The sequence below is a fragment of the Pogona vitticeps genome, chromosome 6 (genome assembly GCF_051106095.1).
Source record: "Pogona vitticeps strain Pit_001003342236 chromosome 6, PviZW2.1, whole genome shotgun sequence".
NCBI lineage: Eukaryota > Metazoa > Chordata > Lepidosauria > Squamata > Agamidae > Pogona > Pogona vitticeps.
In genome coordinates, this window is record NC_135788.1 from 92,239,234 (window position 1) to 92,383,412 (window position 144,179).

At 42.7% G+C, this 144,179-nt stretch overlaps 3 protein-coding genes, 1 long non-coding RNA gene and 1 pseudogene across 7 annotated transcripts in view; 2 read left to right on the forward strand and 3 right to left on the reverse strand.

Annotated features, from left to right (window-relative positions):
- Nucleotides 1-325: 325 nt before the first annotated feature.
- On the reverse strand, nt 326-30,011 carry TOP2A (DNA topoisomerase II alpha). The gene is made up of 35 exons (XM_020805860.3): nt 29,763-30,011; nt 28,144-28,296; nt 27,432-27,522; nt 27,223-27,286; nt 25,996-26,141; nt 23,202-23,299; nt 22,737-22,949; nt 21,505-21,678; nt 18,991-19,092; nt 18,337-18,474; nt 18,027-18,165; nt 17,603-17,760; nt 17,062-17,187; nt 16,472-16,582; nt 16,261-16,366; nt 14,593-14,702; nt 13,302-13,394; nt 12,564-12,678; nt 12,041-12,162; nt 11,336-11,484; nt 10,924-11,155; nt 10,341-10,475; nt 10,044-10,244; nt 8,122-8,317; nt 7,818-7,909; nt 7,137-7,292; nt 6,957-7,040; nt 6,343-6,534; nt 6,067-6,175; nt 5,677-5,823; nt 5,347-5,488; nt 4,589-4,653; nt 3,386-3,496; nt 1,212-1,441; nt 326-687 (listed from the first exon to the last, which is right to left on the reverse strand). The coding sequence occupies exons 1-35, from the start codon at nt 29,793-29,795 to the stop codon at nt 544-546; spliced, it is 4,677 nt and encodes a 1,558-aa protein (XP_020661519.3). The 5' UTR covers nt 29,796-30,011; the 3' UTR covers nt 326-543.
- A 9,287-nt stretch (nt 30,012-39,298) lies between these two features.
- LOC110085567 (uncharacterized) lies at nt 39,299-80,366 on the reverse strand. 4 transcript variants are annotated; one of them, XM_020805861.3, is made up of 25 exons: nt 80,134-80,366; nt 79,144-79,262; nt 72,787-72,894; nt 71,320-71,388; nt 69,981-70,043; nt 69,211-69,276; nt 68,180-68,248; nt 67,879-67,935; nt 66,670-66,834; nt 65,761-66,120; nt 64,662-64,781; nt 62,796-62,837; nt 58,501-58,527; nt 58,313-58,408; nt 57,488-57,532; nt 56,454-56,525; nt 54,347-54,388; nt 53,402-53,429; nt 51,344-51,396; nt 49,565-49,699; nt 48,708-48,770; nt 46,797-46,865; nt 45,745-45,939; nt 42,959-43,080; nt 39,299-40,340 (listed from the first exon to the last, which is right to left on the reverse strand). In XM_020805861.3, exons 1-25 carry the CDS (start codon nt 80,333-80,335, stop codon nt 40,130-40,132), a joined length of 2,598 nt encoding a protein of 865 aa, XP_020661520.3. In that variant the 5' UTR covers nt 80,336-80,366; the 3' UTR covers nt 39,299-40,129. The 4 variants fall into 4 exon arrangements, with proteins under 4 accessions (XP_020661520.3, XP_072860351.2, XP_020661523.3 ...); XM_073004250.2 differs by lacking the exon at nt 72,787-72,894; XM_020805864.3 differs by lacking the exon at nt 71,320-71,388.
- Nucleotides 68,215-72,767, forward strand: LOC144583645 (uncharacterized). Its single transcript, XR_013537554.1, has 2 exons — nt 68,215-68,298; nt 71,901-72,767. It is a non-coding gene; the product is annotated as an uncharacterized LOC144583645 (long non-coding RNA).
- A 15,711-nt stretch (nt 80,367-96,077) lies between the features above and the next one.
- IGFBP4 (insulin like growth factor binding protein 4) overlaps nt 96,078-144,179 on the forward strand; it is a 61,214-nt gene continuing 13,112 nt past the window's right edge. Inside the window, exon 1 of the mRNA XM_020805878.3 lies at nt 96,078-96,594. Within this exon, the coding sequence (XP_020661537.1) occupies nt 96,246-96,594 (349 nt within the window). The 5' untranslated portion in view covers nt 96,078-96,245. The remainder of the gene's footprint in view (nt 96,595-144,179) is intronic.
- LOC144583905 (U1 spliceosomal RNA) lies at nt 141,286-141,440 on the reverse strand (annotated as a pseudogene).

A 144,179-nucleotide genomic window follows, 5' to 3' on the forward strand; every position in this document is an offset into this window, starting at 1 on the left:
AGAAGTGATGGAGTCATTTCTGGCTGGGACACAAAAATCAGGGGGAAAGTTCTGAGAAAACTCACACCCTTATCCCCCATCTCTTTTCTGAAGGGCTCCACTGCCTGGACTGGGCACCTTGATAGGCCAGATTAGGCTTGCAGGGCGGGAATTTCCCATCGCTAGTGATTTTTTAAAAAAAGATGGTGCAGCAAGACTTGAGCACCCTTGTTTCCCTTAACATTCTTGTGAAAATCAACCATGGTGTGGCATGACGTCTGAATACTATTTTTGAATGTAAACAATTGAATGCACGGATTTAAAGGTCAAAGGAATTTAAGGAGTCTTCAAAGTAGAAAAACATTTATTAACCACATGTAAAAGGATTATATAGAACAGAAACATATGAAAATATTTACAGGGACAGACAGAACATTGATAAAACATGGTCCTATCAGGAATGCCATTGTAAGCGCTTGGAATCCAGTTCTTGGTTATTTAGTGCAGACACACTGAATTTTTAAAATAAGGTGGGACAAAACGTAAGTGAACTTTGCTTTCAACTCAGAATATTTCATCATCAGACTCTTCTAGATACTTGATAGGTTTTCTTGCCCGACCAACCCTTTCATGGATGATAGCTGGAGCACACAGTTCCTCATCTGGGCCAATTTCCATGGAAAATGACTCATCAATCTTCTTGGATTTCTGTGAATCAAAAAGGGCAGCTAGTTAACTATCAGAATTTAAAACTCCATATATATATATGCATGTGTGTTGGTGGGCAAAGTATTCATAATACAAATGTACTTATAGATATAATCCTGTTGTGAAACATGGAAGTCCTTTGCTCTGTCCCATCCACTGCCACTTTATATAACCTCTCTCCCCCTCTTCCTCTAACATACACAAATCAGTTTGTCCCTAACAAACACACACATGCCCTCATCCATTCTGTGACTCCACACCATATGTGAAAACAGACATCACACATTTTATTTCCTTGCAGAGGATTGTAAATTATCCCTGTTAGGTTGATTAGCTGGATGCACTTAAGCCATTCACATATGCTGGTGCTCAAATTTAGACTGGGCTTTCTGAAAGAAGCAAATCTGTGCCTCCAAAATATGCATGATAAGAAAAAGCAGAGCAGTGCAAGAGTCCTTTAATATTACTCCCTATGTTGTAACATCAAAGACAGGTAGCAAGAATAGGAATAGCAACAAGCAAACCTTAACTGCCGTGGATTTTTTAAAAGACTGCCCAAAGTCAGAATCAGAGTCCTGAGAGTCAGAAGTGGAGGAAGGCTTCCTTTTGGCCGGTTTCTTTGTCTTGGCAGGCACAGGCTTTTTGGAAGCTGTTCCATCTGTACTGGAGTCTGAACTCTTAGCTGCTGTTGCTTTGCTGGGTTTTGTAGTCACCTTCTTCTTTGAGAAAGCATCCATGATAGAAAGCTGGTTGTCTAAACAGTAGAAAAATCAGTTATCTTTGTGGCTGTCATTCCCTTATATCTCCTCAGAGAGGTCTGCCCCAACAGAATTTCCAAGTAACTGCATCAGAAACTCATTCTGTTGATGATCAAGACAAGTCTTAAGGCCTTGTAAGGCTCAAGACTACAGTTGATCTGAAGTATAATCATCAAGATAGGGCACAGTATTTTTGACAAAAGCAGCAGGAGAATTGGGAGAAAGGCATTATCACTGTCAAGAAAGGAAGCCATTCATGATTAGCAAAGCTGGAAAATACCATGGGATATGGCTGGCTTCTTCAGCAATAGACTTAAAACAATGGCAGCCCTTTCCAAGAAATAATTGGCCAGAATATTCTCCTAAAAGGTTCCAGGCCTTTAACTCTTGAATAAGCATCTACCATTAAAAGGTAAGTGCAATGTAAGGCGTCTACAGCCTAATGAGTCTTCTGCAAATGTACTTGTTAGAGTAAGCATGGCGTTGCTCCTGGAAAAAAAGGAGCAACGAACTGTCTTCTGCTTGTCCTTTTTTGAGGAGGCAGCTGAGCTGGAACATGTGCTGTTGGGTGTTGCTGTCTCAGGTACTTCGCAAACCTTTGGACCTTTAGCAGTGCATGCAGGCGACCAGGCTTTCTCACAGGAACAGCCAGTTGTCAGTGTGTATGGACCAGCAATTGTTTCGTCCAAAATGCTGGATGTGCCTTTGGACAGTGCTGCCAACAGCACATGTTCCCTCTCCTGTACAGTGGTGCCCTGCTTGACAACGACAATCCGTTCCAGGAAAATAAGTCTTAAGCAAAATCGTCATCAAGCGGAAAAAAACAACCATTGGAATGCATTGAAAACCGGTCAATGCGTTCCAATGGGGGAAATACCTCATCGTCCAGCGAAGATCCTCCATAGGGCAGCCATTTTCTGATCCCTGTCTTGGGAACAATCGGTCCAGAAAACAGCAGGGAGCCATTTTGTGAACCGCTGATCAGCTGTTTTAAATCATCGTCAAGCGGGGGGGGGGGGGAACACCCGCTCCTGATGCAGGGACTGAATCAACGTTAAGCGAAAAAACCCTATAGAAACATCATTTTGCGATCGCTATAGCGATCGCAAAAAAAGTCATCGTAAAGTGATTTTGTCATCAAGTGGGGTCATCATCAAGCGGGTCACCACTGTATCTTCCACTTGGGAAAAACTTTTAGATGATGATTAGCACTGTAGCTCTTCTGCTGAGCATTGGCTAGAGCCCACACTGTTCAATCCATTCCTCCACTTTCAGGTCCTGAGGTGCGTATGTTGAAACTGAAGGCAAGGAGAACACACTTCTGGGAAGTACCTAGAAGCACCCTTAGTCTTCCTTGCACCAGAGGGAGTATGTGTACCTTTGAGCATGGTCACATATACTGCCTTTACATATTTTGTATGTATGTTGCCTTGGGAAACCTGAGAGGGGCTCTGCAGCAAGTGGCTTGGCTGCCATGGTGGACCACTAAACGTAGACCAGCCAGCTGTCAAATAAGCAAGCCAAGTGCCTGCAGGAATCAGGTCTTGTGCCTGTGGAGTTCAGGGGAGCTTTTATACTCTTCTCTTCTACCCAAGACCCTCCCTTCTCTCCAAGAAGTTCTGTTAAACCATAACAAATCAGAAAACCCTTGTCAGGGACAGATGTGCTGCCAAACACTGCAGATAGAAGACAGCATAGAGGAAATGATCCACAGAGCTGAAGCTCTGGAAGAACCTTCAGGCAGCCTGGATGGGAGAAGCGGGATAGGATGGTTGCCACTGAAGCAGGAGAGGAGACAAAGGAGCACCAAGCATGAAGCAATTCATTGCCTTTGCTAAACCATAAGCCATCCCTGCAGAATACACGAACTCCAAACACAGCTACACTTCTTTAATAGAAACAGCACTGAATACTTTTACAGACATTTTGAAAAATCTTACCCTCACTTATGCCTGTTGTTTTCTTGGCTGGTGCTCTCTTTTTGGGGGCGGGTTTAGGAGGCCCATCAAGAGATGTAGCTGGTTTAGCTTCATCATAGTCCTCAATGTGAACTGGAAGGAAGAAAAAGCCCCAGGAAACAGACAGCTCCAAAACGTATTTAATTGACTTTTAACTGTTCATTTAGAACAGTCCAAGCACTTAAGACACAGCAGCATACAGTGTTCCCAGCCCACTCCAGCCATCAAATGCCAGCACTTTCCCACTCCTGTGGCTCTTTTAAGTTGCTCCCTGTTGCCACAAACTCAAGTGAAGAAGGGCAGAAGGTCAGTAGAGGGATGGGGAGGAGGACATGCATGCAAACAGTAGAATAGGAGAAATAAAAAGAGTGAATAGTGGCATATAGGAAGAATAGGTCACATGGTATGGAAAAATGATGTGGAACAGGCAGCTGGAGAGAGGGCTAACAATGAGAAGGAGAAGCGAGTAAATGCACAAGCTGGCAGGGTAGCTCAGAGAGCTAGGTATTTGGTTGTGGAGTCAGAGGTTGGGAGTCAAATTCTCCACTGGGCAGCCCAAAAGAACCAGCCTGTGTAGCCTTGGGCAAGCTGTACAGTCCCAGAGCATCCCCAGGAAAAGGGAATGGTAAACCACTTCTATCTGTCTAGAAAAATCTAGATTTCAAAAATGTACGTGTTAAAAAATTAGATACAGTAAAAAATGTCTGCTGAAATGGTAATAGATTTTTCCTGGTGTTATTATATAGTGCTGTGGTTCCTTTTATGATTATGAGGCCAGAGTGGCCCTTAGAGTAATTGGAATTCTGCTTGCTTGTCTGTCCTAGTCTGCTTCATTGCAAAGCAGCAAATGCACGAACCAATTTTTTAAGCAGTGTAACAAAGTATACCTCAAGGCATTAGGGATTCCTACCTTTATGAACTTGTAAAGCAAAGAGACAAGGGGTAGCACAAGAGACATAAATAAAGAAGCATGACAGCCGCAGCTCTTTTGTCTGCTTGGCTATTTTGGGAGGTAACACTGGTCTAACAATATACAAATGTATCATGTTCTTGTTACTCCAATGGACATCAGCTCTTATTCGATGAATTGGAATACAAAGCTGCATTCACCAGTCACAGAAAAGGTGAGAGTAAATTCTGATTGGAGAATAAGCAAAGACACCATGAGTTGGATGAAACTCTTACTTGTGACAGCACTCTGTACCTCTGGCGGTTTGGATTCTTTTTGGCCTTTCTGTTCTTTCGCTTTCCTACAAGAGGGAACAAATAATGGGAAATACATCTATATATTGTCATGAGCTTGCTCTTTATTCCAGGAAAGCCTTTGTACTACTACAGATGAAATTTAGGGAGACCCATAATACTGAATTGCTTGTACTGTAGTAGGAAGACTGGGATAACTAAACACACGGTTAAGGACATTTAAATATGAGCAGGACTCCTTCGAGGAAGCATGGGAATGAATAGAAAGATGTGAACTTTCAAACCATATAGAAGTCTTTGTCAGCTGGAATGAAGAACTGAGGACAAATTAAAAAGGATAATTCAGTAGTGTTTCTGGAGATATTTATGATAATATACTGCCCTTCCCTGTCAGAGTACACAAATACGGAGCTAGGCAGAAAAATAATCAGACCTGATATAAGGTAGCTGCCTTTCTTTAAAAAAAAGAAAGGAAAACAAAACAAATAAAAAAAAAATGAAAACGAGAAAGATGTTTCTATTGTTGTGTTTTACATTAAAAACCCTAAACAACTGGTTCTCCCTTCTCTTCCCCCAAATCTAGTTTGACATGCCACATAAAGAATTATTTTCCAGCTTGAAACGTTTATGCTGTTTTGTCAATTCTGTTTAGCCCTCAAGTGGAAGGTTGTTATCTCTGTTTGAAAGTCATTCTAAAAACTCAGTACAGTCACATATTTTGGCCTACTTCGGACACTCACTTAGAAACAGCCTTCAGCTTTGCTGGGGCAACTGCTGCATTTTCCTCAGGATCCTCATCTGTTTCCACCCGAGCTGGGGATGTTTCACCCATGTCACTGAGGTCTGAATCTGAATCCGAATCCAGCACGTATTTTGCTTTGGCTGAGAAAAAGGAGGAAAAAAACACTTTACTCCAGTAACTAAGAAGTCAGGAATAAGCCACCTCAAGAAGTTCTTCCCAGGTAATTAGGTGCACGAGCACAGCTTTTAGAAGAGGATATAAGCAGTCAAGAAATTAACTCAGTATCTTCCTTGCACACGCTCCAACTTCTAACTTCTCCTAAGCCTACCTGCTGCTTGGCGGCGTGGTGCATCCTTACGAGGAGCAACCTCTATATCTCCCTCATCATCACTTTCTGATTCTGAGCCAGACCAAGGATTTCTTTTCATGGCTTTTTTGACAGGCTTGAATGGCAATACAGATTGTTTCTTGGTGTCTGAAATTAAACCAAATAGACTGTTCAATTGTAAGACCACATGGGATGTGCCCACGAAAATGTTAAGAAGGCATAAGAGAGCTCAGAGTCAAGTTAGGCCTCACTCTTTTTTCTTCTTGATTTTGCTTAATAGGAAGATGCAGAACAAGCTTCGACCCCCCCCCCGCCACCCAGCCTGAAGTAAAATTAGACTTTGACAGGCAAAAGAACCAAAGAAAATGGACTTTCATGAATAGATTTTACCTGGCTCACTTTTCATTTTTTTTGCCAATCTTTGTTTAAGACCTTTGGGTTCCTTGTCACACCCTGGTGACTCTCCTTCTTGACTCCCATCCAGATCAGTTTTCTCAGTCTATAGAAAAGTATAGAGAAAAATTAATTACAGCTGGATGACTGGGTAAGGAAAGGTGGCAAAAAACTGTACGTGCAGCATTTGATGATCACATATGTTGTGCTACAATAAACACGGGCACATTCAAGCACAGAGTGCCCAACAGATGCCAACATTTCCTACTTTACCTTGATTTTTCTTTTTAATTTCTTCTCTGCCCCTGCCTTCATCTCTTCTGTCACTCGAGGAATGACTCTTCTGCCATGTGGGGAGGGCATGACTTCCTGCAGCTTCTTTACTTTGAGCTTCCCTCCTTTCCCTTTGGTGGGCTTGCCTGTGCCCCCCATCATCTCATCCTGTTTCTCCTTTTCTTCTAGGCCCTGTGGCAGAGGACAAATGAGTGAAGCACTAACAGCAGGCAGCATTTGACTGAAGCAGGAAAGGTAGCTTCATGGGGGGGGAAAGGGAACATTTTCAAAGGCCTGGAGGGTAACACAGAGCCAGCAAAGCTGAATCAGGGAACAATTACACCACCAGCTGGCAGGTGCCAGAAGACAAGAGCACCTGGGATCTCTCGGCTTCTCACTTACATCCCTCCAAGTCACCTGCCTTCGAATTAGTCAGTCAGTCTCTAGAACAGGCTTGAGAGAGTGTCTCCACAATCCTTTTTTAGAGGAGGAGAGAACTCTTGTTTTAAATGTTCCACCCGAATGGAAGCATTCTAGATATAAGCAATTAATGCATATCAGTTGAAGTCAATTAGGAGGAAGAAACACAGCGTTCTTCTCCAAGAGTGGCTTACTTCAAGAGCTTCGATGAAGACAGCAAGGTCTTCTCTCCACAAGTTATCAGGGCTCTTCCGCTTCAGGGTTTCCAGTTCTTTTTCCTAAGGAGGACCAGGGACAAACAGTGAGCCACAGGCTGGAGTCTTCAGACATGGCTGCCTGTTAAAAGCCTTTTCCAGAAGAGATCACCTACTTACTTTGTCATCCCGCTGCTTGCACAACTCATCCTTTTTTTCCTTAGTGAGGTACCAGAGAGGCATGTTCAGAAGGTAGTTGAAATCTGGCCCAGTGGCTGCAGCCGATTTCTCCTCCTTATCACTGTCACCCTCTTCACTGATATCATCATCATTGCCCTGCAGGAGGAGTGGAGAAAGTGGGACATTGGTCAATAGCTGATGAGATTGCTCAGTAACAAGAACACAGTGGCAAAGCAATAGAACATGCACATTCCCTTCTCCCAAAGCTTTCACTCTGGACAAAGGGAAGTGGCATGCACAGTACATGCAGAAGGACATTGTTTGTTTCCCCCTCGCCCCCAGTCAAATGTAGAGCTCCTGGTCACTGTCTAGGAGATGAGACAGTTACAAAAGTATAGATGCTCCTGTCCTGTGAAAGGTACGCACAGCAACGGAGGTATCCTTCCACTCTGAAAAGGCCAAGGATCATTAAGACAGCCAGGATGAAGATACCTCCCCCCCCCAATGGCCAGGCTAGTTGAGGAGTTCTGAGAAGTAGGATCTGAAAGATAAACGTTCCCCAGCTCCCATCCTCTGGCTGCAGCATCAGATAGCCAAAGGTGTTTATGGAACTCCTTAAAGACGCTAAGGAAACTAGATATGGCAATTAAATTAATTGAAAGGGAGTGAGGATTGTAGTACCTTCTGTTGAGATTCCTTCCATTTCTTTACTGGATCAGAATCATAACCTCTCTCAATCAGAACTTTGATCAATTCTTTCTTGGGCTTGTTCTCTGGAAATACAAACATTTTCAGATCACAAGGACAGGAATGAACCCCAACGAAAAACCTCAAATAAAGGTCCTCCCATTTAACTCTTTGAATCATTTGGAATGAGGATACCCATTAGCTAATACTTTAACCAGAACAGCCAGTTGGAACAAGCATACTTTTAGTGCTCGAAGATGTCCCAGAACCGTTCGCAGTAAACTCTGACAATACGCACCAATCACGATTTTGCCCTCTATTTTTTCTAGGATGAAGCGAGCCTGGTTGTTTAGTTTGGCCGATTCAGCCCCCAACATCCCAGCCAGCCAGTCTTTTCTTAAGGAGTAATAGCGCAGCCTGAGACCATAGAACTCCCGTAGAATGTCTTCTGCAGTCTCATATTTCTTCAGGCAGCCAACATGGTCGAAAAGGACCTGATGAAAGAGCAACACTCCAAGCATCAGGCCTCTGCAATTTCTTGTGTCTTGGAAAATCACATTTGTGCTCTTAAGCCCTAACAATTTCTAAAGATCTGGAATTTGCCAATGGGACTCTGTTCTGGGGCCACTGATAACTGCAAATTAAGAAGTGTAAATATTTTTCCTAAACCAAGTCTGCAAAACAGCTCCATTCAAGTAGACCTAAAAGGCTCTTCCCAATTGTCAGGAAAAGAAATCTTAGTGAATTAGAAGAGAGTTGGGTGACTTTTCCCACACATGGCTGAAAATGAGTCGATAGCAGCAGGCTAGCAATCTGTGGACACTGTAAAGTTATTAAATTCACTGCAACTCAATGGAATACAATTTTTACGGAAAAGATCACGGACCGCATGGGGAAATTTCTCAAAAAACACAACCTACAAGCAGTATTCAAGCCTACCACAAAAATACAACAAAGGGACCCCCTCACCACTGCAGGAGTATACCGGATAACTTGCAGTTGTGGCCAGGTATACATTGGAACCACAAAATGAAGCATCCACACCAGAATCAAAGAACATGAGAGACACTGCAGACTAAATCAACCAGAAAAATCTGCAGTAGCTGAACATGCCCTAAATCAAACTGGACATGAAATTCTATTTCAAAATACTGAAATACTGGACAACACCAGCAATCATTATGTCAGACTGCACAGGGAAGCCATTGAAATCCACAAGCACCAGCAGAACTTCAACAAAAAAGAGGGAAGTGTGAAGCTCAACAAAACTTGGCTCCCAGCTCTCAAAAATACAGCGTACAAAAGGTCAATGAACTCTACCCAGCCACAAGGACAGGAGATCACTACACACAAAAGACCAGCTAACGACACCCATCAACCACAGTGACAGATAATCTCTTCTCCTTAGCACAACAAGACACACTAATCACCCATCTACAGAAAAAGACAAAAGCCTATCTCACAGCCATAAATACTGCACTCCCAAGCCAACTACGTACACCAGAGCACTGTCCTCTGAAGATGCAGGCCACAGAGACTGGTGAAACGTTAGGAGGAACAACCTTCAGAACAAGGCCAAAGAGCCCGAAAAACCCACAACAACCATCCCCTTTGCTTCTTGGTTTTTCAAAGATCTGCAAAGCTAAAAGTGGAAACAACAAAGACTATCAGCCAATCTTCCCCAACATGGTGCTCCTAGATGGAGGTGGATAATTCCTAGAACCTGATGGAATTTTTTTCCCTTGCAGGCCACAGAAGCCAAAACATTACCTTTCTCTGCTAGGATTTGATTGGAGGGGTGTGGGCAGAAAATCAGTTTTTCTTTTAATGGCAAAGCAGTATCTCACAGAGTGGTTCATTCACCCCCACTCTTTTTTTCACTTCAGTGTCGACATTTAATTCAGTCCAAACACAGCTTCAACATTAAGCAGGGTACTACCAAAGTTTTAATAACTGCCTCATTATTAGGAATCTAGAAGACTTTTTATTATGAAAAAGAAATCACCTTTCTTTTAATGTTTCACATCCTTGCATTTTAATGTTTCACATCCTTGCATGTTTCACAACCTCTTTCATTCTGTTGCCTAAGTAATTCACATCTGCCTCATTCCTAGCTAAGAAAATGGAGCTGGCCCTTTTTCATCCATACGCTTGGAAGCCAAGGTGACTCTGATCCTCTCTCCTCCTGAACGTGGAGTATCCGTCCGGGCTCTTGCTTACCATGTTGTTACAGGACAGAGATGTTTGGAGTTTGAAGACCTTGTGTAGCCCAGCAGCCTCTGCTTCCACCAGCTTCTGCTCGCTCATTTTCACTATGAACTTGACTGTGGTGTCTGTGTGGTATTCCTTATAATCGGTTATGAGTGGAGGTGTCTTTTCTGTACCATTGAGCATGGGCTCTAGAACTTGTTCCTTGTATACCTAAGGGAGAGAAGACCAGCATCATTGTTTGTCTTTTTCTTTGGGTTCAAGAACGTCCGGATGTTAAATAATTTGAGAAGCACAGTAAAGAATTACCTGCGTCCAAGTGCGAACAGGGAGCTCCGAAATTTCGATGGTGGTCGAGTCAAGAATAGAGAGTTCTCCATTGACAAGATACTGGTTCTGCCCCAGTGAATCTATTGTCCCCTTGAAATTCTTGTAACTAGGAATCTAAAATTACAGAAATTGTAAGTCAATCTTGGAATCACATTGTAGATTTATTAAGACACCTTGAAACCCCTAAGGCTGTTGCAATTCTTCATAAGAGCAGAGAGCTCTCTCCTGTTGAAAGAGGGCTTGCGGATATATATGGAGAAATAACTATGAGGGAGAGGAAGAGGAAGATTTCAAAACGCAGAGACAACAACCATCACTTTTCCAAATCTTTCCAGCTGAAACTACGAGCCATTTAAAGCTTTCTTCATCAGGAGGACTGGCCATCCAATGACGGTTTCCAAACCAAAGATATCTTATGGTTCTGATATTAAGGTTTCAAATATTATGATGCAAAACCCTGCCTTTGGCTATCACTGCTACTCCCAGAACAGTTATTATTACACTTTTAAAAAAAAGCTGTTAATGTAGTTTCAAATTTAGAGTGAGCTGCATTTTCATTTACCATTGGTAGAGGCTCTTCTCCATCCAGCATGCGACAAATGTTATTCACCACTTCTCGGATATCGTAGTTGGGAATCTTGCATGACCAGCCGGTGCCAATGCCCTCTGCCCCATTGATTAGGACCATGGGAATGATTGGGATATACCATTCCGGTTCTACCCGCTGGTTGTCATCATACAGAAATTTCAGCACACTGTCATCCACTGCAGGAAAAGCCAATCGTGCCAAAGGACTAGAAAAGAAAGTGACTTGTGGAGAAACTGTTCTGCATGAATATTTTAGAAGCAGGATAATAGGTTTGCAGGGGGGAAATAGGGAGACCATCATACTAAATTTCCCGCAGTAGGACTTGTTACCTCCAAGTGATGTAAAAGAAGTGCCCTCACCCCAGTCCTTGCTGGTAGTTACTAACCTGAGCATTGTAAAGATGTAACGGGGACTGGCAGAGTCTTTCCCCCCATGCAGTCTGGTGCCAAACTGGCCAATGGGCTGAAGGAGGTTAAGGTTGTTGCTGCCCACAAAATTTTGAGCCAGATTGATAATGGTCATCATCAGTGAGGCCTAAAACAAAAGGTATAGTGGCAGATGGTTACACATTCCCCTTATAACTACAACAACAACAATAGCCTATCAAGTGAATTCTGATTTATGGAGATCCTTTTCTGTATCTCCCAGGTAAAGAATACTCAGAAGTCGTTTACCTTTCTCTTCTTCAGGAGGAGCCCAGGAACTGCGCAGCTTGCCCAAGGCCACAAGGAGGCACATTGAACCCCCGACCTCTGGCTTTGCAGCCACATATCTAAACCACTGAGCTACCCAAGAAGGGGTGCAGAAATGAGGTTTCTATGGTTTCAGAAATGAGGACTCTTGACCACTAAACCCAGCTGCTGACCAGATCTTTATGCCTGCCCCCAAACTCTCTGAGCTGAAGCAGGACATAGAGCTGATAAAACAATGCTATTAGAACATTACAACCCTAGAAACGGCAGGTTTTGTCTGTGACCATGTGAACACAGTTTAAGTAGGAAAACAGCACTGGCTGTTTCATTTCACCTTTTGCCAGTTCTTGAAGCTGCATTACACTTCCTTGGCACCTTTCTGGCTCTCATTCTCTTACCTCTCCATGGTGGTAAGAAGACATCTCAGCCACTGATCCCGCCAGCTGGGCAACTTTTACCTCTCGCTTGTCGTTTCTTTTGAAGCAAGTGAACAAAACCTTCCTCTGACCTGGTTTCAGGCCTGAAAGAATGAAAGACAGATCCCTTGACAACATGCCATCCTTTTGAACTGAAGGCAATCCAAACTAGAGTTTGTCTAAACACTGAAGAGCTGGTGGGCGGACAAAGGCTGTAGGTGGAAGGATGGCTGCCTAAAGATTGCTATGACGCTTTCAATCGGGGGCCACAAGGGGCAGAGCAGCTGACTTAGCAGTCCATTCACAACAAAAAAACATACAGGTTAAAGAAGTGTTGCTTATCATACCTATGATAATGGGTCACAAAGATAACACAGAGAGGTAGAGCTGCAGGACATACCCTGTAGTTTTTGTCCTTTGTTTATTAAAACTGCTAATATGGACAATCTTGTACATTGAAAATACAAGGAAACTTGATCTCAACTTTATGGAACAGGCAACTTACCATCGACCAGTGACGGAATGGATCGCTCATTATCAGAGTTTGAGAAGAGAACCAGTTCTTTGTTGATGAAGTCATTGTAAGTTAGGTAAGTGGTAGTTTTCCCATATAAATAATCCTAGATAAAGTAATTTAAGTTACTATGCCTTCAAAGCAACTAATTAATGCTTTCTAATCATGTGGTTTCTAAGAGTTTGCTTCTCTTGATAAGACAAAGGACAATACTTGACTGCACAGATTGCCTTATCATCTCACTGGGACAGCATATAGCTGGGTGTGTGTATTCTGCCTTGCCTAAGATTTCCTCAATGCCCAGCTTCTGATGATGTGGGCAAGTGGGGAGAAGTTGGAGAGAAGCAGGGACAGAAATGAAGCACGAAAGGGAGAAGATGCAGTTACTGAATTCCAAGGAAGAGAGCACTTGAGAAGAAGGAAAAGAATGTTAAGCATTTCAAGGGGACTGGGCTAGTGGACAGAGATGCAGCTTCCCAAACTTGACAGCCTTTTATAAGCTGGGATGCGTACATGATCCCCTGAAACCCCCTTGTATGAAAGGTTCACTAGCAGAGTCTTTAACAAAGGGATAAATGTCCATCCTCAAGGCTGGGAAAACTATCAAGTCTGACCCTTGCTTAGTGCAGGAATCCAAATCAAAGTACATCTAACATATGGTTATCTAATTTTCTCTTGAATGCCTCCAGCGTTGGAACATTCACCACTGTTGATCTTAAAGCCACTTACATCTGGTAGCCCTAGTAGTTTCCTCTGCCTTCGATCTTCCATAAAGTTTGTCAACCATTCCTTTCGGTCATCAACTTTCTTTTTGCTAAAGGCCTGGAAAGTTACAAAATGAGCAGCTAATTTACTCAAACCAGTATTCACTACTATACAGTGGTGCCCCGCATGACGATAATCCGTCCCAATGAAATCGCTGTTTAGCGAAATCATTATCATGTGAAATCCATTTCCCCACTGGAATGCACTGAAACCCGTTTAATGCGTTCCAATGAGGAAAATACCTTGTCATCCAGCGAAGATCGCCCATAGGGAAACCATTTTGCGAGCACTGATCAGCTGTAAAAATGGCCGTCCTGCGAAGCATGGGTCCGGAAAACACAGGGCAGCCATTTTGCGAAGCCATGATCAGCTGTAAAAATCATCATCTTGCAAACAAACGGTTTGCGAAGCACGGACCAAATCGTCGTCAAGCGAAAATCCCCCATTTGAATGACTGTTTTGTGAATCGCTATAGCGATTGCAAAAAGTCATCGTTATGCAGATTCATCGTTTAGCAAGGTCATCGTCTTGCAAGGCACCACTGTAGTTATGCAGTCATATATACAGTCAGGCTAAGAATTATTACAGTAGAACCCCCTTATCCATGGTTTGCAATAGCGCTATATACAACATACAAGGGCACCCACTTGTGGTCTTTGTCCCACTCACTGTATGCTGTATATAGGGTTTGCTTGTATCCGTGGTACAATAGGCACCCATGGTAGATCACGGAAATGATCCTTGTAAATTGGGGGATCTCACTGTATTTATTTGATTGATTTATACCCTGCCCATCTGGTCTATATGACCACTCTAGGCAGCTATCCTCAATTTGTCGTTTACACTCATGCAGATGTCAGTTCAAATTTATAACAAGGGACAGTAGAAACTAGGCACCTTAACAAATCTATTGCAAGACCTTACAAGATCCTAAGAAATACAAGGTTTGTCTACATTGCAGCCAGTTACAGTAGTATGCATAGCTGTGGCAATTCATGGGATAAATACCACCCTTTAATTTTATGCAGTGTATACTTTACACTTTTACACTAGTGCTGGATTCTGACACCCAAGGCTGATCCCATTCGAGGAAAACATTCAAGTCTTGCCAGGTTATTCTTGCCATCGTTACAATAAAGAGCTGCCTTTTAATCTCAACCTTTTAAAAAATTCTGATGGGATTCTATTCATTTCAAAAATACATAATGTGTCATGAACAACCGTTTGCTGGTCTATCCTCTAGTAATTGTAGTACCAAAGTGATCGCAGCATCATCTTCAGGGCCAGAGTACTTGAAGGGTATTCGATGTCTTGCCATCTCTGCAAAGTACTCTTTTGCCTCCTTGGATGTGCTGGTACCCAGACCTACAGAAAGAAGGACAGACAGCCCTAATAAGATACCTAAAATTATGAAATCAAATTATCCACTCAGTTGTATCCGACCCTTGGCAATTCCATGAGCCTGCTCCCTTCATAATTTCCAACACTTCAGTTGCTTTATACTTTGGTCAGTTGGTTTTTATTTATTGATTGATTGAATAGATTTTTATACCGCCCTATTAGTGCAAGGCACTAACAATAAATAAATGTAATAGCAACAACAACAAACCAACAATCATTAGAGTAAAATAAAAATTATAATAAAAAGAGCAGAATCCTATCTTTCCTCCTCACTGTTGATTCTGGATGATCTATCATATTTGAGTTGAGTGAGAAATTAGAGAACCAAGAAAAAGTAGCATTAACCTACATATGACAACTGATCATCCACTGCAAGTAAAGAATCAAACCACACTGCAGCAAAGTAATTTTCCTAACTTCAACATCACCAAGGGTCCCTTTTTCTTAAAATGAACAGCAGTGCAGAAACCCATAGCTATCAAATGACAACCTATGCATCATCCTTTGTACTGTATAGTTACAATTTAGACAAGTCTGATGCTGGCACAGAGCTGCAACTTAATGTGCTACTGAACAAAGAGGAAGCTATTTTGAACTATTTGTGGCCATGAGAGTGACAACAGATTAAGTTACATTCAGTTTCTATCACTGGTGAGCAAACCTTTTTTGTGTGTGGCACAGGGATGTACTGGTGACAGTGGAGCCCTTCATGTGGGTAGGCCCATTCATACTGGAATCATGGAAGTGTCTGCAGCAAGATTAAAGCTTTCTCTCCATTGCACAGCAATGCTAATCACGATCTGTTTCTTCACTGCATTTAGTGTGATAATTTACTTCCAAAGGAAGTAAGCATTCTACAGTAAATGCAATAAGTTTGAAATTCTGTAAGATTGTGATCTGTATTTTTCTTTTAGAGACAAAGAATTATTTCTTGGCCTCTTGGTCATAAAGCAGCAAAATAGCCCAGAAAGGGAGATAAAACACAAAAATAGCAGTCAAGAAGATTGCTGTATGTGTCCAAAAGGAGATATTCTGAGTGAACGAAGCACTGTGTAAGCAAAAACTAAAGTTCAAAGAGAAAACTCTGTCCTGAGTCAATGCAGAAGCAAACTACCATGGGTCACTAGGATTAGACCAAAAATTACAGTCATGTGATCCTTGCCTTACTGGGTAGCAAGAATCCCTTAGATACTCCCCTTCCACAGAACTAAGAAAAGTTATTGATAGTGCCCATCTATGCACAAGTTGGCATAGTAAATACATTGTCAAGCAGACCTAGGCTCTTCACTCACTTTATCTTCCAGAGTTTATATGGAACTGTACTTTTGTTTTGTCAACAAAGGTTGCTTAGTAGTAATTGATTGGATAGGCGGGATAGAAATCAAATAAATAAATAAATAAATATTTCATAATGGGCAAACACAAGTCTAAATAAGCTGTTACACATAGTTCTGTTTCATAGACTATATCACTACAAAAACAAATCCACATCTGGTGTTATGACACAGGGTTCAGGACAAACCTTTATAGTACTTGATTTTCCAGTTTTTGTAGCTAGGATTGCTAGATTTCCATTCTTCAAATTCTGGAATGCTGTAGAAAGGAATCTCTTCTTTGTTCTTGGAAACCTAGTATGAAGTGATAAGTTACAGTCTGAAAACATATTGGACAGCTAATATTTTAATGGATGGACCTGAGGAAGGATAGTCTCAACTGCTCAAGGGGTCACTCACCTTTATGATGGGAGTTATGAACTCTTCCAGGAAACGGTGCCTCAGAAGAGACGGCCAGTTATGGTGTATGAAGTTAATCAGCAAGCCTTTGATGTGGGAGCCATCTTGATCCTAAAAGAGCATGCACAAGATAGGTTACAACTGTGGGTGCTGCAAAGGGGGGAACTGTGTCTGGCAGATGGAAGTCGAGAACTCTCCATATCTGCGCACCAGGAAAAGCCACACTAGCTTAACTTTAATGACACTGGCTCACAGACCCACAGTAGTTAGGAAACCAGAAGGGAAGCTAATTATAATGGCCAGTGTGCTGTCACAGTGGCCTTAAAACGGAAAGAGGCAGTTGGGGCGGACTCTGTGCCTTTAACTAAAAGGTGCTGATGAGCTGCAAAACCAATATGGAACCCATTCAATTATTGCTTGGGAACTCCTCAGCCCCCAGGAGCTCCAGAAGGACTCAGTTACTAACAAACAAAAGATACAGAGTCTGGTATTGGAAAGGCCTAATCATGAAGGAGCTTGAGCAAACAAATGCACACACAGATGAGGAGTTGCCATAGGATGTTGTCCCTAGTACATACAAAAAGACTGACCTGATCTGTCATGATCATTATCTTTCCATAACGCAGGCTCCTAAGTGATTCTTCATCATCATAGCTCTTCTTGTATTGCAGGCCCACAATCTTAATAATGTTATTAATTTCTGAATTCTCCATGATCTAAAAATGATCAGAATTTGTGTTTCAAGTGAACGGCATAAAACTCTTGCCTTATAGATTCCCCCACCCCGCCACATATTGTCAGATTTCCTGAAACCCGTCTCAAATGCTTTTTGTCTATTGTGAAACAGATTTACTGCTCAGGGTACTTAACTCATTTGAAAGCACTTTGAAGCAAACAGATTTTGTACTTCCCAGCTCAGTGAAAGTGCCTGGGGGAAAGCACCACAGTTGTCACTGCTGATCCACGAAAGGCAGTCTGAGATTTTTATTTCACCTGTCATTGCCACTTGGTTTAAAAGCACTTTCCTGATGGAACTTCTAAGAGGACTGACAGGTTTTATTCATAGGCTTTCAAAGCAAGCCCTGATCAAGTAAAAAGCAAGGAGGAGTTTGTACAATGTTGCTAACTGACCTGTTTGTGGGAAGCTTCACGAACATTGAGCATCTTTCCACGCAGGGGGAACACTCCAAATTTGTCTCTTCCCACAACTCCAAGGCCAGAAACAGCCAATGTTTTAGCTGAATCACCTTCTGTCAAAATCAGGGTACAACTGATAGAATTCTTGCTCCCTGAAAAGACAATGGAACACCATCATTAAGAACTGTTCTGATGAGCATTATACATACCCCTTTTAATTAAGATTGGCTGCCAAAGTTCATGTCAGAAGCAAATCCTTCCTTCCTACTGTGGTATTACAAGAGGTGAGTATCAACATATTGGGGGTAAGAGAACAGATGGCAGTTTTGTATATAATGCAAGACAACCCCTCATGCTCAGAAGCAAAGATTCAAATAGTAGCAAGGCTTCTGTCTTGAAGCTCTCTTGAAACACATACCAGCATCATTGGCATCATCCAGCTTAGGTATTCCTTTAATTCTGTTGTGTTTTACAGCAGAACACTTCTTGTTCAGTTGAGTTTGGGCTTTAAACTTGACCCAGTTCAAAATGCTTTCTACTATGCCACAACTGACTACCTGGAAAAGAAAACAAAAACAAAACTGCTTGTAGGAGAACCTGTTGCATGCCAGCCAATTCCTTTCTTGCTGTTGTTCCTTTAGTCAGAATTAACTTTGCACCCAAGTCTGCCTTCAGACCCCTCCAAAACACTGAGCAGCAGCCAACCCAATGCACCTCACAGCACTTACCCCCTTGATAAACTTCTCACTCAACTTGCATGTTGACCCAAAGCTCTTTGCTTGAAGAGTCATGTTTTCCTTTGTCTGGGAGTCAAATGTTGGGTTTTCCACCAAACAGTTTACGAAGACCCACATGTGATTCTTCACCTACACCATCAATTAGGGACCACAAATGTTTAGTTTATTAAACAGCCTAATCTCACAATCCTCTAGTTGCAAAGATTATATAGAACCTCTATATCTACTGGATCAATACCCGCTGATGCACTCTACCACTGTCAGCTACAGTCAATGCCTTTGGAACTGTGGGATTCTACAGATAGCTAGGAGGTGCAAGTGAAGATTCTGTCTGCACTTGTTTGAGACAGTAAGCTATTGCACAGCTCTGCCTGCACAATGGTAATGACATCAGTAGCAAATTACTTGAAATAGCTCCTTTTCTGATTTCAGGGTGTGCATGATTTGTGCATAATGAGAAAAGTTCCACACACCCTGAAGGCAAAGAAGGAAGTTTCTAATTTGGGGCAACCCGCTTCAACTGATGACATCATACCTGTTGTGCAACAGTATACTTGCTGGAGTTTAAGATATTGATACACATTCATAGTGTGGCATGATAAGCCAGAGAGAAGAGGTAGAACACGAAAATTTTAAGATTTACACCTGGAAAGGCTTCACTCCAACGCCACCTTTGTTCTTTTTCTTTACCACCTCGATGAGCTTGTTGACGATCTGATCAGCAACATAGTCTACATGCCTGCCACCCTAAAGCAAAAAATAAAGTCAAAGAAAAGTCTTTTGGAAGGCCTATTACAGTACGATATGCTAATACAATGGTCTTTGATTTGTGGCAAAATCCACAATAAGTCATGTGCGGCCTAGAATATATGTTTTACAATGCACTTGTATTGAGTTGTCTTATTTTTTGTTTATTTAATTTATTTACTTAACTTATATGCTGCCCACACTACCTAAAGGTCTCTTTGGGTAAGATTTAGTAAGATTTTTATTGGTCAACCATTCACAATGTATTAAAAACTAATTCACCATGTGAAACTAATTCACAGTCTTATGGTAATCCTAAAACTTCTAAACGTTCTTATCATTGTGGTTGTTCAGGTCTTGTAAACAAAAAGCTGTAGCTTTCTGTAATGAATCACTGGTTCTCTTAATGAATGTGTATAGGTGGTGCCAAAGAATGAAAATAACTGGATATTTTTTAAAATGCTAGTTTAGTTTCATTATCATTCCATGGATTCAGCAACATGAATATGTATATACAGTGGTGCCCCGTATAGCGAGGTTAATCCGTTCCGGATTAACCTTCGCTATACGAAATCTTCGCTAAGCAGGAAGTAAAAAGCCATTGGAACGCATTAAACTTCATTTAATGCGTTCCAAATCGGCCCTAAACTTCCCACTTAGAGAAGTTTCCTGGCCCCGGGCAGCCATTTTCGCGCCCTCCACTCGCTTGCCGAGGGCGCGAAAACGCCGCGGGGGGCCATTTCGGGTCGTTTTGAAGCCGCAAAACAGCTGTTTTGCGGCTTCAAAACGGACCGAAATGGCCCCGCGCCGCGTTTTCGCGCCCTCCCCTCGCTTGCCGAGGGCGCGAAAACACAGTGCGGGGCCATTTCGGGTCCTCCCGCGCCCATTTTGGAGCCGCCGATCAGCGGCTCCAAAATGGCCGCGGGACGCCCAATCGTCGCAAAGCGAGGTGCGGCGATTGGGCGCTCCGTATAGCGATCCCGAAAAAGGGGATCGCTATACGGATTCGTCGTTGTACGGTGCACTCGCTAAGCGAGGCACCACTGTAGATGAAAATACTTTTTGCTGGAAATAAATGTTCAAGAAGAAAGCACTTCTAAAGGATCTGTACATTGAACCTATCAGGACTCAAACTCTTCCTCTGATTTCATGTTTTATATCAAATCAGTGAAATCCAGTGCATGTGATTATTGTAAAAGTGAAGGATTTTTGCATTATGTTCAGTCTTATTTGGGACCATTAGCAAGCATAAAAATGTCTGGGTATGTACTACCGACCACCCCCAAAATCCAAGACTAGTCCAAGAATTTCAATGAGAGCTCCATGTGTAAGTCACACCTGCAGACTGGGAGGGGGGGAATGTCCAACATATTGGTGGATTGCTACTACCTAGGCTGTATGTCCTGGGAGATGAGCCAGCCTGTGCAGCCTTGGGGAAGCTACAGAGTCCCAGTGTGCTCTGAGACGATGATAAACCACTTCTGTGTATAGCTAGAAAATCCTGGAAAAGGTGGCCATAAATCAGAATCAACTTGATGGTACACAGTTATATTTTTTAAACATAGCCAATGATAAAGTACAATGGGTACTGCGGTCCAACCATCTGGAGGACCACACATTTTCATTGCTTGTTAAAGGTGCCTATTACTTAAGTCCAGAGATGCTGTGGCTCAACGAGCAAAGCTGCAATTGAGCTCCCAAAAGGTATATGTGGGCCAAATTCCTCTGTAAGCAGCGGTGATGAGAGCACATTCTATTCAGTCACATTAAGGGCTATACAATACTCCTGAAATATTTGTTGTCTTGGAAACGGGGATGACCACTGCGCCCTAGAGTCTGATATGACTGGACTAAATGTCAAGGGGAACCTTTACCTTCTTTCTATCATAGAAAGAGGCATGATTAAGTTTAGAAAACGTAAGTGCAGCTTATGGTCTTCTACCATGTTTCCCTGAAAATAAGACAGGGGCTTATGTTAATTGTTGCTCCAAAAATGCATTAGGGCTTATTTTCAGGGGATTTTTATATTTTTCATGTACAACAATCTATATTTATTCAACTAGTCATGTCATCTTCTTCCAGTTGCTGCACAATGGTGGAGGGCGGGGTTTCACTTAACTGGGGCTTATTGTTGGGGTAGGGCTTATATCATGAGCATCCTGAAAAATCATACTAGGGCATATTTTCAGGTTAGATCTTATTTTAGGGGAAACAGGGTAATAAAAAAAACTTACTTGAAATTTCAAGAGCTTTCATAACTTTTGCAAAAACTGCACAATTGGTCTTACTTCAAAACTACATGGTTCTTAAATAAGATGGCTTTCTTCTTGAATAATTTACCAAGTTACATTTTATTGCTAAAACAGTCAACAAGACAGGTTTGGAACAAACTACAGCTGCCAAACTAGTTACCTTTGTTGTAGCAATGCTGTTGACGAAGCTAACTTGCTGGAATCCCTTTTCACTCATTACTAGGCAAACCTCCCATCGGTTATTGACTTCTTCATGGACAACTTTCAGTGGATTGCCAGTTTCATCCATCTTGTCCTTCACATACAGGTCTACATAGCTGCGGAATCCTTTGACCTGTACAAGAAAGATATTTTGGGGAATGTATTGTTTCTGGTCTCAATGTGACAATCAAAGAACCCTGCTGTCAGCCACTGGACTCTTCCTCTATTAAGATGATATTGGTTCTCCTGCCTCTCAGCCAACACTCATGGACCTCATTAGATTGTGGGTTACTGCAAGGCACTTTTTTTTGTCTCCAAAGCTATTTTCAGGAAGCCACTGAAAGCAATCATTAGGGCATCTAATATTTCTCTCATGTCTGACATCCTGAATTGGATACAGCTGTGGCATGGAGGCTCTGTGGGTGAATGGTTCCTGGATTTAAGAACAGGAGAAGTGTGTGTCTTTGAATGGGTGTTCAGGTAGGCACCTTCAATCCAGAGCTGCCACTACAGCCACGGCTGTTTTCAGCGGCTAATAATGCTTTTTCAAATTTTGGCTGGTATGCAAGCAACAAACACTGCCATACAGAAAAAGCTTGACTACTATAGTCCATTCATTAGTAACTTCAGGATGAGACAAAGGCAACATGCTTATGTGGGGCTGCTCTTAAGGCTGCAGCTGGCACAAAATGCCACTGTTAGGTTAGCAGTAGAAGTATCTTTTACCAGCATATTAACTCCAGGTCTGAGGAGAGTACTCTACCTGACCATGTGCTATTGGCCCAGATTTAAGGTATTGGTATCTACTCAATATCAGGATACTTATTATTTTATTTATATACCACACATCTAGCCAAGGGCCACTCTGGGCATTTTCCAAACATGAAACAAAAGTATTTAAATTGTTTGACACCCCGCCTGACTGTCTGGACACTATACCCATCAGAAGATACTCTTCTGGTAGTGCCTAAGACGCTGGAAATCTGGCCCATGGCAGCTTGGAAAAGAACCTTTAGTGTCACAGTACCCCGCGTCTGGAATTCCTTATTAGTACAAATTAAGCAGGCAGCCTCCGGTTTTGGTGTAGTTCCTGGAAATGTACTTGTTCCGTTTGTACACAACTTAGAATTTCTTTTTAAAAATTTAACTGGTTCATAAAACTAAGTCGGTCAATCAAAGCTATTTACTTACAGGAAGCCTCTTTCCGTTCAAGAAGACCTTGACATCCTTAGCTGATCCAGCAATATCGTAGGCTCTGCGAGACATTAGAGCCACAATATCTTTGTCCAATGTGGTCATTTTAAATTTTGACAGATCAGGTTGGAAAGTTATACATGTAAAATCTTCACCATCAAAGTACTTCAGTTTCATCTCTCCAGCTTTATTCATATTATCCATCCAGGTCTGGGGGGAAAATTGAGAGCAGTTAAGAAATATTAGTTCCCAAAATGGGCAACCAAATTTTTCTTACCTACTGGAGACAGTTTCTAATTAGAGAAGAAAATGCCTTCTTGGTCTGGCTCTCAGCCACGCTGGCATAAAAACAAGTTTCTAGTCCCACCTAAAAGAGAACCACTGCAGCAACAGTGGGCCAATACCTGCCTTGGACAGGAAACAAGAGAATCAATATGACGCTTCCAAGACTATTCCCCATACCTGCTTAAAGAGTTTCTTGTATTCTCTGCATGCTGTTTCCACTGTAAACTTGGTACTGAATATGTTACACAGCTTTGCTCCATAACCATTTCGGCCACCTAGAAAAATGGTTCATAAATCAAGCTAATGAAATACAATAAAGTTCTGTAAGGGTTAGGAGAAACACAATTCAATTTTAGATAGTTTATGTAGAAATAAGCCCTACTGAGTTTTTTGGGGTGTATGTGTGGGAAGCAACTTTCATGCAAGTGTGCAATGAACTGTAGATTTAAAAAGTAATGTTATTTTACTCCACGTGGAATTGAAACTTAACATTCAAATGATAAGTAAACTTCCCGCCTACTCCAAAACAAGTACAGTGGTGCCCCGCATAACGAGCGATTCGTTTAACGACGAATCCACATAGCAATGAGGTTTTTGCGATCGCAAAAGCAATCGCATACCGATGTTTTCAATGGGTAAAAATCACTTTGCGATGATTGGTAAGCGTTTCGCTTACCGATTATCGCATACCGATGTTTTAAAAACAGCTGATCGGCGGTTCAAAAATGGCCACCCACAGTGTTTTCGTGCCCTTTCCTCGCTTACTGGGCAGCGAAAATGGCGGCCGCATGGAGGATTTTTGCTTTAAGGTGAGTTTTTTGCCCATAGGAAGGGGTTTCAATGCGTTCCTATAGGCTTTTTTGCCCCGCATATCGACGAATCCATATAGCAATGATTTTTTTGGAACGGATTATCGTTCTATAACACTTTCTATAACACTTTCCTGGAACACCATCTTATCATATACAGTGGTGCCCCACATAGCGAGCGCCCCGTTTAATGACAAATCCGCATAGCGATGCAGATTTTGCGATCGCATTGCGATGTTCTAAATGGGCGAAAATCGCATTGCGATGATCGGTAAGCACTTCGCTTACCGGTCTTCGCATTGTAATGTTTTAAAAACAGCTGATCGTGGTCCCAAAATGGCCGCTGGGTAAACAAAATGGCCGCCCGCAGCATTTTCGCACGGTTTCGCTTACCGGGTGGCGAAAATGGCGGCCGGATGGAGGATTTCTGCACAGTGGTGAGTTCTCCCCCCATAGGAATGCATTAAACATGTTTTAATGCATTCATATGGGTTTTTTTGCCCCGCATAGTGAGGAATCCGGATAGCCTTTTTTTAATGGATTAACGTCGCTATGCGGGGCACCACTGTACTGTCAGCAATTGTCAGTATGGGATAATTACGAATTTCCATGTTTGATTACACTGCTGAACAGAACAGAACCCACAATACCTTCTTCTTGCCTGAAGATCTGTATCTCCAAACCTTGGTTCCTACTCCTCACCCCTGACTTTAACCTAAGAGTGGGCAACCTGTGGCTGTCCAAGTGCTGCTGAACTGCAACATCCATTTGCCTTAGTTATCATGCTGAACGGTCAGGAATTATGGGAACTACAGTCCAACAACATCAGACGGGTAACATGTTCCTCACCTCCATGTCAGCTCAAAAGGAGGAATAAAGTGTCATTTGGCCACTGAACTGCTTTCAGGCAAAAACAAAACAAAACCCACTACTCTTAAAAAGTTCACAGACTTCTAACCACAGGTATGGTTACATTAGCAACAGAGTGTGATCTAGTCTGAATTGCTTTGGAATGGTGAGGCATGATTAGATCACTCTTTTTCACAAGGAAATTGTTCCTGCAGCCATGCAGTTTTGATCTAGTCAACCACATGCTGGTGTTTTAGATTGCTCTGGTCTGGTCTGTTTTGTCACAACATGACCCTCCCCTCCTCATGCTCTGCCTCCTCTTTTACAATAGCTGTCAGCCAGTTGCAAAACAGCCTGCTTCCATTTGCTTGCAGGTGGGCATCAATGCTGTTTTTATGTACATAAAGAGTGGGAGTACGGAGTGCCATGTTTCAGCCCCACCTTTATTTCTGAAAACACCTTACTGTCTATGGTATTATCATGCTATGTAGTCTTCATTGACAGATGTTCAGAAACATCAGCTTTGCAAAATTAGCAAGTAATAAATGCATGTAAAAGTATACATGGCCAGGATATCATCTTCAGCCCTACATTTTACAGAACATGATGCAGTGCAATAGTGGAAAAGTATATTTTTAATTAAAACAAAAATGTGCTCATGCTATCTGCAGTCATGACCAGACCACACCCATTTCTACATCTCACCACTGGTGTGTAGGAAGAACTCCTCCCCCATCTCACACTGGAGCAGTCTAGGTGATCACACAGTAAGACAACACTGCTTATTTGGACTTCTTCCAAATAAACAGTATGTTCCAACACTAGAGCAACCTGGGATGGATAGGTCTCCATTAGGTATGGGATGGAACACTCTAACAAGTACATTGTGTAGTTCAGTGGTTCTTAACCTTTGTTGCTCAGGTGTTTTTGAACTGCAACTCCCAGAAACCTCAGCCAGCAGAGCTGATGGTGAAGGCTTCTGGGAGTTGCAGTCCAAAAACATCTGAGTAACAAAGGTTAAGAACCAGTTGATATTTTAAAAGTGATCCAAACCATTCCAGCAGGGGGCTACTTTCGTGTAGCCAGCCTTCAAAGTTACAGTCTCTCTCTCTCAATTGTTCATTGCCTGCTATGGAATCTGCACATTGACATCTCGATATTCTGCAACATGAATGCAAGCTATGAAGATTCAGCTGTAACTGATGAAGACAGCCCAGAAAAGAGTTTTGATTTTTCAAAGAGAGTGACACACTTAGAATGCACTCTCAGGCCTCTGGGCTGGTCAATAATTCCTACTGAAATGTTCCTCTAACCTGTGACTTTCTTCTCATCATCATCATAGTTGCTGGATGTTAAAAGCTGCCCAAAAATAAGAGCTGGCACATAGACTTTCTCTACTTTGTGTTCTACGACAGGAATTCCTTTTCCATTGTTCCACACAGAGACAGTGTTATTCTCTCTAGAAAAAGAAAACAAATTCTCAATGAATCAGAAAGAAGCAAAGCCATACTCTTCATGGAATTAATTCTATTCAGTTCTGGTCCGCAAAGTTTAAGAAATATCACAACTCTTCAAACCCAAAATAACCCTTCATTCTCAGCTACAGATGCACTACTAAGCTTCTTTTTGAAAAACAGACCTGTATCTACCGTATATTGAATGACGGGTTTTCTGATAGTTCAAGTTTTTGATAGTTTATTGTGCTCCTTTAACAACCGTTTTCCACATTTTGAGAATTGTGCCTTTTAGAGTTCAAACTTTGTGGGATTCCCTTTGAAGTGTTTAGAAATGTGTCTATATTAAATATTTCAGGGAAGGTAGACTGGGGTTGGTTGCAGGCACTCTGCTGGCTGCTAGTTTATTTCAAGGCCCAATTCAAAGTGCTGATTTATAAAGCCCTATACTGTAAAGTTTAGTTCTAGGTTGCTTGAAGACTCCATCATGTCATCAGGAGTTGCATGGCAGCTATGGGCTCTTGTGGCTGTACTAAGAATGGAACAAGCATAATGTAGCCAACTCTGTTAGTTACATAGCTGTTGTCAAATTAAGAGGTATTCCATCACTGGTAATGTCTAGAGCACTCATGAGGTAACTGATACAAAATCTATCTTTATTTGTACATTTATGCCTACAGAATGCTCAACAGACTGCAATGGGAGCCCAGACAATCTGTCTGAAATTCTTACACACTTCTCTAGCTGACAAGCAGCCAATTCTCCTTTAAAACATATGTAGTGCCTAACAGACGTGCAGCCATGGTCAATCTTGCCAGCTTTCCTAAAGTTGTTATGAAAAGAGCTGTCACACAAAAATCAAATTTGTGGTTAATGCTAACAGCCTCTTGGCACAGAGTTCTGCCCACACAGAAATAGTCTTAAGAGGCTATCATGCCAGAAAGCAAAACTCCAGTTATGTTCCTGGTCATAAGCAGCATTGTGAAGCACAAATTCAGGTGCTTGAATGACATATACTACCCTCCCCTACACATCAATGCTTGAGGAAGCTAAGAAATGCTAAATTAAAATCCAAACAAAACTTACGGGTCAATTGTAACTTTGATACAAGACATGTTCTTATCTCTCTGCTTGTTATCAGCTGCATTGACTAAAGGGAAGAAAATACAACTAATTAGAGGATGTCAATACCTCAATTCATTCTCTGGCCTGGCAATGGAAACTACCCCAGTTATCCCAAGCCACTTATTCTTGCTCTTCCACACATTTAGTTTATCAATAGCATCTCAACATACCTAGTATTTCATCAAAGATTTTATAAAGGCCAGGTACATATGTGACGTCCCTGCAATTCAGTCCTACATCTTCATCGTAAACCCACATTTGCTGAAAAGACAACATATAGAAGTAGTAACTTTCATAATGTAAAATATAATAATTACAGAACACTGTTTTCTAATAAAGCAAATTCATGCTTAACAAGTGGCTTGCCAAACTGGAAATGAATTCAGAATGAGGGTTAACCACTCTTTAAAAAGTTCACCACATTATTTGTTTACCAAGATGCTGGCATCTCTTTTGGGCACAGTAATGTAAAATTGGCAGCACAACAAACTTATCAGAGGATGATTTCCTGCCCCCTCTGTGCAAGCCATTCAAGTGAACATACGAAGACAGCATCATAGCCTTGGGATTTCATAGCAACCTACAATGTCCTATTTGTGAAATATAGAGTACTCACTCAACTCCCAAATGAGGCATTATACTTACTAATATACTATACTATAAATTAATTATTGCCTTCATAATTATACTGTAGTATATATAAGATATATTATGCATTACTGTAAAATGAGAGTAAATATAAGAAAGCACAAGTTAAACAACATAGTCAAGGTTTATGATTCTAGACCTCTGCAATTTTCAGAACTACCCAGAAAGACCTCGTCTAACTTAGAGTAACACATTTAATATCTATCTCAACTGTCCTGACATATATTATGATACCTGAGTCACTTGTTCCACAGAGCCAATGTAGGTATCAGGCCGGAGCAATATATGCTCCAGCTGAGTTTTCTTCTGATAGATTCTTTCAACAGACAATCTTTTTTTGGCATCCTCATTCTTGACTTTACCCACTTTGGGGTTCACATCCACTGCCTGAACAGGAACAACAACAACAAAAGCATCATGTTAAATCATTCTTCAAGGAAGTGCTAGTTGAGCAGGTGGCTGCAATCAACTACTACCACAGAAATGAAAATACAGTATATAGGTAACAAAAATATCAGAGCCAGAACTAAAGATTTGAATGACAGAATGGAAACTGAGGAAAGGCACATGATTGAACGTATCCACTGATTACAGTTAGAAATAGGAAGAAAGGCTGAGGAGCAGGGGTCCCCAAGCTCAGCAACAAAGGAATGTATACATGCAATATGGGGGATATCCTTTAATCATAAAAATATCTACTTTCAAAAGGCAAAAGGGGATTAGGGGGATAGTTTTCCTTTCTCCCCCATTCAGTTTTGAAATAGATGTAAGAAAGTTGTACATATCACAAAGGGACTTAGGTAATAAATAAAGATATTTAAATAACACAGTAAAAGATAACGCAAGACAGTAATAAAGGTTATGTCCTTGGGTTTAAAATCTATAGGGAAGAGGGCTAAAATACTAATATACTTTGCTATAAATTACATTGCCATAATTATACTGTATTATAAGTATACTAGACATTACTGTAAAATTAGAGTAAATATAAGAAAGTACAAACGAAACTGGGTACAGGTTCCTAGCCTCAGGGATGAAAACTGTAGACATCAGATCGGATCAGTCCAGTGTCTGCACATGGGACCACACGGTTATTTTAAAGCAGAAATTAATAGAAAATTTGGTAGTTAGATTAATGATTTGGAGTACTAGAACGCATCACTAGTGTGAAAAGACCTGAGGGAGCACTTAAAAATACGGGAAGTTGGCTGATCAAAGTATCTTTCTGAACTTTGTCCCGATCTAGGGAATAGGAAACCTTTCACCCTTCAGTTATGGAAAAGCAATTTATCATCACGCCTCTCCTACTGACCACACTGAGTTAGACTCCAACAGCATCTGGAGATCTGCTCTGATGTTCCTCTCTCGCCAGCTAAAGGTGGGTTTTCCTGCTGAGAGAGCCCTTTCCCGTTATCTCCTGATAACCTGGTTTTATGGTGAAGACGCCAGGAGTTGAATTTCGGGTTTCTTGCACAGAAACCTTGAGTTCATAATATTGCTGAAGTACGATTCCCCCTCCCCACTTAAAATAAGTACAGCATACCCACCGAAATCAAAGAATCTTAAAGTAGTCCCACTGATTTTAACGGGCACACTTAAGGTATGGCTAAGGAGAGGTTTAACCCAGTATATTTAACAATTCATGAGAGAAGAAGGGCTTGAAACCGCCACAACCATGAAGGGAAAAAGAAAACCGATGGGGTGAGTGGGGGAGGCACGATCGCCTCAGAGTGGACGAAGCCGTGCCAACAATACACGGATCGTTTTCAGCCGGAGCCCAGAGGGCAAGGCAAAGAGCATAAAACCATGTTGTGTGTATGCAAATCATAGCTCGGGAGGTTTGGAAAACTCACCTTGAGCGGCGAAAGCGAGTCGTCGAGTTCCATGGCTGACGGAGAAGAGAAGCGGTGGCGGGAAGGAGACGAAAAAGAGGGGAAGACTTGGGGGGGGAGGTGTCTCCTGAGAATATGAGGTAAATGGCCGTGGAAACTGCTCAGGGATGGGGGTGGGGCGGGCCAAAAAAAAGGAAAACGGAGGATGCGATAACCAATTTCTGTCACGCGGCCCCCCGCCACCCACGACTGCTTCCCTCAGTTCGACTTTCCCAAACGGCTCAGCGGAGGCAGAAAAAGGGCCCGAACAAAAGAGCGCCGGAAGTTCCTTGAAAAATCGGTTCGAAAGGATCGCCTCAGCCCGCGCAAACGCCGCTCGACCAATCGCCTCTCGCCTCTCTGGGACCTACGCCCGCCCCCCCCTGGCCGTTTGGTACAACAAAGCCGATAGGGATGACGAGAAGGGGAGGAGAGTTTATCCAACCAATCGGAGAAAAGCGGCAGCGTTCAAAAAGAAGAAGAAGAAGAAGCAGCCGGAGCAACGCGCTCTCCCGTGTCTTCGTCGAAGTGACCTTGCCCTGGCGAATGGCCAACCGACGGGAAAAAAAACCGTTGACGGGCTTTAGGTGGAGCCCATGAGCTCCGTACGCGTACAGGACAAACGCTGCACTTAATTTTGATATCGTATCTGCTGTCTTCTGTATGTAGCCACTGTCGTTGCTTGTCTTAGTTACAGTTTCAAAAGAGATAACTGATGTCTTAGTTACTCAGTCAATTAGTGTGTGTCCTTTTGCGAAGTATTTTTTTTTGCGCCGGTCTAAAATGGCGGATATTGTGCTCAAATAGGACGGAGAAGTTGTTATTTGCCGTCAAGTCGCCTCCGACTAACGGCGACCCTAGGAATGAAAGATCTCTCCAAAACAGCCTGCTTTTGAGGAGTCAAACCATCGAAAGACTCGGATTCAAATCCTCTCCCCTCCAGGCCGTTAGGTCTCGTGGGTAGATGACGTCGGGGAAGTCACTTTTGTTCACCTTAACCCTGATTTGCGAGGTTGTAGTGAGTACAAAATTATACACTGCCTTGAGATCCTTAGAGAAAATATAAGGTGCTGGTGCAATAAATAGTAAGTAAATAAAGTAAGAAATGTCTTTCTGGATCAAGTCAATTTTCTGAGGTGGAAAACTGATCCCTTGTTTTTGGTCTGGACCTACAGGGATGCAGAAGACACTGAGAAGCCAGCAAGATTGCCACATGCGGGTTCACCCTTCCTCCCACTTCCACTCTTTCACAATGCAACAGAGATTTCAGTAGACTGAGTCGTGTGCTTTTTTGAATACTGTTAAAATGTACCCCTGAATTATGAAAAAGAAAGCCCACTCTGAGGAAGGAAGCCTTGGAGAAAGGATGCTTTAAAATTAGATTGCTGAGGCTGGACATCTGAGGATGTTGACGCTGAGAGAGGCTGGAGGAAGAAAACTAGGAACCAAACAAAGTCCTTGACTTTGGAACCAACTTTCCGAGGCTATCCTGGCCCCTTCATTGGTGATTTTCAAGAAGCTTTTATAAACCTAGCTGTTCTGACAGGTGTTTTACTTTAATCCATCAGTGGACTTTAGTGAAATTATTAGCTATTAAGATCACAATATCAACAACAACAACAACAACAATCTTTATTTGCAGTCTCTGACCCATTAAAATACATACATGTAATATTTAAAATGAGTGGAGACAGTTAAAACATTTCAAGACGATTAAAACAGTATAAAGTGATAAAATAGATTACCTATATGATGTTTTCTTATATTAATGTTATATACCATCATTCAATCTTTATTTTACAGTCTTGGACCCCTTAAAATACATACAAGTCAAATTTAAAATGGATGGAAACTATTAAAACATTTCAGAACAGCTAAAACAGTACAAATTAACAAAATACCCATACAATGTTTTTTTTTTTTAAAGAAAATGACAGGGTTATGTAGAGGTCAAGATTGTTTTACGTATTCTTTGGGCAGAGAAGAGGAATTTGGCCACTGATACGGTGGTTTTCTGGTTTGTATCACTTAATAAGTATTTTGTATGCCAAATCAGAGTCCAACCTGGGAAGACATTCATTATGGGGTTAAGGAATTTGATACGCTCGTTTATGTAAAAATTGCACTCAAAAAGGACATGCTTCATAGTTTCAATTTCTCTATGCTTACAAGGACACAATCTTTTTTTGTAAGGGGTGCCGGAATATCGTCCATCTAAGATTGCAGATTGGAGACAGTTAAAACGGGCTCTTGAAAATACATGCCTGTATTTAGGGATAATCATGTTCTCTAAATACCTAGCACTTTGGGAGAAATTATAGTTTAGGCCAAGGTGCAAAATGGAGCATGTTTTGCGAGCCATTGAAGTAGAATACTGGAAGTCAATGTCCCTGATCCGCTTTTCTAAGATAGAGTTGGCTGCCTTGGGTTCCTGGGCATAAAGGAAGTCCAAAGAGAGCCCTAATAGATGCAGTTTTGCTGGAAAAGTTTTAAGCCATGAGCTGTTTTGGATATCTTTCTGTAGAAGGTTTAAATATCCCATGGAGGGATCAGCATGTATAACGTTCCAATATCTAAAACCAAAAAGCCAGGCACTGCATTCTAGTGATGTTAGACCAGTCTCTAATCGTAAGGCAGCTGCAGGGACGCATCTTGGCATTCCCAGAATGGATCTTAGAAAAACTGAGAGAACACTCTCTATACTTGTGTGAAATCCTAGGATCCATGTTGGTACACCATATAACAGTTGGGGCAGAATCTTGAGCTTAAAAATTCGGATAACAGCTGGTATAAATTGTCCCCCCTTAGTAAAGAAAAAACGCAAGATAGCTTTCTGCGTGTTCTTGGCTGCTTGGATTATGGACCGTCTATGGGCAGCCCAAGAAAGTTTGTGGTGGAATGTGATACCTAGATACTTTAGCTGTTTTACTTGCTCAATGCAAGAACCATTAATTATCCAATTTCTAGGTGTTACATATTGAGCGAAAACCATAATTTTGGTTTTAACAAAATTTATAACCAGTTGGTTGTTCTTACAATAGTCTATGAATATACGGATCAGCCGTTTAAGTCCTATTTTCGATAGGGACAGAAGAACCGCATCGTCTGCATAAAGCAGTAGGGGGCATTTGGTCTCTGCCAATTTAGGAGGATGGAAGTCTCTTCCAAGGCACCACCCAAGCAGATCATTTGAATACAGGTTAAATAACATGGGGGCTAATATACAGCCCTGTCGAACCCCTTTATTAGCCGGAATAGGTTTTGTCAGGTTTCCTTCTATACCACATCTAACACGGAGTATGGTGCCTTGATAGAGACATTTAATAAGATGTAGGAGTCTATGGAGGTTTTGTATAATTTTGTCCATAGAATATCTCTTGGTACAGAGTCAAAGGCTGATTTTAAGTCTATGAATGCAGTATAGAGCCCGTTACCATGAGAGGACATATATTTTTCTGCAAGATGGCTCAAAATCATACAGTGATCAATAGCTGATCTGCCCTTTCTAAATCCTGCCTGTTCCTTCCCCAGGATGTTTTCCTCTTCTATCCAAGTAAGTCGTTTTTGATTTAAGTGGTTAGAGTACAATTTACCCAGCACGGAGAGTAGACTGATTGGTCTGTAGTTTGATGGGTCTCCTCCTTTTTTAAAGATAGGAATTATAATGGCTTCAGACCAAGCGATGGGAAATTTACCAGAGTTATTGATATGGGTAAACAAGTTTGCCAACAGAGGTGCCCACCAATCCGTATTAGCCTTTAGCATTTCAGGGAGAATGGCATCTGTTCCCGGGGCCTTGCCTGATTTCATACTTCTAATCAGGATTTTTATTTCAGTCACTCTGACCGGCCTCCATAGAGGAGTGTTATTTAAATTTATAGTTGGGGAGAAGTTTGTTGAGTTCTCGTTAATGTCCCCAAATAGAGAAGAGAAGTGCTGTTCCCAGATGTCTGCTGAAATATTACAGCTGAGCTGGTTTGAGGACGAGCTCAGGGCATCAGTGACAAGAGCCCAGAAGAGTTTAGATTTTTTATTTAAAGTACATTCTATTAATGCATTCCATCCCTTTTGAATTTCTTGTCTCTTTTTATATGCTATTAATTGTTTATATTTCTTTTTTATATTATAATATTCTGCAGGTAATACGTTTAGGTTTTCCTTTCTGTAGTTGTTAGATACCTCCCTCAGTTGTTTTTTAACTGCATAACATTCCCTGTCAACCCACTTAGGGCCGCTTATCTTTGATGAAGTTTGTGGGGGCAGTTGTTTGGAGGTTAGGGCCGTATTCATCGCTTTGATTAGGACTGAGTAGTTGTTTATGGCAGTGGTGGCATTTGTGGCTCCTATGATTGAATTTTTTAAAGACTCTCCCTCGGCGGAGCCAAGGAAGCCTTCTAGCTTGTCCTCAGGTCGTCTCCGACTCTTTGTGGCACACTAGCAATTAGAAGATCACAATATCACCATTTTAAATGTTAAATGCTTTACGTATTCTATTATGTTTTGTTATTTTAGTATCAATATTTTATATTTAATATACCCTTTATTATGTAAGGTTTAATGATGTTTGCGTATTGTTGTGAACCACCCAGAATGACCTTTAAAAAAAAAAAAAAAAAAGGTGCTGCAGCAAGATTTCAGCACCCTTGTTTCCCTTCCCTCCCCCCACATTCTTCTGCAAATCAGCCATGGTTGGGTGTGACATCTGAATACTGTTCTTGAATGTAAAGAATTGAATACACAGATTTAAAGGTCAAAGGAATTTAAGCATATCTTCAAAGTAGAAAAACATTATTAACCAAATGTAAAAGGAGTACAGTAGATAGAACAAAAACATACAGAAAATATTTACAGGGACAGACAGAACACTGATAAAACTTGGTGCCATCAGGAATGCCATTGTAAGTACTTGGAATCTAATTCTTGGCTATTTAACGCAGAGACACCAAACGTCTCACTGAATTTTTTAAATAAGGTGGTGGAATGCTTCCTTTTGGCTGGTTTCCCTGTGTTGACTGGTGAAGGCTTTTTTGAAGCAGCTCCATCTGGGTGGGCACCATATTTTCTACAGGGAAGCAGTAGAAGCATTTGGAGAAAGGCATCATTGTCAAGCAAGGAAGCTATTCATGACAAGCAATTGTGGAAAGTGAGCAGTCTGTAGCCTAATGAGTTGTCTTCAAATACTGTATACCGTTTCCCCGAAAATAAGATCTAACCTGAAAATCAGCCCTAGTATGATTTTTCAGGATGCTCATAATATAAGCCCTACCCCCAAAATAAGCCCTAGTTACTGTATACTGTTTCCCCGAAAATAAGATCTAACCTGAAAATAAGCCCTAGTATGATTTTTCAGGATGCTCATAATATAAGCCCTACCCCCAAAATAAGCCCTCGTTACTGTAAGTGAAACCCCACCCTCCACCATTGTGCAGCAACCAGAAGATGATGTGACTGTACTTGAATAAATGTGGATTGTTGTACATGAAAAAAATAAAACATCCCCTGAAAATAAGCCCTAATGCGTTTTTTTGGAGCAAATATTAATATAAGACCCTATCTTATTTTCAGAGAAACACAGTACAGTCATGCCCCACTTTATGATTGCCCTACACTACGACGAAATTGCATTACGATGATGCTTTTGTGATTGCAAAACGATGGTCTGAGTAGGCTTTTTTTTTGCTTTGTGAGGATCGGTTCCCTGCTTCAGGAACCAATTCTTCACAAAACAACTATTTTCCTAGAGCTGATCGGCGGTTTCAAAATGGCCACCGGGTAAATAAAATGGCTCCCCGCTGTTTTCTGGGACGGATTCCTCGCAAGACAGCCACCGAAAATGGCCGCTGTATGAAGGATCTTCGCTGGACGGTGAGTTTTTAGCCCACTGGAACGCATTAAACGGGTTTTAATGTGTTTCAATGGGTTTTTTATTTTCGCATTACGACGTTTTCATTCTACAGCAATTTCGCTGGAACAAATTAACATCATAATGCGAGGCACCACTTGCTAGAGCAGGCATAGTGTTGCTCCTGGGAAAAAAGAAGCAATGAACTCTCTCCTGCCTGTTTTTTCTTGAGGAGGCGGATGAGCTGGAAGATGTGCTGTTGGGTGTTGCTGTCTCAGGCACTCCACAAACCTTTGGATATTTAACTGCACACAAGCAACCAGCATTCCTAACTGGAAGAACTGTGTGTGTGTATTTATGTCTGTGTACCAGTAGATGTCGCTTTCCCAAAATGCTGGGTGTGCCTTTAGACAGTGCTGCCCAACCACATATTTCCTCTCCTCTCTCTTCCCCTTGAGGAAAGCTTTCAGATGATGCTCAGTACTGAAGTCATTTTGCTGAGTGTTGGTTAAAGCCTACACTGTTCAATCCATTCCTCCAATGTCAGGTCCTGGGTGTGTGTATGTTGAAACTGAAGGCACGGGGAGCACACTTCTGAGAGGCACCCAGGAGGACTCTTGGTCTGCAAATGACTATGCAAATCAGATCTCGTGCCTGTGGGGTTCAGGGGAGCTTTTGTACTCATCTCTCCCACCCATGGCCTTCCCTTCTCTCGAAGATGTTTAGATAAACCACAACAAATCAGAAAACACATTCTGATTCTTGTTCTGTGCTCCATGCAGCCAAACCCTTCCTTGTCCGAGACAGGTGTGCTGCCAAACAAACAATGCAAACAGAATTTAGCATAGAGGAAATCCACAAAGCTGAAGCTCTGGAAATCCCTTCAGGCAGCCTGGACTGCAAATGGAGGGGAGGGCAGTTGGCACTGAAGCAGGAGGAGAGACCAAGGAGCAGGAAGCATGAAATTGTAACAAAGTACACCTCAAGACATTAGGGTTGAGCAGCCAATATTCTTACACTGTTTAGGCCCAATAACTAATGGAAAAAGCAAAGCCCTGGTTTGCTTAACTATTTGTTTGTTTGTTTACCCAAAAGTCTCTGGGTGGCTTACAACAATTAAAATACAGTAAAAAAGATAAAACAATTTAAATATAGACTCTAAAAATTGCCATCAGGACCCTCAGTTGATATCATTTCAATTAAAAGCCTTCTGGAAGAGGAAGGTTTTGACCTGGTGCCGAAATGTCATCAGCGTTGGCGCCAGACGAATCTCAGTCGGGAGGGCATTCCGTAGTCTGGGGGCAGCTGCCGAGAAGGCCCTTTGTCTACAAGCCATCCCACTTACATCTTTGAGGGCTGGCTCTTTCAAAAGTGCCCCCTGGCTAGATCTTAACTGCCGGATAGGTTCATATGGAAGGAGGCAATCCTTCAGGTATCCAGGGCCCAAGCCGTTTAGAATTTTATGTGTCAAAACAAGCACTTCAAATTTTGCCCAGGCAGCAAGTGGTAGCCAATGTAATTTAAACAGAATTGGCTTGATGTGTCCCCTAGCAGCCCCACCCTCACCAGCCGCACAGCTTGATTCTGGACCAGTTGCAGTCGCCGGACCGTGTTCAAAGGCAGCCCCACGTAGAGCGCATTGAAGTAATCTATACAAGATGTTACCAGTGTGTGTGTAACTGTCATGAGACTCAGCTCGTTCAAGTAGGGCCGTAGCTGGTATAATATCTGCAGCTGAAGGAAGGCGTCCCTGGGTCACCGAATCCAGAGTTAGACTGGGGTCTAGGAGCATCCCTGGGCTGTGAACCCTGTCCCTTGGGGGAGTGTAACCCCATTTAGGGCACGGAAATGGCCTTCCAGCCTGTCCGACGAAGCAGCCACTAACAGGACTTCCATCTTGTCTGGAATGAGTTTCAATTTATTAACCCTTATCCAGTCCATTATCAGGTCCAGACATGAGTTCAGCACAGAAACCGCCTCACCTGGATTGGTGGAAAACGAGAGGTAGAGCTGAATGTTATCAGCATATTGCTGACTCCTCAGCCCAAACCTAATGAACTCTCCCAGCGGTTCCATGTAGATGTTAAACAGCATGGGGGACAGTATCAAGCCCTGAGGAACTCCATGACATAAACACTATGGGACAGAGCAACTGTCCCCCAGCACCACCCTCTGGACACAGTCAGCCAGGAAGGAGCGGAACCACCATAAAGCAGTGCCCCCAACTCCCAACTCAGCCAGCCTATCCAGAAGGACACCATGGTTGATGGTGTGATGGTGTCGAAAGCTGCTGAGAGGTCCAGGAGTATCAATAGGGTCATACTCCCCCTGTCTCTCTCCCGGCAAAGGTCTTCGTACAGGCCGACCAAGACAGTCTTCATACCAAAACCCAGCCTGAAACCAGATTGAAATGGATCCAGAAAATCTGTTTCATCCAGCAGCACCTGGAGTTGCTCGGCCACAATCCACTCCAACACCTTGCCCAAATAAGGGAGGTTCGCCACTGGTTGGTAGTTAACCACCAACCTTGGGTCCAGTTTAGGCTTTTTAAGGAGTGGTCGAATTACCGCCTCTTTCAAGGTGGTAGGGACCACTTCCTCTCTCAAAGAGGCGTTCACGGCCTCCTGGACCCAGGTGCGACCCCCCCCGGCAGATCTTCCAATTAGCCAAGATGGGCAAGGGTCGAGCGGAGTGGTGGTAGAATGGACAGATCCAGGCACCCTGTCCACATCCTCAGGTTTCAACAACTGAAACTCATCCATTAATACTTGACCTAAGCACGGCAAACTGGACACATCCTCTGATTCTGCAGTAACGGTGGAGTCCAACCCACTGTGAATCTGAGTGATTTCCCCCTCAATATGAATGGCAAACTCATCACAGCGAGCTGATGAGCAGTCCGGGACCTCCACCGGATTTCCCGGTTGAAGAAGATCCCGGACCACCTGAAACAGCTCTGCTGGACGACATTCTGAGGAAGCAATACAACTGGAGAAATATTGCTGTTTCGCCAGCCGTATTGCCACAAAATAGACCCAATAATGGGCTCTGTCCAATTGGACTCCCAGCGGGATTTCCTCCACCTGCGCTCCAGCCATCTCCCCTTTTGCTATATTGTCCGCAGTTCAGAAGTATACCAAGGAGCTGTCTTGGCTCTGCATGCAGGGAGAGGGCACGTAGGTGCAATCATGTCAACTGCCTGGGTCATCTCCCTATTCCATAGGGTGACCTGAGCTTCGACATGAGCACTGACCATATCAGACGGATAATCCCGCAGAGCATTCAGGAAACCATCTGGATCCATTAATCTCCAAGGGCGGACCATCTTAATAGATCCCCCCACCCTTGCAGAGGGGACAAGAAGCTAATAGACTAAACTTGACCAGGAACTTTTCGGACCATGACAATAGGGTCACAACCAGCTCTTCCACATCCAAACCACCATCTTTCAGTCCTGTTGAGAAAACCAGGTCCAAGGTATGGCCCTTCTCATGTGTCGGGCCATTAACTAGGTGGATATGCTGTTGGGAGGGAAGGTTGAATTACAGGTGATAACCAGTGGCTGGGAGGAGGGTGTTCCTGATCATCCCCACAATTTCAACTCCCTCCCCACCCTTGACTCTTTTCTCATGTAGTTCTGTGCCTGCATGATAATATACAGGTGGAATAGTTAACATTTAGTTAACATTTAGTTCTGACAGTAATTTGTTTATTCATTCAGGAAAATTCCAAACAATGGAGGAGATAACCTGTGTGATAAGCAATTCAGGGAGGATGTTTTGAACAAATAACTGCCAAGGTCCTCTGTGGGCTAATATCTGCAACTACCATGGGCCATACAAGAATGCCTTTGGGATAAACAGTTCATGAACAATGTATAACAGTGTAGTTCATGCAAGTACAGTGTAGAAATGGAACAACCTGCCTAGGGAGGCAGTTGTAGGCCTGCCATTCTTGGCCCTTCCCATGAGAATAATGCATCTGCCAGGGATCCTTTAAATGTAGGTCATACCAGTAGCACAACAGTTTGGTGCTTTTTGTCCCAGATATATTTCCTTCCTGATAACAGCTCTATAATTTATTTAAGTCTAACTCTGCCAGCAACCTAGACTCTGCCTTTTCTTTGCTAAATTTAGGTTCTCCCTGCAGAAATTCAACAGAAGAAAAAGTCCACTTAATACTGTATAAATACACTCTTGTGCTACATTTTTGCTATGCCAAGAACAGGATATATGTGAGTGTTCACATGCAAATACATGTATGTTTTTACAGAAGGAGATCTGAAAGCACAAAAATAAGCCACACCATTTTGCACTTGGCTGGCATGAGGTACTATTTCTACACAGAGAGTGCATGTCTCCAGAAACGTCTTTTCCCAAGATCGAATGGAGTGATAAGTACACTGGGCTTAGCACTTCAGTGTCTTACTGCACAAGCCTCTTTTGCTCTTCTCGGCGGCAGCAAGATCTTTCTGGGGTTACTTGTCATCCTGGTGCCATGCTTCTCATCAGATGGGTAAATGTTGGACAGTGTTTTCCACACAGAGAACAATTAGGGAATCTGCACAGCTATGCACGTCCTCAGCGAGGAACTTGCCAGAAGCTGGAGGTGAGGCAAGGCCTTCTGACTGGCTGGATGCCGTTCGCCAGTCTTGACAATCTTGATTTCTGGATGGGCCTCCCCGTTGTTTGGCGCCATGCCAGATGGCCTTGGAAGTCCTGAACATAGAAGTGGTAATAAAAGACAAAGGTAACCATGCAAGTCTGAGAATGAAAACAAATCCCGTTGCTAGATGATCCTTCTGTTAGGACCCACTGAAATGCCACAGAAATGTGCAGAGTTTCCAGCTGCTCAGAAATCTTCATCAGGCTAGATGGGACAGGAAGCCAAGGTCGGTAGCACTGCACAGGAAGGTATTCAGGTGATCGGAACACCTGCCTTCTCTTTGATCTGCATCCGTGTCTTCAAGAATGAAGTTAGACAAGATGGTTGCAGTGCTATATATTTAAATATGGAAACGCCCTAGTGGCACAGGAAAAATAGAGGGCCCACAAAGTGTACACAAGGGATTGTACAGGGTGAGATTTCCTGAATCGGCACATACACCCTGCCCTGATAGCACATTTACCTAGCTGCTTTTCACAGTAGAGAAATTAGTACTGGAACTGTGAGGATGAGGGTACCCTAAAGGGCACTCCTCAGAGTGGACCATCTGCTTCCTCGGCTGAAGATATAGAAGGACAGATGCCCACCCTGGAGGAGAACCTAAAGGGATTGTGTTTGGAAGAGCAGAGACAGACAGGACAAGAAAAGAAGGAACCACCAGAGGGCATCATTTCAGCGGGAAAGGGAGAGAGGAGAAAAGGAAAGGAGAAAGGGGACAGTTAGAAACTGAGGAGGAAGAAGCTGTGTTCGGTGGAGGAGGAGGAGGAGAGAAACAAAAATTGGGTGGAAATAGTGGAGGAAGGCCCCTGGACAGGGGAGTGGACGGAGTTTAAAATCCCAAGGGAGTATGCTGAGAAGGAGTGGAAGACAAAGATCTATAGAAAGCCACTTTCCTGGGGCCAGAAAGAGAACAAAGGAGAAAGCGAAGAGAGTGGCAGAAATGTGAGGCACAAAGAAGGGAGAACAAACCATGGCCAGACCGTCCTGGAAAACTCCATGGGACGAGCCCATTCAGACCGAGGATGAGGCAAAACCCGGGCAAGAAAGTATGGTAGCCATCGTTGGGCTGGGTTTTCCACCCTCCCCAAGAAGGCCAGCTACAAGTATGCCTGAGGGATCGGGTGTTTGTTCCACTAAAGTGGGGTTACAGAGACTTGAGTTCTACCCTTATGCAGATAGAAGGGGATTTATTAGGGTTCAATGAGAATGAAAGAGGCCCCTGAAGCAAGAGGACGGAGTCTGTTGTTACTGTTGAAGTGAACAAGTTGTCAGAGAATAAAGGCTTTGTGTTAAAAAATTTAGATGTCCCCGAGTCATCTCCTTGTCCAGATCCAAATAAAAGAGAAGTGGAAACTACACAAGATCACAGGAACCCAGTTGAGAGAGAAAGCACCTAGAAAGGCCAGCTGTAGGGGCAATAAAGCTCATCAACAGGATCCACGCTCCTCACCTCTGTGTTTACAAATCCTTCCTCCAAATCACAACCCATTCTCTCATCTTCTCTTTTACTGTGATTGATGCATGTCTGCTGTCACACAGTAGTTTGGTTCCAGAATTTAATATATATCTACATAGTTCCAGCTTGTGTACATATGCTCAATAATCCGTCTAGCAAATCAGTACAAGAGGCCTATACAGATAGAGGATTGAGTTGGCAGATAGCTGCCTAACAGGGCAAATAAACAGATGAGTTGTGCATGGGAGCATTAGAAGGGCAGCAAACATCTCATGGTATTACCTCCTCTATATTTTCTTTCTTTTTGAAATCGAACTTAAAAGTCTGGCATTGTCATTAAAGTTTGGATTACACCATAATTCCAGTCTCCTGGACTTGGGAGGGAGTGGTTCACATCCTCCATAAGCCATGAAACTTATTGGGGACTTTGAGTCACTGTTGCTCAGCTTGACCTACCACACATGATAGTGAGGATATAGGTTGGGGGAGCCCATATACTGTACATCATCTTGAACTCACTGCAGGAAAGATGGAATAGGAATGTAATATAAAAATAACAAAGCTCCAGTTCCCCCAAAATGTATTTTGTGCCTTCTGCATATCCAACTCCAGGGTCATTTTTGCAGTCACCCAGGACCTTTGGAGTGCGTTACCTCCCCCACAAATGGTTTAAATGGTTTTTGGGAAAAATATATATTTTTGAGAAGTCTCTTTGTGCTCACTGAGGAAGTGGGGTGTAATTTTGTTCTGAACCTGATTTCTTTTTTTTAAAATGTATTTTATTTTATTTGGCTATTAGGTGGCACAAGGAGTTAAAAAAATTGTCAACAGAGGCCTCATGGTTTTGCAGCACACAGAATACAGTATCTATTGTTAAAGCACAATTTCTACCAATAAAATTCCCTCATAGCAACATTTACAGTACATAACTATTTATATTGAGAACTATATATGCAAATAAGCCTCTTTGGCCACACCCCATTAGCCCCACCCTCCTGGGAGTTCATTCTTTGCGCTACCATCAAATCTGAAAAGTGACAAGATGACTCACCCTAAAGTGCATTCTCCTACAAGTTATTTAAACTAGGGACTTACACAACTCGTCAAGTATTAAAATATTTCTAATAAATAATGCATAGCTTTTTTCCTTCCTTCCTTACAGGGAGCTGGAGAATAGATGTTGGGGTGCCTAGCTGCACCCCACCCCATACTCACCATGTAGGATCCATCATGACATTACGTCCACTGAAGGTGTAGATGGGGATACCAATGGAGTTGAAATGAGAAGCGTCGTCTTTACTGAAAAGGGAATTCCAGCTCTTTGCTAATAATTGGCCCTGCAACAGAAATGATACTTATCAAGCCAATAAATTGTCAACAGAGGATGCAAGTCTCACTGCATGGTTTTACAGCGCTCAAACTCTAGAAATGTACTGCTTAAGCCTGAGGAACAGCATCCAGTCATCTAGACCAGTGATTCTTAACCTTGGGTTACTCAGGTGTTTTTGAACTGCAGCTCCCAGAAACCCCAGCCAGCACAGCTGGTGGTGAAGGCTTCTGGGAGTTGCAGTCCAAAAACACCTGAGTTAACCCAAGGTTAAGAACCACTGATCTAGACCAGCAGTTTTCAACCTTGGGTCCGTAGGTGTTCTTTGACTATAACTCCCAGAAATCTTGGTCAACACAGCTAATGATGAGGGCTTCTGGGAGTTGTAGTCCAAGAACACCAGGGGACCCAGGGCTGGGAACCACTGATCTAGACAATGTATTGTCCACCACCCTACCACACCAAAACATGGAATGTGAACTAATGCTTAAGTGCTTCATACTTCATGTAGGATGAGAAGTAATATAGAGAAATTAAATACTGGGTTTTGTTGTTTAGGACTGGTCAGCTGACTACTTCAGGCTGAAGACAAAGACATATGATATGTTTATCAGAGCACTAGTTGCCTAGCTCTGCCCCTGCCTAATAAGAGATCCCTGAAGACCTCGGTGCATGCACTAGTGATCTCCAGGATCAACTGCTATGACACTCTCTACGTGGGTCTTCCCTTGAGGTTGACCCAGAGACTGCATCAGGTTTCAAACGCAGCTGCCAGAGTGGTGGTTGGCGTGGACAAATTTGACCAAATCACCTGATTCCTGGCTCATCTGGACTGGCCACCTGTTGTGTCCCAGGTCAAATTCAAGGTGTTGGTGCTTATCTACAAAGCCGTTCAGAGTTTGGGACCCTGTTACTTGGCAGAGTGCCTTTCCCCAAGATCATCTGCCTGCAACCCCAGATCCACCCAGGCAATACTCCTCTGGGTGGCTGCACCGAAGGAGGCCAGGAAAATGTCAACTAGAAACTGGGCTTTCTTGTCTGTGGTACCTATTCTTTGGAACTGACTCCTGGCCGAGCTATATCTGGCCCCGTCCTTGCCTACCTTTAAGAGGTTGCTGAAGATGATACTCTTTAGAGAATCATTTGACAGCAACATCATATGGTTTCTATTTACCGTTGCCCTGCCATTTTATTATGTAGTACAGTTCTACTTTGGTTCCTTTTGCTTTTGGTTCCTTTTGCTTTTGGTTCCTTTTGCTTTTCTTACTTTGTGGTTATTTTATTATTTTGATTTACTGACCGTTTGCTATTGCTATCATTTGGCTTTTACTCTGTACACCACCAAGAATAGCACATCACACCAATGGAGTAGTGCCATGTTTCCCCAAAAATAAGACGGGGTCTTATATTAATTTTTGCTCCAATAAACACATTAGGGCTTATTTTCAGGATTTTTTTCATGTACAACAATCTACGTTTATTCAAATACAGCAATGCCATCTTCTTCTGCTTGCTGCACAATGGTGGAGGGCAGGCTTTCACTTAACTGGGGCTTATTTTTGGGGTAGGGCTTATATTACAAGCATCCTGAAAGGGAGGGGCTGGTTGTGACCCCATTGTCATGGTCAGACCACATCCTGTCATACATGTTACATGTGATTCTCCTAATGTGTTTTGCATTTAGTGTGCTTTGTGACTATTCATTGAAAAACAATAAGCCACGGGCTTAAATTTGCATGTCTGATTGCTGAGGCAGGGGTATCTGAGAAAATCCCACTGTGAGAGGGAAAACATGGTTAACTGTGGGAAATATTGACAACATTGGGATCTTTAGTAACTCTTGGTCTGAACATCTTCAGCACATGCAGACAGTATTTACAAAATTGCAGAAGGCCAGTCTCATAGTTAACTGTGCAAAATATAAAATGGCCCAATCCCAAACTGAATATCTAGGGTTTAAATTGGAGCAAGGAATAATAGAACCACAGGAGGAAAAGGTCACCAAGGTGTCTCAGTGGCCTCCTCCTTGGAATAAGAAGGAAGTTCAGCAGTTCTTGGACCTTGCAAGTTACAATAGTAAATTCGTACCTGACTATGTGGAAATAGTCCCTGAACAAACTACACTTTCATACAATAGTGTCCCATAATGTAACATCGTACTGGCATGCTCCATGTTTTTATATTTTTCTATGCTTTTAATTTTATTTATTGTATTGTAATTTTATCCTCACTGCTCTTTATGACTTTTGATTTTCCACCATATGTATTGATGTTGTTATTTGCTATTTTGTTTCTTTGTTTTTATTTTACTTGTTGTAAACCGCCCAGAGTGGCCTTGGCTGCCAGATGGGCAGTATATAAATCAAATCAAATCATATCAAATCATATCAAATCAAATCAAATAATAAATAAATAAATAAATAAATAAATAAATAAATAAATAAATACATACATACATACATACATACATACATACATACATACATACATACATACATACATACATACATACATACATACATACATACATACATACATACATACATATTCCCTGCAACATCTTGTTTGATCTGCATAGCTGCACAGTTGCCAAACTGTTATATACTTCTGTACTTTATGCTGGATGTATGTCTATTTTTAATCATGAAGAAGCCAACAGGGTTGTGTCACTGGCCTTAAGGTTGACAACAGGCAGATTCCTGTCAGTTCTCTTCACAATTGAGACTAGGCTTTGAGTGGATGAGGATAAGAAGGCCCGGAATGTTCCACGCAGCTTTGCCTCTTGGGACTGCCGATAGCACTGAAAGTCGGCTCCACCAATCCCATTCATATCACCAGTCAGAGGGATATTGAGTGCTATTAGACGGAGCTAAAACACAAATAATAGAAGAATTCTATTACATTGCACCAAATGAAAGCTGTTTAACAGATGGAGTAGATCAATCAGAGGAAAAGCTGCTGTCCAAACCATCAGATTCTCACTGTAGCTTTATCAAATAAAACCAGTCTTAGATTTCTTGGCTGCAAATCATAGAACTATAGAATTATAGTTATGCCAAATTCTCTGCACATTCAGAAAAATGACACTTCTCAAGATTTACAGAAAATCCTGTGGCTATCCAGTCAACCCCAGATTGGTTTAAATTGGCAATACCTGCAGTCTTGTTCTTAAGAATCTGCACTGTCTTTCCTCTAAAGCTGAGAAAATTTTGTTCCACCAATAGAATAGAACAGGTTACGTTGAGAGCCTCTGGTAGTGAAAACCATCAGAAGAAGCTCCCTTGACTTCATTGGCCCCAGCGCACCTTGAGCAGGGAAGTGGTTGGTCAATAGTAATGGCTGCTGGTGACTCCAGTTTTGGAACTGTTGTGAATTCGTTCCTGCTATCCAATATATTGAAGCTACTCTGGGAGTAGAGCTCAGAACCACGGATAGCTCCTGTAAAGTGCTACCTAAAACCTAAAATGGATCCATACTACTTCCAAAATGGATTCACCAGCCACTACTGAACTGATTCACAGTAAGCTGTACCTCTCTGAAGTGTCTTCCTTTCCTTCTGTGCTATTTGAATGTTGTGGTTTTTCTGGATAAAGCTCAGCAAACTGGGATACAAATTTTGTCATTTACCAAATTCTTTGCTGAAAACAATACGTTGGATACTTTAAAAAGTCAAACTGATTTGCTCTCCGTTTGACTGGCTTACAGTGCCTCTCTAATTGAACTCACCGAAGGAATCCTCTTGGAGATCCTGGCTGGCGCATTCTGAATTGCTGCTTGGCTTTCTTTCTTTTGGACCTAAGGGTTAAGTATGATACATTTAGCAGTTTTAGATCCCACATTTTGATCAAATGACCCCCAAGGCAACTTGCAATAGACAGGAGTGGTTCATCCCGAACTTGGAGAGGGCACATGTTTGACCCAGGCAAGGGTAGCCATTGAAGAAGAAGCAGAGGCAAAAAAATCCCCAGAGTCTGCACCTGCCCATCCATAGAGTTTGGAGGACTGTAACTGCTCCTGCAAACACCTTCCCTGCTTCAAGATATTTTATTTTTGGTTACAAAACATGTTTTTTATAAACTGAACTCTCCTCTTTTGGTCTCTAGTGTCCCAAAACTGTTTTTATTTTTTGGGGGAAAAATGAGATGGGTTCCCCAAGGATTTAGGATATTAAAACATGGTACAATTGTCCCCCACCAACCTCTACATCAATGGTTCCCAGCCTTGGTTCCCCAGGTGTTCTTCAACTAAAACTCCCATAAGCATTCGCCACTAGCTGTGCTGGCCAGTGTTTCTGGGAGCTGTAGTCCAAGAACACTTGGGGACCCGAAGTTGGGAACCACTGCTAGAGGGCAGGAGGTGATTTTGATTCTCCCGCCCCCCAATCCTAATATTCAATTGACTGTGACAATGCATACACTGTCTCAGTGCAATAGTTCTAAGTCCTTGGCCAACGGATGAAACCAGAGAGTACTTTCCTTCAGCTCTATATCCAGAGCAAATGTAACCCCTCATGATTTCTAGTGACATGTTCTCTGCAATTGCTTCTTCTTTGGTAAACAGATGAGGCCAAATTGGTCTTCCCCATGCCATGAAGTTCTTCCTGAAAAGGGCCAGGTACATCAAATGATAGGCCTGTATATATTTATGATAGAAGCCTTTAAGCCTCAAATGTTTCTGATTATATTCAACAGCAGGAAATCAGATTCTCTCTGTCCCCTCTGACCTCCTCTCTTGTCTTCAAAGCCTATGTTTCTGCCCAACCCTGCCAATAACACACTACAAATCTCTTTAATTTATTAAGTTTTCTGTATCCATGAGACTTACATATTTTTATCCTAACATTGCCTCATCTACCAGTTACCTTTGTTGTTCAATTGTGTCTCCTAAATGGGTTAATGTAGGGAAATTGTATGCTTTTACAATGTATATAGCAGACATTGTTTTGGGCACAGGTCAGTTTCCAGTAAGGATGATCATTAACCTGCTTTGGTATCTAAGATAATTTCCTGTCTCTCGGTAAATTGTATTAACTTCATGTGTATTTAAAGGTGTTATCCGTCTATGTTTACCCTGCTCTGTATTCAGGAATGTTTACCCTGATTGTGTATTTAGGATTTATCTGTCTCTGTTTACCTCTGTTTACCATGCCTGTGTATTCAGGATATTAACCGCCTCTGTTTAGAATAGTTTTTGATTAACTTGTTCAAAGGAAGATCCCGAGGCGACGGTCTGAGAGAGCTCTCACTGAACAGCATGCTAGAGAGCACGCTGTTTAGTTCATCCGGATCCCGCCCTGAAACATACACCTGAGCGCTCGTCTCCTTTCTCCTTGCTGGTCAAGAGGGGAGGGAGGCTTCATCTGCAGATCCCTACAATAAGTTTCATCTGCAGATCCCAACTACTTAAGAAGTGGGAAAAGCTCCTTTTCTTGGACTTCAACACCCAGAATCCCATATCCAGCACTGTGAGCAGGCAAGGGCCGTTGGGGGGATTCCTCTCTCTCATTCTCCCTTGTTCAAAATATTTAAGCCCTGCCTTCTGATTGTTGTGTCAGAGCAAAATCCAGATAAAGTAACACCCAAGGAAACAGACTTGGTAAGCAGGCACCGGATAGCAGCAGAAGCTGGGAAAATTCACCTGATTTATTTCTGTAGACACCAGAGGGTCATCACCAGCCAGTAAAGTCTCTGAATCCTCCAACTAGACCAAGAAATAAAGAATAAATATTTATTAATGCTGAACTAAAATGAAAAATGTGCAAAAAGTAACATTTGATCTCAAACGACAGAAAGGTAAATCAATTTGCTATAAGGGACCCCATAGCCAGGTAACTAAAGGAAGTCAGCCAAGTTATATTGTGAAAACCCATCACTTTTGCAGGTCACTAGGTAAAGGTAAAGGTTCCCCTTGACAATTTTTGTCCAGTCATGTTTGACTCTAAGGGGTGGTGCTCATCTCTGTTTGTCCGAAGCATTTGTCCGAAGGCAATCTTCCATGGTCACATGGCCAGTGCGACTTAGACACAGAACGCCGTTACTTTCCCACCGAGGTGGTCCCTATTTATCTACTTGCATTTGCATGCTTTTGAATCGCTAGGTTGGCGGGAGCTGGGAAAAGCGACGGGCGCTCACTCCGTCACGTGGATTCGATCTTACAGCTGAAGATCTACAGATCTTACAGCACAGAGGCTTCTGCGGTTTAACCTGCAGCAGCACCACGTCCCTGTGTGCCACCATGTCCCCGGAACGTGGTGCTAACAGGTCACTAACATATTTAAAATATAGAGCCCAGGAAAAGATAGTTGGATCTGACCAAAAGCTCATCTAGAGCAACATCCTGTGAATTTCACGTATTAGGCAAACAGATACTTTTTAGTCAGACAGATATCACGTCTTAGGAAGAGTTATATACAAAGTCTTTCATGGAGATTTGCTGTTGCTAAACATCTAAGAATCCCCCATGCTTAGGTGGATTAGCATCCTGCAAGATCCTACCATAAGCTTAGTCCATCCCTTAAGGGTCCGGAAGAAAGATTCACTCCCTTCGCTGACATAGGCCAAGCTGCCTTCAGGAATGGAAGAGGCAGACTTGTACATCAGCTCTTTGGATTTGAAGAACCAGGTGGAGCGCTGTGAAGTGAAGGAAGAACAGGCGTGTTTAGTAGGAGCACCACCGAAGCAATCTAGTCATGCAATTCACTTTGGGCCTCGTGTTTTGTAATGGTTTGAGTTTTAAGGACTAACCTGATCTGTAAGTGTAACCTATCTAGCCTGAATTGGGGGGAAAGGATTTTCCATAATCCTTGAGATAGTAGCTACCAGATATTACACTAGTTACCTTAATGCTCAGTAGTTGATTGTTGTGTTAACAGAATATACAGTATCCATGTTTCATCCCACTTGGAAACACTGGCTTCCAAATTTAAACAGATTCCATCTGGAAAACAGTCCTTTTCTCACCCATCCCCAGGAAGCTGAAGAGCAAGACACTCCCTTCACCTATACTTCCAATAAACAAGTTCCAGAAACCTTGTCTAGAACGGGCAGTGGAACACGAGCAGTGCATGGGCAGTCCATGGAAACCAATGCAATCAATTGATGAAAAACAGCAAAAGGGTGTTCGATTAAACTGTATTGACTTGCCTCCACCTTCACACTGCATCTGACTATCATTAAAGACCATGCAGAAGAAGACAGACCAAGATTTACCCAGGATGTGCCTTTACTAAGTAAAGGTAAGGTAAAATAGAAATGATTCTAGGGGAGAATGCATCATAAGCTACTACTGTTAGCTCCCTGCATCTATCCCATAAAGTGTGAAGGTACTTATGCTAAGCAGGTGGAACTATGATATATGATCATGCTGGCATGGTTTCTGTGATAGCGTTGGCACTCAGCCAGGGTATTGGTTGATGTGCTGGACTGGAACTTCAGGGATCATGGGTGATGCCTTAACTGAGCAAGGGTATGCCTGTCATCTTGATTTGCCTCACATGGCTGTTGTGAGGGTAAAGTGAGGAAAAGAAGTACTCTGTATACTGCCTTGAAAATGTGGGAAATGCATAATAAAAAACCCGTTCTTCCCGCATACTGGCAGCTTCATTTAAAGATCACTGAGACTGTTCAGAACACTTGGAAATGCAGTTTTAAGCATTTCATAAAAACAGGCTGTTCTCCATTAGGAATTTCATTTGCGTCTGTTTAGAACATGGCATTTTTCCTTGAGGAGCATACTGCACATATGACTTCCTTTGATTAAAAGAGCCTACTGTTTAATCACAGGGAGTAAGAATAAAGTGATTCCAGTGTAATGGATAGAGCACTGGAACCTGAGCTTAGATTAGGCATCTGTCATATTTAATTATTAGTTTAAAACCAGGGCTTAATATAAACAAAAATGCCAAGCTTATCTGGGAGCTTATCTCCCTTATCATCATCTGATTAGGAAGCCTCGTTCTTTAACCCAGTGTGTATGGAAAATGGTTGAGAGAATCTGCACTCATTCAGCTCTTTTAAAATAATCATGAGACACCAAGTGGATCTGACTTATGGCAACCTGTTCCATGGTTTCCTAGGTAGAAAGTACTCAAAACAGCTTATCAATCCTTCCTTCTGGTGGCGCTCCAGGATCACACGCCTTGCCCAGGCTGACTCTTGGTCTTGGGCAACACAGCGGGGAACTAAACTTCCAACCTTGGTGCACCAACCCACTGAATGATTTGCTTGAGAACAGTTCATAAGGGAGAGATCAAAAAGAAGAACAGGAGAACGCACCTTAAAGCCATACTGGTTTCCACTGGAAGATTCCTTTGGAGGCAGCTCAGCATCTACATGACAAAGGAGAAAGAGAATGAACATGCCTTCCTGTCACAGATGGCTGGCTTCTCAACCCTGCAGAACGTTAAAAAAAAGGTCCTATAGCTGTACAAGAACAAGAAGCCCGCCTTACTTTTTTACACAGTTGCCACTGTTCTGTCTTCAGAGAGCATCCTGATAAAATATGAATCAAACATTTGGAAATTTGAATTGTTGGCTTTATTAGAATGGCTCCTTGTATCAGGTCTGGCCTCTTCCAGTTTCATCTACGGTCTTCTATTTTCCTTGGCTGCGTAAAGGCTGTTTCAGTACTCTTTGGATATGAAGCAGGATCAAAGGGCAGACAAGGTGCCCTGGTTGGCAAGAAAAGGAGCCTGAGACAGCAAATGAGGTTTACTGAACACTAACAACAAACTTGTTTTTCATGTATACCTTAATTTATCATGGTGGTGTAGTAGTATTTCACATGTCTGTAGTGGTAGTTAAGAACAAACTGTAGCAATTATATATTGCCCAACTGCAGTCTTCAGATATAAACGGGGGGGGGGGAGTACAAAGGCTACTTTATGTGCCCACTAGTTGTTCAGACTTCTTATGTTGACTTGTCAGCCATGCCGTCATCTGTTCCAGTTATTGGGTGTCTTGTGTTACTCAATAAATTTCTTCTTGCAAGCAAACTTGGAGCTGACTTCTTGTTTCCTTGGAATTCCCACAAATTCTTGCTTTCTCCGTGGCTGGGGGGGATACACCCCTCCTTATTTACTGATTCAATGTCAGCACATTCATGGTTCAAATCTTCTAACAGGCATGATGCCGCTCTTGGCAAGAAGGCTGTGAGACATGCAGAAGTGTGCACACTGCACACATTACAGTTGTGTTTTTTTCACTTTAAAAAGCAAAGCAGGTTCTCACCAGGGTTAAAAGTCTACTTGAAAAGTACATTTCTGGGGTTAACAGTATTATACCAAGGCAAGTGATTTATTTGTTTATTTAAAGTATACCTTGCTGTTCAGCTGAATTTGGAGATGTCTTACTCAGATAGATAGATAGATAGATAGATAGATAGATAGATAGATAGATAGATAGATAGATAGATAGATAGATAGATAGATAGATAGATAGATAGATAGATAGATAGATAGATAGGATACACACACACACACACACACACACACACACACACACACACACACACATACATACATACATACATACATACATACATACATACATACATACATACATACATACATACATACATACATAGAGAGATGCATATGTATGTACATACCCAATATAGGCTCTCAGCTTTCCAAGTTAGGGGCTGGCCACAGGGAGCTGCTTATGGGCCAAACCTTCCCTAGGCTTAATGTAATTGCCAGCTAGTACAGAGGAATTTTGAGGCAGAAACGCCTTGGCTTTTTCTTTCTTTTCAGATATCCTAAAGAAGTGCATAACTACTCTCTCCTCATCCTGATCTTCCTGCTTTTCCAATCCGGACTGCTCTTATGCCCATTCCGTGATGAGAACAAGGTTAGAAGAACAACCTGGGCATTTCTTTCCTCAGACTAAAAGCTGATGGAGTAACAGGTTGTATATCAAAGAAAACCATTTGATAGGTCAGACCTTCGTTCGTTTGTTTAGTCGTGTCCGACTCTTCGTGACCCCATGGACCAGAGCACGCCAGGCCCTCCTGTCTTCCACTGCCTCCTGGAGTTGGGTCAGATTCATGTTGGTTGCTTCGGTGACACTGTCCAACCATCTCCTCCTCTGTCGTCCCCTTCTCCTCTTGCCTTCACACTTTCCCAACATTAAGGTCTTTTCCAGGGAGTCCTCTCTTCTCACGAGATGGCCAAAGTATTGGAGCCTCAGCTTCAGGATCTGTCCTTCCTCTAAGGTCAGACCTTAGAGATCACTAACTTCAGAATAGTCAAGCAAGACTAGGAGAGATGTGCAAGGCAATCACACATTGAGAATATATGTTTACATATCTCTTTCAGATATAGAGAAAAATACCTAAATCCTCAGCTCGATCCTGGGATAGCTGGAAGAAGCAAATGCAGAGAGATGAACATATTAGCTAAGCTGTATATATCAATGGTGCATGCAGGACGGGACCTCCTGCAGATTAGCAAGACGGCCAAGAAAAATGGTTGGGGCATCATCGACTTCGGAAGACACACAAGGAACAGCTAAAGACTACTTGTAAGTAGTCTTTCAAAATGTCATAAGAAAGCAATGCATGCCAACCAGATTCCCAGGTGAAAAGTATCCCCACAATTCAATTAGATGGAATGAGGGCAATCTGAAACTAAAACTCCAAAATCTTTCTCTTAACAAAAATGGTGCAGTTGGGTGGGTGGGGAAGAATCGTGACCTGAATTATAGGCCAGAAGGGGGGCAACTCTTCTAACCATATCTTTTCACACCCTGAACCTTTTCTCCCCATAAGCTGCTATTTGCATCAATGGTTAAAACATACTGACAGATTCAGCAGCACCAACACTCCCAAGCTTAGTAGCCAGAGACCCATGGGATACAGGGTGGGAAACCCATTTAGAGATGCACCAGAGAGGCTAGGTTGGGGAGCAGGGGTGGCATCAAAGGTATGGTGGGGGTTTGGTGTTCACTCTACAGTAATTGTTCCCAGCCTTGGGTCTCCGGATGCTCTTGGACTAAAACTTAATCAACATAGTGAATGGTGACAAGGCAATAAGGCAAAAACACTGGGCAAGCCAGATAGTCTCTTTAGTTTACAGTGATCCTGTGTCTCTCAAAAGGAAGTGCACAGCCAAAATCAATGCCTCTTGACCAGCTGTTTTCAATTGTTCTGTTCCGCCTAGAGCCTTATAAAGCAGCAGAGCCCTTGCCTTCCTAAACAATATTTTCTGCCCCCCCCAGCATATATCTGGGTTTCTCTTAGGGCAAGGAAGAAGTATTGACTTTGGCCTGTCAACTTACCGGCTGCTTGCAGTGCGGCCTGGGTGGGACAGGATACACTCTCTGAAAGGAGACAGATCAAGTTGGCACCAAGCATCAGAGGCACAATCAGTCCCCAAAAGTTTTGGGGCTTAGGTTGAAATGAAAGGTACAGGCTAAACAGGAAGGTGATGAGTTCCCCCTTGCCCTTCTCAGAAACTTTCAGTGTTAGATATACAACCCTACTAAACAAGAGATTCGCCACCACAGTGCTATCTTTCACCCCAACTTGTTATGAAATTAGAATTTCTGTGTTCTGACTTCAGCTCTGACTTTTTTAATAGGATGAGTTAGCTGAATGATTTGCAGGTGTTTTTTTTTAACCTATGGGGAATGGAAATCTTAAAAACCAAATATTACTTTTCTAAAGATTTTATACATTGTAGGCAGATCATTTTGGATCATGTCCTAGACTGAAGGAGGGAAAGCTCTGGTTCCTGATAAGATGAGGAGAGACCCAATCTGCCTGGAGAAGTTCCCCATCCTGCTTGTGACTGATAAGGCCCAATGTCTCTTCAAATTTACACATACTAGTGTGAGGAGGATCTGCTTATGCTGTTAACTCTCCTGCAGCCAGCACTGGGGTGATGACATTACACCACTTGATCTCATCACAAATGAAGAGGACTTAATGGAGGTGGAGTCACCCAATCATTCCACCAAATGTTCCTCTCCTCTAGTATAAAGCATATATTCACTATATTCTTTATATTCACACCTGCTAGATATTGATTTTGCCTTGGCTGAACTCAAAATGTGATCTTCAAGCACATCCAGGTGGGGCAAAAGCGCAGCAGCAAATGAGCACAGACAAGCAGGGTATGCCCTAAAGAGAACTGGAGATTATGGATATGGGTATCCACACTATAGTGAAAAACCCATGTCCTTGAAAATAGCTTCTCAGGTATCTTTATAAATATAAATATAAAGATCTTTATAAATATCTCCCTCACTGCAGCCTTGTCTTTGGATTTTTTCATCCCAGTTTTAAAGCTAATAAAGAAATAATTAATGGCTTTTAAGTTGGGAGCCTCTGTTGCAGAATGGAATTCTGCACAGAAAGTGATGTATTGCTAACCTTCTTCCCCCTAAAATAAAGCCTTATTCACAATAACACAGCTCTCCTAGGGAAATCAAAAAACAGAAGACAGATGAAACAGCAGATAGCTGGTTGAATTCAGCCTTGCACCATCTGGTTAACAGGAAAAATAATGAAAAGGACCATGCTAAACAACGTACTTTTCGCTCTGTGTATGCAAGCCATTAAACACACCCGGCATTTCCCTGCAATAGCACATTCCAGTTCAGCAATGGCTCATAAAACTGCCTTCCACTTCCAGGGAAGTGTCATTACTGATCTTTATATGAAAGGCTTCCAAGGAATTCCAAAGCCCAACCAACCACAGAGGAAGCCCTGCTGTACTTTGAAATAGTGTGCATTGGGAACCATTTTAGGCCCCAGACAGCCTACTGTCCTACTCAGCTGGGCAGTGGGGGGAGGAGGAGGGAGAGGAGGTGTCAGCCCAGAGTGAGTAAGGGAGGTGCTGGTTCCCATGAAGGGGGGCTTTCTGGAGGTAGGTGGGGAGGGATGAAGCAAAATAAAATGCCAACGATGAAAAAGTGCACTGTTTAATTTTGTTTCATGAAAGAAAGTTTTCCCAAACCACCCACGAAATATAGTAAACCACAAACTGGCCTGGTTTGTGGGGGGTATTTTTGGTTCATGGTTCATTTCATGCCCATCTCTATTACAAAAATTCAGCCTCCTTAGAAAGGAGCAATTCCAGATGAGTCTTTTATCCCACCATTTCTGTATCTTGTTCACTGAACGGTATGGTTGTCACAGGGCAGCATCCTCCACCATGACCCTTCCTTGTCTTTGTACTCTCAATGTGCCATAATAAGAAAAAAGACAGAAAAGCTACACAGTGCCATCTAATGGCTAAAAATGGCGGAAGAGCTGGATGCTGGGTTTCCTTGTCTTCCAAAAAGGATCTTGGCACTCCTGCTCTCATTACTGTATACAGTATTGCATTCATGAAAATTAGCCAGGTGGTGTCAGGACTGAATGCAGAGGAGCATTACTCACATTGAGATAAAGAACACCTGGTGGTCCAGGAGGACCTGGAGGACCAGGAAGGCCAGGATTGCCTGGAGGGCCCTGGAAGAGAAAATAAAGATTGTGATTTCCAGAAAGCAAATCCAAAATATCAGCAAAAATGACATTTTTCTATAATTCACTCCTTTATTTGGATAAGAGTTTATAGAATTCCTTTTTTTAAAAGCAAGTTGTTCTTGCTGCCTGTTGTTGAAGTAACGGGCCAGTCTCCCATGCTGTTGCTTTGCTTCTACAATGGACTCTTGTGAAAACAATTTGACATTTGCAGAGTTTGTGTAAGGAAGTATCCAATGCCTCTTTGTGCAAGCAGAACCCTTACACAAGCATCCTCCATGATGTTGGCTTGTGCAACAGTGATCAAATGGAATGAGGGTTAACTTTTAATTACTCTTTTTTCAAGTCCACTTGAAAATACAATAGGAAAATACAATAGGACTTCTGTATCCACAGTTCCATCGCCACGGTTTCACTTATCCAAGGTCTAAAAATATTAAAAATATTAAATATAAAAAACCAGAAATACAGTATGTATTTTCATGATGTAATTACCAGAATTGGCCACTAGAGGCCATACTATGTACTGTATAGAGTTCACTATTTTCCACAGTTTTTTTGGCATCCATGGGGCGGCTAGGAACCAATCTCCTGTGGATACAGCGATCCTACTATAGTAAAACACCCTCAGATACTCCAGAATGATCCCTCCAAAGTAAAATTTTGGAAGTACTGTAATAGTTTTACTTAACATTTGTAAAAAGTAGTGAGATTATCAGTTGCTACTTTATTAATTAGTAAGTAACTATGTTGGTAAACATAATCACCCCCACAATTATGTGTTATCCAGTAATGTCAATATTGGTGACATGCTCCATCCAACAAGCTCTGGCCTGGATGTGCTGGCATCCTGAATATGTCCAAAGGTGGGGCATGATTTTTAAAGTGACAAAAACAAAGAAATAAAATCACAAAGAGTAGAAAACCATGACAAGCAGGAAAAAACTTACATGACCAACAATTGCACCATATATCTCTGTGATTCCTTTGCCATTCTGGAGGAGGAGAAAGGATATAAATATGCCAATTCAAGATCCAGGTGTTGTGACTGTCACATCTTGCCTTTTTTTTTTAAATTACACTGTAACTGCAAAGTGGTTGGTCTTGCAGAGAAGATACAAACCACTTTGAAGCACCATCACCACAGCAGCAGGCCAGGATACCTGTGGATGCTTTTGACCAAATGGCAAACGTTTTTAAAAATAGACATTTACTGGAAGATCCATTTCGATGTCACTTTGAAACACCTACCTATCAATGGGAGTTTCTAATTGTAGATTGAGGAAAAAACACTATCTAAATTTCTGTCTTGGAATATGGGGCAGGTTTAGCCCATGTGTTGCCTGGCTACTTTATTTCATTCTGCTCTGCTTTGCTTGTATAAGTAGAGTCAGTTTTTCATCACACAAAGTCTCTCATTCCCTGGAAACCGAAATCTGTAGTGCTGCCTCTGGCCTTTGTAAGGAGGGGAGTTTACTGCAGTATAAGAACCAAAAGGCTTTGCACAGAACTTTCCCCAGTCTCTCAGGACTGCTGACACACTAAAGGTGGAAGGAGAAGGAGCACATTGATGACAGCAGGAGCCAGAAACTATAGTCCAGCCAGTGCCAGATCAGCTAACCCAAATGCTAAGCTTGGAAAGTAACTGCTCGGACTGCAGGGCCTCCTCAGCAATGGCCATCCTGGCCAGGAGATTATGGGAGCTATAATCTAAAACAAGTACAGTAACTTGTCCAAACTCTGCCCACAAGGAACCTGAATGTCTATGGCTATACCTCTTGATAAGTAAAAGGTCCCGAGGAGTCAGATAGGCTGGGGAAATCAGGGAGATGTTTGTCATTTCTTCCTTCCCCACAGCAGCTGCGACAATCCTGCAGGGAAATAGAAGGCATTTTAAAAGTGAAAAAGTCATCACATTTCCATCACTGTACCTTTATAGATAGGGTACTGTGTCTATACTCACCAGTTCTCCTGGGTCCCCCTTTTCACCCTGCAGTGTGAAAAGGGGAAAAGATGAGATAAGAAGTCAAACTGTGAATTCTTGGTTTTGACTCTAATCAAGCTTGTGATACAGGCCTGAAGCACTATATTTGGGAACAGGGAGCTGTAGCCCTTACATTAGGAAATGGAATTATTGAGGACGATTCCCCTCTTTAGGAAAAAAGCCATGATGAATCCTATATTCCTAGGACCATATATGAAACTTTTTACAATGGGACCAGTACTGCTTGAAGTGGATGACTCACAGTTACTCCCCTGTTAACTGTGTACCCTTTATGGTCTACTTAGGGTTTGTATCTTTGAAGACAGCGTTTCCTAACCTGGGAGTCGTGATCCCCAAGGGGGTTCCAAAGTGTTTTCTGAGGGGCTGCAGGTCATCTTGTTAAATAATTTCTTCCTTGACCTGTCGGAGTGCGGTATTAAAGTTAGCATACATGTGTATGTATGAAAAACAGGCCCTTTGGGGGAGAAAGAAGCCTCTACTTTCTGAGAAGGGGTGACTTGATATATTTTAATGTAATTGGGGAGGTTTAGTTTACTTGGCTATTATTAAAGGGAGTTGTGATTTGAAAAAGGTTATGAACCACTGCTTTGAGGTCTATAGCTGCTTTCTCCTCCCAGAATATATGAACCAGCAGCATTGATCCTCCTCAGGATATGATGCAGAATGGTTGCACCATGTAACATGGTGCTAGCAAATAATTCTTAGCAGCCTACAGTAGATCCTTGTACTTACAACCTAATTTGTTCCCTGATGATATTTTCAAACAAGCCATTGTAATTATATTTTCTCATTAGGCTCAGTATTAAAACAGAGGTTTGATTGCTGGAGAACACTCCTGCCCAATACATGAAACTTCTGCTATCTTCTCGTTTCTCCCTTACACCTCTCCTTGCTTGCTTGCTTGCTTGTTGATTGCTCACTTCTAGCCTCCTCTGGCTTCTCATCTCTCCCTCACACTTCCTGTTGTAGTAATAGAGAAAACAATGTAGAATATGGCTTGGAAACCTCTAGCCTTCTGATATGGCTGGACTCCAGATCCTGTCAGAACTAGCCACAATGGCTGACAGGCAGCCATGAGAGAAACTAGAACCCAACAACATCTAGAGCAGCCATTCTCAACAGGGGCCATATGGCCCCCTGGGGGCCCCTGTCACATTTGAAAGGGGGCACAGATGAGAAACAGTTCTTTACACACCACCTTATAAGGTTTGTCATGCAACTTATGTAATTGTGATTTGGCTTATAGTGGTGCCTCGCTAGACGATGATAATCCATTCCACTGAAATTGCTGTTTAGCGAAATCATTGTCTAGCAAAAAGCATTTCCCCATTGGAATGCATTGAAACCTGTTTAATGCGTTCCAATGGGGAAGAATCATCGTTGTCTAGCGAAGATCGGCCATAGGAAAGCTGCTTTGCGAACTGCCAATCAGCTGTTTAAATTGTTGTCTCGTGAAGCTTAGATCCCGAAAACACCTGTTTTGCGAGCGCGGAGGAAGCTGTCAAAATCGTCGTCTAGCGAAAATCGGTTTGCGAAGCAAGGACCAAACATTGTCCAGCGGAATTCCCCCATAGGAATCACTGTTTTGCGAATTGCTATAGCAATCGCAAAAAGTCAATGTCTAGCAAAAAAACTGTCATGCGGGATAACTGTCTAGCGAGGCACCACTATATTTCTTTCATATTGTGTTTATGGCTGTGGCAAAAAAAAGAAAAGAAAAAAGAAAAAAGAAAGGAAGAAAGAAAAGAAAAGAAAAGAAAAGAAAAGGGTGAGAATGGTTGATCTAGAGTAGTGGTTCTCAAACTGGGGTCCCCAAATGTTCCTGAATTGCAATTCCCAGAAGCCTTCCACACTTGCTGTTCCGGCCAGGATTTCTGGGAGTTGCAGTCCAAGAACATCTCGTGACGCAAGTCTGAGAAGCACTTGGGTCTCCAGATGCTCTTGGAATACAACTCCCAGAAGCTGTCACCATCACCTCTGCCGGCCAGGATTTCTGGGAGTTGAAGTTCAAGAACATCTGGAGGCTCAAGGTTGGAGACTACTGGTCTAGAGCAGTGGTTCTTAACCTTTTTGAAAGAAACACCCCCTTGAGCCATTGAGGAAGTTATCATCACCCCCCTCCCCGTGCTGATATCTTATTTATTTATTTATTTATTTATTTATTTATCTATCTATCTATCTATCTATCTATCTATCTATCTATCTATCTATCTATCTATCTATCTATCTATCTATCTATCTATCTATCTATCTATCTATCTATCTATTTATTTATGACACTTAAATCCAATGACCCCTGAAAACCAAATTCAATTCCAAGAAAATGAAATGCCCCCCAAAAAGTAACATTTAATGATTTAGTTGCAAGTGAATTTTAAGACGCAAAAAGAAATATAAAAAGAGCATAAAAACAAACTGCAATGCAGGAACTAAAAATTTCAAGACGAAAACTCTGAAACTAAATTAACTCTGAAACTAAATTAAGATTGGAGGAAAATAGCCGCCTAGAGTGGTCCTAACAAGACTAGATAGGTGGGATATAGTCGCAGTGATGCCCTTAGGTAACATCAAAGAACCCGCACTGGAGAGAAACCACATAAATGCATGAAATGTGGAGAGAGCTTTGTCATGGTTACCATTTGGGTTAAAGAACAGTGGTTCTTTATTTCAGAGGAAGATAGTCAAACTTTTGCATGGTCTTACACACATTTGCTAGTGTGTATCTTGATGATGTTGCAATTTTCAGTTCTGATTTTGAATTTCACATGTCACATTGAAACTGTCTTGTCTAGAATCCAGCAAGCGGGATTGACAGTCAAAGTGACTAAGTGTCAGTGGATGCAGGGAAAAGTCATGTACTTGGGTCATTTGATTGGACACGGAGAAATTCAGCCTTTGCAAGCCATAAATGATTGGCCTATTCCTACAACTAAAAAGCAAGTTCAATCCTTTTTGGGCCTAGTTGGGTATTAAAGAAGGTTCATTCCTGATTTCAGTCATTTTGCAATGCCTTTGATGGAGCTAGCGAAGAGAAGGCAGCCTGTCATGGTAGAGTGGACACCTGAGTGTCAAGGTGCTTCTGAAGCCTTAAACGCAGAGATTAGTGCTGCACCTATACTAAAATCACCTGACTTTGACAAACCATTCATTCTACAAACAGATGCTTCACATTTGGGTCTTGGAGCTGTACTGTTGCAGAAAGGGGAAGATGGGATTCCTGATCCAATCTCATATTTCTCCAGAAAACTCTTAGAAAGAGAAATTGCTGAGTTCTAGAAAAAGAGGCCTTATCTATTATCTGGTCTCTTAATCTTCTTGGGCCTTATCTGTGGGTATGTAGATTCACTCTGCAGACAAATCATAGAGCTTTGGTTTGGTTGCAGAAGATGAAATCTCACAATCAGAATTGCTGAGATGACATTTGGCATTGCAAGATTTTGATTTTGAAGTTCAGCACATTGCTGGAAGGTTTAATGTTCTGGCAGATGGTCTTTCCAGAATGTATTGTGAAGAGCCTCGTGGCGCAGTGGTTAAAACGCTGTACTGCAGCTAAAACTGTGCTCACGACCTGGGGTTCAAATCCCAGGTAGCCAGCTCAAGGTTGACTCAGCCTTCCATCCTTCCGAGGTCGGTAAAATGAGTACCCAGCTTGCTGGGGGGGCAATGTGTAGCCTTTATAATTAAAATTGTAAACCGCCCAGAGAGTGCTTGTAGCGCTATGGGGCGGTATATAAGTCCAATAAATAAATAAACAAATAAATAAACAAACAAACAAACAAATAAATAAATAAATAAATAAATAAATAAATAAATAAATATATTCATGCACACTGTAAAAAGGCTGCAGCCATCTTCACAGGTTTGGCTTGCTCCAGCGCCCCCCTACCGCCCCCCTTTTGCTCCAGCGCATCCACGCTGCCCCTTTTCGTTTTACCGTCCCCCTGAAAAATGAAATCGCCCCCTGGGGGGCATTATCACCCACGTTAAGAACCACTGGTCTAGAGGACTACATATTCACTAACCATGATGAAGGAGAAAGATAACCTGGAGCCATTCTGCCATGTTTTTCTGAAGGGTGGAGGGGAAGCTGAGCAGCAGAACAATAGTAGGGATTTCCAAAGACCGTACTGTGCACATGCATTTTTGTACAAACATCTTTGAGGTGGTTGGCATCCAGTACACCAACGAAGGCTGTTCCTCTCTTAATTGGAAACTCAGGCACTAGGGTCTCATATCCAGGTTTTGACACTTACCTTTGGACCTGGAGGCCCAGGAAGACTTGTGTCAGTGCTACACTATAAGGAGAAACATTGAGGAATCAGTGAAACCCCAAAGAAAATAGAAACAACACTCATTTATATTATCAATGTACAAACTGACCATGTAGCCCTGCAGATGTTGAAACATTGTTGAAGATGCTGACATACGTTTTTTACATAAATAATACATATTAAAGATACAACTCCAAGCAGCACTAGCCAGCACAGCCAGTTGTGAGGAATGATGGGATCTGAAGTCCAATAACATATGGCGTTCTATATGTTTTCCGTCCCTGCCCTTAAGCCTGTACTCTATCAGCTTCGAGAGGACAATGTGATGTACAGATTTCTAGAGAAGAAGCCATGTTGATCTGTCTCAGCTTGTTGACAAAAGGGGGAAAACCATGCAAGATATTGTAGTACTCGAAAGACCCAAAATTTCAAGGACATTCACACTGAAATGCAATTATTATTCATTCAAGAGCTACAACATTTCCCCCCTCCCTTTGTCAAAATGTGCTTTAGTGAGTAGAGTGTTGGACCAGGACTCAGGAGATCTGGGTTCAAATTCCTGCTCAGCCATCAAAACTCATTGGGAGGCCGTGGCATAGTGTGGCTTGCCATCACCTAGGGCAAGTATTGTGCCCTCTAACCCGTGGACTTGTGCCCCCCTCCTCCTCTGATAGGAGTCTCCCTGAGACACTCTCTTCCCCCTCCATTATCATCCCTCCTTCCCCATCTTCTCCTGGCTCCTCCTAGCCTACTTTGCACTGGGCTCAGCTAGGGCGCAGAGAGGGCCATGCTACATCGCCAGCTCCCACTGCTACACTGCCGCTGCTGCCCCCTGCAGCGCCTGCATGGCCGCGCTTCGCTCCCGCCACCGGCCCATTAGGAAGATGCTGCCATCCAAGCTCAGTGCCACTAGCAGCCTGATGGCGGCCAGGGAAAAGCACTGCGGTATCAGGCCCCCAGCCCAGCCCATATGGCTCAGGCTGCCCAGCAGCAGCAGGAGTGGCACCCCCTTCATCAGCCTTGGTTGGATGGAGGCTGCTGGCACACTCTCCTCGATGGGGTGGTCTAAGCCCATTTCTCACCTGGTGCCAGACAGGGAGGCAGGGGAGCAAAGGTGAGAGGGAGGGAGGGAGGGAGAGGATGGACCAACTGGCGGAGCAGCCAGGCCAGCAGCAAGATGGAGCATGGGAGGTGCAAAAGTGCAGTGGTTGCACCCCTAATAAGATTGCACCCTGGGGCGACTGCCCCTCTCGCCCCCTCCACACTATGCCACTGCTGGGAGATGGCACTGGTAAATCCATTCCTCAACTAGCTCACACGCCTTGAACATTTGATTCGGTTGCTTTCAATTAGGATGTGACCTGTTGGCACATAACAACATATAAGCTTTGCCAAGCTTAGGGAAGGACACAGAATGGGAAAACACTGTTGCTTAGGAACAATTTTGCACACGTGTTTATATTCTTTTAATATGCCTTATTGAAGGCCCATGCCCATAGAATAAGAGATTTTTTTTTCCTGCAGGAAGGGGAAGAGTGGTGAAGTAAAATAAGGAAGTTGAATAATGGGCAAGTTGCAGTAAGAAACTAGGGAAGCGGAGGGAAAACAGCTGTGGGGCATAGCAAGGTTAATGGAAGGTAGTTGAAACTCTTTCAGTACAGTACTAGAATTACTCCCATTTAAACAGTGACAATAACCATTGTCTGTCTGTCTGCCTGCCTGCCTGTCTGCCTGCCTGCCTGCCTGCCTGCCTGCCTGTCTGTCTGTCTGTCTGTCTGTCTGTCTGGTATCTAGATACTGATCCTGGGAATTACATGCATTCTAAGGACTGGATCGGTCCCTACTCACCTGATTCTTGCCAGGTAGGCCAGGGGGACCCATGGGACCGGGTAGACCTCGAGGCCCCATTTCTCCAATCAGTCCTGGATTTCCTGGGGATCCCAATGGGCCCATCTCACCTTTCTCACCCTGAAACAATAGAACATTCAGAAATAGTCACAGGAAGTCCAAATCAGAAGCCTAGCACCATAAGTGCCAACACTTGAGATTTAGGGTTAGAATTGCATTTCCTCTGGAAATCTCTATCTTCTGCCCTCCCTAATTTGGATTCAGGGTGCCTCTAAATGTACCACCCAGGTTGGCCTCCCCAACTTTGCGCTGTCCAGATGTGCTGGATTCAGAGCTTGGAATATTATATTTAAAAACAATTTGCTACGTAAAGTGTTACACATCTCCTCCAACGTATTAATTCAGCAACTTGTGTTACTGAATTTATTTATTTAATAAAACAAACAAACAAACAAACAAACAAATAACTACTCATTATTTTTCAGCAGCCTCATTCTCATCGTTCTTACTGTTGCTCTGCTCATGCAAGTGGTTTGTTGCATGGCCTTTTGGTAAGACATTGTATGGACCTTAACAGCATGCCAGAAAAATTCAGGGTAATACACTCTGCCCCTCTCTAGTGGCCAACTTGAAAATATTCATAGAAATACAAAAGGAAAAACCAAAGAATGTTTCTTATCCTGGGTTAAAGATTCTTAACACAGACTTGGGATTGATAAGAAAATGATACAAAACTAGAAAAATTCTACCCACTATGAATCTAAAATACCTAAGAATGTCCCTAAAAAGTAACTTAAGAATATGATTAACCCCACCTACCTAACATTCCAGTTCATTGTGTTGCTTTAGAAACATTATTATTTAGGTTACACCTTTGTTATTGTTACCTCCAAAGTGGTAATAAGTTACAGCTAGCTAGGTTACTTGAAACCCATTAGTTCCAAGTGCTGGTTATATTATAGCTCCCATAATATCACACCAGGCTTGGCCCATTTATTGCTGACCCTGGTCTTGTCCATCTTATTTTGCTCCATTCTCTCCAGGCATCCTATTATCCCACCCGAATTTGTTTAATGCTCACAGTTATTACATGGGTTACCTTTGACCCATCCTTGCCTGGTGGTCCTTCTTGTCCTGGAGGACCTTCCTGTCCAGGAAAGCCTTGTGGTCCTGGTGGCCCCACATGGCCTGGAAGACCTGGATGTCCTTCGGGGCCCATGGGTCCTGGAGGCCCCTCTGCACCAGCTGGCCCTGGAATACCTGGGGCTCCTATAGATCCTGGTGGGCCAGGCTGGCCTGGTGGACCAGCGAGACCTGGAGCACCTTGCTGGCCTTCATGCCCTGGAAGACCAGGAGGTCCTTGAGGGCCTTCAGGACCTGGGTATCCGTGATGTCCGGGGGGACCTGGGTGGCCAGGCAAACCCGGTGGGCCAGGAGGTCCTTCAAGAATGGTAACATCCTAAAAGGTTGCATTAAAAAAAAACAGATATGCAGGTATATTCATGATTTCTTAAGGGTTAGATAAAACTTTTGTTCAGCATCTCTGAGTAGTCTGGCAACTTATTTGTTGATATTTCCAGCCCCACGGAAAAGTTAAAGACTTAAGCATTATTGAGATGATAAACCTTTGTCTGAGTCGTATCATTTCAGAATGCAGGTAGAAGCTTCCATGCTTCTTGCTTTTCTACACAAAATTAAAAGAATCCCCCAAATGTAGAAAACTAGCATCTCAATCTTGCTAGTCTGCCATGGATGAGACACAAGGCAATTTACAACTATATGGGATCTATACAAGTAAAACAGAACATTCATAAATGTGTTTTTAACTGCTGTTAGCCACCCACAGTACTGCTTCATAGGCACTAGAGGGGCAGGGTATGAATGTAATGTAACTACATTTGAAAACACACCAATAAAAGAAAATGCAAAGTGTAGGAAAACTGTTAAAAGGGGACTAAACAGGCACATCAACACATTTTCTGCATTTTTCCTAACAACTGAATCTCACCTTTTCAGGCCTGTCATTTCCATTGTTGGTACCAGCACATCCTGGTGTTCCTGGAAGGGGTGATCCTGGTGGTCCTGGTGGTCCAGGGTGGCCAGGATTACCCATCTGCCCCCTTTCCCCAGGTAATCCTCTCTGGCCTGGAGGGCCGGGGTCTCCCTTTTCCCCCTGTTACAGAAACGAACATTGGATCAGAAGCATTGTATGGATTCAAGCTATGGTATATCAACCCTTAGGGGTGGGGCCAAAGTGCTGCCTTCCAGAGGTTTTTGGACTGTAGTTCTCCTCCCTCCTCCCAATGGACTGTACTGATGGGAGCTGCTGTCCACCAATATCTGGCAAACCACACTTTGCTCCAATTGACAGTAAGGGTTATGATGATCAGCACCTCTGCTGGGCAAGAGGGTTTCTTTCTCCTTTAAGAATCCTATGAGCACAGCCAGGGCCAGACTTTTTTGGACCCTAGGCAAGACTAACTACTTGCGCCCCTCTCAGGTCTGCGCTCTAGGCAGTCGCCTAATTCACCTAGTGGTAGCTCTGGCCCTGCCTGTGAGGAAAAGCCAGATGCATCAGGACAGAACTAGGGAAAAATGTATTTCTTTGGACTACACCTTCCAGAATCCCCCAAGCTGTATGCACAATTGAGGTTCCTCGGAGCTATAGTCTACTTAAAGTACCATATTTTTCCATGTATAAGACTATACTTTTGTCTAAAATCTTTAGATTAAAAATTGAGGGTCATCTTATACACGGAAGTAAGCCGAGGAGAGAACAAAAACAAGTGGAGGGGAAAGCAGGGATCAAAGCAATCCTGCAGCGCTTTGATCCCTTTCTCCCTACACTTGCTACGCCCTACTTAAATTTCTTAATTTTGGATTAGAAAAGTGGGGGGCGTCTTATAAACGGGGGCATCTTATACACGGAAAAATATGGTAATATTTCCACTGGGACTTGCTCAAATGCCTAAATAGGTTAAAACATTTTTCCTTTGAAACATACAATATTCCTAACTTCTTTCCTTTTTCAAATGCGAAGAAATCGTTGAATTTTGACGAGTTTGTATAAAAACTGAACTGAAAAAAGAGTCTCTCCCATCACGTTTTTGCAAACATTTATAGAAGCTCTCTCTTGTCTACTAGATAACTGGCTGAACTTGCAGAGTGGTTTGTTACCATAGCAATCTAACTAGGCCTGAAAAGACTGAATGCAGACCTTTGGACCAGGAGGGCCAGACACTGCCGGACAGACACACTGTGAAAGATTATTCATCTGAAGAAGACAGAAAAAAGGAGTTAGTGAGGGGCCATTTCCCAAATGTGGTTTGGTTTGGAGTGAGGGAGGGCACGAACCTCCCCATCACTGGATTACAGGTAGTTTTCCTTCTAAATGTACATCTGACTTTTTCAAGTCAAACAGAAATTATCAATAAAACCTTTAGTCCCATGTAAGAAATACAACCTTAGAGCAGCAGCAATAAGATGCAACTGCACCTGATAACCAGATCTTAAAGTACCTGTTTTGCCACAGACTCCTCACTGACTGTTGATTGGTAAACTGAAGGTGTCAAGCGTTCTGACTCCTCCTGGCAGACAAGATGATAATGGCAGTAAGGAAAGAATAGAGCTTGAAAAGGTGAGCATTCATGTTAAATGGTCATGGGAGGTCTCATGCATTGATCTTAAATAATAAAGAAACTGAATTGGTTACTCGATATGTAAAATCGGTAAACCTACAATTACAATGTGGCAGATGAGAAGAATTATAATAGTATTGTTTGCCATTTTAAGAATTAACTTAATGGTCAGAATCTCATCGGTGATTTGTGCTTATGTAAGGGAAGTTACATAAGTCACGGCAGCAAATTGCTACTTATAAATTAGGTGCTGGTTGCATTCCCTGATGCATGCCCAGGAATGCCACCAGCATTATGTTAATGAATGGTAATTCATTGCTGCAACATATGTGACTTCCCTTACACAGTTTTAAATTGCCAATAGAACTTTGACTGTAGAATTTTGAATTTGTTACTAAAAATTTAAAAGATCAGGATAACAATTTTTTCATACATTATTTGCAAGCTCTGGAAAATAATTTTTGTAGTAAACCATACAAATTATGCCAGATTTAAGCCCCCCCCCCGAGTCACAAGCTCAATTCCAAGTCTCTTACACACTACAGAACAGCCACCATTCAACTTCCAATGCAGGCATGAAATCTTAGAGATGAAGGTCTCTCAGCTGTGCAACAGTTAAATCTGTCTGCCTTCAAAATGGCAGCTCCATAAAGAGGAAAATTGGTGGGGGGAAATGGATTAGTGGTGAGGTTTTAGTTTCACAAAGAGGGGAGGTCAAGATTGTTGAAGAATAGGAACCAAGGAAAGGTCTAGGAAAGAAGGCAAATGTGGCATCTTAGCAGCTTACAGGAGAATGACAAGAGCAACATTTATGCTTAATTTTTTTTAATGAGGTGGCTTAGTGGGATGAGGTGTCGTACAGTTCCTTAGGTATTTGGATGTAATTTGCCCTGTCATATTTTCCTCTTTACCCAGAGAATGGAGGCAGCAGTTCTCTTAGGGGAAAGGGTGGAAGAGGTTTGCTCCTTGGTTATCACCTGCCAAAAAACAAGGAAATTAGAAAACAACATTATTCACAAGGGTTGAGACACAGTATACATTTCAGGGCTGTCCAAACCTTCAAAATCTTTCTCAATTCTTAAAACACATGATGCAATCTGTCTACAGAACAGTACGAAGCTGAGGCTGTCAATTGCTCAGAAAGCCATTAGGTAGATAGATCTATCAAGGCAAATAACCCAGGGTATTTCTTTCTGTATTCATTCACAACTAAAGAACCTGTATGGTGTAGAGGTAAGAATACTGGACTGGGATTTGGGAGATAAGAGTTCAAATCTCCATTCAGCCATGGAATAAACTATAGGCCATTGTCCTGCATTCTAATCTACCTCAAAGAGTTGTTGTGAAAATGCAGGTGGAGAGGAGACTTGTATACACTACCTTGAATTCACTGGAGGAAAGCCACAACATGCATGCAACTAGTCAGTAAACAAACAGTTAACTTTCTATGGATACCCTGAAATACCTTCAGAGAAGACCACCAACATATAGCTATGGAAGGGCCAATCTGAGTTGGAACTCTCCTTGGCCAAATTAATGTTGGATGATTCAAAACTGCTAAGCCAAAACAGATCTCATTGATGCTGTCTCCTTCTTATAACTGTGCCACATGACTTAACAAATCAAGAAAAGACAGGACCCTTTGTGGACTAGCCAGAAGTCAGACCCTCGGCTGACTAACCGTCTGATGGTGTCCAGCTGTGGTCACTGGAAGCCAGCTTGATCTTTCAGCCTCCTCTTTCGTCTGAAGGTGGAAGAAAGGAGGTTAAGTTAGAGAATTTCTCAGGGAAGGTTGAAGAAATATATGTATTCTGAAAGGCTTTCATGGCCGGGATCCGATGGTTGTTGTAGATTTCTTGGGCTGTTTGACCGTGTTCTGTCGGTTTATCTTCCCAACGTTTTGCCAGTCTCTGTGGCCGGCATCTTCAGAGGACAGGAGTTAGAACTGTCAGAACACAGACAGAGTTCTAACTCTTGTCCTCTGAAGATGCCAGCCACAGAGACTGGCGAAACATTAGGAAGAAAAACCTCCAGAACGTGGCCAAACAGCCCGAAAAACCTACAACAACCATTGGAAAAAATACTTCCTGAAAAGAAAGCAGCAGCAAATGTTTCAGACTGAACAAAATTGCCATTGAGAGAGTGTTCTTCAGGAGCTGCCATTTTGGACACAAACATATAACAAAACATGGTTAATTACCTGAGTTAGAGATATGGAGGTGTTTCACCTTTAAATTGTCTAGGTGAGCTGCTCCCTACTTGCATGACTGACTATCTATGTTCATTACAGATTTAAAGTGCTTTAATGGCAACTAACTCCCTCCTTCAATTGGAACCTTTGCAAGTTTCAGTTAAGGTTCTTTCACACAGAATCATCAGCCACCTCACCAAACTGCTTTTCCAGGAGTATTTAGGAGGAATCCTAAATACTCCTGGAAAAGCAATTTGAATTAGAGATGGGGAGATTCATCCTCCTGCCCCTCTGCCTGGAATGGCCAATCGAGCAGGAAGAAAGTGGAGTTCTGGCTGCCACTGGTGGGAACAGCGTGACCTTCACAGTGCCAGGACACATGAGGTCCACCTGAGATGGGGATATTCATATTCATTTATGAATACGAATATCCCCATCTCTAATTTTAATCTAAATCCTCACCAAATAATCCCCCACCCCCACAGGATAGATGTGTGTAATATATACTTATTCAGAAATAAACCCTAATAAACAAAGTTCCTGCTCATCCTAAATATCATCCTTCCCTTTAATTGTCTCATTTTCACCCTTTTTAAAAAGCTTATCAACACCATACATTTAAAGAGCTGTTTTATACCTGACCATCTCATAGCGCTTAAAATTCTCTGCTATAATTCAGAGCAGTATACTTGAACTCACTAGCAGAGAGTTCTTCTTAGTTACAGTATAAGTCCTCAGAAAGCGAAAACTGATGTTAAATTGCTATAATTGGGTGGCGTATATGCACCCCATAGTTCACTGCTTTTTTGAACGACAAAAGCCAACATACCTTTTTTGCTACAGAATCTCCCCTGACTGTGGTTTGGTGAACTGAAGGCATTGAGGTTTTGGGCACCTCCTGAAATACAGGATGATGACAATTATGAAGTTTCTAAGATTTTAGGCTTCCTCAACTCTGTTAGACAGCAGCCACACATGCACTCAATTGCAGGTATCTTAAGATGTAGAAAGATGCAGCCACAGCACAATAAATATATCTAAGTATCTGCCTCCTTTCAATTTGATTTTTCATATTTGTTATTTCTTTGCTGTCCTTTTGCAAGCAGGCGAAGACCTTTCTCTTCACACAAGCTTTCTCTCAGTGACTAGCTCTCTGAGTTAAGGGGTTACCTTACTATTTTTAATGTGTTTTTGCTGTTGCTTCTAACCTATAAAGTGCTGGTTCTTTTAAAATGTGGTATTTGTTTGATCCTTTGTAGTATTTGTATACTTACTGTTTTTAACTTTAAAATTGTATTTTAATGACGTGAGCCACTTTGTGCCCTTTTTAAGGAGAAAAGTGGGGTAAATATCATTCTCGTTTTCCTCCTCTCACAACCTCCCCCTTCCCTGTCGTTTTCCTTACTGCAGAAAATCTGTTAAAGAGAAAAAGATGGAACAGCTGCACAGTGCTCTCTAATTGCCAGCTGGAGGAGCCCTCTATATGGAAATGCTTCAAGTACTGGGAAAACCTGGAGGAGGATATAAATAGAAGATGATGGGTGTATCTACAGTACACAGTTATACGTAGCAGTCTGAGGCCAGTTTAACTGTAAGTCTGTCCACTCTGAGCATTTGATTAACCTTTGTTGCACCGATGATGCCAGCATTGCATTTTAGTGTCCACATAATGCAGAGATGAAAATACTATCAGTACTCCCAAGTTTTCAATTTTTTTTACACCACCACCAGATGCTGTGGTTTGCTCCAGTCCATCGCAAATACCTCCCCCATGTATGGACACAAATACTGTGGTGATCTATTCATGTCTGAAACAAAGAAATCAGAACAATCGCAGAATGATCTGAAACAACACCAGTGTGTGGACACCTGCTATGGCTCTTACCCATGGAATCCAGTGATCTATAATTTAGTGAGGGGCTTAGAATTCTCTGGAAGAGCTCTAGTGTAGTTCCCACAGTGTAGAACTATGGCGCTGAATTCTAGATATCGCATCGAACTACATATCCCAAGATTCCATATGGTGGAGCCATGGCAGTGGAATCAAACTTCTACAACGGTGTTGTATAGACACATATGATGCCATCTGAACTCCTCTTAAAGTTCCAGGAACACAACAAAAATCTTGTCTGAATGTCCCAGACTTGTTCATTGGGCTCTGAGCTGGCCAACAGTTGGAACGGGACAGTTTAGAGACTGTTATGTTGGGTGTCAGTCACCAGTCAAGGTTGATGAAAAGTCACAAATCACTTGCTACGAAATATTTGAGAAACAGCCCCTGACCCACTGCTGTTACCTGTAAGAATTCTGTGCCTTTCGGCTCCTCAGCGCTACCCTCAAAGAGTTCTGAAAAGGGGGAGCGGGTGTCCGGAGAGGGTTCTTTCCGGCCAGGTGCTGAGGTGGCCTGAGGGGAAAGATGAAAAGGGGTTTGATGGCACATTCCAGCTTGGCATTCACCCTGACCATTTGATATCTCTTTGGCACTAGTGTGGGAAGGAGCCTGGCTAGTGCTTAGCAGGCAGGGGACTGCATACGAATTCTGTGTGGAGTGAAGAGGGAAAGCCATATATTTTGCTCCATACAAAAAGAGGTGTTTTTTCTACCCGAAGTGGAACAGGTCTGAGGTTTTTGTTTTGTTTTGTTTTGTTTGTTTGGGGGGGATTTTTGTGAAATGTGGAAAAGCAGACTTGCTTTGAATATAGGCTTCAGGGCTAACTGAGATTACTTGCTGAAAATTCACTTTGCACATGTTCTAAATCTAATTTAAATTGTATCAGCTACAATTCTATTCTGCCCAACTCTTTTTTTTAAAAAAACAACAACTATTGAAGGAGTTATTTTCCTTTAAAAAAAACTCTGTACAAAACAAAACGGTGTACAAGACAATAACTACCACCAATATACACACATATTATCATTGCTTATATTATCACCATCTTCAAAAGAGATTTGAAAAAGAACAGGAAGTTCTGGGGCTGAATACTTTCTCCGATTAAACAAACAATGAAGTAATAAATCTACTAAGCAGCGGGGGTAGCTCCAGTGGAAAGCAAGGTGAGATGTTAGACACCCCAACAGGGCTTTTCCCCCTGTAGTTTGCATAGTCACACATGCCATAGGACATGTGCGAAGGTTATTCATACCCCATCTCGTGCAGCTTAATAGGCTCACTTAAGGGCACCTCATCTACACAGTAGTCAAAATAACCTTGCCCACGATTTACCTAGCAAGGTTTATTTCTAACACTGAATAATGGATTGAATTGCAATGCAGTTCTTACTTGTGAAGGTTTAACCACCAGAATGAATGGTACCTCTGGCAATGAGCCATGATACAAGAGCCAGATTATTATTAGCACATGTAAAAGAGTTTGATTCCTTCTGTAAAACATTGCGAAGGTTACAGAATCTCAGCAGTTACTGTAGAAACAAAGATGTCATCCTTTATGCTTGTCATGCAGTCATGAAATGAATGATGCTATCGCAGGTTGTGGATCAAATTAGGAACTGGGTATAAATACTTATGAGCACTTCGGTCTCTTCTTTTGTGAAGATTTGAAACATAATCATCCACCATTTTCAGGAACAGGCACAAAAGCAGACACAAAAGCTTCATATTTCTCCAGCTCTACAGGAGGCCTCAAGGAATGAACAGTGAAGCAGATATAACACCTTAAGTGTAGCAGAAAGTGATTGAACGCACATTCTCTGCTCTTTAGTCCATCTCAGAAGCAGCAAGAATAGTTCACATTAGTACCCTCATCCCTCACAAACAATTAAATCGGTCTTCACACCAGGTTCACATTTCATTTCATAAGCCAGGCGCTCTGTTTTCGGGGGCATAAACATCTTCAGAAAAGCTTTCTCATTTTTCAAAGTATCTTTACTTTTTCAGTCGCTAACACTATTTGAGAAATTGCAATGGTCTTCTTTTGGAATGGTGTTGAGTTAAGAAAGAATTGTTTAAAGCGTTGTGTAGCATGTGGTCTTCCAGAATTTGTTGGACTACAAGACCCATGTGTTCCCACAGAAGTGGAAGACACAGTGATATTGCAGAAGGAAGGAGTTAAAATGGGGATAGACCTTTCCTTGGACTTAACTGAGTTCATGGCAGAGGTTTGAAGCATTGTCATTGCGACTTTATAACTGGATCTGCTAATACTTTCCCCTACCACCTCCACCTACCTAGTTTGAACCATTTTTGCTGCTTCTGAGATGTTTTCAAAGGGCAAAGAAATGCCATGTTAAGAGCTATTTCTGTTTATCCCTCTTAGTTTGATTGATTTTTTCTGTTTCAGATGCTTCGCATGCAGTATCTCTATCCTGGGTGCTTCTTTCTACTGACTGTCCACTGGTAGATAAAGACAAGCACAATTCATCAGAGCTGGACAACTCAGCGAGTTAGGTATCTGGCTGCAAAGCAAAAGGCAAGGAGTTCAATTCCCTACTGTGCACCCCAGAACAACCAGCCTGTGTAGCCTTGGTTAAGCGGTGCTGTCCCAGGATGTACCCAGGAGAAGGGAATAATAGATCACTTCTCGGTACTCTCTATCTGGAAAACCCTGAAAACGGTTGCCATAAGTCAGAATTGACTCGACAGCACACGATGATGATAATTACTGTATATCAGAGCTTGGAAAAGTTATGTTTTGGGCTATCATGCCCAGAATTTTCCAGCCATCACAGTTACTGGCCATGCTAGCTGGAGGACTCTAGGCATTGTGGTCCAAAAAATGTAACTTTTCTAAACTGTGATATACACCTCCGAATTCATGCACCTTACATGGGGTAGGAAAGGTCGAACCACAAGTCCATGTCAATCTGCCACAGAAGGCAAGGACTTGTTGTGTCTCCCAGGAGGTTGGCTGTTGATAAGAGCTAGTGAAAGGGACCATTTGGCATGATGTGGAGAGGGCGAGAGCAAGCAGACGTGTGCCACAGGGTGGGGGATTTGGCCTTGGGACTTTGACTTATGTTTCTCTCATCAAGAACATACCAAGATTAGCAGCCGCCTGGCCTAGATCTGCCTTATGTTTGGAGGTTTTGGAGGGGTGTGAAGGGTGAAGCTATCTTCAGTGTAGGGGAAAAGAGACTCAATATTTCAAGGAGAGCAAAACTTAGATAGTTACTCTCAAACAGAGGTGTGCATGATTGTGTTCTTGAACTACAACTTTCGGAGTCTCCCTGCTGCCTATGGAATTCTGTGAGTTGCAGTTCAAAAACATAAACATGCATATCTCTACTTTCAAACATAACTTGTCACGGTTACAATTCCAAACTCACCATTCTCAGCCATCACTGTAACTACAGTTTTGAAAAGCAACTACATTTATTATTATTGAAAAGTAATTCAATAGTTCATTTTTGTTACTTTTAAAACATTAGAATATTAACAGGATGCAAGCATAAAGCCTACCAAACAAACTGATGCCACACACACTTTGTAATTTAAAATGTGCCTGTATGTCTGACTGTAAGTGTAACTGTACTTTTGGGTACTACTGTAACTATGGCATCCAGGGCTTTGCAGATTGGTCAATTACTTAGCCATCTCTTCTAGAGAACTCTGTTGCTATAGTTCAGGAGAAAACTGCTATAACTTTGTCAGGTAGATAAACTCTATAAACAAAACCAAAAGAGTTGCAGTTCTATAGCAAAGGGATATGTTACCAATGTAATGCAAGTATTTCAAAATGGACTTACTTGCAAGCAGCGTGGTATTTGTAAGTAGTTACTTCCAAACTCTGGAGAAAAACGGTACACCTTATAGGGTTTGTGCATGAACACACTGCTGTGCATATACTTGTAAATCACCACTCACACTCCATCATCATGAACAACTGTGCACAGCCATGCATACCACCCTGCTATTTGTGTGCAGGCATAAATCAAACATGTAACACAAAAGCACCTTTGCTCCAAATGCATGCATTGGTATGACATTATGCAGATGTACCAAATGCCTCACACAACTGCTTTTTGTTCTTTCTTAAAACATAAATCCTTGCTCATATGCTGAAGGAAAAAAATCCAAAATCCTTGGCAAGGGTTTGTTAGAAATCCATAATATTGGGGTTTGAAGACATGAAGGTCTCTAGAACTGTCCATCAGGCTAGGTGATGCATTTAAAAAAGGAGACAGAAAACCAAAAATTTAGGCCATGATGCTTATTGTAGACTCATATCTCAAAATGCAAATGGCAAGTGTTGAAACTTCTGAGTGTCTTTCCCCATCCCATGCTCTTCAAAATTATCTGGCCTGATAAAGAGCCCTGGAAAATTTCAACATCTACATACTTTATAATGGCATTTTGTTTCTAATATAGACAGTACCTAGCTTTGGATTTTGGAAGCAATTTTTTCTCTTTGAAAAATAATATAGCTACCGGTAGTTTTATTTTTCTTATTTTAACATCAGCTTTAACACTATAAAACAATAAACACCAGGTACATGTGACAGCCACACAGCACTTACTCCCTGAGGAGAGTATGTATTTTTCACTCTCTACATAGATGTGTTTACACTTAAGCTTTCATAAAAACATACTTCTTAAAATTGAAAAGTTGATCACATCTCTGGAGGCAGCTTCATGTGCAGTTTTTCTCCTGCAAAATTTGTACTCTGTGTATGGCATATTTTCTTCCTAACCAGAAGTACTGTGCTTCAATATACACACCTATGAACACAGGTAACAGTGTTCACACACATTATACAAATGAATCATATCCATCCCAGACATGCAGACCATCAGCTCTGCAGCACACTTGCAGGTCATGTCATGTACAGAAGACCACATCCATTAACATGCAAGCAAGCACCACACCTTCCTCTGCTTTAATGGACACAGAACATTCTATCACTCTTCAGATTCTTGGTCAATGTTGTCAACTTCGTGGTATCCAATGGCCAATTTTCAGCACCTGAGCACACCATGGGAGGCACAGACCCTCCTCCTCGTGAAAGTGGAACTGACTGACTTCCATGTTTGTAAGAATGTTTTGAGGTTTTCGGAGGTAAGGGATCAAGCTAATGTCTGTGCCTTGTTTTAGGGGGAAATTGCTGCTTCTGGAGGCTTCTAGGACTGCCAATTCTCCATTTTTTGGCCAATTTTTTTTGAAGTTGTACAGCCTCAAGGGATCCACCACCCTATAAACTGGTGGAGGCAACAAGCAGCCCACTTATCACGAGTCCCATTCCTATTCTATTTATCTGCAACAAATGTCAGCGCAGTGTGTGGCCTATTTGTCTGCCAGTAGAAAATAACTGCCTTACAGCATTTGAGCAAAGATCCATGTAACTCCACACAGTGTTTTCCACAGAAACCAGATAGATGCTTCTCTCTAACGGCTTTGGCATACAACACAGTGGTTAAAAGATAACTGATCATCACAATGTGATCCTGTGTTTGTGCTACAAACCATAACAAATGCAAAAAAAGGGGGCAGGGAGGAGGGAGAGAGCTCCATTAGCTTGAAGGTATCAGAAATAGGGAAAGGGCATATTTTCTCGGCAGGCATATACTTTGCACACAACATAATCTATATTCAGTCCTCAACATTTTCCCTTTACAGATGGGAAACACTGCTTTCAAAGACCACGGGAAGCTGCTGACAGTCAGTGCAATCTATACTAAACTAAAGAGACTAGAGTTGTTTTCTTGCAGGCTGACTGGGGATTCTGCAGACTGAAGTCCAAAAGGTAACTTGTTAAAACTCCATGTAAGGTGCTTCCCACATTCCTGAGTTCTAAAAAAGATCCCCTACCTTAGATTAGACTCTGGTGACCTTCGTATTCTTGTAACTGCTCACCGTTGGAGATTTCCCCCACAATTTTTATAACGGAATGGAATGAGGAGGGATTAATTCCTCCAGATTAATGATTACAGAGTACAAGGCTGGGATCTCATACCTCATCCACATTCCTTGTGTGCGCCATCATGTCACACAAAGGCACATGTAACTTCCAGATAACTTGAAGGTGGAATAATGATCAATAGCTTTTTCTTCAGACAGTGAAAGACTTGTAAAAAACTGGCTTCCTTGCCCCCCAACCCCCACACATTAAAAGACACACCATCTAACCTCTAATCATCATCCTCCTCTTCTTCAACATCATCATCCTTATCATCGTCACCATGTTAGAGCATTAAAACTGCACTAAACATTTAGTGTTGGACGAAACCAATGAGTGTTTAGACATACAGAATGACAGATTGGTTATGATTCTGGGTCATTGTTTTAGGGAAGGAATGAGATCATACTTCTGAAGACTGGGACACATTCACACACCCTCTCCTGTGTACAGTTTTGCTCTTTTTTCCACCATGCACAATCTTATCTGTTAGTACACATTCAACTACAAACAGAGACAGCTTCAACATGCTGGCACACCACTTATAGCTAGTACAGCCTCTTGGCTTTTTGGAAACCCTCCTCCCAAATCTTGTCTTGGGCCATGAATACACTGAGTGGCCTTGGAATTAATGCTCTCTTTCCAGTTACAAATACAGGGATGATGATTACTATTAGCTTACTTTATAAAGCACTATTGGAAATATAATGAAATAACACTCATGTCGCATCAATGCTAAGTATTATTGCTCTTAAGCTCAATATGTACTCAGTCTACCCAACTGCCATGTGGCAAACCCTCACCAAGTCCAGTGCTTTTTCAGAAGTGGTTAGGTCCTCTGCAAACATGTCCGTTGTGCTCCAAGGAGAAGTTGTGCTCCTGACCGCCTTTTCTGAAGGCTGCACCACATCAGAATCCAGACCTGGGGAGGCAAAGTGAAACCAAAGTAGGAACTCGCATCACATAAGAGCATCCAAAATTAAAAGGGAATAGGTAGCTCCGGTCACTACTTGTTTTCCCAGAGCACCTGAGAGAGAACCAAGCTTGAGATGCTACAGTTTCTTATCTGTCAGTTCACCTGTCTTATCTCTTTAGCCTATCTTCTTGCTTTGGAGCTCAGGCCATGACTCACAACAGCCCAGGAAGGCAGGTAAACCTGCACGGTAAGCTGTCTAAGAAACGTCTATAAGCAGAAGAATGGCTGCTTATAGCATTAACATTTCCCTGCACAGATGCTGTGATGTGGAATCTAGATAGACAGACACTTAGGTGTCATCAAGTTGCTTCTGACTTGTGGCAACCCTTATAGGACTTTTGAGGTATGTGAGATGTTCAAGGAACGATTGACTACTATTACCCCCAGTGAGTTCCCATGACTAAGCAGGAATCTGAATCCAGGTCCTCAGTCTGACACTCTATCCACTATAGTACATTGGGTCTCAAAAAGTACTATACCACTTCTTCTCTAGGTAGAGAAAAGACATCCCATTGCAAACCTTCCAGTAACAGCTATAGGAAATTCATGAGCCTTGGCAGGTGGGAAGGGAGGAACCCATCTGAATCCCAGACAGCTTAGTTCTCAATACCTTCCACGCCACACTAATATATTCCTATGCATCTCCATGTTATACTGAATCCTTTGTCTGTGTCACTTTTTTGACAAAGGCTTCTAGCTTCTCCTGTCCTAAATCCTTTTGCCATAACACAATAATGTAGGGAAAGGCAATGGAAGAGGAGGAGGAGGAGCAGAGAGAGAGAGAGAGAAAGAGATTGAGAGCAAGATTGATTCCTACCTTTTGGAATTGTGGGTGTTGCAACAGTTGTAGCTTTGGGACCCGTAGATTCACCAAAAGGCCACCACAACTGAGCAGCACCGTGAGAAGCCAGATGGCCTAATACCAAGAGAAGGCAGAGACCGTTCAAAGAAGGGACTCCCTTATGGGGCTCCATCTGCCTTTCAGCACTCCAAGCCTTTAGCAGTAGACACACAAACATATACTGTACTGCATGCCAACCTTTGGCACTCCTGATCCAAGCCCTTATCAGCCCACAGTGTGCCCGCCCACCTCTCTCTCTCTCTCTCTCTCTTTTCCCAAGCCAATCAACTGGCATGACGTTCTTCTTTAATTTCAAGAGCTGTCTCAGCAAAAGAGCTTTGCAGCACCTTAAAGACTAACAGATTTATTATGGCATGAGTTTTTGTAGACAGTAGCCAGTTCATTAGAGGGAAGGAATGTTGCCTTCAATGATGGGTACATAGACACATGAGTGTATGTGTTGAGGACTGTAAGCAAGTCAGAAGAAAGCAAAATGCAGGAACTATAGGTAGGGACAATTATGTCATTAATAGTGACCATTCCCCAAGCAGTTGCTTTTGGCAGCTCAGACAGCTAAACTAATTAACACAAGCATGACTGGGGGGGGGGGGGAAGCACATGAAAACTTTTAACAGATCAGGTAACATCATTTGTTCAGGAATGGCCAGTGAGAGGTAAGTACAGTATGTCCTTGAAAGCTAAAACGTTCCTGTATTACTATTGCAGTTAGAGCAATATAGGTGTTTCCCTCCAGGATACATGGATATCATCCAGAGATGTCCTATTGTCTTTAAATGCACATCACTGATAAACCTGGTTTAACTATGTTTTCCATATACCTAGAAATGAGCAAGAATACACAGAGGAATTATACCATAAAGACTTAGATATCCCAGACAACCCAGATAATATGGTTGCTGACCTTGAGCCAGACATCCTGGAGGGTGAAGTCAAGTGGGCCTTAGAAAGCCTGGCTAACAACAAGGCCAGTGGAGGTGATGGCACTGGAACTATTTAAAATCTTAAAAGATGACACTGTTAAGGTGCTACATTCAATATGCCAGCAAGTTTGGAAAACTCAACAGCGGCCAGAGGACTGGAAAAGATCAGTCTACATCCCAATCCCAAAGAAGGGCAGTGCCAAAGAATGCTCCAGCTACCATACAATTGCACTCATTTCACACGCTAGCAAGGTTATGCTCAAAATCCTCCAAGGTAGTCAGTATGTGGACCGAGAACTCCCTGAAGTACAACCTGGATTCTGAAGGGGCAGAGGAACTAGAGACCAAATTGCTAACATGCGCTGGATTATGGAGAAAGCCAGAGAGTTCCAGAAAAACATCTACTTCTGCTTCATTGACTATGCAAAAGCCTTCGACTGTGTGGACCACAACAAACTATGGCAAGTCCTTAAAGAAATGGGAGTGCCTGACCACCTTATCTATCTCCTGAGAAACCTATACATGGGACAGGAAGCAACAGTTAGAACCAGATATGGAACAACTGATTGGTTCAAAACTGGGAAAGTATGACAAGGCTGTATATTGTGCCGCTGCTTATTCAACTTATATGCAGAATACATCATGCAAAAGGTTGGACTGGAGGAATCCCAAACCGGAATTAAGATTGCCTCCGATATGCAGATGATACCACTCTGATGGCAGAAAGTGAGGAGGAATTAAGGAACCTTGTAATGAGGGTGAAAGAGGAGAGTGCAAATAATGGTCTGAAGCTCAACATCAAAAAAACTAAGATCCCCTGGACTGCAAGGAGAACAAACCTATCCATTCTGAAGGAAATCAACCCTGAGTGCTTGAAGGACAGATCCTGAAGCTGAGGCTCAACTACTTTGGCCATCTCATGAGAAGAGAAGACTCCTTGGAAAAGACCTTGATTTTAGGAAAGTGTGAGGGCAAGAGGAGAAGGGGACGACGGAGGATGAGATGGTTGGACAGTGCCATAGAAGCAACCAACATGAATTTGACACAACCCTGGGAGGCGGTGGAGGACAGGAGGGCCTGGCATGCTCTGGTCCATGGGGTCACGAGGAGTCGGACATGACTAAATGACTAAACACACAAATGAGTGCATCACACACAGTGCACAGGTACTGAATGTGATGTGCACATGCTATACCTATTTACTTTTTAAACAATCACATAACACAAGAATTTCCCTTACTATAATGTATGGAGTTGTCGTCATCATGATTAACATGATAGAAGCAAAGAGGGAACCCTTTAGCTTGCCAGCATCTCCAACCCCATATTGCTATGTTCTCATGTTGGCCGGGGCTTCTGGAGGTGAAGTGCAAAGCAACTATAGGGTTACACGTTTGCCATCCTAGAACTCAGCAGGAAGGGCCCCTCTCAAGAGTGGGGGATTATGAGAAGGACTCCTGTCTCATAAAAGCTCAAGAAACAAAGCAGTGTATCGGGGTCAAGAGGAATTGGAAATGCCAATGAAAACCTTGGAATAAATGATTGACAGTGCTGTCAATGGTAGCAGAGCAACTGAAGGCTAGCATTGTGAGAGGAAATAATAGATTTCTGGTGTACTTAATCTCCCCACCACCATAAATCTTCTTTATCCTGTCCTTTGGCCATTAATTGCAAGCCATAATCTACATACATGCTAAACTCAACAGACTAAACACCCTCCCCAGGAGTCAGTGGCTGATCATGTTTTTCATGGAGTGAGGGTACCTATTTGGGTTTGGGAACTAGTCAAGGCTGCCTTGAATCAAACATTCGCCTGTCTAACAAGAGGGAGGAGGGTGGGCTGTGGAAAGTAGAGGAAGAGTTGGTGCCAAGGACTCCTTAAGAAAGATGTTTTGTCCGTATGTGGCAAAACCACAAGTATCTTTTTTACGTTTTTAAAAAATGAAAATACAGAAGGGAAAACTAAAATAATGATGTGTATAGATGTCGGGGGGGGGGGAAGATGAACATCAACACAATAGTTATATATCATTACAAATATCTGCTAGGGAGATGCTGTTGTCTTCTGTTTTCTAAACAGAAGTCACTTCCCTGGCAGAAAGTCTCCCTGAGAAGAGCCAGGCTTGTGTTTGCACTCCAGTGTTTGAGCCACAAAAGCTCGTGATGTTATTCTTTTAAGTACTACAATATTACTGGTTTTCTCGCCCTTTATCTTCTCCCCCTTCAGTGGTCAGTTAATGTTGTGGTGGGGTCAGATCTCTTAGATCTCTGGTTCTTGCCTCCTGTCCGTCTTTTAACAACCACAGCATAGTTCCGGCTGGTCAAAAGTACAGCAGTGTGTGCCTGTGAGTGTTTGTTTAGACCTGAAGACTCATGTATCAACTCAGAGCCCCATTTTCCCCAGAGGGGTCCCTCTGGTAATGCTTGCAGGCCAGCATAGGGAGATGCTGGGTCAGCCATTCTTTTCACATCAGCGACATCTGCAGGGCTGTTTTCCTTCACTTGTCCTTCACTTTTGTCCTCCGTTGTAAAGGACTGCTGGATAGCTCAGTGGTTTAAGTACCGTATCTGTCTGTAGAGCCACAGGTTGGGAGTTCAATTCCCCACTGTGCCTCCTTGAGAAGGGTTGGACTTGATGAGTTCTAAGATGATGATGATGAAAGTTTGTGTCCTCCACCTGTGGTTTGAAATGTGCTTTTGTTCCACTTGTGATCAGAAACATAGAAAGGTCTGTCAGAAAGCTCCCTTACAAATACTATTGTCACTGACTGGCACCACTGACTCTCTGAAGGGCTGCAGCCAGGAAATTGTCCGGCACCACCTAGAGATGCCAGGGATTGAAATTGGGACTTTCTACATGTAAAATGTGTGCATTACCACAGAATATCTGCCTTTGGCTATGTGAAGTGTGGCTATCAGGTATCCCCTATTTCCAGGGTGATGTCCAAAGGATCAGCTTAGCACTGTAGATGTGGCCTGTGTGGAAACCATGCTTGGATTATTTGATAGTTACAGCATACAGTAGTTCTATGCCTGTCTACATAGCAGTATGAACCCTCAAACGCAGGATATAGATAACAAAGTGACACTTTGTTAACACAGGTATGGGACTATGCAGCTGTCAATTACTTCAGTTAACCGGTTCTGGCCATGCCAGGAGCTGCAGGGCAGGTGGACTTGGCCATTACAGGAATGCTACACAGTGTTTCTGGGACAGAGATCCAAGTCCGTCAAGGGAGAAAACTATTTTATACCCTTAAGACATTACGGAAAGCTGGGTTGTTAATATATGTATTGCACTAAGAAGGCTTGACCTGTATTGAGAGCCTTAGAGGTGAACATCACAAGGTTAGGCATTTCCAGCCACCAAATACAAATAAATACAGGTCTTCATGGCCAACTCTGGAGGGGGAAGTTGCCTCCTGGGACAATGACATGGTGGAAAGGACTTAGGGAAGAAGCACCAAGTGGCCCAGTGAAGCTTGTGCACCCTGTACTGAAGAAGTACCAAGCAAGCGCAGATAGACAGGAACTGGAGAAAGCCCACATCTATGAAAATGCCTCACATTTTCCTTCTGTTGTGGTGCCCTCCTATGGACACTTTTTAAAATTGTCTCCTTTTTCTTCCTGGATATTACCATGAATCCAGTTCATGACATCTTTTACCTGACATCCTTTCACTCCACATCAACATTGAGGGTATATTTATACATTTCTTTTTGGAAAGAAGAAAGCTTGGAGTACATTATGAGATTGCCACTTTCTGCATTAGGTGTGATGCTGCTTAGATTTCTACTGCCCCACTGTTTGCCTATATCTATATGTGTTTTACTTCAGTATGATGTGCTCCAAAGGGTGTCTGATGCCACTCTTCCTGATTATTTTTTTAAAGCTATACTTAATACTAAAATATGTTAGTGCACAATTGAATGAAATAATGAAACCAAACTCTTGGTACGACTACATTGTGTCTGCCCTATCTGCCCTTTGTGTCCTCAACTTATGGACACATGGAAATGTGGCACAGAGGATAAACTGCAATACTGCAGTCAAGACTCTGGTTATGATCTGAGTTTGATCCTGATGGGCTCAGGTAGTTGGCTTAAGACTGACTCAACCTTCCATCCAAGGTCAGTAAACTAAGTACCCAGCTTGTGTGTGTGTATATGTGTGTGTGTGTGTGTGTGTGTGTGTGTGTGTGTGTGTGTGTGTGTGTGTGGCAGCATAATTCAATTATGGACTGCCAAGAGAGTACTTTAAGTGCTATGGGGTGGTATATAAACAGCAGACTTTGCTTTTGCTTTTTGTGGAGTCAGTATTGTCCCCATCACATCTTTTTCTCTTCCCTTCAACATTTGGAACACTGGTGATGACACATCCCCACCCTTATAGTATGGAGGTTCATCTAGAGTTGCAGCACTCCTTCTCTAAGGCTGAAGAACATCCACTGTGTCTTATCTGCACTCACTTGCCATTTATGACCTATAAAATTGCACCATTAAACTAGTGGCAGCTGGTGCCCATTGTGATTGGTGGGGGAGAAGGCACAGAAGTCAATGGTGCAAAAGTCGGTATTCAGACACACACGATTGCATGCACACAGGTGGGCAGGCAAGCAAGTAAACACACACACAGGATAAACATCCACGCAGAAACTGTTAGACTCCACCCCATTTACTAAGTCCAGCTAACAAGCAGAAAAATACATGTTTTCCCAATAGGAACAGTCTTACCTGCTGCATCTTCTCACTCTCCTCTCCTCCCTCTCTCACACGCAGTATCGACCTGGGGATTCAGGAGGAGGAGATGTAAGCAGAGCTCTGACCCTCTGCCTCTGATAGGATGATAGGTAGGTGTGGGCTGGCTGAAGGTAGCTTAAGCCTGTGGTGGGGCTCATGGCATATGAGCCACCATCGATGAACTGATGTCATGTAATAAGAAGGTGATTGTCCAGATGTATTATGTTACATACCATCAAGTCACTTCCAACTTGTAGCAACCTTAACAGGGTTTTAAAGGTGTGTGAGATTTTTAGGGAGGGGCATTCCAAGGTTGTGTAAGGATTTGAACCATGAGTCCTAGTCTGACACTCCACCCATCACACCTCACGGACTTTTATTGTCTCACTGTTCTGTTCTGGTATGTTATATAGTCAATACATTATTTGGAAGAGCGTTAGCACTTTTGAAGTACTCATGTGAATGTTAGTTTTGCCATCTTGTGGCAAGAATGAAAGTTAGAGATAAGCCATTGTGAGAAAAAGATCCTTAAGAGCTAATTGTGTGTGTGACTGCAATGTTTTTCTCATCACCCTGAGTTTGAAATTAGTTCACTTCATTTGTGGTTTGTCTTCTGAACTTAAGCATAAGATCACTTTGAAGTTTCGTTTCTCAGACACTAAAAGCTGTGTCCGTCAGTAAGAATTGCCGCATTAGGAAGGTGAAAGCGGAGAATGAGCCGAGGTTAGCAAGTGTCACTCAGTGGAACCAAGAAGCATTCCTCAGGTACTGTACGTGTGTACCAAAAGACAGAGAAATAAAACAGTAGCTCAGTGACTCAGTGGGGATGGGGAAATGATAGCTCTGAAGGAGAATGATTTTGATTTCAAAGCTTAGTTTTCATAAGCAGGGCAAATTTCGCCACAGACTCAGGCTGGTTTATTGTAAGAAACTTGCAAGGGAAACTTAAATCTAGAATCTTGTGGGATTCAGTCACTCACCAATAAGCTGACATTCAAAAATATAACACACCATCATGGAAAATAACAGTGGGCAAATGGAAAATTCAGCCTGCAGAGTTGACCCATAGGTAACAACCCTGATGTCTGATAATCATTTTTTAAAATATCTCACTAAATAAATAAACGCTGCATGTAGAATGCAATCCTATATAGAAGTGCTGCTGGTCAAAGGGCTTTAGAATTTTGGAGAAACCCTGCTATATTGGTGCAGTAGCAGAACTCTACCATAAGGGCTCTATAACTGCTACTTTGGTTTATTTATTGATTTGAAATTTTGTTTACTTCGCCTTGCTCTTTAAAAAGGACCCTTGGCAGCTTGTCATCAATGCCCATTATATAGGAGTCCTGATGGAGTGACATGTTGACAATCCCATACGTATGTCTTTCAGGATCTTCTCTATTTAATATTGCCAAATTTGTTGTTTTTCAACTATTGATGAGGAGCAGGAAAGAAAAAGCCCTCTCTTCCACCCTAGTTTGGCCTCAGGGTGGGATTTTAGGAAGAACAACCTTCAGAACACAGCCAAAGAGCCCAAAAAACCCACAAGAACCATAAGATCCTGGCTGTGAAAGCCTTCGCGAATACATTAATCTCAATACTCCTAGTCCCAAGCAGGTTCAAAAATGTAGGCAGCTGTGTTAGTCCATATCAACAAATCAGATATAGCAGTTTTCATCTCTACCAGCAGCAGGCCTTCTGTAAAGCAAATGGGTCATAACTGCCATTTGAAATCATCCCAAATCCTTTTGTATTCCTGCAGTGATAGCTCATAAGTCAGAACGATGCATTGTTGGTAGGAAACCTTCCATATTTTCAGCCAAGCTCAAAGGAATGGAGATGACCAGATGGTGGCAGCTAATCAAAAACTCCTGGTATTTTTTAAAAAAACTATTTGTTAAAAATTAAAAATTAAAAAAAAATGCAAACAAATGGCCGAGTGAGGTTCTGTTTGCAGTCTGTCTTTGTTCACACAGAAGCATCACCATACAATTAACAATTATTATTAGAATGTTTTTTACTGAATAACAGGCAGTAGGATTGGATAGCTTTACAGTATTATGGTCAAGGACCAGCAAGACCAGACCAGTAAATACATACAATTGCAATTCCATAAAAACTAAGCAGATTTATTTATTTATTTATCCATTCGACTTGTACACCGACCGCACTCTGCATATTTTCTTCCATTAAAAACATGATAAATCAACTCCTCCTTTCAAATTAATAGTATCATAATCAGCTAAGCTGACTCTATATCTTTAAAATAAGTGAAATCTTGACCAATGTTATGTTATAAAAGCATTATATTGTCCATCTTAGATCGCAACCCAAATATCTGGTCATGAATAATTATTGCTGCAGTGCAGAATTTGGCCACTTGTCTTGTAATATATTATAAGGGGTATTGTCAGAGAGTAGCAATGGTACATAATACTGTACTCCTCTGATCTCCCAGGAGATTTACAGAAAATAGGAAGTAAAAGCTCCATACGTAAATCCCAATAGCAAGTACAATATAAGAGAACATGCCCAACTGATTCGACTTTGTCACTGTTACAAGGGCACAGACAATCTGATGGAGGCAAGCCTTGAAATCTTCCCTCCAGAAGCTTAGAAGGTAATACATTAAGTCTAGCTAGTGTAAAAGCCCTTGTGGCTTTAGATGAGATAGTATTGGCTAAATATGAGGAGGTGATAAAAGCAAATGGTTCTGTAATTCTATATCCCAGACCCTTAATGTCACCACCTTGATGGCATCCGTAAGAGCCATTGCTAGAAGTGTACTGGGAGAACGGGCAGTATCAAAAGCATCTGGAACAGCTAACTTCAAATCTTCCATGCTACATATTGAGAGGCATAGTGTACATTGACAACCTGCAGATGACTGTGCTGGAGCAAACCCCCTATTTTCTTAGGTTCACCTCAGTTCTGCCAACTCCAGTCTATAGCCTATTAAGTGACTTCCAACTAATTCAGTTCTCTGCATGACTGGGGGCAGACATTCTTGGGGTTCCATCCATTTTAAGATGGGGGTAGTTCTTTCTTTCTAAATTACAGCCTTGGCATTCTCTGCTGTTTCTTCAAGATTCACAGATATTCTTTAAAAAAACCTTTTTCTTTATTTTAATCTTGGAGGAGTGGGATTTTAGCCAAAATGTGCATGCACATTTGATGTTGATGCTTTGAGTCTTCCACTATTAGCTGCTTCTTCTCTTGTATCTCTTGAATCAATGGGGATTTAATGAGTCAACACCTCTGTAAGTCTCATGGATTCAAATGGGCCTACTCTAACTGCAACTTATTATGCTAGTCACTATTAGAGCAGGCCCACTGGGATCCATGAGACTTATAGAGGTGTTGATTCATCAAATCCCCATTGATTCAATGAGTCTACAGGATTTTGGCCCCTATTAAATATGCTCCGTAATGCTAGGGAAGAGAATAAAAGTAAAATTCTCATCTGTGATTTCACAATTTTTCTTTGTACTAAATACCAAATTCTGGCAGTAACTGGATAAGGTCTTGTTGTTTTGATCCTGGAAGCTCTCCACTACTGCAACACATGATGCGGTTCCACTTTTTTTAAAAAAAGCACTTAGTGAGATATTCAGTAAACAAGCTATCAAATCCCACCATACCACCCACACTTCTGACCACTTTCAACTCTACAGCTTTTGAGTAAGATGCTCAAGCCTGTTAGACCCAATTCCATTTATTCTTTTGATGAAACAGACTGTATGGGCCGTTTTAAAACTCTGGTTTCCAGCCTCCAATCCAGTATGTCTCCCGCGTGCAGAATTCAATCCAGACCGGCTGACTTCTTTTTCATTTGAATGCCAGCCAGCCTGTTGCATTCTTGGCCTCTTGAATATTTTTCCATCCATATTTACTAATACATGCCTTAGACTGTTGTTGTGGAACATAATTTTTGCTCCGCTCTGGTGGCTGGCTTTGAGCTAATCTCAGCGGGAAGTGGTGTGAATGTATGTTGTTATTCTTGGCCCTGCTAGTATCCACTATATATCATCATATGAGGAATAAGCAATGCTGACATAGACACATTGGTATAATATTATTGTTCACACGCACCTCAGACTTTGAAGTGCGAACCGACTGTTTACTTTGGATGTATTATCTCCATGACCATATTCTTTATACTTGTGTAACTCTTCATGCTGAATTTTACTTTAAAAAAACCCACAAAAATGATGGATTATTCAGGGACCCTCCAACAATCAGGGACGCAGCTAAAGCTCTACCTTCTCCTAATACTTTTGGAGTTCGTGGGACCTGCCTAAGATCTGAACCCATGCTAAAAAGTAAACCATAAAACCACTTGAGGGCGCCATTCATGAACACTTGATGCTGACGAAGCTGAGGATATGGAGGTACTGTATACACAGATTTAAGGTTGCTTATTTTTTTTCTGTAAGGTGCCACATTCTGTTTGGCCTGGGCGAAGGAAGAAGAATGGGAAATGCCTTGAGAGTATTTCATATTAAACGTTCTAGACCATTCCAATGTGGGATTTCAGGGATTTCTTTGTTTGTTTGTTTGTTTCAATTACTGGATGTAAGTTCTGTGGGTGTTTCTCTCTGACCGTCAACATGCACAAATATCATTTGAAACAGGATTGCAGATGTACTGGTTCCTTGAATTTTGTACATCAGGAGAGACCGAAATTATCTAGAGAGATGAGGCAAAAGTGGCTTCAGTTTTTACATGACATTTGTATCTCACCTTGGTCTTACCACATGGTCTCCAACAGACTGGCGAATGTAGGGCGGCAAGCTTGTCACATGAAAAAGTGTAGTAAAGGGAAATGATGGAAACCAGATTGTATCCAGAGATGTGATCAGGGAACAGAACCCACCGGTTGGGGGATGGCCTTGGAGGGGGAAAGATTCTAGCAGGAAACCTGCTGTCCACCTGAATTTTATATACTGTAGAGCTGGCCCTACCATTAGGCAAAGCGAGGCAACTGAGTGGCAACAGCAGAAGCACCACCACCAGATGGCAGATCGTGGGTGGCAACAGCAGAGGCACCCTACCATCCATCCTGGTGAAGCCATTCCTCTAAATTTGGGGGCAGAGCTTTAACCAGGGCAGGGTTGCTGCAGCTTTGAACACCACTGAAATTTAGATCGTAAAGGTAAAATATCGTGCTGGATAGGCACAAACACACCCACTGGCATTTGCTTGTCATTGACCTGCTCCAAGCACGATCTCCAGCTGCTCCTTCCTGACCAGAAGGAGACAATAAACAGGCAAGGCAGCACAGAACCAAGATAGCTGCATGTGAAGACAAGGGCTTTCTTTCCTCTTCCATCCTCTCCCTACGTTTGCCACTTTCTGTGACTTCATGGTAAAATACTGCGGGATATACTCTGCTTATGAAAGAGGTGAATTTGAAGCATTTTTTTTTACTGACCACATGATGCAAAGGCTGATTTGGACCAGTCCAGCCCTTTTTGCTCCCAAAGCAGCTTTTCTCTCTCTGCTGCTGTGGGGCTTCTACTTTTTCTAGCTTTCATGAATATATTTGAATGGGCTTTCCCTGTTGTGGTTAGTTGTGACATATTCTTGTAAAGACCAGGGATGGGGTGAGGGGAGCAGCACCGTGTGTCTGTAGGTGGTGTTTCAGTGATGTAGGCTGTTCAGATGTGATGTTCAGGACTGGAAGAACGTGCCCATGCATTCTTTCCATTTACCTGCTTGCCCTCTGTATTCTTTTATTTATTTTTAAAAAATTCTACATATTTGATCACCTTATTTCTTGGGTCTCATTGTTAGTATTTTCTGTATTTACATCCCATAAAAGAATTGGCAGAGGCAGGACCAGAGGAAGGAAGGATTGGCAGAGATGGGACTAGAGGAAGGAAGGAAAGAAGTGGGGGCTGGAGGTTGGAATGCGAATCACATCACATCCAGTATGAACAATGAACTCCCAAGTCAATCTGCTGCCTCATGTGAGCACTGACTTTCAAAGATTATATAGGCTGTGACTCAAATTGCAGCAAAGCCAAATCAGAGCAATTCCAGTGTAGTCACACTCTTAGCTTGACCTGCATCCTGGCCTGGACTGATTCCTCACTTAATGTGCTTTTCTCAAAAAATATATGGTTCACTCACATCCCTGTACTCTGACAGTGGTGACACTCTTTTGTCACCAGTGTCAAATAAAATTAACTTGCCAATGCAATATTTACTCTGGATGGAGCATGAAAGGGGAAGGTGCCCCCTTGTCCTCTGTCTCATGCATCAAACCATTTGGGGTAGCCTTAAATAAGAGGCAAAAATTAAAATGTTGAGGTGATTGGAAGAGGGGCAGAACAGAGGTAGCGACCTTATCCTTGTTTTTCTCACAAACAGTTGGGGGGGGGCAGAATCCAACTAGCTTCCTTCCACTCTCTCATTGTCTGGCAAGTATTTGCAAGTGGTTTCACATCCACACACACTGGCCAGTGCAACCCCTGAAAGAGCAGTGGTCCTGGACCGAACTTTTAAAAAGTAACTGCTTTATAAGAGCTCATTATTCGGATCATGTGTTCAATTGCAAGAAGCAGTTGCAACCTCTTTTTTCCTTTCTAAACTGTAAAGTGTTTTGAAAAACCTTGTGAGTTCTTATGGCAAGTGTGGATAGACCTGACAAAAGTACAGGAGCTAGCCCTGTTGAACCCTGATGTGGCACAATGCACTTTGCACACGACGCTTCCTGTCGGCAGCCACTGCTTCCTCCCCTTTGCCCCATTGTAGTATTTTTTACTGTACCATTCAAGCAGCAAAGGCAGACCAAGAAGTAGCACAGGCTGAAACTGGCATGGAGCTGCCAGGAGCTCTAAAGAAGATAAAAGCAGCCCCAAGAGGCATTTGTAACAGAGATTTACATTCTGAAGAATGTAGGATGTTCATACAGCAAAAGCCACCAAGCTTTCCAAAAACATTTAGTGGACGCATCCCAGCTTTGAAATATTTAAACCTGGGTTAAAGCTCTGTGAGCTAGGGGCAAGGTGGAGTTTTAAATGCCAAGGTTAAAAAAAAAGTGGAGGAGGGGAGATAGCAGGACTGCATGTACCTCTTATCAGGAAACAACTGTCTTTGAACAAGTGAAACTTATTTCTAAGTTAACAAGCATACAGTAAATTGAATTTGTTTAACCAGCCTGGTTATGTATTTACTTATTTCCCCAATGAGTTCAAGGTAGCACACATGCCTCTGCCTCGGCTCCTCCTCCTTTTAGTTTCACAACAACCCTACAAGGTAGGCTGGGCTGAAATAGAATAACTGGCACCAGGTCACTCATATAGCTCCAAGTATTGTTGAATGTTCAAGCCCAGATCTCCCAAGTTCTAGTCCAACGTATTAGGTGAAAGACCGCAGTTGCTCTTTAAAGTGTAAGATCTTGTGCTAAGCTAACTTATTATTAAGGTAGGCATATGCAAGCTTTTGAGTATGAAAGAACTCTGTCCATGACAGAAAAATTGTGAGAAATTCATAACAAACCTAAGTGCCTGGGTGAAAAATGCTAGGTGGCCAGATGCACAAGATAACAGGTCTCTCTTCTCTAACCTTTATAGTTGAGAAGAAGCAGGAAATTCAGCAGTGGCGGCTTGTCATGCAAACTGCACCTGCATAAGTCTCCTCTCCTCCACACAGCTATTAACAGAGCAGCCCTGTCCTCTTTTCTGGCCAAGAGCAGTGCTTAATTTAAACCAGAGCACATTGGAGCTTTATCCTGGAATGCGCTTCCAGTGCCAGAGTGGAGTTCTGGAACAGGCAAAGCAGTAACAAAGAGAGTGCTTCTGAGGATATTCAGCAGGTCATCAAGCCTGCGCCATCATCATCATCATCACCATCATCACCACCACCAAGTAAGCACGGCTAGTTTTTCCACAACCAATATTGTTACTGAAGGAGCCCAGATCACAGAAAGAGAATGTTCAGAATTTTCGCATCTCTTATTTTAGAAAATTAGCTATTTGTCTATCTGAGTAGTTTTCTTTTTTCTATATATATATGATCCAAGGGCCAAATCGTGTCTCTCAGGTCTTGTGAGGGAGGAAAACTGGAGCAGAAAAACAAAGGACAGGGGAAAAAGTTTGAGGAGCGCGGTGCCACTTTTCAGCTCTCAGTCCCAGCGGGGCAGAGGTAAAATCATGGCGTGCATGCACTCATCATGATAATCCCTAGTCCACAGCCACTGCTTCCAAGGGAAATCCAGATGTGCAGGCAGCTGTGTTAAATCGTATCAACAGAACAATTTGGGTCTCCAACAGGAGAGGGTCTTTTCTAAACCTAATGGGGCATAATGACGCATTCAAGACCCAGCTACCTCAAAAGATTTTATTCCACAGCGGGGATAAATTAAAAACAGTGTATCAGTGACAGGAAAATCCATTTGCCCCTCCAGCTACTGTAAGGCCAGCCCTCCCTTGGGAGGCTCAATTGGCATCAACACTTCCATCATTGCGACGCGAAGTCAAAATATACGTACTTGTTTATTAGAGCTGTTGGGGGGTTGAGGATCATGGCCTGCTCAGGCTTTAATGCAATGGTTTAATGTTTTAATGTCATGTTTTGAACTGTTTAATTTTAAACTGTTTTACACAGCTCATGTTTTTACAGCTCTGTAATTGACCCTGAGATCTTGTGATAGAGGGTGGGCTATAAATGTTTTTAATAAATAAAGTAATCACAGAGGGATTCAGGAAGTCTGAGTGGAGCAGCAGATGAAGTCACTGTTTCTGATAGTCAAAATGTCCTTGTGTTCTAACCCTATGAGTATCACCTTGAGTACCACACTGTCCATGCGGCTGTGTGCCTAGTGTTGTTATGTGCTGTCAAGTTGCTTCCAACTTATAGTGACCCTATGAATGGCTTCGTTCCAAAATGTCCTGTCCTCAACTACCTTGCTCAGCTTTTGTAGACTCAGGTCTATGGGTTCCTTTAGGGAGTCAATTCATCGTATAATCGGTCTTCCTCTTTTCCTGGTGCCTTCCACCTTTCCCAGCATTATTGTCCTTTCTGGACAATCTTGCCTTCTTAGGATACGCCCAAAGTAGGACAGCCTCATTTTTGTGCCTGTAGTTGGATACATTCGCATGAAATGAAAATCAGAGCCCAAGCCAAGGTGCCTGGTGCAAGGGGTGGTGGCGGAAAATGGTAATATAGCTTTGTATACTTCACAATCACCTTCAGACAGCAATAAAGTCCTGCCAGTCTGTGTTCCCTTGTTTATTGGATCATCCAAAGAGGAGACCTGGGCATAATCCTGAAAAATGTGTAGATAAGTAGGATATAGATTTTGGAATTTGTGCAATTCTGTACCGGACGCACAAGGTGGTCTTTTGTTCAAGCTCCACAAGAAAGAAAAAAGAAAAGAAAAGCCAATACATCTTGTCCTAGCCCATAAAGTAACTTTTTTGAGTTCTATATGGAAGCAAGGAGACCAAAGACAAGCCATGTGGGGATGTTTTTTTTCCTCACCTTTTTCAGGTAACGTGCAAAGCAGTAATTCGTTTGCTGCAGAACCTGGTACCAGTACAGCAAAAAGAAACGGAATAATGTTACACGCACATATATATGTGTGTAACATTATATACATGTGTAACATTATTCCGACGGTGGAGGTTCCATTCCATATATATATGGAATGGAACCTCCACCGTCCGGAGCAGTATATCTCTGAGCGAGGAGGAGCAACCGAGAACGGCCCAATCCCTGATGTTCTGTTTGCGAACCGGCTGCGGCGAAGATCCTACGGGGCGGCCCGGCGTTTCCAGGTCCCCCCTCCCTCTCTCAAGCAGCGCAAAACCTGCCTGCGTGTGGCCGCAGACTCCGCCCATCCCCTTTGATCCCACGGTGGCGGCGGGGTCCCCTGCCGCCGCCGCCGCCGCCCGTCCACAGTCCCCCCCTCCAGCCGCCGCGCGCGCCCGAAAGGGGCTGGCGGCGCGCGCTCCCGTCCGAGGTTCCAAAAAGAAGTAGGGAGCGCGCCTCCGTCCGAGCGCGGCTGCGGCTCGCTCGGCTCGCCCGCCGTGGCCCCTTCGAGCGCAGGTTTCCGTCTTCGCAGCCGCTCCTTTTTGTGCTTCCTTCCTCAGGGCAAATAAGGTCTTTCCTCCGTTGCCGGGCACGGTGGGTCGCGCTGGTGTGGTGGCTGCTCGCTTCTTCTCCCTTGCCTCTCCCTGGAGCTGGGGGTGTGGCCTGCCGGGAGAGTGGTATAAAGTCCAAAGAATGAGCTGCTCTCCCCTTCAGTGCAGAGTCCCCCCTTGGCTGGAGGAGATCCGGCTCTCTCTGCTGCTCTGCCCGCACACGCTGCCCTTTGCTGCCGCCCCCTTGTTTGGGTGACCTTTGTCTCTCGGCCCCTGAGGAACCCCGGCCCGCCGGCCCGCCAGACCCCTTAAGTGCCATGCCCTCCAGGAAAGTGCCTGTCACCTTGCTGCTCCTGGCCCAGGTGGGCTTCTCGGTCAGCCTGGAGGCCATCCAATGCCCTCCATGTTCCGAAGAGAAGCTGGCACGCTGCCGGGCCCCTGCCGGATGCGAGGAGCTGGTGCAAGAGCCTGGCTGTGGATGCTGCGCGACGTGTGCCTTGGCCAAAGGGATGCCCTGCGGGGTGTACACGCCTCGCTGTGGCTCCGGGCTGCGGTGTTATCCGCCACGGGGCATGGAGAAACCCTTGCACACGCTCATGCATGGTCAAGGAGTGTGCATGGACCTAGCTGAAGTCGAAGCCATCCAAGAAAGCATCCAGTCCACAGGTAAGGGGGCGCTGGGGTTGTTGGGTACCCAGGGCTGGCTGGCATTTGCTGCATGCGCCTTTGGCATAGGCTGCCTTGCACCTTGTGTTTTAGGTATGGGCAGGAACAGATGTGTTTGAGATAACTTTGCCTATGGTGGATATATCCAAGGAGTTAGGTACCTATGTCATACTGTTGCAACAAAAATAACAACGCATCCCATGGCATCTTAAAGACTTTACAGTTTTATTTGGCAACAGCTTTCATGGACTCCAGCATATTTCTTTGGATGCATTAGTCCTTCAGGTGCCACAAGACTTGGTTATTTTTACATGCTCTCTGGGCAGTGGCTCAGGTAAGGGCATCTTCAAGTGGCCACCTCTGGAAACCTGCTGGGCATAGCCGTATTTATCAACCAATGCCTAACAGGAAACTGGCACCGTCTCAGGAATGGATGCACTTGGTCTAGAGAGGATTAACTTTCCCATTCCTCTCTTGGGAGCCCCACGTGAGTTTCGTGCTGCATTTCAGGCTTGTAACAATATCTTGCTCAGCTGCCAACAGAAGCATATAATACACTGTCCATAGCTTCAAAACTGCCAGTGCCAAAGAGTCATAGGTTACATGCCTCACCTACCTCTGCAGGTAAGGTTATGTTCACTTTTTGCATCTGTGCCAAGGGAAGAGTGCTTCCCTGTGCAAACACAGGCAGAGAACGAGCAGCTAGAAGAAAATTCTGCTTAATACTATGGGGAGATATTTCAAAGCTGTGTGAATCTACTTCCACCCAGGATATATTGTACTATTGCTGCCAAAAAGTGGGTGGTGCTCTTTAGATGCGTGGATATTCGGCAGTCAGAACATGGCTGCAAATCTCTGTTGTTTCTAGTTCTTGTGCCTGATAATTATCTTCAAGACTCTCTGGGCAGATTTTGGCGCATAGGGAACAATGTTAACAGCAGAGTCTGCCAAGCGATCCATCTCTTCTCTGTATATTGGGCAAGAGAGGTGTTTTGTCTAAAGCTACTTCCTGAAGATCTCCTTGTGCGGATCAGATATCCCCATGCACATACTTTCAACTTCGCTTGTGTTGCAGTTACAAAAGGGAGGTGTGTGGTCCAGCCCTGTGTGTCTTTTCATTTCCAAAAATAACCCCCCACTGAGCTCAGTTCGACTTAACGTCCCTAGAAATTTGACTAAGGCTTAAACTGTTTAAGGAATAAATGACAGCACGATCCTACACACACGGAGAAGTTAATAAAACATACTCATAAGTAAGTCGGTATGGAACGACAGCCTTCATAGAGCCTCGTGGCGCAGTGGTTAAAACGCTGTACTGCAGCTAAAACTGTGCTCACGACCTGGGGTTCAAATCCCAGGTAGCCGGCTCAAGGTTGACTCAGCCTTCCATCCTTCCGAGGTCGGTAAAATGAGTACCCAGCTTGCTGGGGGGGCAATGTGTAGCCTGTATAATGAAATTGTAAACCGCCCGGAGAGTGCTTGTAGCACTATGGGGCGGTATATAAGTCCAAAAATAAATAAATAAATAAATAAATGATGCAGTGAAAGGAGGTTCTCCCTCCGACACCTTCAGTGTTGGTATAACAGCCTAGAAGAGAAAATGTGTGCAATGCAGACCAAAATGAAAAGTGTACCACAAAATATCATAGAATATGAAATAGTGAAGTTGGAAGGGGCCTGCAAGGCCATCAAGTCCAACCCCCTGCTGGATGCAAGAATAAAAATCAAAGGATATCTGCCGGATGGTTGTCTAAGTTTCTCTCGAAGTGTTGGAGCACTCACCACCTCTCAAAGTAATTAGTTCCATTGTCATACTGCTCTAACAGGAAGTTTTTCCTGATATTCAGCTGAAATCTGACTTCCTGTAACTTGAACCCTTTGTTACATGTCCTGCTCTCTGGGATGATCAAGAACAGATCCTGCCCCTCCTTTGTATGATAGCCTTTCAAGTATTTGAAAAGTGTTATATCACCTGTCTGTCTTCTTTTTTCAAGGCTAAACATGCCCAGTTCTTTCAGTCTTTCCTCACAGAGCTTGGTTTCTAGCCCCCTAATAATCCTTCTTGCCATCTTCTGAACTTGTTCCAATTTGTCAGCATCCTTCTTAAAGTCTGGTGTCAAGAACTGGACACAATACTCAAGGTGAAGCCTAACCAGTGCTGAATAGAGAGAAACTAGCACCTCACGGGATTTGGAAACTATGCTTCTTTTAATGCTACCTAAAATAACATTTGCCTTTTTTGTAGTCACATCACACTGTTGGCTCATATTCAGCTTGTGACCTACAATTCCAAGATCTTTCTCACGTAGTATTGCTGAGCCAGGTATCATGTCTTTTCGTTTCACATTAATTCACAATAGAGTCATTTTCATCCTCTGGTTCAGTTCTCATTGCACATTTCCATCTCTCTTTCATCTTGATCCTATTGATGAAAGCCTAGACTTTTAAAAACCTTTTTGGAAGCTTTACTTCCCAAATACTGTAACTCTAAAAAAACATAGAGGGGCAATCAGAGTGAGGATGTAGGGAATCCAACTTAGAATGCACTCTAATGACGCACTTGACTTTTTGTGCTTTTGATCTGAATTAAATAAATCCAGAACAATTATGGTTCCTCCCAGTACATTAGCATCTCTGCTGTACTAACAACATGCACTGAAAGATCAAAAGGGCCCCACCTTTTTTTTTTGCCTGTTTTCAGAAAGGCTGCCAAGATTTATTTCCACTTCAGCTATTCTTCTACCGTAACTATACGACAGACAAAAATTCTAACAGGTGATGTGTCTGTTCCTCCAGTCACTGCATATCCACACAGTGTATGCTGGAATTTGTTATACAGAAGCATCGCAGTGCTGTGAGATCTACTCACCTTTCCTGTGAATACGACCCTCCCACATTTACTGTTTTATGTATGTGCGAGCCATTTTGGGGTGACACAGGGACATACATGCAAATGACACAGTAATGAGGATAACAGTGCAGCGTGTAGGTCTTTCCCACACTTCAGATGCTATGTCTTAGTAGATTTTAGCAGACCACAAACTGAACATGAATTAATGGTATGATGTGTCAGAAAAAAAAACCTAAACAAAACACCGAATGCACAATGCAGCACTCGGTTGCATCACCAGAAGTACAGTGTCTAGAACAAGGGATGTAATCACACCACTCTACTCTGTTTAGTCTGACTTCACTTTGAATCCACTGTCTAGTTCTTTGGGTGGGAAAGAGGTAACTCTACCTTTTCTGCCCCATGTAAAGACGTCCTTCGCATAAGTACCCCTGTAACATGGAACTGGTGTCATGTGGAAGTGACCTTATGCTGCGGAAAGTGCATGAGAAGTGGTTGTGATCCCCCCATTATACGTAGCATGCTAATCCACATCATGGGTAGGCAATGTGTGGCTTTCCAGACACTAGACCTCCCATCAGCACTAGCTGATTTAGGAGGAGTTTTGGGAGCTACAGCCCAGCCCCCTGTGGGGAGCAAAGTAAAGCGTGCTGCTTATATACTGTCCCATAGCGCTTCAAGCATTCTCTGGGCGGTTTAGAAGTTAATTATGCAGGCTACATTTCCCCCCACCCCACTGGCAGCAAGCTGGGCACTCTTTTTACCAACCTCGGAAGGATAGAAGGCTGAGTCAACCTTACCTGGGATTGAACCCCAGGTTGTGAGCACAGTTTTGGCTGCAGTACAGCAGTTTAACCACTGTGCCATGAGGCTCTTTGTTAATAGGAGCTGCGCTTTGCCTATTACTGATCTTCACTAAGGAATCTTAAGTACCGTAGATGTCATTGATTACTGTGAATCGGGATGGTTACAACCCTTATTCCAGATGAACTGATCTTGAGTGAAAGGATTGTAGATATGGAATATGTTCTTTAAAGAAAAAGACTGAAGGGATATTATCTGAAAGAATTCAGAGAAAAAAGGCTGTTGGACCATGACAATGAGAATTTCCTATGAGGAAATATGTCTGTATGTGGGCATATATTGGAGCACGGGTGGGATCCACAAAGCCAATATGCTGCCTTTTATTGGTAAGATGCAAGATGATCAGTCTCCTTATGCATAGATTTCCAATTGCTGGATAGCTCAGCGGCTTATGTATCTGGCCAGAGGTTTTGAGTTTGATTCCCCCACTGGGCCTCCCTGACAGGGGCTGGACTTGATGGTCCTTAGGGTCTTCTCCAGCTCTGAAGTTCTAAGATGATATTTATAATAACAGGTTCCAATTTCAAAATGGTGTTTTTTGTGTGTACCCTTGAGATGTGCAATTTTAATCACAGGTGAAAGCAAAAGGAATTAGATATCTTTATGTGTCAATGGAGGTGCAAAGGAGAAGAAACGTTGAAGAAATGATGGCGGTTGAGGGAGGAATAAGGAGGGTTGGCAAACAAGGGAAGTGGCAAAGAGGTGGACAGCCAGCCAGCAGGAAAAGCAGGTGAGGTCTTGTACCAACCGATAATGTGGCATGGTGACTGGAGAGGGGGCTGGGACACGCCGGGAGGTTGGTGCAGGTCAGGGGAGGTCTGTATGTGTGTGTTTATGCTTTGTAGTTACATCTTAGGGGTCATAAGATTTTTGCATGGATTTTGAACTACACAGGGGTCCACTTCCCCTCATCCCAGTGTTGTTGAAGGGAGAAGGGTAGTTCACTTGAGTTTTGTAAACAGGGTGCCAGGCTGGGGGAAACTGGGCTAAAGTGATCAGATGAATAGGCAAGCAGGTGCCTTTAAAAATTGGGCATCCTGTCAAGTGCAGTTAGCCATGCCTAGCTGAAGAAATCAACGCTGCTGACATCTCTTCTTCAACACGACTATTGAAAATATAGGTGCCTTGTTCTCTCCCTCCAACTGCTTGTAATAATTATAACTCACAGTTGTTCACTGACCCAGTAAGTATACAGTATATATATATATATATATATTTAAAAGTAAGTACACAAAACCATACGTTTTGGACATTTTGGATGTCATTGCAGCTTGCTGCCATCGAGAAAAATGATTAGCCTCCTTTCAAACATGGGTGACCACAGTACCCACATTGAGACCACACAAATTGCATTTACTTATAAGTAATCAGCACCTCTGACTTGCAGGGTCTCAGGGCCATGCATCGTTCTTACTGAACAAAAAACATTTCCTTAAAGAAAGATAAGAATTATGCTAGAACGAAAGTGGTTAGTGAGACTTCAGAGGAAATTGTCAGGGTTGAAATTTGGTGACATATGTCCCCGCTGCTCCCCACAACCTCCTTTACCTGTTGACCAGGAACAGATGCAGGAGAAATGTTTTGTCACAAGTCATGGTGCTACACAAAACCTGCCTCTTCTTTCAATACATAGCACATCCTTCCAGAGCATGGAGACAGCATTATCATTTGCAAATTGTTGCTGATCTGTCAGGTATAAGGCACTGGAATGGACTGCCTCAGAGGATGAGAGACTCTTTTTCACTTGAGTTTTGTAAACGATGGTTAGATGGCCATCTGTCAGATATGCTTTCATTGTGGATCTTCTGCTTTGGCAGGGGATTTGGACTCGATAACCCAGGAGTCCCTTGTACCTCTACAATTATGTAGAGCTAAAGCTATAACTAATGTCACTGTCAGCATGATGAACCAAACAGTGAATGGAAGAAATGGCAAAGACAACTGTTTAATTACTACAGTATAGTTGATATAACACAAAACGGTACATCTTACAGGATACAAAGGCTGTTTCTCACTCTCAGCGGTTTTGGTCAGCTGCAAAATATATTTTCTAAGGCACACTATTCTGTGGACTCTAACCTGGGGATGAAATAATCCAGTTCCCCTGCAAATGGGCAGGGTCTGTAATTGCAGTACTTAGTAGTAAAGCCAATGTATCTTATGGAGCACATTTGCTAAGGAAAATGATAGAGCTCAGTGGCAGAACATAGGTCTCACAAAATCTCAGGTTTACTCCCCTGTTGTTTCCAGGTAAGACAAGGAGAGATGTCAGCCTGGCCTGAAACCCTAGACAGATGCTGCCAGTTCATGCAGATAGTGTGGACTTCCAAATGCAGCAAGAGTGTGATGTAGCATAAGGCAGCTTCCTATGTTCACTGTACCATACAGTATACTGTGACCTCATTGGGAGTATTGGGAATATTGAGAGGTGGAGAGACTGAGTCTTATACATAATGACTTACCTGGGAACTGAATTCATGTGCTGCCCAGAACTTGGCGCAGTTATGTTTGTTTGTTTTTTATAGCAGTCCTCAAAGGACATGCTTGTCTGGGAGTTATAGTTAAAAAACAATTTTCCCCCAAAGCTTTGTGCATGTTTTGGGTTATACACTATAAACGTATTGTAAAAAAAATGATTGGCAGAGGTTCTCTGCTTTTCCAAAATGAGCTTGAAATTGCAAAGTGTGCTGCTTATATACCACCCCATAGATCTTAAAGCACTTACAATTTTATTAGACAGGCTACACATTCCCCCCCCCCGCCCGGTGAGCTGGGTACTCAATTTACCGACCTGCGAAGGATGGGAAGGCCAAGTGAACCTTGTGCTGTCTACCTGGGATTGAACCTGTGTTGTGAGCAGTTTTGACTGCTGTGCCGCAGTTTGACCACTGTGCCACGAGGTTTCTGCTGTTGTCCCAGAAGTGGGAGGAAGATGTTTGAGGGAGTCTTATCAAACCTTCATTAAAATTTAGGAGACTATTGGCGAAATTATTTCAGGGGCTGGATTAGACCTTGGTTTCTCATTTGGCCAACCGGGCATTTTAAAAAAGTAGCTCCTTCATATTTTGCTTTTCTTAGGCTTTTCTGTAGACACAGTGTAGACCTATTATTGGAACATAAGCTACTGTTAAGACAGAATAAGGAGATACAGAATGGTTTCCTTATGGGCAAAGGTGTCAGGCAAGGGTGTATTTTATCTCCCTGTCTGTTCTAGCTAAATTATATGCAGAACACATCATGCGGAAAGGTGGACTAGATTCAGAAGCAGGAGTGGACATTGATGGAAGAAACATCATTAATTTAAGATATGCAGATGACACTGTCTTACTGGCAGAAATCAGTAATGACTTGAAACAACTTCTGATGAAAGTGAAAGGAGTGCCAAAGCAGGACAGCAGAAGAACTAGACAATTTTAATGTTGACAAAGAAAAAATTGAAATAGTTACAGATTTTGTATATCTTGGTTTAATCATCAGTCCAAATGAAGACTACAGCTGAGAAATCAGAAGACGACTGTGACTAGGAAGGGAAGCAATGAAAGAATGAGAAAGGATAATCAACTGTGAGGATGTGTCACTGGAGAGCAAAACAAAGGTCATCCAAACGCTTACATTCCCAATCATTATGTAGGATGTAAAAGCTGGACTGTGAAGAAGGCTGACAGGAAGAAAACTGATTAGTTTGAAATATGACCCTGGAGGGAAGCTTTGCAGATACCCAGGACTGCCAGAAAGACAAACAAATGGGTTATAGAGCAAATCTAACCTGAACTATCTCTGGAGGCACAAGTGATGCAACTGAGGCTGCCCTACTTTGGACATATCACGAAAAGGGAAGATTCACTGGAAAAGACAATAATGCTGGGAAAAGTTAATGGCAGCAGGAAAAGAGGAAGACAAAATATGAGATGGATTAACTAAGGAAGCCATAGTCTTGCGTTTGCAAGAGCTGAGCAGGGCTACTGTGGACAGGACATTTTCGAGATCATTAATTCATAGGGTTGCCAGAAGTTGGAGGTGACTTGACAGCATGTAACCACTATCACTGTCACTGGCTTTAATATGCAACAGTGAGCTGTGAAATGGGTGTATGATGAACAATGTGATGATCACTGTACTCTGGATTAAAATCTATCACCTGCCCAGTAATTTATGTCATGCCACACTGAAAGCTGTGCAAGCTTGGCACTCTTGCTTAGAGGGTTTCATGGTTCTAAGGATCTTGTTCAGACCCAAAGGCTTTCTCCGAGTTCGTTAATTTACTTCTTTCACTTCTTGACAAAAGAATCATTTGGATTAACTCATCATTTTCCGTAAATACCCAACTCTTGTAACTGGAAAATTGGATGGAAGTACTTTAATAAAACAGTCCCAGGATCTTGAGAATCACCTTCAGGCAGGCAATATGGTACCTTATAGATAGACTATACCTCCCAGAATTCCTGATTATTGATTACAGTTCAGACTTAGTGGAGGGCATATGTTTGCCTACCTGGGTTCTTGCTACTCGGTCTTGAAAGTGTGTGGCTTCATGACCGTCAGAGGCCTCAGGGAGGTCCTTGCTATGATTTATAGTAGTTGGAGACAAGATTCAAAAAAGTTACTGTTTGGACTACAGCTTCCAGCCAGCCAGCATGGCTGGTGGCTATGCCAGACTGGGAATTCTGGGAGTTGTAGTCCAAAAAGTAAACTTTCCAACCTGGAGATGGGGATGGGGTTGTCAGTGCCATGCTTAACTCCTTTACCCTTCTTGTGCTTAACAGCAAGAGAAAAGGAAAATGCATGAACTGGTGCTGTCTTGGTACAGAACTGTACGAAAACCAGAGCCATGGTTCAGAAAATAGGGCTCATTGTGTTAAGTGACAGTTATACCTTGTAAACTAGGCACTCTGCTTTGGTTCTTGATTCTTCTTTCCTTTTCCCTACCAGATTCATGTGCGTATCCCACTGCTATTTGGTTTAAAAGTGTCAGAATCCCCCTCCCCACCCCCCAAGCCTTTAGTATCATTCTGGTCCTTTTGTTTTGTTTAGAAGCATGACATCCCAAAGGATGCTACTCTGGAAGTTGCAACAGGAAGCTGACTTTTCCTGTCCTCGGTGAAAAGGGGGTGGGGGGAGATGAGACATCTGGGAAACAGCTGGGGCATCAAAAGAACATCCTTTTTTCAGAAAGAAGCCTGAGTAAGGGTTTTCTTCATCACTGGACAGAAATAACTTCCCTATAAATTGTGGAGACCAAGATAATCTGTATGCTGTTACACTTGTGACATTGAAGCCTCAGGTACTGCTGAAGCTGGTGTCATTTTATGGAATGTCCATGAACATTTCAACTACTTTGGAAACAAGGTAAGCGGCAGCACAATGTTTATAGCACTGTTCAGAGCTTAGAAAAGTCGCTTTGGGGAGATGACTACTCTTGGAATACCCCCAGCTGACATGGGCCAGCTCTGATCTAGGTTAAGGAAGGTAGAGTTGCTGGGATTATTACACAGTGTAAAGAAGACACTAATAGCCAGCAGTGAGGATTGTCCTATCCGGAAATTCTCTGGGTGACAGTCTTTGGGCAATAGAGTTGTGAGATTGGGATGGCTGAAGGAAAGGGATAGAATGGAGAGAGGCATGGGAATGTTGGTACTGAAACAGGTTTAGTTGCCCAACAAAAATATGGATCCAACGCTTACTTCATCTTGCGACTGTTCTTTGTGTCTTTATTTTATTTATGTTGTTAGCCACCCAGAGTAGACTTTGGTCTAGATGGGTGGGGTATAAACAAACAAACAAACAAACAAACAAACAAACAAACAAACAAACAAACAAACAAACAAACAAACAAACAAACCAGAATAGTGCTTTGCACCAATGGCTGGGTATACTAACTAACTTATTAACTAACTAACTAACCAACCAAGCAATCTTAAGATCTTGTTGGTGCACCTTAATCTGTCACACGGAATTTAGTACTGTAGGTTAAAATGGATTGATCAGTATTCTATCATTCTTTTTTGAATGCAGTGTGAGTGTGTTGTAGTGGGGAGGCAGAAGTAGCACTGGAAAAAGACAGGAAGGTTACTAATAGAAGATAGCACTAACTGGGGGAAAAATCACCAAGGGTGATTCCCCACCAGGCTTTTACGAAGCACAATAAAAGCCTGGTGGCGAATCACCCTTGGTGAGTTTTGATACCACTGTTCTTGGTATCTTATTGAGTTGGTAGTTGGAGGCAAAGTGTTACATGATCCCTGCTTACAGAGTTGGTTTCAGAAAATGACATTGGCAGATGTTTGTCTGACCTCATGATGTCTGAATTCTGGGCTTCCAGCAGCATCCACCTTATTTTTAATGCTTTTTAACATATGCAGTCCCTAGGTGATGAGGTGGGAGAGACAGTGATGTGCCATCAATGCACTGAGTACACCCAGCTCTGCTTCTCCTTGTGACTTGCATCAGGTGAGGCTGTACAGGAACTGAACCTGTGTCTGGAGTCAGTCTGGGCAGACAAGGGCCAATAAACTGAAGCTGAATCATGCTAAGATGCAGATAAGGTGGGTGGTAGTTCTCTTATCCATGAACGCGTATGCAGCCTATCCTATAGGAAGGTGTTCTCCTTCTGAAAGATCAGCACATAGTTTGGCGTACCATGTGATCCAACGTCATCGCTTGAGGCTTAAGTAATCTCAGACGCCAAGAGCGCCTTTCACCATCTTGGGCTGGCCCTGCATAAGTCTACTTTTTGTCACAGTGGTTCATGCTCTCGTAACCTCCCAATTGAACTCTTTTAATATGTTATAGGTGGGTCTGCCTTTGAAGAAATACCAACTAACACAGGCTGTGGTGGCCAGAACTGTAATTGTTGTAGCCGGGTGGATCATGTGACACTGAAGGTGTTGTCATTACTGACTATTTGTTTTCACACACAATTCAAAGTGTTGTTATATGCCCTTAAATTCCTTAATGTCTTAATATTCCTATATTTGCAAGATTATTTATCTGTGTATCAGTCAGCTGGCTGCTTAATTTAATCATGGGGGATCTCAGTCTACTGAAAGTATTTCGGATACTTTGTGTGTCATCTAGGAACTATGTATGTTATCTAGGAACAGAAAGGAAAAACCTGGCGACTTGAGCTGAGGGATCAAAGGGCCGGAGGGGTCAGCAGGAGTAGGCTTTGAAATGTTGGAGGTGAATCATGGTGTGGCAACATTTTATATAATAAATCAGAAAAGCCTGTAGGGGGCAGTAGTATAGGAAACAAAGAGTGAGACACACACACCTTATCTCTTGTTTGACTAATGTATCTCATTCTTTGATGCAGAGTGATGCTCTCACGAGTGGCTTCACTTCGTTTCCTTCTTAATTGTCTTGCATATAGCATGTAGTTGAGTATAGCAAGCTAAGTAGTTAGCACAAATAAGGTCTGTGTTAGACAAAGTTCTTATAATAAAGCTTATTTTCTTTGTTTCTCGAGCTGGTCATGCCTTGTACACTACATTGCCTCCATTTTTTAAAAATCCTTTATGATTTAAAATGAGACATGGGAAAGAATAGTTATTCGACCTAGCAATCCTAACTGTCAGTGACAGCCAGGACTTAGGGGAATGGAGTACAGTCGGGTCTCGATTTAAGAACTTAATCCGTATTGGAAGGTGGTTCTCAAGTCGAAAAGTTCTTAAGTCGAATCTGCATTTCCCATAGGAATGCATTGAAAACCATTTAATCCGTATCTGCTCTTTTCTGTCCATAGAAACTAATGGGAAGCTGCTATTCTGCCTTCTGCCACTAGAGGGGGATATTTTCTTTCTTTTTTCCCTTAGGTTCAGGGAAGGCAGGGAACACTAAAGGCAGCACTTTAGAACTCTTTTTTTTAAAAAAAGAAGCCAATTTTAAATAACGTTTTAAAGCATGTTGTGCTGATTTTTTCAGCACAAAGGCACTCAGGCAAGCTTTTTAGGTGCTGAGCAAGCCTCTGGAAGCCTGCTCAGAGCCAGCCGATCAGCTGTTAGGCGGGGAGAGGAGCGGGGAAAACCACAAAATGGCTGCCAGGCTCTTTCTGGGTGTCGGCTTTTAGCTCTTTCCTGCTCTTTTTCCTGTGGTTTGGGGGCTACCAAGGCCTGGTAAGTGACTTTATTTAACAGTACAGTATTTATTTTTAAGTTTCTGACCCTTTCCCCCCTCCAGAAGCCTTTAAGGGGAGGGAGGGGGGACTTTTTTCCCTGTTCCTAACTCGAGGGAAGTTCGCATGTCGAGTCCTTACTTTCCCTATAGGGCAGGTTCATAACTCGAATTGTTCGCAAGTCGGGTCGTTCGTAAGTCGAGACCCCACTGTACAGATGAATACCATCTATTGATTCGAATGAACAAATCAGGATTACATGATTTACATCAGGGTTCTCAAACTCAGTTTATCTGGGGGCCGCTGGAGGCAGAGTCTGGGTGAGGCTGGGCCGCATCAGATTTTCCACCAGAAAAGCTTTGTTAAAAAAATTCCATTCTTCTCAAATCTCTTTATTTTTTTAACACAAAATAAGATGAAAATAAATAAATAAACAAATTAATAATTAATAAGAAAATAAACAAAACAGTTAATAATAATAATTCTCTAGTGAGTGACTATATGTGGTTTCTTCAGTCTTCTACATCTGCTGTATTCAGATTCAAATGTCTGCATTAACAGTTCTTTAACCTTTAATCTTCTAAACATGAATTGTCCTGAACATGAATGGAACATTGAAGAACATGGACTGTTCTTCTGAACATAGCTTCTTCTCTTGCTGCTAGAGACCTGGCAGCACTTCCTCTTGCATAGCTGAGCCATATTTGGCTTGAGGGAGGAAGTAGTTGAGACCCTCAGCATGGCTTGAAGATGATCATCAGTCAGTCTGGGCCTGTACTTGGACTTATTGAAGTTCAAGGTGGAGAACAGCTTTTCGCACTAGTATGTGCTCCTAAAAAGGCACATGGTCCGCTTGAACATTTGAGAAAGCTCAGGGAAGCTGGAGTCAATTCTCTCAAAAATTGCCCAAGCTTGTCTGCTTTTCCACTCACCTCCCTGAACTTCGCTTTGAGTTTTGAGTTGCACTGCAGGTCAGTGAGCTCCATTTGAAGCACAGGAGGGGCATCCTGCACATCAAAGGAGAAGGGGCCCGCCAAAATTTGAAATGTGGCTCTGTGTGTCCAGAAGCTGGGCCCTCTCTCAGCCTGGCAGTCTTCTCCCTCAGGGGTTTGGCGCCACCGGGGCTTCTGCTTTTAGGTCTCTTCCCCCCCCCCCGGTATCTTTGCGGATCACCTGGCGAGGCTGCTGCTGCTGTCGCCTCCTCCTCTCTGCACTTCTCCTTCCCCCCACCTGGCGCTCCTCCATTCCCTGTGCACACACCCACCCTAGCAGTTCCATGCACCCCTTCTGCAAGCAATCTCTCCCTCCTACCCAAGGGCTAATGGGGCTTGCTGGGGCTTCTTGACTCCTACTCTGGCAAGATGCCGTGGTCTTGCCCAGTGTGGCTCAGGGAGATGGGGGAGCACACACGAGAAGGCTGTTCTCTTGGCAGCACCCCCTCCCGTGGCATGTCTGAGTAGGGAGCAGAGGAGCGCCAGGCGGGGGGAAGGAGAAGCACAGAGGGGATGAGGCGACAGCAGCAGCAGCCAGCGTCAGGTGACCCTCAAAGAGGGCGGGGGGGGAGAGACCTAAAAGCAGAAGCCCTGGTGGCACCAAACCCCTGAGGGAGAAGACTGCCGGGCAGAGAGAGGGCTCCCCTTCTGGACGCGTGGGCGCTTTGGGGGGGCAGGTGGGAACCAGCCCCTATGAGGCGGGGAGGAAACCCCACGTTTGCCAAGTAGGTGCTGCTGCCACTGCTCCCTCTCCTTGAACTATTAAGGCGGAGGCCACAAACTATCATCCCGTGGGCCGCAGTTGGCCCCCGGGCCGCATGTTTGAGACCCCTGATTTACATGATCATTACAAAAATCAGTCAATAACTAACTTTCTGCACTGTATATGAGGCAGACTGTAAATTATGGAAGAGAATGAAATATTGCTTATATTCTCCTAACATAGAATACAGAGTAGACCCAGTCTAGATAATAAAATAAATAAATAAAAATAACAAGTGCTTATAGTTTATATTCTCCTAACAAAATATTGGTATTATACAAATTAATAGTGTAAACAAAATAGTAAAGCTGGACACCATCTTTATATCCTTCCCGTTGCTCACTTTGTTTCATTCCTATCCCCCTTCTCTATGCTCCAAACTTTCTCCATGTCTGTATGAAAAATAACAAGCATTTTAATTTGCGGTTCTAATATTGATACATGTTTAATTGTTTCTTAACATGGTTTTTAAATGGCATTTTTAAATTTGCGATAGCTGTAATTGTAATTCTTGTGAGCTGCCTACTTAAATATAACAAATGAGATGACCTTTTGAATTCAGCAGAATTGTTTATCAGGCAAAGATGGCACAGAACTTGGGGTTCAAGTAGAAAGTAAAAAAAAACTGGGGCAGATATGATGCTGATCACTCATGGTGTCAGACTTACAGGAAGCTGAGGGCACAGTTATACTAGTGAAAATCTTTGGTATACTATTGAAATTGATTAAAAGTTACATGACAATCACATTTGGATTGCTGTGTGCATTCCTTTGAGGCAACTTTTAATTCGGTGGTTTTTAGTGCTCTATGAATGCCAGAGACTACACCCACAATTTAAATTTTGTTTCCTTAAATGGTTACATTTCCAATACACCTGCAGATCGCAATGTTTACATAACAATTACCTTCTCTCTCTCTTTTTTGGGTGTAATATTTCAAAGTGACATAGCGCTAGAGCAGTGCAAGAGCAGACAAGCAGGCAGGTGAGCCTGTCAGGCAGCTGATCAGCAGATAGCAAGAAGCCTACAGAACAGCTGAGCAATGCACTGTGGCTGACTGGCATTAGGCAGGTGGGCTGAGCCACTGAACAGCTGACTGGCACACTGCTCTGGAAAGCAGCTGGTGCTGACTGCTACAGAGACCCAACAAGTAGGCAGGAAAGCCAATGGAACAGCTGATTGGTGTGTTCCCAAGAAAGGGAGCCACCACTGGCTGCTGCAGACTGCAGGCAATTGGACAGGTAAGCCTACTGAAAGAGATGATTGGCACACTGCCGAACAGCTAACCACGGAGCCGTACAAACCGTGGAGCAGCTCCTGCCCAGCAGAACTGACATGCTGGTAAGGCAGCTGTAAAAGTGTTCCAATTTTTAAAAAATCCTTGTTATTTGATATAGCGCTATACCGCATAGCAATTTTTTCTGTGAAAAATTAAAAATAACACCAGTGCAGCAGGGCTGAGTGGTTGTCAGAGGCAATCAGCATGAGGGCTTATTAGAAGTTAATACTGACAGAGGCGTTCCCATATGGCAAACTGATTTAAATTAAATCAATTCGACACCTGAGTTAAAATAAAGGCCCTCTGGTGGAGGAATAAAATAGCTGCGCTTCTGATAAAAATAAAACAATTCCCTGTCAGAACAATCTGTGCTTCCACGTGTATCGTGTAGTCACTCTTTAAAAAAATCAATTTTAAACACGTTAAACCTGATTCAAATATTGTTTTTCCCCCCTCATGTAACTGTACTCTAAAATAGAGTTTAGATTCTACATATGACAGAGAGGGACAAAGGTATCAGTTTGCAGGCCTTCCATCTCGCTAAAAGACAGGAACCTGGTTTTAGTTGACTGCAGGTGAGGAACCTGTTGGCTAAAGCTATGAAGAATTCTCACCAGTGTGTCAATTCTGTATAAAACAGGCTGTCTCACCAAGTTGAAGGGTTCCTGTTGAGAATCCACCTGCCCCAGTGAAAGCATTGTTTGTAGGTCGTGGTGGTGTTTTGCACAGTTAGTACAAAATGTCTCTAGTGTTTATTTTTCCCCCCTGAGGTTAAACAGACACAGAGAACAAATAGAAAACGTGTGATTGCTCGCAAAGATGCAGACAACCATGCTTTACTTTTTTTCATAGTATGTGCAACATGGCAGCAGTTAAGTTTTGCACATTTACAGACATGCAAAACAAATATTCCAAATTCTGCCTGAGACTGAAAACTGTTTTGCCATGTCACATGCAAGAAGTAAAATGTTTACCTTTTTTGGGAGGGGCATGCAAGAATGAGACAGGCAATGATTTATATCTCTAGTGTGGCATATTAGCCTAATTTCATGAAGATTACAGAGAAATAGAGAAGAGAAACATGAGAAATGAGGTGGTGCTTACCTTCCCTGTGCACACATGTAACTATGTAAGCCTGTATCACTACAGACGTGACTCACAAGGAGATATGGAACTGCTTTACCATGGGCCTACAGCACTGGGTTGATTCCTCCCAGTGCTTGGAAAAGTCATTTTGATGTCAACTTCCATAAACACTCCTCACTCAGCATGCTCACATTCACCCATCATCCTGGTCAGAGGATCCTGGGAGTTATAACCCCTGCCCTCAATCTCTAAACTCTGATTTCTCCTATTAGTCGGTGGATCTTCGTAGGAACAAGGTTCCCCACCAGTATTTTAACAGATGTGTAGAAGAGATAATTTCACTAAGTGTGGCTTTTCTTGCCTTCATTGGATACTCTACATTTGCTAAATGTAGAACCATTCGAATTTCCCTTCTATCACTTTTCATCACTCGATGACTAGCAATTGAGCTCTGATCTTTGAGTGTACCAATCTTAAATAGTCCCATGGAAGGGGATGCATTTCTACATGCATGTGATTTTTCCCCTTATACAGTACAAGTATGTTCAAAAAAATGTCTCTCTTCCCCACTACAATTTATAATAATTTGAAGTTGAATAGTAAAAAGAACTGGTGAAAATGGGTGACTGATATGAAGCAGTTTCCAGAGTGGTAGTCATGTCATTTTACTGCAGCAAAAACAATGGTCTTCTGGCATGACTAACATGCTTATCTTTAATCACAAAACAATTTAATCTACGTAAATCCCTCCTTAGTACTGTAACTAGTTTTGGTGGAAGACAAAAGTTTTGAAAAGGATTAGAGATGGTGGGCTAAAGCCCCAAATTGCCATCCTTGTTGGTAAGTCCCCTTGGTGCATTTGCCACTCCATTCACAATACTTCTTGAATTGACCGTTAAGGACACAAACATTGTCATTATTAATTATGCAAATATTTGCTTGTTTCAGAGGGAGGAGAGACTGCAACGTTCCTCTGCTCCATTGTGAGAATGGTGAGGAACACAGTGGTTTTCCTGGTTCTTGCATTGGCAACAGTGTTTGCATAAACATTGCCTATTTTTGTCCAAACTGGCTGGCTTGCAGTTACAGTTGTGCCCCACTTAACGATTACCCTGTATTATGACGAATCCACTTCACGACAATGTTTTTGCGATCGCAGTTGCGATCGCAGAACAATGTTTTAAATGGGGTTTTTTCGCTTTGCGAAGATTGGTTCCCTGCTTTGGGAACTGATTCTTCGCATTACGATGATCAAAACAGCTGATTGTCAGGTTTTCAAAATGGCCACCAGGTGCTCAAAATGGCTCCCCGCTGTGCTTAGGGACGGATTCCTCGCTATACAGACACCGAAAATGGCCGCCGTATGGAGGATCTTTGCTGGACAGTGAATTTTTAGCCCATTGGAACGCATTAACCAGGTTTTAATGCATTTCAATGGGTTTTTTATTTTCGCTTTATGACGTTTTTGCTCTACAGCAATTTCGCTGGAATGAATTAACGTCGTTAAGCAAGGCACCACTGTACTTTGGTTTTGCACTAAAAGTCAGTAGGAGGCTTACAGATCACCTGGGCCACAAATTGCTCTGGATGAGAGATGGGTATGAAAGGCTGATTCAATGGGTTGTGCTGGTTCAGATGATGGCTGAACAGGTGGTTCCATGGTTCAGCACCCCGCCCCCTCTAGTGGGTGCCCATCCAGAGACAGCACCTGGAGGAGGTGGGGCAGGGAAGCCAGGGCACTGTTGCCGAGTGGACACCTGCTGGAGGGGGCAGGGCACTGAACCACAGAACACCTGTTCAGCTGTCATCTGAACTGGCAGAGACTGCCGAATGAGCTGTTTGTGCCTATTTCTACTCTGGATCAAACTGGAATGCATTCTCAAACCTTTAACTGGCATCCAAATCAGATTGGAGGACTTATATGCAGTCCTAATGAAATATACGGGATGCAGGATTAGTTTATTTGTGGTTCTGAAGTATTACAACCCAAAACACTCTTAGGAGAACTATTTTTTTACTGCTACTCCCAGAAGGCCCTGTCAACATGGTCATAGGAGCTGTATATAGAAGTTCTAAGCAGAAGCTTTATGTTCAAATACGGTACAATTCTAGGAATTAGAGTGTCTGACTAGTTATAACATGCTAACCCAATACATTTTTCTAGCTGAAGCAGGCCAGCAAATACATGCTCTCCCCCTCCTCATATCAGGGTACATAGTTTTCTGCACCTGAGGCATAAAATTTTACAAGTGCACGTGTGCCTTTCTGATGGTAAAAACACAATAGGAGCAAATTAAATAACTAACAATATGCTATCCTTTCATAACACATCAGAATCTGCTGCCTGCATCAGCAGACTCACTCTGCTTAATGGCAGAACCGTCATTCTCTGAGAATAAGAGGGAGAAGTCACTACCTGGGACACATGACTGGCCATACAAAACCAAATACTGATCCAGAGTGGCATGTTTTAGCACTGCATAGATGAATGGGATTATCTTGGACCAAACATTCAACTCCTTACTTACGTCTTCTGCCGGGCAAACACCCCAGCTGACCAGGTTAATGTATAGCCTAGCTAGCAAACATTTCTGCCTTGTGTGTTACCTGAGTACCAGGAACAGAATCTTCTGAAATTGTTATTGTTGGCCCTGTCCCTTGTTTGAGTGAGAAAGGCGAATCAATGCCCTTGGCAGTGGTGGTGGGGAGGGAGGAGGTGGAGATAGGAAGAGAAGGCAGGAGGCAAAGAGCAAAATGAGTTCAAAGTTATAATTTGGCAAGAAGTACATTTTTCTAGGAACAGAAAAAGATCAGTATTTAGAGAACAGAGTTTTGTCCTTTAGCCACTGCTCAGCAAAGTCTGATGGAAGGGGGAGGTACTGTGTGTCTCCCTCTGTTGCCAATAATCAAAGTTAAAAAGTTGAAACATGCTTCTAAATGGTTTGTGCTGATGGTTGAGCAGGAACAAACATTTCAAAAACATGCAAAGGTATAGCAAAACACAACCATCCCTCCTGTCTTTTTAGCTGCTCAGTAACAGAAAAGATCTTCCCCTCTTATCCTGTGATGTTCACATTTCTTAAAAAGGGAAGGTTTTTAATGTATCATTTGATTTGCCTACTTTTTATCAGTGTGGTGTAGTGCACTGGTTCTTAACCTTGGGTTACTCAGGAGTTTTGGACTGCAACTCCCAGAAGCCTTCACCACCAACTGTGCTGGCTGGGGTTTCTGGGAGTTGCAGTTCAAAAACATCCAAGTAACAAAGGTTAAGAACCACTGGTGTAGTGGATAGAGTGATGGACTAGACGTTTGGAGACCAGGGTTTGAATCCCCACCTGCCCATAGAAACTGGGGGAGTAGAACTGCTAAAGTCACTTATCTTGAAAGCCTTATTAGAGACGCTATAAGTCAGTTCCAATTTGATGGCACATACACACACACAGACACTTACGTGCGCACACACAGAGAGAGGTTACTAAGCAACAGAGAGGGTGTAACATACCGTTGCCCTCTAGTGATAATCTGTAATCAGTGATAGTATTATAAGGCTTTATTTACCTGAGTCTTTTCCATTTTTTATGGCAATCGTAATAGGGTTTTAAAGGTATATGAGAGGTTCAGGGAGTGGTTTACCATTACCACCCCTCACCAATGATTGGGCAGGAGTTTGAACCCTGGTCTTCAGGTCCTAGTCCAACACTGTATCCACTCTACTGCACTGGCTCTTTGTTTATCTTCGCTGAAGAAAATAAATACCTACCTTTTTTCTGTTTTGGATTTGCAAACTGCTTGGGTATGGGTGGTTCCCTCCCTCCCCCCACCCAAACACTCTCCTTCCACTCCATCCCTCCCCAAATTTATTTTTCATTTGACATTCACCTTTCCCCCTTAGTCATGCACGGTCTCTATTTTTGGCTTTGATGAAACAGCTGCTGGCTTATCCTGGGTGGACTTTTCCTCACTCTTCTCCACCTCCACTTTTATAGCCAACGGCTGATGCCTTCCTGTGATTTCCAATGAGTATTAGCCAAAGCTGCCCAGCCCCCCCCCCAAAAAGCCAGTGAGTTGTTGTTGTTTTTACTTTTTAAATTTTGTAATTGACAATAATTATCAACTCTTCCCAGGAGAGCGATTGCTGTGATTGGGAACATGCCCTTTTTCTGGCACCCCCTCATCTCAGCCCATCTCCATTTACAAGCATAGCACACCCCATAAGGGTTTTAATATATATATATTAAAAGAATATATAAATAATCTCAAAACAGAAAAATAGGGCTTTCATCCTTTAGTTTCAGTCAGAGCTGTGGAGATGTACATAACAGCCCTTAATTTTATCCACAGCTTTAGCAATCAAAAACAGCAGGCAGATACTGGCACATCTACTTTTTGTGTGTTATAGGCCATCAAATTGATTCCAATTTATTGTGACCCTAATGGGATTTCCGAGGTATGCAAGATACTGTATTTGAAGAGTAGGGGTTTACTAGTGCCTCCCTCTGGTGAGGTTCCCAAATGGGGATTTGAATGCATGTCTCCCACGTCCTGGTCTGACATGCTCTCCCTTATACAACACTGGTTCTTTATCTCTCATATTTTCTTCCCCATCTTGAAGTATTGACTATTTAATGTAATAACTCTTTTTAATTATTTTATTATGGTATTATGAGTCTGTAAGCCGCCTAGAGTGGTCGTAACGACCAGATAGGCGGGATATAAATAGAATAAATAAATAAATTCTTGAGACCTGTCAAAACATACTGGACACTTGTGAGGGTTTGTGTCCTGGCTCCCCTTTTTCTTGAAATAAATTTACTGACTTCTTGGGTTTAGAAATCGGACTCACATTTATTGGATTATTCAACAAACATCCTATGTCTACAAAAGTATTCCAACCATTGTCTCCCTCTAACAACGGGTTAGGAGGGGGTTTCCAATTTTCAACTTTAAAGGGGTTTGTGTCCTGGGTATTCCAGGGACCCAGCCAGTTCAATGAACAATCCACACTCAATAATCGTTCCAGTTCCCCTTCCAATAAGGGTACTGTGTCTTCATCCTGGTCATCTGTCCATACCGGTTCTCGCGGGGAGACATCCTCTGGCCAAAGTCTCCCAAAGGACTCCTCTGCTGGTGTTACATTATCATCCATTCTAGTCTCTCCCTCTTTTCTCTCTCCACCTTTTCCTTTTCTTTTCTCCACCTTCTCCTCCACCCCTTCGTTTCCCTTTCTCCCCAATAAGAGGGTTTGGGTGTAGAGTCACTCCTTCTACGGGCATCAGCCTCCTCTCTTGGGACCTTTAGTTTCTCTACCTTGCCGGTCCAAGGGTCCTCCAGCCATATCCCTTCCCAACATCCTGGCAAACTGTCTTCCCCCCCTCCTTATATCTCCTAACTACCTGGGGTTGCCGTTCTCTTCCCGCCATGATCTTCCCGCCTTCTCCAACAGACATCCCTCTCAGTTTCTCCTCCATGTTCCCTGGGCTTTGCTCCGGAGGTCTGTTCTTCCTGGGAGGGGGGGATAGGCAGTGTTTGCACCTCCTTGTCGGCAGAGAGCAGGAGGGATGGTGCGGCGCTCCCGTGAGAGGAGCTCTCACCACCAACCTCACAACACCCCATTAGTGCAAGGCACTAAACAACTGTACCAGCTTGTAGTTTATTCCCAAGCTCAATTCAAGGTCCTCATTTTGAAAAATAAAATAAAATAAAGGCATAGAGCTGGGATATCTGAAACATTACCTCTTTCTTCATGAGCCAGCCTGAAATTTGACAGCTTCACTTTGAGGTCTTGTTGTACGTCTCAGTTACTTGAAAAACATGTTGGGAAGTACATGAGACGGGCTTTCTCTGTAGCAGCAACTGAGGTGTGGAACTCCCTCCATTCCAGTTGAACATCTTGTGGGTGACCAAGGCTATCTTAATGCGTATTGCCTTTAGGCTTCATAATTATTTTTAAATTTTTATTTTGGATTGGTTTTTGACCTTTTAAAACATAATTGAGAAAGAATTGGGCTTTGCAAATTATTTTTGAAAATTGTTTAAAACCTGTTTTTGAATAATCTTTTTCTTTATTGTACATTGCTGTAGAAGATCTGCTGGGCAGAAAAGGTGTTGATTAATATTTGAATAAATAATCAAACCTGGTTAAAGAATTTTTCAAGACCTAGAAAAAAAATCAATAATGAAGAGTGGCACCCCTAAGCATGCACGGAGCACATTCCAGCTAGCTTTTGAGAAACTCTCCATGTCAAAAGGTATCTAGGCTGATATAATTACTGGTGTAATCTCATTCAGGAAATGAGTAAATAACTCGTGAAGTTTGTGTTAACATATAGAAGCCATTCCCAACCTGCTTCCCTCCAGATGTGTTGAATATTATTTTAGTTCGGCACATCTGGAGATCACCAAATGGTAATAAAAGGTAAAGGTTCCCCTTGACAATTTTTTTCCAGTCGTGTTCGACTCTAGGGGGTGGTGCTCATCCCCGTTTCGAAGCCATAGAGCCAGCGTTTTTGTCCGAAGACAATCTTCCGTGGTCACATGGCCAGTGCGACTTAGACACGGAACGCTGTTACCTTCCCACCGAGGTGGTCCCTATTGAACTACTTGCATTTGCATGCTTTCGAACCGCTAGGTTGGCGGGAGCTGGGACAAGCGACGGGAGCTCATGCCATCGCGTGGATTCGATCTTACGACTGCTGGTCTTCTGACCCTGCAGCACAGGCTTCTGTGGTTTAGCCCACAGTGCCACCACGTCCCCTGTATAGACCATATTTTGTCATTTTGTCTGCATAGGAACAAAAAAAAAGATAACAAAAAATTTAAGACAACTGGATTAATTTTTTAAGTCCCAAAAAGAAAAGCAACTGAGCAGGAACAGAAGAGAACTCTATAAATTTATGATAGTTTCCAGAGAAATAGAGGTGCAGCAGAGTTCAGTGATTGGAACCTAGCTCCAGAGCCAAAACCTGGGAGTTAAATTCCTTGTTGTCCCTTTGAGGAGAATGGGCAGCTTATGTAGCCTCAGACGAACTGCACAGTCCCTGGGCACCCCTAGAAGAAGGGACTGGTAAACCACTTCAGAATACTCTATACAGTGGGGTCTTGACTTGAGAACTTAATCCGTATTGGAAGGTGGTTCTCAAGTCAAAAAGTTCTCAGGTCAAATCTGCATTTCCCATAGGAATGCATTGAAAACCATTTGATCCGTATCTGCTCTTTTCCGTCCATAGAAACTAATGGGAAGCTGCTATTCCGCCTTCTGCCACTAGAGGGGGATATTTTGTTTCTTAGGTCAAGAAAGGTTCAGGGAAGGCAGGGAAAATACAGTCCAGGCAGTACAGTACCAGGCAGTCTGAAGACTGTCTCCCAATCCACTCTCTAAACGCTGGGAGGAGTGAGGAAGCAGACAGGCACCCTTTTCACTGGCCAACAGTTAACTGAAAGTTCAAATTGCACTTTCCCTGCCTCCCACGTGGTTTTTTTTCAGTTCTTAACTCAAATCTAAGTATGTAAGTCAAGTCAATATTTTCCTATGAGAGTGGTTCTTAAGTCAAAATGTTCTTAACTCAAGCCGTTCTTAAGTCAAGACCCCACTGTACTTAGAATATCCTTGAAGTCAGAATAGACCTGAATGACATATAATTATTATTAATTAGCAATATTAAGCTATTCCAGCAACAACAGCAATAAAACACAAACAAAAGCATTGTGACCCCTTTAAGACTAACACATTGATTGCGGTGTGAGGTTTTGTAGATTACAATCTACTTCTTCCGATACAACGGAGTACAATATCTCAGCCGTATGGTTTTATTTCAAGTGGGAGCTTTTGTAGATTATAATTCACTTCCTCAGATACACATAGTACAAGATTTAGCCATTGGTTTGTACATAAATATCCATCATGGGAAGCAGGGAACCAATGAAAATATACTGTATTATATACACTAACATATTGCTTCCAATTTATAGCAGCCCTACTATGGGAGATATTCAAGGAGTGAGTTTCTATGGCTGAGCAGGGACTTTACTACAGACCTTGTGAGTCCCAGTCTCACACTCGACCCACTACTACTGTACACCACACTGGCTCTCAGTAGGATGATCATGGCAGAGAAAATGAAATTTCCAAGTGGCATTAGCATTATTAACTCAACTATCGAACTCTGATTACATAATGATCCTGGCCATTGCTAGAGTGATTGCTGATTTGTCAGGTAAGCATAGGCTGGCCTCTGTAGTGCAAGGATGTTGAAAAAGGAAGTGTCTTTTCTGAATCAACTTCTGGTTCTGAGGCCAGTGTCAATAGACATAATTGCTGTGAAAACTACTTACTAAATGCCATGCTTAATAATTACATTAAATTATGCTTACAGATCAGATGCATGTTTAATATGGATAAGATACAAGGATCAGGGTGCAACCTTGACCTGGACATTCAAAGTATGTTTTTACAGCCCAGCAAAAGTTATCCCAGAATAACACTATTTCCATCTTTTAAAGCCTTAGGAAACGGCTGGACCTTTCCCTTACCTACGAAACGTCTCTCTCACACTTTCCCTTCCCCCATTAACTTCTTGTCTCCTTGCCCTGTTCCCAGACTGGATGGAAGCAGAAACCGTTTGTGTGTGGGAAGCAGTGGGTGGAGAGAAGGTAGGGGAGCCAGAGAGTAAAGAAAGTTAACAACAGTATGGCTTTGACAACACCCTCTGGAAGTGAAAGGTCTGCCTTTACTTAGCAAATCAACCCTACGATTTGTTTATATATGATTTATATAGCTCTCTTCCTTAAGACAGTTCACACATAGGTTAGCTTAAAAGTGCTTATGAAAGTGTAAGCCTATCATCACTGTGTTTTACAAAATATGAGGTGGGGTCCGGTGGAAGGAGGCTAAGGGCTTGCTTAGAAGGCCACCCAGCATGTTTCAGGGTTGTGGTGAAATCTGAACCCACACCTTCTCAGCAAAGAGAAATGAAAGGAAGTATAATTTTCATACGGCATGCATGTAACCTGAGGAAAGCTTAGCTGTGGGACACTGAGAAGGTTATTTCACTAAAAGATTTTTTAAAGTCTAACCAAATGAGAGGTAAATCTATTATTATGTTGTTCATAATTTGTTCCAGGCCCAGCAAAATAATACCATCTTCAGGTGAAGTCGTCTTTGTTGGTAAACAAGTATGCAAGTTTTCAAATAGCACAGATGTTCACATCATATTGCCAGCAACCCCCCCCCCCCAAATGGTTCTTAAACCTGCATCAGTCGTGACAAGGGAAATAAAGTGTGACGATGCTTTTCCTATGAAAGCATTTCTGTGAAGCTTTATGTGAGGAATTCCTACTTGTCTTCCAGTTGTGAGGCAAAAGAGCAGTGTTGGAAAGAGGTGAGGATCTTAACTGTTCAGGCAAAATGAGAGAGTAGTGTGCTGAGCTACAATAACTTTAAAAAAAAATTAATGTCCACTCTGCTAATCAGAGTGGACGTTATTGGGCTGTGAGGTAGATATGGTATAATGTTGCTTCTTATATGTTACATTATAGGATTGGGGCCAAAAGGTTGTTGTGCCATTTCCAAACTTCTGCTCCCCACAACTTATATTTGGAGACTTCATATCCAGAAAACTTGCCTGAAATCTCCAGACACCAGACTTCTGAGTTGAGAGTTAAAACAAGCAAAGAAACAGACAAATTCACTCACTTGCTCTGTTTCTTTTTAAAGACCATGCCTACATCCCACCTGGGTAGTTGTTCCTATGATGCCAAGACAGGAAAAATATATTTCTGCTCTTGAATCCAAATGAATTGCTTCAGGGATGGCGTGTGGGATGGTTGACCACGTCCATGTGAAGAATACTGACAAATTGGGAATGGAGCCAGTGTCCCGATGCAGAGAAAGAAATTAAGGCCAGCTTTTCCTTCCAAATCTGCATCTGTGATCAAATTTCTTTTCCCAGTGGCCAAGTCCTCTCCCCCCTCCTCCTCTTCTTTTCATAGTGCTTCTACTTTCCAGTGACCTTATTAAAAAAAGGTTTTGTTTGCATCTGGCTTCATTCAGGATGTTTTTATTTGCTCCCATTTAAATTCAACACTTTGAGAGAGAGAGAGTGATTTAAATTTTTGTAGACCAGGCCAAGACCACTTCCCCTGCCCCGAGCAGTTTCCATAATGGGCACCAGAAATGCAAAGGTTTTTTTTAAAAACAATATTATCCAGGGAGAAGCAGGGAAAGGGTTGGAAGCAAAACCCTTCCCACAATTCCCACAAAGTATGTGGCCACTTCTTACAAATGACCTATTACAGTTGCCTGGGAAGTCCAACCAACTCGTTGTTAATAAGGCATAGTGCCTGTGGCTGACTTTGATATTTGCCAACGTGTCAAAAGCCAGCAAAAACATTCCAGTTTTTAGATCAGCTAGGATTCCCTTCCCCATCCCGTTCTCTTGTCGATCCTATAAATTCCATCCCTCTGTTTCACTTCTTGCGTAGCACACCTGATCGGAGGTGATGGATCAAGGGAACAATCTGAGGAGCCACCTCCTGCAATAGCAAGAGATTTAAAAGGGGTTATCTGGTGTTCAAGACATGAGAAGGAAATTTATATTCCTAGAATAATCTCCTTTGGGAGCAGTGCTAGTTAAAACAGAACTGAAATTAGTTAAATATATCATGTAAATATTAGATGCGTAAATGGATTTGCCCTGGATAGCTTCAATCAGAGTGGATGAGATACAGTCTTGTGGGCTTTTCTTGTTACTAGAGTTTCAAGATTCACTAACAATCTGATGCAAAAGACTAGTGTTAAATACTTATGCTCAGAGGTTTGTTTCTGGAGGCAGGTGGTGCATCATGGCCTCTCCCAATTTGAAGATACACCTGTTCAGCAGGCTGAGGCAAAGAGGCAGTCCCGAAACCAGCAAAATCAGGGAGCTGGACAGGGGACAGATTATATTTGTCTCCAGTGTGGAAGGGATTGTCACTCTTGAATTGGCCTTCTCAGCCACACTAGATGCTGTTCTACGACCTCTGTTCAGAGCATGTTACCATAGTCTCTCAAGACTGAAGGATGTCTACATAAATTGTTTCAGGTATCAGAAATGAACAAAATTCAGCCCTTTTATATAAAAATCTACACTGGTCTCCCCAGACATTCTTTGCTGAAGGAAAGAAATCTGTCTTTGTTGGAAAAGATAGATTTTGGGGTAGAACTCCCAGAAGCAATAAGACAGTTGAGGGATTTGTTAATGAACCACTGGATGCTGAAACCCCTTTCACATATACTGCACATTCTATCAGTAGATGATCTACCACTTAAGATACCTAGCTCCATCTTAGGATATCTTATCTAGATTGGATCTCTTCTATATATACCTCCCCATTGTGATATACCAGTGACTTTAATGTTCTGGTGCTCTGCTTATTTTGATTTCCTCTCACATTTGAAGATTAATTTTAACATTTTTGTCATTAGAAGCTACTTTAAGATATAGAAAAGTATATTAAAGAAAATGTTAAGAATAAACTATTAGAGAACGATAAAAGAGAATTAGAAAAAGAGATAAAGGATGAAGAAATTATAGAGATTATTAATAAACTAAAAAATGGTAAAACTCCAGGTTTTGATGGAATGGGACCAGAATATTATAAAACTTTTAAATCAGTATTGATCCCTAAGTTAAAAATACTTTATAATGAGATATTGGAATGAGAGAAAATATCAGACTCTTGGAAACATTCATTGATAACTCTTATTCCAAAACCTAATAAAGATTTAACAGATCCAAGTTCGTATAGACCCATTTCATTATTAAACCAAGATGCAAAGCAATATTTACAGCAATACTTGCGAATAGAATGAATAAGTTTATCACAAAATATATTAAAGAGGATTAGAATGGGTTTATAAAGGGAAGACAAATGGAAAATTTAACTAGGAGAGTCTTGAATATTATATATAATATAGAAAAAGATAAATTAAAGGCAGGTATCTTATCATTAGAAATTTTTAAGGCATTTGACTGTGTAGAATGGCCAACATTAAAGATTCTTCTAAGAATTGGGGTTTTGGAAAGAAATTTAGGGGGATAATAGACCAACTATATGTGGTTGTAGTAATAATCAATGATTGAATGTAGTAGTAATCTACATTCTTCTGTAGTAAAAATCAATGACGGAATGACAGAACAGATAGCTCTAGGCCGAGACACTAGACAAGGTTGCCCTCTTTCTCCAGTTCTGTTTTGTTTGATTATTGAAATGTTAGCAAACGTGATAAGGAATGATGATATAATAGAAGGTATGGGTGAAAATAATAAAACAAAGATTAATCTGTTTGCTGATGATTCCTTATTGACAGTGAAAAATCCGATAGAAAGTATAGATAGAATTAAAATTCATTTGGAAAAATTTGGAAAAATAACTGGATTATGTGTACACTGGCAAAAATCTTAAATAATGTTGTTTAATCATAATAAATTAGAACAAATGTTTACTGAGAAATATGATTTCAAGGTATGTAAATCAGTTAAATATTTAAGTATAGATTTACACAAATACATACAAAAATGAAGGAATATAATTATAATACATTAAAGGAAGTAATTAAAAAGCAATTACAGGAATATAATTATTTTAAACTTTCTTGGCTTGGAAGGATTGCATTGATATAAATGAAAATCTTACCAAAAATTACTTTTTTATTTAGAATGGTACCAGTACAGTTAACAGAGGATGATTTTAAATTTTGGCAAGGAATGATTAACAAATATTGTAATGAAGGGAAGAGAGCCAGATTAAATAAAAAATATTGGTATAGAACAACAAAAAGGTGGTATAGGTTTACCAAATATAAAAAATTATTATTTGGCTAATCAGTTAAGTTTATTGGAGAAATTATATATAACCCAGAAGGGTTAATTTGGTGGAACATGGAATCATCAGAAATATCATATATTTTTCCAAGACATCCAAATCTTGCATGTGGCAATACATTTTTGCATGGGCACTTTTCAAATAAACAACCATCTACATTCATTCTGAGCTGGTATGAATTATTTTTGGAAGTGGAACCCATGATCCCAACATACGAAAATGTTTCCAGAATAAGCTCTTGAGGGTTGAAACATCTGCAGGTTCTATGGCCAAAAAGGTCCAATATAACAGCCATTAAAAATTCTCTGGAATTTTTAAAAGAAATAGAACTTGCCATAAATTGTATGAAGCTACTTTGCATGTGCTCTAAAACAGCCCCTTCTGTGTTATTAACTATTCCTAGTAAATATTAAAAACAGATTAATTATTTAATCCTTGTTTTTGGTTGTACCTTCCTTGATACTGAAGTAAGAATGTCCAGACTTACTGGCCAGCATCCTATTGCTAGTCCCAAGTAAGGGTACAATCAGACGGACATTTGCTCTGCTGTTTGGTTTGCCTTTGCCAGTGAACAGATAACCTAATTGCAAGAGCAGTGGTCAGGAAACAGGGATAAATTACCCCAAATGGGATAAAAATGAAAATCCTGGTGGTAATGAGGATGCGACCCTAACCACTTCCCTCCTCCTCCTCCTCCTCTTCTGCCCACAGGAGGGGTCCCCGGCTGCCTGATCGCCCGCTTCCTGCCCCCTTCTCTGGCCCAGCTGCAACTGAGCCATGGCGGCCAGCACCGGGCCCTGGCCAGTGCTGTACGGCAGCCGTGGTGTCCGCGGTGGGGCCAGCCATGGTGGAGGGCGAGGCCGGGGCAAGTTAACGAAGCACCCCAGCCAGGAGGAGCCTCTCCTTCCAGTGCCTGGAGAGGTGGATCGCGACAGAGGGGGGTCGTGTGCGGCCAGGGCCAGGCTCAGTCTCCGGCGGCGGGCCGCCACCCCATCCCCATTCCCGGAGGAGCCCGTTGGGCGGCAGCGGTATTTGCCCGGACGCATGGCTTCCTTCAGTGGTGCCTTCGTGCCAGCCGGGCCTGGCAGAGCCTCTCGCCCTCCATGCAGCAGCTATCGCAGCACTTTGATGGCGAGGCTCTGACGCCGAGACCCAACGTAGCCAACCTGGCGAGCAGCCGCTGGAGCTGGTGCTGGAGCGGGAAATGGCCCCCGGCGGGTGAGCCACCTGCTGCTTTTCGACGGCTGCCCAGGAGCTGCCCCTGCCAGTGGAGAAAGGGAGCCGCCCCTGCGGGGCCAGGGACTGAGCGTGGCCCTCCAGGTGGCAGCAGAGGCAGCAGTGGTGCAGGCCGTGATGCTTCGGCGGCAGCACTCAACTGGCTATGCGTGACCGAAACATGCGTGACCAAGACCCTTCCTTTCAAATCAAGGGGGTAATGTCGGTGTATATATATAAGTTTTTTTAGGGGATAAAAGGTAAAAAAAGTTCCCTGAACCCTGTGCTAGAGTGAACCAGCCTGTCCGCAGAGCATTCCTACCTACATCTTTCTGGGTCCCTGTTAAGTACTACTTGTGTGTGTATTTTTAAAGGACAGTGTTGATGCACCATACCACTTGGGGGGGGGAGAAGACATCCTCCCAGGAGGAAGAGGACGAGGAAGAGAGAGGAAGAGCTGAAGGCAGGATTCTCTGGAAAAGGCACTAATGCTGGGAAAAGTTGAAGGCAGGAAAAGAGATAGCCCAGATATAAGATGGGATGACTTCCTAAAGGAAGCCACAGGCTGGAGCTTACAAGAGAGCAGGACACTTTAGAGACCATTTATTCATAGGTTCATCAGAAGTTGGAGGTGACTTGATGGCACATAATAACAACAACATATACATGGTACGGAAAAACAATTAAGCAAGGAGGAAGCATTCTCATGTCCTACCAATTCAGCTGTGGACTGATTGTGCTTGGTGGGCAAGGAATGATGAGCAACTGGCATGAGGATAGAATTGGAGAGAAATGGAGGAGGGTATAGTAGGCTGGCTGTGACACTGAACAGGAGCATTCCACACTCCAAAAGTTTGTTATAGGTCTGCTTGCCAATGAGATTGTAACTGTCATGACTTTCCTCAAAGAATCCTGGGAGTTCTAGTTTGAAAAAAATTGAGAGTTCCTTTATCACTAGAAAAAAAAATTAAATGATTTTAAAATCTCCTTGCCCCCATCACAGAATCACTCTTGAAGGGTTGACGTTTGTACAGTAGGCCTTGAAGCTAATCCTCTTTGCTGATGGCCAAAAGGACGGGCTTTCTTTTGAAGAATTAGAGACTTTTCCTAGAAGAACAAACACATTATAAGTTAAACTGAAAACAAACACTGAACAGACCTGTGGAGTGGGGGGAAAGAAAACAGTAGAGGTATGTAATAGTTACTGGTTCCAAACTTTAACTCTGCACAAAGATAAAGGGGGAAATGTTCCTCTTAATACTGAGATAAATTAGATGAGACATTCCCTATATTTCACAGTTTTCTTGAACATATTTCTCCAACCACAACAACTTTCCTAGTCAAAATATTAAGAAAAGCCATAGATTCAAGAAAGACTAGTATTCCATGGGGTGGAGGGGGTAATCAGGACTCCTTTTTTAATGAGGAAAATAATCACCACAATCTAGAGACAGTTGTGGACTCAGTGGGTTTGTTTGAGACTTGATCATAGTTATAGTGCATTCATTTAAATCAAAAGGACAAATCCTTACTAAAGAAAATACCATAAATTTCTGTGTTCTGTTTCTGTGACTAAGAGCAATTTGATGATAAACAGGAAAATAATACAGTATGCAGTCAACACTCAATTGCCTAAGGGACTATTAATATCATGGGTGTGTTAACAACCCAGGTCTCTGAGCAGCTTTCTTTTCCTTCTTTCCAGCCTTTGTTTGCTTCATGGAATCAAGACTAAGTGGGTAACTGCAGGAGATAATAAATAATGTCTTCCATTGGCTTTGTTATATCAAATGGAGTTAAGTTGCATGGCAACCCTGGTGAGGTTTTCCAAGTACAGTATGTGAGATATTTAAGGAGTGGTTTTAATAGTCCCGTCTCTCATGAGTTTGTAAGGCCAAACAGAGATTTGAACCCAGGTCTCTTGAGTTGTAGTCCAACACTTTATCTGCTGTGACACATTGGCTCTTGCTGGCCAATATTCCAAGACTTCCTGCCCCCATGGGCCTAGCCTCTTCCAGTTTGATGGTGCTCAAACACTTTTCACCACGTTCCTAGGCTTCTACAGAGAAGACCTGGTTTGGTTTCATTCACAGGAGTTGACACAGTGCCTAGAGTTCTGGCAAACAGTTTTGTTACAGTCCACCAGTGCTGTTCACCGTCAAAGCAAGAAAGCACCATGGAGCTTCCCCCCTTTCACAAATATCGATAATTTGACACAGATTGTGGTGGCCGTGGGAGTGTGTGCTCAACAGCATGGCATCTCAAGTCTGCAGCTGCAAATAAGTTCAGCAAAAAAAGGAAAGAAAGAACACACATGAGTGCACACGGGCAAACACACACACACAAAATCTTCTTTGCTGTGCCAGCATACTAAGCTTTAAATGCCCCAAATTCACAGCTTCCTTTATTTGTTTCCACTTTTAAAAAATCAAGCTAACCAGATGTGTTCTCTTGACACTTGCTCTCCTGGCTGCCGACATCTGGTTATCCCACTGCTGGAATTGCATTTAACCTAGAAAGCAGTTGCCAAAACTCCACAGTTGAAATTCACTTTGATATTTTCTGTCATGCATTCTTCCCTACATCCTTCTCTTTGTGTCACAAACTAAACAAGCTATAGTTTGTAGCTTGCTGGAGCAAAGGATGGGGATCCATTTCTTAGGCATCCTTCAGTCTCGAAAGACCACGGTAATGCGCTCTGTATGAATGTCCTCTCCAAAGCACAAAGCCTGGGTAGAATAATATGGAGGATAGGCTGTTACCCAAGCAGCAAATCTCCCCTCTCCACGTCACTGAAATAGTCCAATGGAAAGGCAAGAGCCAATGCAATTGGTTCCAGCGATGTTGCAGGAGTTGCCAGAATGACACGAACTGCCTCCGGGACTCCGGCTCCAGATTTTGCCACGAGGTTGACTCCTGAAGCCTTTTCCATCAGTGGATATAGCCACAAGGCAGTGGAGGTTTGAAATCAGAGTTTTCCTTCTCCTAGATCGGCTGCCTTTCAAGGCTGACGAGCCCCACCTACCCGGTCCAGGTGAATCGTGTTTAGTCCGAACAGTCCACTATGACCTGTCCGTCTTGGGTGTCCCTGCACGGCATAGCCCATAGCTTCTCTCAGTTACTCAAGCCTCTTCGCCACGACAAGGCAGCAATCCGTGAAGGGGTGAGGATCCATAACACAGTGGTAAACAATGAGGCAGGTTTCAGAGCTGACAGATCAGGGAATTGCTGTGCTTTCCTGGGTCCCCAGGGTGGCGGACAAATCTCAGTGATTGGAATTGGTGGAGGAAAAAGTTTGATGTTTGTTTCTGGGTGCCCATCTAGATCTATTTCCTGCTGTTCCAGAATTCTTTAGCTCAGCATGAAGGTGTTTAATTTATTTTATATTTGTTGCAACTTTAGAGCGTCATTTATCAAAAAGCCAAAAACAGAGGGAGAGGACTGGGCAGATGGCTGGCGGATTCTTGTACTTCAGGCATTCCCCATATGTCACCTGTGTGATGTGCCTAAGACCACAAAGGATGCAGGCTGTTGTGGGAATGATGGCAACTGCTGTATCTGCCAGGTACACTTCACTGCCTGCTTGGCCACCAAAAGGGTTGTATTTTCCCCTTGGTTATGAGTTGACTATGTGTCAGTTCTATTTACATCTAATTATATATGGAGTATTGGATGTGGAGTTAAGAGATCAAGATTCAACCCCTACAGATACCTGAGACTTGGGCCAGTCACTTCAGCCTGGCCCACATCATCACAGAACTGTTGTGAGGCTAAAATATGGATGAGAGGAGCTATGACTCTTGAGCTCATTGGAGGAAAGAATGAGAAATAAATTTATTGGATGAAACATGTGATAATGGTCCTTGAACCCATTGAAATATAAGTTCAGTAATAAATAAATATAATAACAATACTGTAATAACAAAAATAAATAAAATAACAACAAAATACAGGCTGCCTTTCTCTTTAAAGCAATCTTTGTAGACTGCATTTGCTCTAATTTTTCTTTGTGGGGAAATCAGCTTAAAACCTATTAGGAGTGTCTTAAAATTAAGAAACACTTCAAACACAGAGCTTGCACTGGATGTCACTTTAAACTGGGAAAGGAAACATACTTGTCCATGTACATGCAAACACATCTTCTATTTGAAGGAGATATCCCTTTTTAGTGCTGAGAAAAACCTATGGCTCAGGTTTTGATTATACTCTCAAGTTTTATTCTGTGATTTGATTCTCAGACTATATTATGTTTGAAATCACAGTCAGTGCTCACACAGGGGCTGTGGATTGAGTTGGGAGTTCTCTATTTATACTACTTGTGATGCAATTCACATTCCAGCCCACAGCCCCCTCCTTTTCTTCTTTCCTTCCTCTAGTCCTGCCTCTGCTGATCCTTCTACAGGGATCAATATGGGAAATAATAATAAGGACTCAGCAGTGACCTAGCACTGATCTCATGTGTAAGATTTTTTCCTTCAGATTGAAAATTCGGAGGAGGTTCAGAGGAGAAGAAAGAATGTGTTTGCTCAGTCCTGAAAATCATGCCCCAACAGCCTGTGTCACCAAAACATTAACTACATACAAGAACATATCACAACTAACCACATGGGGAAAAACTGGTTCAAATAATTCCAGTTTGAACAAGTAGAAGCTCCCCCCTCTCCCCTGGGCAACAGAGAGAAAAAGAGAACTGCTTTGGGAGCAAAAAGGGCTGGACTGATTCAAATCAGCTTTTGCATCATGTGGTCATATGTTTATACTCTGCAATCCCTTCAGATGCTTGAAAAACAAACAAATTTCTGTTAATATTGGCCACGTTCCATTTACATTTCATTGCTAAATAATTCAGAAGGCGTAAAAAAAACCCTGATGCTCTCACATCTTCTACCTATTCCATGTTGATTCTAGGAAGTGTTCTAGATTAGAGCCAGGGCTAGGCGTACTGCTAAACAGTTCCGGCAGCTGATGTGAAATGTCATGAAATCAAAGGGCAGCAAATAGTTGATTAGTTTATACTTATTATATTTTTGCCTTCACAAAGGGAAGAGGTATGTGGGGAATTTCTCAGTGGTTGGAAGTTACTTTTTTTAAAAAAACAAATTTTCCAGATTTCCAGCTGGCATGATCAGGGAAGCTGGTTAAAAAAAAGTTTTTCCAAGCACCATTACACAATATGTGTATCCTCACTAGTTAGGCATATTTTGCAGTGTACAGCAACTGCATGTGGATTCCAGGGATGGCTTTCTTTCAGTCCCACCACCCTCACAAGTGCTTTTGGTGAAGGCACAAGAGAGGACCTTCTCAGTTGCTGTTCCTATGCTGCGGAACTCCCTCCCATGGGAAAGCCAGGCTGGTCCCATCATTGCTGTCCTTCCACAAGCAGGCAAAGACTTTTCTCTTCAGGCAGGTGTTTTCTTAGTAACTGGTTGCCTCAGAGGCGTTCTTAAAAACAGGCCTGCTGTGTTTTTGTTATTTTCTCTCTCTTTTTGCTTTTTATTTTTTTCAATTATTATTTTTCAAGTGTGCTTTTAGAATGGTTTCTATTGACTAGCTTTTAATTTGATATTATTATTTGATAAATAATTCAGATAGTTTAAAAAAACTAAAAGTATCTATTTTGATTACCTTTGAATAATAATAAGTAATTGTTCCTAAAATCAGCTGCAGTAGTCACTGCATTAGTCATAGAATCATAGAAGAGTAGTTCTGGAAGGGACTTCAGGGGTCATTGTGTCAAGGCCCCTGCCAAAGCAGGAAATTTCCACCCAAAGCACTCCAGCAAATGGCCATCCAACCCTTTTTAAAGCACCTCCAATCCACCAGCATCCAAGGCAGCCCATTCCATTGTCAAAAAGCTCTCACTACTAGAAGAGTCTTCTTCATGTTCAGTTGAAATCTCATTTTCTGTAATTTGAATATGTTACATTTGGTCTTACCCTCTGGAACTGTATAAAACAAGCTTGCTCTGTCTTCTACATGACAGCCCTTCAAATATTTGAAGATAGCCATTGTATTGCTGTCCAGTCTTCTCTTCTCCAGCTCAGTCAACCATTTCTCGTAGGGCTTGAGTTCCAAACCCTTTACCATAGTAGTCACCTTCCTCTGGACACATTCCCGCTTTTCTGTATCCCAGACCTGCACACGGCATTCCAGGTGAGGTTCGACAAATGCAACTAACACTCTACAACTAAAACTTGTAATTCTAAAAACTACAGTCAGAAGATATTTTAGCCACATTCTAAAGTTAAAAGAATAAAATTCATAGCCTTAAGCAGCTACAATATTGGGACTTAAGCAAACATAAGTATACACATCAGAAAATAAAAAAGAAATACAAGAAAATATTTACAAATCTTTGCTGTCATCTAGTGGAATAAAGAATAATTGGATTTTTTGTTTTGTTTTTTAGTCAACTTTGATAATTCAAGCGAGTATTGCATTGGCTTTTTTTGCTGCTTCTTCTTACTATTTACTCATGTTTCACTTTTAAGACCCCCCTAGTTTCCTTTTCACATATGCTACTGCCAAGCCTCCTCTCTGCCAACCCACATCTGTGTGTATGAGTTTTCCTGACTAAATGCAGAACTTGAAATTCTCCCGTTACAGTTTTCCTGAATCCTAATTTCATCTTCTGAAGTGTTAGCCACCTCTCTCAGTTTAGTGTAATCTGCTAATTGAATGAGCAGGAAATATTGAACAACATTGAGTCTCGGACAGAACTCTGTGGGCACCCCACTGAACGTTTCTCTCCAGCATGAGGAGGAAATATGGGCAAGCGCTCTTTGGGAATATCTTGTCAAACAGATACAAATCCAATTAATGGTAGCACCATCTAGGCCACATTTTACCAGCCTGGCTACAGGAATATCATGAGGGGCCTTGTCAAAAGCCTTGCTGAAGTCAAGATATACTACCGTATTTTTCCATTTATCAGATGCCCCATTTATAGCACCCCCCCCCCAATTTTGATCCTTTTGAGCCTGAGTGCCCAAATCAGTGGGCACCCATGGGGCTGGCACTTCCTTGGAGGGCAGCCAGGAGAAACCTTTCCCCCCTCCCCAAATATACGTAGGGCTTTCGCCTGGGTTTCCTGCACTGCACTGCACTCTGCCCCGTTTGCTCGCTGTCTGTCACGTTTCCAGGGGATATAGTAGGCAAAAGTCCAGTAAGTCAGTCCAAAGTCAGAAGTCCAGGAGATACAAAACAGGTGCCAAAATGTCAAAGCCAAAACACAAACCGTGGTCAGAAGTCAGAGTCCAGGAGCCAAGGGTCAAGTAAGCAAGGTTCAAGATAGCTGGACTGCGGATGCAAGCCAGAGAATGGACTTGTTGCTTCCACAGGCTTCCAAGCCTCTAGGTACGAATTATATAGGAGCAACAATCATCAAACTCCTAGAAAACACTCCATCCTGTTAAAACTCAGGGCTGGTCAACCTGATGTTCCTGTGCGAAGCATTCATGCAAAACCTCAGACCTACGTGTTGTGAGTCTTTGCTGAAGCTTGTCCCTCACTCTGACTAGTGGGGGAGGAGAATTTGGTGGTGATTCATCTGTCTGTGATTCTAATTGCCCTGCATTTTCCTCAGCTGTAATTAACCCCTCAGATTCCAGATCTTCAGTTGAACTCATGACACTCTCCTGTGGTGCTGAAGTTGCAGTCAGTGAGCAGCAGCGATTTCCCGCCAACAGACAGCCGAGAGCACCTTTTCCTTTGCCTCCTCCTCCTGCTGCTGTTGCTGCCTGCTCACTGCCTCCAGCACCACTTGTGGGCTCACTTTGGGTGGAGGACAAGGTGGCAGGGTGAGCCTGAGCTGAGCCCTAGCAGCGAGTGCTGCCGCGCTCTGCACTGGGCTGGCATGGGCAGCAACTTCGGCATGGCTCACGTGCCCACAGAGAGGGCTCTGCATGCTAGCTGTGGCACATAGGTTCAGCTTACTTCTGTGTATAAGACAACCATCAATTTTCACTGTACATTAGGAAAAAGTAGAGTCTTAGAGGAATCCCAAGCCAGAATTAAGATTGCTAGCAGAAATATCAACAACCTCCAATATGCAGATGATACAGGTGGCAGAAAGTGAGGAGAAATTAAAGAACCTTGTAATGAGGGTGAAAGAGGAGGAGTGCAAAAAATGGCCTGAAACTCAACATCAAAAAACTAAGATCATGGCCACTGGTCCCATCACCTCCTGGGAAATAGAAGGGGAAGATATGGACGCAGTGACAGATTTTATTTTCTTGGCCTCCATGATCACGGCAGATGGAGACAGCAGCCACGAAATTAAAAGACACCTGCTTCTTAGGAGGAAAGCGATGACAAACCTTGACAGCATCTTTAAACACAGAGACATCACCTTGCCAACAAAAGTCCAAACAGTCAAAGCTATGGTTTTTCCTGTCGTGATGTATGGAAGTGAGAGCTGGACCATAAAGAAGGTTGACCGCCGAAGAATTGATGCCTTTGAATTGTGGTGCTGGAGGAGGTTCTTGAGAGTCCCCTGGACTGCAAGGAGAACAAACCTATCAATTCTAAAGGAAATCAACCCTGAGTGTTCACTGGAAGAACAGATCATGAAGCTGAGGCTCCAGTACTTTGGCCATCTCATGAGAAGAGAAGGCTCCTTGGAAAAGACCTTGATGTTAGGAAAGTGTGATGGCAAGAGGAGAGGGGACGACAGAGGATGAGATGGCTGGACAGTGTCTGCGAAGCAACCAGCATGAATTTGACACAACTATGGGAGGCAGTGGAAGATAGGAGGGCCTGGCGTGCTCTGGTCCATGGGGTCACGAAGAGTCGGACATGACTAAACAACGACGAGTCTTATACACAGAAAAATACAGTACATCTATAACATTCCCTTCATCAACTAAGCTTGTAACTATGTCAGAAGAAAATATAAAATTAGTTTGGCCTGGTTTGTTTTTAAGATACCTGTGCTGTGTCTTAAAAATCGCAATGTTCTTTTCTATGTGCTCAGACTGTTTAATGATCTATTGGAGGATTTTTCCTGGTATTGATGTCACAGCCAAATTCCTGGTAATGCTAGTCCATTACTTTTAGAGAAGGGGAATTTGGCCAAAGTGTATTTTATATTTGCAAGTCCTTTTGGCCTAGATACTTTTGTAGAGGACTTGGAATGGTAACTAATAGTTTTTTTTTAAAAAACAGAATTTCAGACTAAGATGCAGACATAGGAAAAGATACTTTTTAAAGACTACAACTCCCAGTTTCCCCTTTCAGTACATGTAATAAGAGTCTGTGGTACTGGAAGAACTGAAGTATAATTGAACGTATACCCCCAGGCAGATAGTAGGCATAAAATACCAGTCTGCCGCTCACATATCACTGTTCTCTCAGAGTCCTTGAAAGAAAGCCACAAGCAGACTTCTTCAAACACTTCAGACAGCTGTTTCTCTGGCATCATGCCTTCCGTGCGCTTTGGTTTAAGACACATAAATAGAAGTGGGACAGTGTAGGGGAGGGTAGTGGGCGATGATAGCTTTTGTCATGGTTACCAAGCTTTTCTGGGTAGCTGCAGGGATCCTTGGCCTGCAGCCTATTTGAAAGTAGCTATGCCAAAAAGACTTGCTGATATAAATTCAAAATACACTTTGGCCAAATCCCCTTCCCTGAAAGCAGTGAAGTAGGACCATGGCATCACCAGGAAGTTGGCTGTGAATAGGGCACACAATATGTAGAAAAATATGAGCACATGAAGCTGTTTTTCATTGATTCAGAACACTGATACGTCTAGCTCAGTGTTTCTTAGTGAGCAAGGCATGTTCATAAGGATTTCACGAAAGGTGTATAGTTTGAAAAACATATTCAAGATTATAATTTTTCTTTGAAAAATGGGTGAATACAGTTATACTGTGCTGATAGTATATAGCTTAGTGCATATTTTTATAATGCATAGAGTGTGCCCTTAACTTTCCACAGTCTTTCCTTACTTCTGAGTTAAGCCATTGTGTAGATTTCGTGGTGTGTGGATAGCGTCACTGTGCACCCATTGAAGATCCATGGTGCTAAACTTTCCACTCTCCAGACTAAAAGTTACCTTCCTCCACCACCAAGCCTATGTTGGATTAAATGCAACAGCTACCTACTTTCCCCAAACTGTGATACCTCGTATTTCAAATAAATTTAGAGGGAGTGAGGTTTGAGGAATAAAATGGGATAGTTATTTATTCATTATTTTTATTTGCATGCCACTCTGCTCCTAATTAAAGCACCCAAGTCAGCTCACAAGATATTTAAAAAAAAAAACACTAGCTGAGTAAAATCACTGTAAATTATGAGACTAAAAAGCAGTTAAGCATAAAACACTATTGAAACAATTAAACTTATCTTAAAAATCATAAAATAATAATAGCACCTAGTACACAAGTTTAAAAACTGCACAATTAGCTGTTAAAAACTGTCAAAAAAAAAAAAAACAACGATCTTCACCAGTTGCCCAAAGGACAAGAGGGAAGGAGGCCAGCCTAACCTCCTGAGGCAGGGCATTGCACAACCTGGAAACAGCCACAGAGAAGGACCCCTTTTTCACATTCCCACTAGGCATGCCTATGAAGACAGTGGAACTCAGAGAAGGGACTCCTCTAAAGATCTTAAGAGCCTAGAAGGTTCATACATATAGATAGAGTTTTTCATATAGCCTGGATCTAAACCAGGCTTGTCCAACCTGTGGCCCGAGGGCCGCATGCGGCCCAGGTCAGCTCGTAATGCGGCCCAGTGCAATTTTTTATTTTTAAAGAAATTCCAAAGTTTCAAGTTACACTGCCGGCACTTGCGGCCCGAATGCGGCCGGGGCACGTCACAACAGTAGAGGAGGAGAGAGGGAAGGAAGGAAGGAAGGAGCGGGAGGGGAGGGGACAGGGGGGCTGTGTGACTGCATTGTGCTGTCCCTGTCAATAGGTGGACTGCCTCCCGGTCCCATAAAGCCGCCAGAGTCGAAGCTGGCAGCCTCTGCTGTCTGAGATCGCAGCTGCCAGTAAGCGCGCTTGGAGCGGGGTTGCGGAGGACGGCTAGGGCTGCCCCCCCATGCAGCCCAAACCAAATTTTCATCTTCTAATGTGGCCCAGGGAAGGTGAAAGGTTGGACACCCCTGATCTAAACCATATAGGGTTCTATAGGTCATAACTGAATTGAAGTGAAACTACTTGCAGGGTGTCACAATTCCTAGGTGGTCCCTACTTGTTTCACCAAACTAAGAGCTCATACTACATGTCCCTCAGCTGCCACCAGTTGATTACATCAACATTACATGTTATTAATGATAGATGTCCAGGCCATATGTCATTTTAAACCAACCAGATAGAAATTGTTTATTGTTACAGATGTTGATAGAATAAGCTATGTTGTTAACTGTTAAACAAATATTGTCCTTTATCCCTCTTAACCACCACTCTCCCGTCCAAACTCCAAAACTTTCTGTCTCTTCAACTCTAACTCTCAATCTGCCTGACTAAACTCTCCCTTTTCCTGCTGAGTCTCTTATCTCTCATGACTCTGCCCCTCCAGCACTCCCATTGGTCTATGTAGATAGCATATGAATGTGGGCAGACGCCACACAGGGGAATGAAATGCTCCCTGTAATTGGTCCCAGTCAGCCGGTGGGTTGCATTTTGAACAAATTATAATTTCTAAACCACCTTCAACGGCAGCCCTATGTAGAATGCATTACAGTAATCCAAGTGAGATGTAACAAAGACATATGTCACTGTAGCCAAACATCTCCAGGAATGGGCACAGCTGGTGCCTCAGTTTTATGTTTTTATGTTTACCAAAAAGGTTATGAGTTTCAAAAGAAGGGGCAAATGATACTCATTAGTCCTTACTGAGTACTCTGTTGGTAGTAGTTCTCTGAGGCAGAGATCTTTTCCAGCCCTGGTGTCTAACTCTTTCAATTGGGCATGCTGAAGGTTCAACCTGGGGGCTTTCTGAATGCAGTGATGCCTCACAAGACGAGTGCCTCGCACAATGAAAAACTTGCAAGACGAAAGCATTCTGCAAATTTTTTGGTGACTCGCAAGACAAATTTTTCTATGGCTGTGCTTCACAAGACAAATAGTAACACATTAATGAGATCTCAATGTATTCCTATGGGAAACCGCACTTCGCAAGATGAAATTTTCACAGTACGAAACGACTTGCGTAACAAATTACTTTAGTCTTGCGAGGCATCACTGTGTACCTAACCTGTCACTGGACCTCTGACTTCCCAATAGAGGAATGCCTGCTCAGTTCTTTATATTGATGTGTCAGTCTAGTTCTGCACTGCCTTCTCTGAGGAGCAGCAGCTTTTACTTTCCCACTTCATTTTCTTTTCCAAAGGATTCGCAATATATTTTTCATGATCTACATCCAAAATACATTAGCTTCCGTTCAGTCATTTGCTTCTAGTGAGAGTTCAGACTTGATTTGCTTTAGAACCCATTTATTTTTCTTTCCGGGGGGTACAAGGTATTGCTTTACAATCCTGTTTGTAAAATTATTAGAGGCCGATAGGCAGCACCTTCCAGGATGTATCTAATTCATTACAGACCCGCTTGTTGGAAAGGCTGTAGGCACTTGGAAGCTTTTCAGTGTTCGTGGTGAGATGGCCTTCCAAAATAAAGTGGTAACAGATGTTAATAAACATGCAGTTTGATTAGACTTAAAGAAATGTAAAATCAACAGCCTAACATAGTTCTTGATTTGTTGCTATATAAGAGTCAATTGATCTGTTGCTATATAAAAGTCAAGCCCTGTTTTTCCACACTTTTTGGCAGCCAAGGTGATTTTAGCTTGTAATGGGAAGTGGTTACTTCCCCAAATGTAAAGTAGTGACTGCATGAATTATGGGATATGATAATTATGGAGGTTAACTTGTCAGATTTGAGGAACAGGAGAGTGGGGGGAAATGAGATTGCTTTTAGTGGTTTGCACTTCTCATTTATCTGGCGGTCCTGACATATGTGCATGTATTGCTTTACAATGATCTCCTTTCTACAGTATCTAGATCAGTGATGGTGAGTCTCTTTGAGCCTGCGTGCCCAAGCTGCAACACAAAATCAACTTATTTATTTCAAAGTGCCAACACTGCAATTAAAACCCGAATGATGATGTTTTAGTTTAGAAAAAAAACAACAGCTTCTGCAGTGCAAGTGTTAAATGCTTGTGTTTTTTTTCCTATGGGCGGTATTAAAAAAGAAATACTTACCGGTCCTCCAATCCCCCATTGGGCTAGACTGGTAATGGTTGCCATTGCACCCCTCTGTTGGACCACTGCACCAACAGAGGGGATTACCAAAATCTGGGATCGGAGGATGGGTAAGTATTTCTCGATGGTGACTTATGGCTCAGGTGCGGACAGAGAGGGCTCTGTGTGCCAGCTGTGGCACACGTGCCATAGGTTCGCCATCTCTGATCTAGATTATACCCTATTTTTCACACAGTGGCTCCAACTATATTGTTGTTGTTAAATGTCTTATTTTAGTTATTTCTGGAAAGAATCCTGTTACCCAGGCCCAATGGCATAAGCCCATTGGTGAAAACATCACTAGTGCACTGATGCTAGTTAAGAAACTGGCAGCTGCTCTTTCTATTGCACTCCGGCTGCATGATTTGGTTCCCAGCAACATAAATTGCTTAATTGGGAGGAATTCACCACTGAAAGTTCTGTGGGTGGATTTATGCTGATGTAACTATTCAACTGGATTCTGGCCATGTAATTTAATTTAATTGTTGGTTAAACTTCATAGTTACTGGATTTTAATGGAAATTATTATAGCTTCTTTCTCTGTAGTTTGCTGGTTTACTACAATTAAATATCTGTGTTGCATAGTTCTCCTTTGGCTTCTTGTTACTCATCTCTCTCAAATCTCTATTTCTAAGAAAAAAGCTTGCTACTCAAACCAGAAACCCATGTAAGCATTAAAAGGAAATATTGTATCCAGGGTCTTCCAGATGCATAAACTAGAATATTGCTTTATGACTCATAAGTCCTGCTGTTTTGTTACAAGAGTGAACCATTATTTTTGGCCAGAAGACCAAATTCCCCCATCAAAAGTGTTCCTCGTTTTACACCAGTGTAGCTGTCCAGATGTTGTATTTCAGTTCCCATGAGTCCTCACTGGCATAGTCAATTATGAAGATGCTGGAAGTTACAGTCCAACAATATCTAGATGGCTCACTTATGTTTTATGAATTTTATTATCTGCTTACTGACTTTAGGCTACTGCACAATAATAATTGTGTGAAAATAATCCGCTTTTTGAAGCCATCAAGGGATAGACTTTCTGTTCCTTGCTCACCTGCAGAATTAAAAGATGAATCACTTTTGCCTGGGAAAGAGAAATACTGAGAATGTACAGTACCGTATTTTTCACTCCATAAGACACACTTTCTCCCCCAAATAGAGGGGGGGGAAAGTATGTGCACCTTATGGAATAAATACAGTAAAAAAGGGTTCAACCACCACCACCCAGAAGCCTCCCACTGCCATGCTGGGAAGCCTCTAAACTGGCATCAGAGACTGCTTGCTGTTTGGACCTCACCATTCTGCACTGCTAGCTTTCCAGGATCTGCTTCCTGCAGCCTACCTGGAAAACCAGCAAGGCCAACAGGCCTATGGCAGCAGGCAGTGAAAACAACCGAGGACCAAAGGGGAAAGGATGATTTTAGAAAGACCAGGGGAAACCATAAACACAGTCCCCCACTTAGGCAGTTGATTTTCCCACATTTGGAGAAATCACAGGGGTCAGCCCATCCAAAGTGCAACAGATGAGCCTTACCCTGGGAAAACCATTTTTACAATAACGGTATCTCCCCTGCCAGGTATGAGTTAGAATGGCCCCTGAAAATTCTTCCCCTTTCTGTGCCCTATCCCCCAAAGGCATGGTGACACCCCGGCTGCACCTCCTGATCAGAGCAGGGCTGCACAGCCCCAGTCCTAAAAGAGGCCAAGAGACCTACTCAGTGTTTTGGGGTGCCCCACAGGACCCCCATCAGGGGCTGGATGTTCCTCCCACAATCCTCCAGTGCACAGATATTAGCATACCTAATATGCGGGGAAGGCAGGGAAAGCGGGGAAATTCAAATTTTCATTGAGTGAAGAGGCTGCTTGCCTGCTTCCTTGCTAGTACAAGCAGTTAGAGAGCTGGGAGAGAGACCTGGGACTGCCTGGTATTGTCATTTTAAAATGTAAAATTTAGTTTAAAAGCTGCTTGTTTTGGGTTAAACCGTGCTTGGGTGAAAAGGTGCTCCGTTTGAGTTGAAACCTGCTTGTGTAGAAACGTTCATGCTTGCCTTAAAAATCTGCCTGCTTTTCTTTAAATGCTGCTTGTTTTGGGTTAAACCGTGCTTGGGTGAAAAGGTGCTCCATTTGAGTTGAAACCTGCTTGCCTGGGAAGCCTTTCAGACCAGCGCCAATCAGCTGTTAGGTGGGGAGAGGGGAGGGGGCAGGAACGGAGAAGAGCACAAAATGGCTGCCGGCTGCCAGCTGGCTTTTAGCTGTTTGGGGCTCTTTTTTGACTGTTCTGGGGTCTACCAAGGCACTGTGAAGAGCTGGGCTCAGTCTACAGTACCTGGTAAGTGACTTTCTTTTAATTTTTTAAAAACTTTCTGACCTTTTTTCCCATAAGAATGCATTATTTATTTTTCAATGCATTCTTATGAGAAATTTGGATTCGACTTGCAAACTTTTCAACTAGTTCTGGGCATCTAATAGAGAATGTATTTCCAAAGGGTGTTGCAGCAAGGAAACTAACTGTGCCTCGTGACTTCTAACTGGATTACAGTACCTGCTTCCTGATTTCAGCTACTATAGTTTGTATTCAGTTTTTTTGGCTCGTCAAGAACTTTGTTCATGGCTGTTGAGCCTTGCATGCTATAAATGTTCAATTATGTCAGAAACCCGAGATTTGGTCTTATGCTGAGCATGTGCTACTGTTGGTGAATGGGTTAAGCTTTGTATTGCTGTTCTTTTGCATAACCTAAAGTAAATAAGGAAAATCAGCTGTTAAATAGTTTAATTCCACTATTTATCCTCCACACAACTAAAAGGGACCTCTCAATGCAGTGCCAAATCAGACAAACCATTTCTAACTTAATATAGGCTTGAGCTGTAGGTGGGCAGAGTTGCACAACAATCTCATCTGTCATTGAGACATTTCTATAAGCATGGGGAGGAGGTGGATGAAAGGAAATGTAAAATATAGGTAGCATGGTATAGGTCTTATCACTGGCTGATAATGGTCTATATGTTCTTGAATTAAATTTATGGTACACAAAATTATGGTACATAAACTAGAGTACACAAAGCTTTAAGTCTCTCCATTTGTTAATGACAGTGGTAATGGTTCTTAATGCCACTGTTGACTGCTGTTCACTTTACATGGTTCAAATGTTATTCTGTTATAGTTTATTAAATACAGTGGTGCCTCGCTTAACGAGCGCCCCGTTTAACGACGAATCCGCATACCGATGCGGATTTTGCGATCGCTTTTGGACCCTTCCGAAGCCACCGCCTGCATTCCTCTTCGGAAGGGGCATTTCCCCCCAGCTCAGCGGGAGCCCCGCTGCTCAGCTGGGGGAAAATGTTGGTGGTGGGCGGCAGCCTCGGAAGGACCCCAAAGCCACCACTGACATTTGCCTTCCGAGCTCTCAAAGGGGCCCCCTCCGACATTGGACAAAGCCCTTTTAGAGCTTTGAAGGTTCTCAGCGGCGGCGGGGACAGGGTAGGGGTTTCCCGAAGGCTTCCAGGCCTTTGCCTGGAAGCCTTCAGGACCCCCACACACCCCCTGCAGCCGACGCTGACGCCGCTTGAAGCCACCCCGCGCCGCCTACCCCAGCCGTTCTCGGACTTCCAGGCCTCCAAGCATGGCTGGGGTAGGCGGTGCGGAGCGGCTTCAAGTGGCGGCTGTACGGTGTGTGTGGGGGTCCCGAAGGCTTCCAGGCAAAGGCCTGGAAGCCTTCAGGACACCCCTACCCTGTCCCCGCCGCCGGCAGCCGCCCCGCGCCGCCTACCCTAGCCATGTTCGGACGCCTGGAAGTCCGAGAACGGCTGGGGTAGGCTGCGCGGGGCGGCTTCAAGCGGCGGTGGCTGCAGGGTGGGGGGTGTCCCGAAGGCTTCCAGGCAAAGGCCTGGAAGCCTTCAGGACACCCCCCACCCTGCAGCCACCACCGCCGCTTGAGCCCGCCACCCAGCTGGGGGGAAAGGCCGGCCAGCGCTTGGGAAGGAGAGTGGAGGAGGTCCCCGCACTCCTTCCCAAGAACCGGCCGCCCAGCTGGGGGGAAAGGCCGGCCGGCGCTTGGGAAGGAGGGTGGAGGAGGTCCCCGCAGTCCTTCCCAAGAGCTCGCCGACCAGCTGATCGGCGGTTCCAAAATGGCCGCCCCTTTCGCGCCTTGCTTACCGAGGCGGCGAAAATGGCAGCCCTATGGAACGGATTAACGTCGCTATGCAGGGCACCACTGCATTTTATTACATTATTTGGTTCAGAATATATTTTCCCTGTTTTCCTCCTCTAAAAATTACGTGCGTCTTAAGGTCCGGTGTGGACTTATGGAGCAAAAAATACGGTATA

Excerpts from the sequence above, each read along its gene's own strand:
- LOC110085567 (XM_020805861.3), bottom strand. The coding sequence starts at position 80,335 with ATGTTTGTGTGTCTACTGCTAAAGGCTTGGAGTGCTGAAAGGCAGATG. Across the intron at positions 79,263-80,133 it reads AACACCCACAATTCCAAAAG|GTCTGGATTCTGATGTGGTG; the intron begins GTAGGAATCAAT and ends TTGCCTCCCCAG. Across the intron at positions 57,533-58,312 it reads GACCTTTTACTTATCAAGAG|AATGGCAAAGGAATCACAGA; the intron begins GTATAGCCATAG and ends CTCCTCCTCCAG.
- TOP2A (XM_020805860.3), bottom strand. The coding sequence starts at position 29,795 with ATGGAACTCGACGACTCGCTTTCGCCGCTCAAG. Across the intron at positions 7,041-7,136 it reads GCAAGCAGCGGGATGACAAA|GAAAAAGAACTGGAAACCCT; the intron begins GTAAGTAGGTGA and ends GGTCCTCCTTAG. Across the intron at positions 688-1,211 it reads AAAAATCCACGGCAGTTAAG|AAATCCAAGAAGATTGATGA; the intron begins GTTTGCTTGTTG and ends TTTGATTCACAG.